Source organism: Bos mutus, chromosome 3, assembly GCF_027580195.1.
Source record: "Bos mutus isolate GX-2022 chromosome 3, NWIPB_WYAK_1.1, whole genome shotgun sequence".
Classification (NCBI taxonomy): Eukaryota; Metazoa; Chordata; class Mammalia; order Artiodactyla; family Bovidae; genus Bos; species Bos mutus.
The window spans coordinates 47,362,306-47,489,006 of record NC_091619.1 but is presented as its reverse complement, the minus strand read 5'-3'; the positions used below and the strand labels follow the sequence as shown (position 1 = coordinate 47,489,006).

Below are 126,701 nucleotides of genomic sequence, written 5' to 3'. Positions count from 1 at the left end.
AAAGAGTCAGACACGACTGAGTACACACAATATTAGAATAAATTAATGAATTCAAATGCATAAGCATGGTTCTTGCCAGAAAAAATTACCATCTGGAAAGGGTCCATGGCAAGTAAATATCTATTCTGTACAACATTAAGGGTGGGAAGAAAGACCTGTGAGAGTGCAGGAAGGAGATAGGAAGAGTACAGGGGCATCTGGGAGAGGAAGGCACCTGAGTGAGATCAGGAATTATTATCCACAGTCTTGGAGGCTGGGTAGATAGAAGCAGGGCGCATGAATCTGTGAAATCGAGGCAGGAAAGCTTTTGGTCTTAAGAAACTTGTGAATTAAAGCAGAGGTCCTCAAAATACTATCCTAGTGAAATGTGTAGTATTTGAGTATTATCATGTCTCTGCTTTTAGTTTTGGCATGGATTAATAACTTGCTGATATTTAAGGTTACTAAATGGCATCTTCTTGTCAGGGCTGTGCACTTCTGTCCATTGCTTAAGTGTCTGTCTCCCTTCTCCACCTTACTTCCCCTACCCTGCCTTTGTGAAATCAGAAGAGTGAGCTAAATGATTGGGGAAAGCACAGAGCTTCCCAGACATCAGTGTGCATACAAAGTGCCTGGAAAATGCAGATTCTGGTAGGACGGGGGTAGGATCCGAAAATTTCTATCTGTGCCTCTCAAATGATGTCCCAAGGCCACACTTTTAAGTATTGAAAGCAGATTCTGGAGTGGAGCTGTCTAGCTTTAGACTAAAGAGACCGTCACAGGTAGACTTGTAGCACCTTGGAGAAGGTTCTCTGGTCCAGTGATTCTGACCACTCCAACCCCCATGCTCCTTCATTCTTAATCATTTATAGGTGCTTTATTTACTATGTATGTGTGAAAGTCACTCAGTTGTATCCGATTCTTTGCAACCCCATGGACTATACAGTCCATGGAATTCTCCAGGCCGGAATACTGGAGTGGGTAGCTGTTCCCTTCTCCAGGGGATCTTCCCATCCTAGGGATTGAACCCACGTCTCCCACACTGCAGGCAGACACTTTACCAGCTTAGTCACCAGGGAAGCCCAGTTCATGAATTCTAGTCAAGTTGCAATCTTTCTCAGGAACCGAAGATGGCGCCACAATCTTGGTCTTAAAGGGTACTTCCCACCCAGATGCTGTTATGCAAAGGAAAAGCATCTTCCAGCCCCTCTGAAAGTTTCTTGTTCTCTGACCTTATAAACTTAAAGAAGACGTGTTGCTTCGCAGATGGAGCATAGATTTCCAGTGATTTTTGAAATTCAGGCTACATTATGTCAAAAACCTTTCTTAAAGCTTTTTTAGAACCCCGTTCTAAATGTTTGTTGGATTTTGTGCGTTCAAGGTGAATTGCAATTTCTGTTACAAAACTCCTGGATTGTTATAAAGTATTTCCATTTCTGCCAGAGGTACTGTTATCTTTCAGTTGGTAATTATTTGTGCTGTATCTAATAACACATAATCACAGAATTTAAGCTAAAAACTATTGAAGAACTTTCGAACAACTAGCGCACTTGACAAAAAGAGAGAATAGTCCTCCCAATTTTGCTTAAGTTCTCCTGAGTTTCGGCACCTTACAACAGGAAAAGTCCTAACAGACCATGTGTGATAGACCTCGCAGACTGAGGATCTTTGCTGCTGCTGCTGCTAAGTCACTCTAGTTGTGTCCGACTCTGTGCGACCCCAGAGACGGCAGCCCACCAGGCTTCCCGTCCCTGGGATTCTCCAGGCAAGAACCCTGGAGTGGGTTGCCATTTCCTTCTCCAATGTATGAAAGTGAAAAGTGAAAGTGAAGTCGCTCAGTCGTGTCCAACTCTCAGTCATCCCATGGACTGCAGCCTACCAGGCTCCTCCGTCCATGGAATTTTCCAGGCAAGAGTACTGGAGTGGGGTGCCATTGCCTTCTCCGGAGGATCTTATCTAGGCTCTATGTATTCTTCTTTTGATTTAGGCTTCACAGCAGACTGAGTTCTGACATCTCTCAGGGCTCAGAAATGTCCCGTTTGAAAATAAAACTATTCCTAGTCTCTCATGGCAGTATATTAGAGATTAAGCCAATGGTTCTGAAACTTTACTGAGCATTAGATCACTTGAAAGACTTCTTATTAAAATATAAATTTCTAAGTAAGTCTGAGGTCAGGGTTATGAATTTACTTTGCTAATAAGTTCTCAAATGATGCTCATTCTTATTCCATCACCTGCAATATGGGACCACACTTTGAGGACCATTGGATTAAATTGTGGCTAACACATTTTTTCATTATGTTCAGCAAGAGAGAGAGCATCCTGACATTCTCAGAAAGAGCCCCGAGAGCCACCCTTCCTAGACCAGGTTAGCACATGTGCCAATTTCTGCAGCCACGAGGAAGGTATGTGCTGAATAGCAAAGCCAGAATCACCTCTGTCTGCAGCTGAAAAGCAGGGGTATGGGAAAGAACTAGAGTCCCTTGAATGCGTGTGGTATGAACACTGTAACTGTCACAATGCTTCTCAGGTAACTACTGGAGAAAAATCACACATGCTACCACATCAGAACAGGTGAAAACTGCATTTGGAAATGAGTTTATTTACTATGTGGTTGAAGTTTTTCCTTTGTTTATTTGAGACAAGTCCTTAGGTTACTGCCTGTCAGCTGTAACTAAGGTAAAATATCTTTGGATTTCACAAATATTAGTCTCTTATATGTAAGTCAAACTTGGTTAATGATTTAAGATCGTAAAAACCTGTCTTCAAAGCACAAAGGTTTAGTTTACTAGCAGTTAGCTTTTCAGGACACTTTAAGGGGCCAGAATAAATAACGAAGTATGATTTGGCCCACTGGAGGGCAGCAGATCCTGGAGAACAGTCAAAAGTTTATTTTTCTGCCCCAGCACTAACTATGATGTTGATGATGTTCGGAGTAGCTCTTTAGTCTCAGCAGTAGGGACGGGTGTGGAAACCCGAGTCGTGGTTAGAATCTGCAGTGTTGAAGCTTCCCAGTCATTGCACTGTAGCCTTGTTTGGGTCTATAATGAATTCCTTCCCTGTGAACAGCCAGACATCTCATTTCTACCCAAACCAGCTTTCAGTCTACCAGTACTTACTTTAGTGGGACCACTCACATTCCTTAGATTATGAGGCCACGGGATTGCATAACGCGGTGCTAATTCCTGGCAGGGAGAGAGTAGCCAGATGCCCTCTCTGGGAGCTTGTTCTACCCTCGTGCGCTAAGCTCTTTGTCCCAGTTAGCCCCATGGGAGCAGGAATTCAAGATAACAGCCAGCACACACTTCTTTCGGGACATGCCCCCATGCCAACCTCTCTCTGCTGCAAATGCACACCCTCCTTCTCTGGTGTGAATGCCACTTCAGCACTGACACAGATTGACTATGGCAAACAACCCAACCAAACCAGCCCAATGAACCAACCACGGGTCTGATTCCCTTAATTTCTCTAAAATATCTACCTTTTTTTCCCTTCTTTCAGGCTGCCATCTTTATGAAGACGTGAAAGGTTTGTTTGGCCTGTGCTTCCTTAGAATATGGTGTTATATCCAGCATTTCATGTTTAGAATTTTACTGACAATGCTTAGAGTTCTTTAGAGCAAAAGAACAAAATGCATTTAAAATTCATGAACAGGTGGGCAGTGAGCTGGGTGTTTGCGGAGGGTCTCCTCTGTGGGACCATGTGCAGGTTGGGGTGCCCTCTGAGACCTTCTCTAGGCAGCACTATAGCTTCCCCCGCCACCCCCCCCACCCCACCCCCCCCCCCCCCCCGCCCGCCTCACAGGAAGCAAACAAGACTGTGGCTCACTGGGGTGCCAGGAGTCTCATTTTCATCTCTTCTTAGAATCCTCTTTCAATACAGTTGTGAGATCAGGACCCATCTGTTAGATTTTATTTGCATTTGAATGGAGGACTCACTTTCTACATTCCAGACAGAGGTAGTGAAGTCAGTTCGACCCAGCTGTGTCTAACAGCCCATTGGCAAGGCCACAGGGCTCTCAACCGTGTGTGTGTGTGTGTGTGTGTGTGTGTGTGCGCGCGCGCGCGTGCGTGTGCACACAGTCATGTCTGACTCTTTGCAACCCCATGGACTGTAGCTCACCAGGCTCCTCTGTCCATGGAATCTTCCAGGCAAGAATAATGGAGTGGGTTGCCATTTTCTACTTCAGGGGATCTTCCCAACTCAGGATCGAAACCATGTCTCCTGTGTCTCCTGCATTGGCAGGGGAATTCTTTACCAACTGTGCCACCTGGGATGCCCCTCAATCTAGTTTGCTTTTAATTAATTCTAGAAACCCCACTCCACTTCTCTCTCTTCCTATCTTACATTGTCCTTTTATCCAATTTTCTTTGAACAATCCAAAAATTTTTCTTCTGTTCTCCTCTCTAACCATCATGTGCAACTCAAACTAATGCCCATGGGAAGAACTCTCTCCCATTAAGTCGGTGGTAGATGGCAGGCAATTTCCTCCCTTCCCTGGAAACTATACATCCATGCCCATTGCCGTGTGACCTGTGGTGCCTCCCACAGGGTAATGTCAGGCTTTGTCATATGTCCAGCCTGGACCAATGGTACATAAGCAGAAGTGACATATTGTCACTCTGGAGCAGAAGTTTTAGGAGGCAGCTTAAGTCTCCTGCATTGGCAGGTGGGTTCTTTACCACTAGCACCACCTAGGAAGCCCTAGGAGGCAGCTTAAAGCCTGAAGACATGGCTGCCTGTTCTACCTGTTTTTTGCTTTGCCCTCTGTGAGAAAGAAACGGCCACCCACTCCAGTATTCTGGCCTGGAGAATTCCATGGACTGCATAGTCCATGGGGTTGCAAAGAGTCGGACACGACTGAGCCACATTCATTTCACTGTCCTGATCCTAAAAGGGGTTTCACCTTTAATTTGGGTCCTGGAATGAATGAGAAGACATTAAGAAGAGCTGCAGTCAATCCACAGCCACCAAACCATAAGTGTAACATAAAGATAGCATTGTCATAAGCCACTAAAAATTTCAGGGTCACTTGGTACTGCAGTAGAATCAAACAATACAAAGGCCAAACCATAAATAATAACTGGAACATGTAATAGTCATATTTCCCAGTCACCTTTATTTATATAAAAGTATATTAAATAAATTATCTCAAAATATACAAACAACAATATTACCTCTATAAATAGAAAATCCCCATATATAAAACCTTTTTTCAAATTATATAAATACATACAATGTGGACCATAAAGTCTGAAGTACCTTAAACCTTAAACTCGATATGATTTGTTGGTAGAGTAGTCTTATAAAAACATAGTTAGCTGTCAAGTGTTTCATCAACAGCGCTTGTCAGTTAAAGTGCTAAACTGTAATGCATATTAAGAATGTGCCCCAAATACAAGTCTTCTGCTTTTAACACATTCATATAAACATTTGCTAATTGTTCAAACCACCAAAAGCACTCAAAAAGGAAAAAAAAGACCTTAAACACCATATTACAAAAAGACAGACATACGTTAGAAAGTCCACCCGATTTCCACCTTACTTTCCCACATGGTTTGATGTCAGCCTCTCAAAAGTTCTCCAAAAGTCCATGCAGGAATTTTTAAGGCATTTGTTCATTTGTTTTTCCTTAGATAATCTGGCTTCAACTTGAACGTAGAAAATATACAGTCTGAAAGCAGGATACGTGCAAAAGGTGCCTTAGTGTTAAAATAGCAATTTTAAAAACTTGGAGTTGGTTGTACCGCTCATTACATTCCAAAGTGTCTTAATGCTGATGTTGAAACCAAGATGCTAATCGCAAGAAGAGGTCAGATAAGAACTTTCTTCGAGCCCCAGGCTCTGTATGCTCCAGAACAGTCACTTGTGTTTCCATGTGTGCTACCGCCCTAAGAGCTCTTGGTCACAGTGCAGCACGAGCTCTGCAGCGTTGGCAGAAAGCTCCAAGAGCAGGATCTTTTATGCAGCGTTGAGCGGCGTGTTCTCCTTCCCACTTCGCTCTGCTCTCACCTTCCTGCACTTGTGCAGAGACACAGACAGGACGACGATGAAGATGATGATCACCAGCATCACTGTGCCAATGATGAAGAAAAGTTCTGAAAAATAAAAGGTACCAGGTCAACTCAGAGAGAGAGCCTGAATCTCATTTTTCAGTGAGCAGAACCCCAAATTACACCATCCAGCTTTTGTGTAACTCGAAATCTCTTTTCTCCACCACACATTTCTATTAGGAAAGAATCTCTCAAACCCTAGATGTTTGCAGGCAATTGACAACAATGAAAAAGCATTTAACAAACTGGATAATGCTCACAGTCTAGAAAGATACTTGTAGATGTAACTACATGTAACTGTCAATGTCAGTTAACAGGAAAGAATTTTTAAAGTGACTTTAAAATATTTAAACTGCCTCTCAGCAAGGCACTAGGTCATTATTACTATCCTCTCACTCTTTTGTTCCCTTAAAGTACTCAGAGCACCATCCCAATCAAGCCTGGAGGCAGATTCCTGGGTTCTCAGCCTCGTGCACATGTCTGAGCCTCCATGGCACTTCCAGATAAGATCCACTGCTTACCTGGCGTCTGTGCTCTGGTGTGGCACATGTGTGCACACATGTGTGCCAGTGAGGCACACACATGTACACATGGTATATCTGCTAGCCCCAATCCCTTTGCTTCATGGGTTATGACCCTGGGGTAACAGCAGCCCATGCTAGGTGCTCACAAACGTCTATGGGGTGTTGTTGCATCTGGTTCACCAGGTGAGCTGGTGAAGCTCCCCACAAACCAGAAGTATGAAAAAACGCCCAGAGAAATCTGTGATTTGATACTAAATCCTAAACGTCTACCGTGGGCCCAGGGCTTGCTCAGCAGAGAGCTTAGCGCATGCTAGGTGCTAAAAAAAAACTAAAAAACACCTGTTAATACAAGGGAACGACACAGAAACTAAATGTCTAAAATCATGAGTACCCCCCGCAAACCACAAAAAACCGAGGCAGTTTTCCCCTGAAGATAGTACATCTAGTCCTGAGGATGGAGCTAGTCCCGTGGAAGGCAGCCCTGCCTCCCAGATCATGGGCAGAGCCTCACCTGTGGACAGAACTTTCTCGTGGCTAGTGCACTTGATGGGACTTTCTGGACTCTTCTGGTTCACCCTTCGTGATAGAATCACTGCTTGAACATGGAAACAATAGTTTTCGCCTTTATCCACATCAATCAGAAACCCATTAGTGTTTGTCGTGGCCTTTTTCTGTTAAAAGATAAGAGTTCTTTATTCATCCAGGCTCAGAGTGAATTCTGTTGCCTTTACTAAGTCACTGTGGTAGTAAAATCAAAGTGTTAGTTGCTCAGTTGTGTCTGAGTCTTTGCGACCCCATGGACTATAGCTCGCCAGGCTCCTCAGTCCATGGAATTCTCCAGTCAAGAATACTGGAGTGGGCAGCCATTCCCTTTTCCAGGGGATCTTTCCAGCTCAGGGATAGAACCTGGGTCTCCTGCATTGCAGGCAGATTCTTTATGGTCTGAGCCACCAGGGAAGCCCAGCCTATGCGGACACATCTGACATAAAGATTGGAAGTCAGCTGGTTCATCAAGCTCTCCCTGATAACTGCTAAGGATTTTTTTCCCCAAGGATGAAGACATCCACTTTCGATATAGTCAACCCAATATTTAGCCCCTTTAGAAGATATCTGCAAGAAAGGAAAAAAGGAAAGAAGTACTAATTGTTGAATGAAAAACAAATTCTGTTTCTGGGATCCTCAATAGAAGAAGAAATGTGGGAGCTGGTAGGAACCTTAGAGATGACTGGTCCTGCCCCTTGGCTGGGAATCTGGGAGGCGGACCAGTGCAAAGCAGCTGGAAGTCACAGCAGTCTGCTTGTGACTTGCTTGTGAACCAAGACAGCAGTCTGCTTCCCACTCCACAACACTGCCCTGTCAACCACTTGCTTTGATGTTTGACGTGGAGAAGAAGTGAAATCAAGGATCTGCAATTTAAAACAAGTCATAAAAACAAAAGAATGCTCACCTTTCCTGTACTGGAAGCTTTCCAGTAATAAAGTGTGTAATTCAAGTCCTTGCCAAAAACATCCCGGAGGCTTAGGAATGCGCTGTTCGCTCTGACTAACGTACGTGCATCTTGTACCGTCACATTCAGTTTTGTCCCAACTTGTTCGAAACTCTGAATTGTTGGCTGTCCAAGGTTTGCTGTAACACAGAAAATGAGCTTCGTTGGGACCAAAGAGTTCTATACGAAGTAGAACCCCATTGAGTTATCATGGTTAATAACCACCTAGTCATCCCTCACGAAATACCTCAAAGAACCAGCTCCCTGGCACCGGAGCTGAATCACGAGACATTCTACAGCAGAGCTGTCTAGTGGAAATGCACTGGGAGCCACAGATGTCACTTTAAATCTCCTTGTGGTCACGTTAGAAAAAGTAAAAAGGAACGAGTGAAGTTAATCTATTTCATTTAACCAAATATGGCTAAAATATTGTAACTTTAACATTTAATCAATATGAAAACTTTGAGATCTTTCTCAAAATCCAGTGTATATTTTACACATATGGCATTAGCTGACATTTCAAATGCTCAACAGCCACATGTGGTTAACCAAACAGCTGCAAAAGATTCCATATTTTAGATACAATAGAGGCTGTGGGAAAGCCCATGAAACGTTCTTGGTATCTCGAAAAATCACTTTTAACCACCAGGTCTCTTTGATGGCTCAATTAGCTCATGTGCTTTGGTTGAATAATAGTGAAATGAATCCTCATAATTCAATAGGAATTATAGGCAAGGATGTGTGTGTATGAGCACACAGAAATATAAACTATTTTCTCTCTTGCACCAAAAAAGGATTTGAAGTAGCTTACAAAAAGCTCAAGAACAGGGCTTCCCTGTTGGCTCAGTGTTAAAGAATCTGCCAGCCAATGCAGGGGACAGGGACTTGATCCCTGATCTGGGAAGATCCCACATGCCTCAGAGCAACTAAGCCCTTGCGCAGCAACTACGTGCTCTAGAGCCCAGAAACCACAGTTACTGAGGCCATGTGCCCTAGAGCCCATGCTCCACAAGAGAAGCCATCGAAATGAGAAGCCTGTGCATCACAACTAGAGAGGAGCCCATGCAGCAAGAAGACCCAGCACAGCCAAAAATAAAAATAAATAAAAATTATTTTTAAAAATCCTCAAGAACTATAAAAAGAAATCATGAGGATGCTGCCCATGGAGGGAGAATAAGTATCAATGAACCTGTAGTTACTATAGGTGGTCATGGGTGGGGTCTAAGCTCAGAACTGGGAGAGGCACCCGACTAAAAGCACTAAGGAGTTTGAAGACAGGCTCTGGCAGATGGCTCAGGGTAGGTCGTCCGATTCACCTGGGTGAGGCTGCCCCCTGTTTCTACCCTCAGAGTACACACTAAGGGGAAAGGGGGCTGCCTGTTTCTCTGCCCCCTTCTCTCCACCCCTGCCTGGAGAAGCTCCCCGTGGGGTATCAGCAGGGTAAACATAAAAACACCAATAACACAACACTTTCTTTTTTTTTTTTTTTTTTACAACACAACACTTTCATTCTAAATCTTCTACTAGAGCCGCTGATGTCACTCTTCTCAATGTGCTACATGTTTGTTTATTTAAAATACTTAGTTCAGAACCATAGCCATGATGAAAATTCTGCATCTCCTACTTGGCAGGAATCCTTTGTACTCCCTTAGCAAAGGCTAGGGAGAAAAGCATTCTGTGTTTTCAAGACCAGCATGAAGGAAGCAGGATGGGAGCTGGCCTGGCAAGTGCCAGCACATCACAGGACTCAAATCCTGGTCAAGCAAGGAAAAAGGTCAGCAGCCCAATGATGGGATGGGAGGGAAACCGAACTTGCCCCGTGGATTTGTAACCTTCTGTGAAAAACCCTAATTGGGACTTCTGGTCTGATGATGGGACATAAATTCAGAAGATGTATAAAATCTCCTAAATATTGGGTCAGTCAAAAATTTCATTTGGGCTTTTCCATAAGATCTTATGGAACTTTTTGGTCACCAATATATATGGGGAAATACTGGAACTGCCAGCCTTTGTGAATTTCCTACTCTCTGCCCCCTATCCAGCCAGTTACTGGTAGGGTCTGGGGACAGACTGGTAGAGAAAGCTACTTGATGACATTTTTATCAACTCCAAAGTTCACGTCCCATGAGCCTCCTACCACATCCAGAATGAGCGAAGAGGGCTGTGGCACGTACTACTTTCTGAGAAAACAAGATGTGTTTATGGATAAACTTTTTTTTAATGTAATCATTCCTAAGGGTCACAAGCTCACAGAATATTTAGAAGTTTATGAAAACAAGAATGAACAGTTACTACAAATCGAGCTACTTACTCTCTAGGTAGGGTGTGAACTCCGGGGAGTTGGTAAACGGAGGCTCCACTGTGGAACTGCTGGTGTCTGCGGGGTAGGAAAGGACTCTCGCCAAATATGTCTCTCTCACATTTTTCACAATCTCATCAGTGACATCACACTCCGTGTTTGTTGTGTAAAAGCATTTGTTTTTCCAGTTTCCTAATCTAGGGCTGAGGAAAGGAAGGAAGAGAAATGGAACATTGTGATTTGCATCCAACAAGGTAACTGTTTTCTGGCTGGGGTGCTGTGTTCCAACACTGACTTCCACAAGCAATCCTGAGGAGGTCTTTGCTACGCTGAGCACTTCAGGTCCTCTCAGCAACCTTTGGTGGCGGGGAGGGCGGGGGGGCGCTCTGTAATTGTCTTTGTTCTTACAGATAAGGCCACTGAGGCAAAGGGAGGTTGGATGACCAGCACAAAGTCACACAGCTGGATTTTTGAGCCAGACAGCAGTTTGACTACTGGGTCTGTGCTCTGAATCATTTTTTTAAATACCTTTCTTAAACTATAGATGATTTGTCATGACTATGTGGGAGAAGTGACAATTTTCCATCAAGACTCAATTATTTACTAGTCTACTTATTATATCATTATATTCTGTTTATCACATTCTGTTCTATGTTGAATATAGTCAATGCAGTCATAGAGTCTATATAATAATACATTCTATTCTATTACATTCTATTGTGACCATTATTGGTGTGGTTACTTAACAGTTATTAAAACTACCATAAGCCAGGCGCTCTACTGGACCCTTAAACATGTTACTTCGTTTGGTATTAATCCTTTCAAGAAAGTACTGGATCTTTCTCACATATGAGGATACTGAAGCTCAGAGCTGCTAGGTAACTTGTATGAGGTCTTACAGCTTATGAGATGAGAGCTGGGTCTGTCCCTCTCATTATACGATCAGTACTTGCCTCCCTCACTTTCACAGGATGAGCCATCAAAAATTATAGAGTAACAATACAGGTAGTGTCTGTCAAAGTCTGAGACTGGGACAGATCTGAGTCTGTCTCTTAAGACAGATTTTTCTTTTGTAAGATCATAGAACAGAAAATGATTTAAAGCACTAAAATGAAAATGAAATTATCCTGAAATGATATAAAGAACTTCTATGAAAAAAGTGAAACTATTCTACAGAACTGAAACAATTAAAATGTCAGTGCCACTTGATGCACGCACAAGTGTCCCACGCAAGTTGACAGCTGCTCTGCTGTTTCCCATCATCAACCCCCAGAGTGTCCTGCCCATCATTCCAGGCCACACTGCAATCCCACCGTCTACAGGCAACTCCAGATCTCCTTGCTCAGAACTGATCTCTCCCTTCCCTGGCCCCAGCACGGATATCTCATTAAAGCACTTAAGTGAGCCTGGTACTTCCACGCCCTTGTGCTCCTCCATCAAACAGTGGGGCTTTAGGGCTTGCACATGGCCAGGATTTGTGGAGCATTAGATGGTTTACATTTAGAGGCTGAACTGGGGAGGAAACGAGCTGCCATAGGGATTTAACTGTCTAGATCCAGGCATAAGAACCATAAATAAGAATCTTTTAAAAGTCTGAACTAAATAACCAGGCTAAGAGGGTGTGGATAAACACACTCTTGTTCCTTAAATTCACAAACTAAGATTAAGACAGAAATATGTTTACATACTCTTAGATTTCTCTACTTTTCTGTGATAAAAGTAGAGATGCAGCCTTAATTCCAGAATGACCAGAATGCATTTTTTAAAACTGCATCATTTCTATTTTAAAAAGTGAACAAGAACCTGATGATTCTTCTCCACTGCTATGGCAAACAAGTTGTTCAGATAACAGGAGAAACACTTCTGGGTGCTGTGGCTACATTCCATCTGAGAGATAGCATCTGTGGTTCCTTCAGTTCACAGGAGGAACCACAGACCTCTGGAAAAATTTAGCACAGGTAATAATTACCAAAAGTTATAGAGCTTTTAAGTACTGCAAACCGGTTGGGAAGGGGCAATTCTGCAGTCAGTTCCTCTGACTGCTATTATCAGCATTAACACTATAAACGCCTCCAAGGTTCCTCTGGGTATTGCAAAATCTCCTGATTTGGAAATAATAAAAGTCCCGCCTGAACTAAAAAATCCCAACATAATTCAGACCCACCAATTAAGGAGCAGGTTATTTTCTACAAGCTCTGGAAGTTCCAATTTAGAATTTTTGGAACCAGTATTTCAGGGGATGGTTGGGTGGTAAGGCTTGAGCCAGTAACACTTGGCGACTGAAAACTGTTTCCAAAAGGGAAAAATGCAGTTGGAGCTCCGGGCACAGCTCTGGCTCCCTGTGTCTGGGGACAAGCTGGTGGTGGGGCGGCTGGCTCTGGAGGAGCCAGGTGCTTTCTCTAGGGAGGACGACCGGGAGGGAGAAAGGCGCACTGAGGGGACCAGTGGGAAAGGCTGTCTTTCCTCCTTCCGGCTCTGGAGTCTCACATGAGACTCACGCAACCCACTGAGAAGGTGGGGGTGCGCGCTGCTCCGTAGGCCTTGCTTCCTGACCCTGCTGTGCGCACTCCAAGGTAAGTCCCTTACCTTTCCAGGGCCGGTTTCCTCCTCTATAACATGACTACTATGGTCCCTTTACCTAGGAATCCCATTTACCCGTGGGCTGGTAACGGAAGAGTGTGGGTCTCCGGCAGGGTGTTGGAACCACTCACAGTTCCTCTAGCACACAGGAGAGACAGGCCGGCTGGGCCAGAACCAGCCCCACCCAGGGCCTGCGGGCGCCCCCAAGCTGCAGCTCTGCGCTAGGTTGTTTGCACACAGAGGCCATGTCCGCAAAATAATAGCAGCCTTGCAGCTGAGGACTTGACTTGACACGCTTACATAACAGTAGCTTTGCAGTCTGAGAACTTAGAATTGACAAAGTCTAAATGTTTAAAACTCTGGTAAATCAGAAATATGTTTTCTCACGTTCACCAAACTTAAGATTCAATATATTTAGGAGGTAAGCATCCTTCCTAAAATCTTCTTTTCACTACCCAGAAACAAAGTGTCTACTAAGGTAAACTTCAGCCCTGCCTGCATTTGTGGAATTAGTAACTTTCATCGAGTGGAATCTGATTTGACAAGTTTGGCCATAATTGTAATTATTACCTCGACTTCTAAATTCCTCTCAATCTTTCTTTGTATATATACAAGCATGTATGCATGCACACACAAATTTTCTTCCCTGTTGGCTTGGCAATAGTTGTCATGAAGTTGATGTTGGAAAAAAAAAAAGAACATCCGCCTAAAAGACCCACTCCATACTTAAGAGCTGCATTTCAAATGCTATAAAAGACTTGGCACAAGTTAAAACAGCAAAAAACCTTTAATTTTAGTCAGCGACATGACTGTACCTTCTATAAGGAGTCTTAGTTACCATAGCTGCTGTCCTCTACTTAATAAGATCTCTACCAAGCCTCCTAGAACATTTCAGAAACAAAAAACTTGCTAAAACCAAAAACTTGATGGTGTATTCCTTCCCTGCTCAGTGAGTCACGGATTTGACCTCCTCCAAGATCATGTATGCAACGGAATTTTGAATCACGAATCCAAAGATTAATGAATCAAACACTGCTTAAGGGCAACGTATGCATCCGAACTCCTCCCTACCTCTTCTCTAACATGTTAGATCCAGCTGGCAGTCTAGACAGCACGGAAAAGGCTGTGTGTACTTAGAGAAATGAGGTATCACTGATCCACGACCACATCTATCAGTGCCACCATGGCTTGCTCAAGAAAGTTCACATCTCCACAGCTTATACTCACAAATTTCCCCAATCATCTCCGAAAACAAAACATTCTATCAGTTTAAGGTCTGTCAGTGTTACAGACTTGATGAGTATGACTCAGGCCAGCAAATTACCATGCTGCTACTGCTGCTAAGTCGCTTCAGTCATGTCCGACTCTGTGCGACCCTATGGACTGCAGCCTACCAGGCTTCTCTGTCCATGGGATTCTCCAGGCAAGAACACTGGAGTGGGTTGCCATTTCTTTCTCCAAGAAATTATCATGAATGCCCTCTTATTCTTTGTTATCTGTTAAATAATTTCATCCATCAACCAGCTTTAAAGACATCTGTATTCAGCACAGGAAAGTGGAAACAACAAAAATCTTATTTTTCTTTTTTTGGTACCTAGCTTACCTTATCTGAACAGTGTAGACATGATTGATGGGTTTGGGTTCCCACTCCAAAATGGTCTTGAAATTAGTTGACTTCCAAGTTATATTATATGCTACCACTACATCTGTAGTGCCTTTAAACAACAGAGAAACAGTTATTAATGCTTACATGAACTTCTCAGCATACAATTTTATGTTGATGGTATAAAACATTCCCACTCCGTAACATCATCATAAACCTCACATTAATATTTTCCTAACCACAAAAGCTTTAACTCAATTATCATAAGAAAAAAAAATCAGCAATATTTTCCTAAACCCAGAGTTTCCTCATGGCAAGACGACCTGGTGATCTAAGGAAACACACAAAGATCTTTAAGTCCTTGTTTGAAATTATTCATGGGGAAAGCCCTGTGAGAACGACCGAAGCACAGCTCAGGAGCCTTCAGTGGCCCAGGGTATCCACGGACCAACTGGAGAAGGGGTAGGGCAGGATTCCAGGTTTAACTTAGCAGGGAAAGCCGGCTAGGATGGGTTTCTGTAAAATATGTTAAAGGGCAAAGCCCACACGTGTCAGAAGAGTTAGGACTGCATCCAATAAAAAAAAAAATCTTAATTTTTTTCACTTTTGTCTAATCCCCATGAATAATTTCAGTCACTATACTGAAACTTCCACAGACACCCAGGCAGACAATAAGCATGTACACTGTCGGCTGTATTCGGTTAGGATACCTTATTGTTAAGGTCTTCTTTGCCAGTTCTCAGGTTAGTCTCTGCCTGCGTCTCACATAGAACAGGCTTACAGGGCATGCAAAATGTGGCGCCTGCTCCAATCCAAGCGACATTTTGGAAGGACTGACTAACCCAATCTAAAACACTGACGATCAAGAGAAGACCGAGAGCCGTTTCTCATTAAGGAAAGTTCACATACAATGAAGGATAACATTCAAACATTGCCTGTCGACCCCTGCAGGTGCGGAGCCTTGTCCCATCACTTTCAAGGTGTCGGCTCCCTGGGAAACTAAAGCGAGATTCCCAAAGGCACTTAGGCAACAATGGATGCCCAGAGCAAGCATCTCGAGCAGAAGGGGCGGCGGGTCCCTGGCGAGCCGCACCTCGGGGCGGGGAGAGCCCGCGGTCAGCCAGACCTGTCTTCCCTCCTCCCGGTGGCTCGCCCCAGGGCTCTGCGAGGCGGGTGCCACTCACCGGCGACTCCGGCCCCCTGGATGAGGACTAAGCCGAATAGAAGAGCCCGAGCGACTGCGGCCTGGGGGCAGGGCACCCGGGGCCCGTTGGGGGTCGCCATGTCCCGGAGCTGACGGCGAGGTCTCAAAAATTCTGCTGAGCCCCGGAGGCTGGAGAGGTGAGGATGCTGCGGAGGTTGGGCTGGAGGCACCTGGGACTGCGGGATGAACCGGGAGGGATGCGGGGAGCCCAGAGTGTGGGAGCTCGTCCCCGCCGCGCTTTAAAGAGCGGAGCGCACGTTTGCGCCTCCGCCTGCGCTGAGTCCGCCCCCGCCTCTTCTCCTGATTCCCCGCCCCGGCCAGCCTTCGTCGCCTCGGGGGCGGCCCTCAGCGAGTCCACACCCCGCCCCGCCTCCTGCGAGTAGGAAACTCCGGGACCCTGCAAGGACTGATTCACCCGTGATTCAACCCGCCGCCGAGCGTGAGTGTCCTTCGGCTGCTGGCCGGTCCAGGTGCTGAGGGCAACCAGGGTCCCAGCTGCTCAGATCCCCTGACGCCCCAGCTTCCTGACCCCGGGATCACCTATCCAGATGTCCTGCCTGAGTGGGCGGCAGGTCTGTGGGGAAGGAATAAAGGGAGGTTGGATGGAGTTTGGGGAGGAAGAGAGGGATTCCCTCCCTTCCATTTGGCGATGCAATGTCCAGGCCGGTGGGAGCGCAGCACCTACCAAGGTTCATAGAAAGTACTGGCCGGGGGCTCCTCTCTGGCCCCAGAGAGCATTTCTGGGGCGCTTTGCCCACGTCGGGCGAGCTTAGAATCTGCAGCCAAGTAACAGCATGACGAGGAGCAGAGCCTTCTGCCAGCATCGGCAATTTCGTTGTTCGCACCCAAGGCAATGATACCTGGCCTGCCCACCACCCGGGGCCCTTAGCCTAGGTGTCTTCTATGAGGTGCTGCCAATGCAAGTGTTGCGACCGGTCCGAAGGTCAGTCAGTCCAGGCACAACGCAGACCAATTCGTGTTAGTGAACGAGGAAGGACTCTCTTAAATCTGGCAGTTTGCCTCTGGGAGAATTCCGGCGTGACATATGCCGCCTTGTGGTTCCCGAAAGGATTGTTCTCACGTTGAAGACGACATTTGTGGGATTGAGTTAGTTCCGCTCAAATTAAAGAAACCATTAAATGAAAAATTTTAATGTAATCAGTCAAGCTTTCTGATTTTTCTGGCTTCCTCTTCTGAGCTTTGCTGTAAAGTTATAAGGCAGGAGAAGGTTAACTCTTATTCCGCTGAGTGGCTCTGTACGGGGTCTTGTCAAACTATTGCCATCAATCATTACTGTTACTCTGTAGTTGCCTCCGAGACAGACTGCAGAGTTTTTAGGAGAATAGAGTCTGTTTTCTCTCCTCTCCCATTTTCCTCCCCGCCAGAGAAATTAGCCCTTCATTTTAGTGCACACTGTATACACATTTTCATATAGCCTCTTGAAGCACAGCATTAAACTCACTTTAAAAGACATACAACTTTGCAAAATTTAATTTTCTCCTATCCTTGAACTGAAATAGCACGTCCAGGTTTAGCAGAGTCCTTCCTTCCTAGAAACTGAAAGCTGCACTTGCTGGTTTCCTCTTTGAGCTCTCTTCCCAACTCTAAAACCCACAAAGCTTATATTTGCAAAACCAAGCCATGCAAGTCTCCTTTTTGCAGTCTTTGGCCTGAGGCATTTTCCTAACAGATCTTTGGCCACCTGGGTTGTGATTCTTTGAAAACAGCTGGAAGAAAATGTTGCACTTCAACCTAATGCCTTACAACAGTGGTCCCCACCTCCAGGATCTCATGCCTGATGATCTGAGGTGGAGCTGATGTAATAATAGTAGAAATAAAATGCACAATAAATGCAATGTGCTTGAGTCATCCTGAAAGCACCTACGACCCCAATCAGCGGAAAATTGTCCTCCACAAAATCATCCCCTGGTGCCTAAAAGGCTGGGGACCACTGCCATACAAGATGCAAGGAATTGTTGCTCTGTCTGCACTGTAATTGTATTTGGAGTTGTATTTGGATTGTATTTGGAGCCACCGACTCTCCTGAAATCATGAAAGGCTTTAAACAATGTCAAGATCAGCAATTCGATAAGAAAAATTATGTTCAATGTTATATTGTGATACAAAAGTTGCCATAAAGGTTGGTAAATTAGATGAATATATATTTTGCATATTCACTAAAGTTACTAGGCAGGGAAGAAGAATTTGTTGGGTGTTAGCATGGGTTTTTGAGTGAATATAGAATGACATTTTCTAAGATTCAGAAAATGCTAAAAAAATTTACCATTTTCAAGAAGAAGAGGAAGAAAACTGGCTATGGTAAATTAACATTGCATAGTAAAGTTTTTTTTCCTGGTTGATCAGACTATGGCCAAATGATTTCCAATGCTGCTCTACACAAAGTACATTCCTAAAATTTCACTGTTGATAATTTTTGCACAGAGACAAATTATTAAAACAATATTTTTATCCCCTTCAATAAAGTGGAGCTCAGCAGTTACCAAAGTTTCCTCCTATATGATACACCTAGGAAATTCAGAAGTTAGAAAAGTTCCTAAGCTATAATGATAGTCAGGCTGGCCTGACCAATCCACTTATTTGAGATTTGGGGGGGGACCTCACAGACATGCATTCACAGACGAAGATCCCGTGCTCAGCTGGCCTGCATGAACCTGCTTGTGTCATCTCACAATGCAGATCTGCTCTCTGACCCCAGGAGCTTTCTTTCCACAACCACACTTCCTTCTCTCAAAGCATGGAAGTGAGATTAGGTCGTAAACTAAGGCTCACTTTATTTTATTCATCCATAGGCATCCAATAATGCTCTGCAGTTGGCGTATAAAATATTTGCAGTTTAGGGACCTCATTGTTCTCCAGCAGGAATATTCTGATGGTTTCTCCTTCAAACACACATGCGTGGAGTTAAGTAGAAGAGGTTGCATTTCCTTTGCATAACCAGTGATGAAATGTGGGCAATGAGTCTAAGAGTGGCTGGGGTAATGTTCAGTGCTTCCTCTGTACTTTTATGGCACTTCCCACTGATTTCACAGACCTAATTTCATCAAATATTTTACTTGATTTCAACTTGTGTTTGTTGTCTGTCTTTCCCATTACAATTCCTTGGGGGAATAAGGACTAGGTTTTTTCTTTACATTTCTCATACAATTTTAATCACATGGTAGGCTTTTAATATGTTTTGAATCAATAAACACTTTTTGAAACCACTCATTCAGCCAGATATTTTCACTGGCATTCTAGAGATGAAATTTGTCATTGAAATTTTTCTGTCTACTGGCCTGCAATGGATATTCCATATGAACTCAACTTGGTAAGAAAATACAAATCAACCATGTGTTGTAAAGCATCACTTTACAGTGAGCTCCAGCAATCTAACTAATGAGTAATGGTCCTTGCTACAGCCAGAAAAGCTAATCAGGAGAACCAGCTGAAGACCAGAAAGCAAATGCAAAATTTGTGAACTGGTTTTCATTTTCAGTTTCCTACAAGATTTGATACTGGAGTGATTCAGAAGATTTTCAGTCATCTGATAGCTTTTCTTGCATAGAAAGGCTTAATAATTCCTTTGAATAAATTGCACAAAATGTATCTCTCCTGGAAAAGGATCAGTTCAGTTCAGTCGCTCAGTCGTGTCCGACTCTTTGAGACCCCATGAATCGCAGCACGCCAGGCCTCCCTGTCCATCACCAACTCCCGGAGTTCACTCAGACTCACATCCATCGAGTCAGTGATGCCATCCAGCCATCTCATCCTCTGTCATCCCCTTCTCCTCTTGCCCCCAATCCCTCCCAGCATCAGAGTCTTTTCCAATGAGTCAATTCTTCGCATGAGGTGGCCAAAGTACTGGAGTTTCAGCTTCAGCATCATTCCCTCCAAAGAAATCCCAGGGCTGATCTCCTTCAGAATGGACTGGCTGGATCTCCTGGCAGTCAAGGGACTTTCAAGAGTCTTCTCAACACCACAGTTCAAAAGCATCAATTCTTCAGCGCTCAGCCTTCTTCACAGTCCAACTCTCACATCCATACATGACCACAGGAAAAACCATAGCCTTGACTAGACGAACCTTTGTTGGCAAAGTAATGTCTCTGCTTTTGAATATGCTATCTAGGTTGGTCATAACTTTCCTTTCAAGGAGTAAGCGTCTTTTAATTTCATGGCTGCAGTCACCATCTGCAGTGATTTTGGAGCCCAAAAAAATAAAGTCTGACACTGTTTCCACTGTTTCCCCATCTATTTCCCATGAAGTGATGGGACCGGATGCAAAAGGATAGGTTAAACTTTATGACAGAAGATGAAATTGAGAGTAATTTGTGTGAAACTATTATATTCATATGAAATAGTGAAAAGAGCAATAAAACCATTTGGCCCAAAATTCAGGTAAAAGGCAAAATAGGAAAAAGACCAAAGGGAATAAGAGTGGGAACACAGAGTTCTGGGGGAAAAAATGTGACTTAGCAGAACCTAAAAAACATCTGGCAGGGAATAGTTAGTCATGGAAAAACTGACAGTCATGATTTTGCATTTTGTGAAAATATATACTAGCCCAACAGTTAACATTTAGACAGAAATTAAATAGTTGACAGCCCATACAATGGAATATATTATCCTGGTCATTCAAAAATACATCTATTAGCTTACCTTATAAGCAACTTTACCAAATATATTATCCCATAGCACCAGTATTCTGAAAAGTATAATCTTAGAGAAAAAGCTTCCAGTTCAAACCTTGGACTAGATTATTTTTTCAGCACACAACTCTCTTTATAAGCCTAAGGCTTATCAAACTACCTGCCATATTTCATTTTGAGAAACAGTAAATATTCATCATACATTCTCTACATACCATGTTGATAAATCATAAATGTAAATAGTGGATATTGTTTTAGTAACAAAAAGTCATTTAAAATGTAAACCTTTAACATGTTCTTCTTAATATGACACAGATGATTTAACAGGCTTTTATATAGTATCATTTCATGGCAGCATCCCTTAATTCCCCACTTCTGTAAGTCCTTATACCTGACCGTGTGGCTGCACCCTGCGGGTCTATAAGCCTTGCAGTTGCCCAGCCTGGCGATGCAGACTGATGAAAAAGCCGGGAGATAGTGACAGACACATTAATGGTTTAATGGATGGGGGAATCTTACATGAAGGGTCCTGGAGAGACACCCCACCATGTTCGGCAAACAGTGAGCAGGAAATGGCAGCATTTCCTGTGGGAGGAGGAGGCTACTATTTACAGGGGAAATTGACATCAGGTTGTCTCATCAGTTTCCAGGGACTAATTAAGCCCTATAATTCGGAGGACTGGATAGTCCTGTGGTAAGGCAGGTGCTGGGGGCTTCTCAGGTGGCGCTAGTGGTAAAGAACCCACCTGCCAATGTAGAAGATAGTGAGAGAGGTGGGTTCAATCCCTGGCTCAGGAAGTTCCCCTGGAGGAGGGCATGGCAACCCACTCCAGTATTCTTGCCTGGAGAATTCCATGGACAGAAGAGCCTGGCAGGCTGTACAGTCCATGGGGTTGCAAAGAGTTGGGCACGACTGAAGTGACTTAGCATGCACACAAGCAAGTGCTGATCAAGCAGAGGATGTAGCAAGAGCAAGAGACCTGCCATCCTGAGTGGCCTGGCCTTACAGTAACAGATGCACTAACCTGAGGAATAGAAAATCTAGTCAGTCAATAAATGCTTGAGTATCTTACCTGATGCTGAGTTCCCTGCTAGACTTTGGGTATAAAACAAAAATAATCTTTCTCCTGTTATATAAAAATCACTCCTGTATAATGGCTTTGTATGGTTTTCTGTCAGCATTTTGGATTGGATATGAAAAACCTTAATTATGTTATTTATTAACAAATTTCCTTTCACGCAAATTTTTAAAAAAATAAGCTTTAGGTATATCATAGTCAGTCGTTCAAACAGGTGTCTTTAACTCAGAAAATTAGCTGTGGGCTTGAATGAAGTACATATACTTTATCAGGTTGGATGTATTGATGAACTCTCAAAGTTTTGTATGTGGAAGAAAATGAATTGCAATCCAGAAAGGCAATTCTATTAAAAAGGTAAGTCTAATAGTAAAAAATAATTAGATGTGGATTTCCTCAGATGAAAAATGCAAAAAAAAATTTTGAAATAACCACCTCAGATGAAATATTTTTTTAAATAATGAAATAACCAGTTTAAAATCATTTGCATAGGAAGATTCATTTTTAAAAATAATTCATTTGCAGACATTTTAGAAAATAGTATAGGTGACAGATGCTCCAAAATTTTAGTCCATACCTCATCCAATCTCTTAGAGAAGGAAATGGCAACCTACTCCAGTATTCTTGCCTAGAGAATCCTGTGGACAGAGGAGCCTGGTGGGTTGCTGTCCAGGGGTCGCACAGAGTTGGACACAACTGAAGCGACTTAGCATGCATGCATGCACTGGAGAAGGAAATGGCAACCCACTCCAGTATTCTTGCCTGAAGAGTCCCAGGGACAGAGGAGCCTGGTGGGCTGCTGTCTATGTGGTCGCATAGAGTCAGACATGACTGAAGGGACTTAGCAGAAGCAGCAGCATCCAATCTCTTGCTGACTTTAGTGAATAATGCTCCATCCTCTTCTATCAATTCCTCTTGCAAAACAGAGCTTTCAAGTTGGGAAGTAATTCCTGAATTAGCCAAATTATTTCTACATTGGGAGCATGTTTATAATGTTTGGCTAGTTCTGATTGCCTTCCTAAACCATCACCCTTTAAGTTACAATGTTTCAGCAACTCACAGTTCTAAATCCTGTAGGTGAAAAGTGTGGCCGGAAGCTAGGACAATGGCTCGTGGGCAGCTTTGTGGGTTCTGCTAAGAAGCCTGGACCTGATTCAGCAGACAGAACCTCAGGACGCTTACTCCCCTGGTCACCCTGTGCCAGAAGAATTGAGTCAGGGGGCCACATCAGGAAGCTAAGCCCCTAACCCAAGTGGTGGCTGAGGACTAGGAAGGAAGGGCAGCTGTGGGAATCAGTGTGAAGGAAGAAACTTCAGTGCCTGATTGTGGGTGGGGGCATGAAGGAGAGAGAGGAGGAAGGTCTTAGGGGAGAGAAACGTGGCACCACAGGTTAAGATAGAGTCTGGGAGTTGTTGGCTCAGCAATGAAGAGCTTTACACAAGTTGAAGTTGGGAGGTGGGCAGTGACATCCAGGAAAAATGCCATGCATGGAGAGTTGGAAATGAGGTACAGGCTTGTGAAGAGATAGAGGTTAGGGATAGAAATTAGGGACCATTTGCTCAGGAGTTTGGTCAAAGCTGTAAAAGTGGACAAGGTCTTGAAGGAGGGTCTATGGTGACAGCAAACCACTTGGCCAGCAGCAGCACCCTGCTCCATCTAGCTCATGTTACAGGGGAATCCACAGGCTTATGAGTCTTGGAAGCAGAAACGAGAGTCTCTAAGACTGTGTCTCTCTCTCACTCTTGTCTATTCTGTCTCCCATCTCCCACTTGTCAGTTGGTCTCCATTTGTTTCTGCGGGGAATTCCATGTGGTAGGGCCTGGTTGCTGCCAGGGTGACATCCTTTCAGCTTCATCACACCAGGGTCCAGCCATTATGACCGGGAAGGACTTTGTCCCTGCTTGAGGCACATGTCTGCTCCTTGGACCAAGCACTGTTGCCAGAGGAGTACAAGTCTGGCCGCACGTCCACTCCTGGGGTCAAGGGGTGGGTCTGCTTCTAGAGGGAGCAGGCTGATAATGTTAGTGATCTGACAGCAACAATGGCTACCACTAGGCTTAGGACTGAGACTGGGAGGTGATCATGCTATTTTGCTGGGGAGGCTGATGACCTGCGAGCAAGGGGAGATATAAAAGTTTCCAGTGGAATGCAAGAGGACAGGTGGGACCCTAACACTAAAGGAGGAGAGTTTTCGTAAGAAAGAAGAGGCCATGGCAGCTGAGAGTGAACAGAAAACCAGTAAGGTATGTAATTTTAATGGTATGAAAAGATCCAACTCCTGAGAATAACTTGGCTACCAATCTTGTCAAGTCTCTCACTTCTGGATTAAAGCAAGAAAGGCCTCCACAGTTGAACAGGGGGAGAGACGGGAGAGACGCATTAGGCATATTTGTCATTCACATCAATTCAACAAACATTTATCACCCCCATACCCTATGTGTTAGGAGGCTTCCCTAGAGGCACACTTAGTTGGTAAAGAATCCACCTGTAATGCAGGAGACCTGGCTTGATCCCTGGGCTAGGTAGATCCCCTGGAGAAAGAAATGGCTACCCACTCCAGTATTCTTCCCCAGAAAATCCCATGGGCGAGGGGCCGTGGGATCGCAAGAGTCAGACATGACCTAGTGATTAAACCACCACCACCACCCTGTATGCTAGGCATGATGTTAGGTGCTGGGGTCACAAAAATGAAGGAGATTTGCTCTGAAGATTAGGAAATAAAGGACAACATGAGACATACAATACAGCACAGTAAGTGCCATATCCATTAGTTCCTTGAATGTTTATTGAGCACCTACTATGTATCTGGCCTATGCTGGGCACCAGGGGAGCTGGGTCTGTTCAAGACACAGCCTTCCATCTGGTCGGCAGTCAGAATCCCATACTTAACCTCTTGCGCTGTCACTGACCTGTATTGAGGTTATGAGGATGCTGTTCTCTTCTGCCTTGGTCTAAGCATCATGCAGGTGGGAACATATCTGCCTTGCTCCCTCATTGAAGGCCAGGACCTCCAACGCTTAGACGCACCTATCAAATATTTGCCAGATGAACGGACAACACACTAGACAAAGCTCTGACATGATGTCACTTTCTGAGAATCCAGGAAATCTGCAAACTAACTTTGTTCCCTTTATATTTAGCCTTTTATTTCTTCTTAGGTAATGTCATGGTGCCAGTGGAGAAGCAAATGAGTATTTGGAAATATTCAGTGGCCCTTATCAGCCATCTACTTCTGTTATTTGGAACTAGTAAAAATGTCTGTAAAATATCATTCTAGCATCCTCTAGGTATTAGCTTATTTAATCCTCACAACAACCCTGTAAGAGGTAGGTAGAATTTTATAACTTGAGTTAACTCAAAGCCCAGAGAGGTTTAGGAATGTGTCCATGGTTATGCAGCTGACGAGAGGCAGAGCTGGGACTTGAACACAGGCAGTTGAGCTACAGGATATGTGCTGCCCTCACCAGGGACAGCACTGAAATGTGCACATGGCCCATGAAAGCTCTGTGGAGAACACTTCTTGGATTCAAGTCCTTTTTTCTTTTTTCCTCAATATTTTCTACCTGTGAAAGCTGACCCTCTCTGAGGTTCCAGGCTTAAAAAAAGTTGGGTGGGGGGGGCGCGGATTTCCCAAAGAAAGTCAAGCCAAAATCTGGTCTTCTTTGAGAATAAAGGGCTTCTTTTGCTTTATCTCCAACTCACTTTGTCTTTAATGTTTTTCCACATTCAGATATTTTTTTCCTCTCTAGACCAGTAAAAAAAGAGACTGTACCTTAAAATGGCTTATTTTGCCCTGACAGCATGAATTTAAATGTTCCTCAGCATTTCTGGTGCCAATTAAGAAACATAGGTCATGATTATGATGAATAAATTAAGAGTTTGGGTCAGAAGGCTCCTTCTGACCTACTTTTTGCTTATGGCACAATGGAGCTAATGTGTTTGTTTAATCCATATCACCTCCACTTATCTGCCTTCTACATGCCTTTTCTCATTTACAAATTCATGTCATCGTGATGCAAATACCCAGGCTCAAGACGGAGCTTGTTGGAGTCACCTGTATTTCCACATGTCTCTATCTGATGATGCCTCTTTACTTGAGAGCCCCGGAGGGCTTCTGCAGCTCCATTCCCACCGTGGGGTACAGGGGCTGCCTCCACTATGGAACTGACTCCTCCATGGCGTGTCACTTCCCCAAATGCAGTCCAGGTTGCTTCATAGCAACCTTGCTTGTCCAAGCCTGCCTCTGGGAGCAGGTCATGAGACACCAGTGCCTGGATGTCCAGGCCTTCCTTGCTTATTGAAGTCATTAGCTTTGTGCCCTGCCTATGTGGTCACTTCTGCATCACCTTTAAAGCTGCCTAGAAAAACGTTGATGGTGCCTGAGAACCCCTAACTCAGGCTGATCCTAGGGGAAAAAATCACCTTGGGTTCTCTTCCTCTCATCAGAAACGTGATTACCCCTTAGGAATAAGGTTCCAATCATCATTAAGGGCAGCCAGAAGAGAAAAACCCCACAGGGGCAACCGGAGTTGAATGAGCTAGTGTGTGTGATGTCAGGGAGCTGTGGGGTCAGATGGAGAGAATTTTCTTTTGATAATGGAGGAGTTTGGAGTTGTCTGTACAGACACAAATCACAAGTTCTTACCAATTGCACTCAAATACCCACACGGAAAGAGTGCCTTGTCCCTGTACATGAGAAAGTCACTTTGCCTCCATCTACACAGGGTAGAAATGTCATGCTATAACTGGAGACATTACTCCAGTTCTGCCAGGCAGTACTCATAGACTCTGATTCCCAGCTGCTTGTTAACCTGGTGGGGCATGGATGGTTCCACAGCCTCAAAAGTGGTTGTTGCTGCTGTTCAGCCTCTAAGTCATGTCCAGCTCTGTGACCCCATGGACTACAGCACTCTAGGCTTCCCCGTCCTTCATCAGTGTTGGATAGCCATAACAGCAGGCGTGTGAAAGGCACCCTCTCTGTGGTTCTCCTTCATAGAGAAGTCCACCCACTCTTGAGTTACGCAAGAGAGCTGCTGCCATCACTAAAGTCTTGGCTCTGGCCACAGTGCTCTTTTCTGATCGTATCGTATCTGATGACTCCCCAGATAACCTCCATTATCCTTGTCTTTGCTTTGATCTCTAACCCTGGTTTGCTGACTCTAACACAGGCGCCCTGACGATCTGGTTCCCAGATCTCCCATCCAAGCACTCTCTGTTGCTGGAAAAGTGTGTGTACTGGGTCTTTGCTTCATCTGTGCCTGGGGCCTGTTGGGCCGGGCACTAATTCTCTAAGTCAGCATTTCCAAAAGATGATTAAGAACAAGTTAAGCCTTTAGTTCAAATAGCACAGTTAATCCAAGAGCAAAACAGACTGGATTTTGAGGCCTTGTGAATTAGCCGAGTCTTAAAATCAAAAGTGGTCATGGAAAAGTGGCACGTGCTCCTTCCAGTGAGAAGGAGCAATGTATGTGTTGTGTGTACATGGATGCAGCTATGTAAGCCATTTGGTTTCTCTGGATTTTACTTTTTCCCACCTGTAAGATGGGCACAAAAGGCACAGTGATCCAAACCTCACAGTCTATTTTTTGTTATCTTAGAGACTTGGGAATGTGGTCCAGAGCTTATATTCATGGCTGATATACGTTGGTTGTATAAAGTATTACTATTTCTAAATGACTTTTAAAATTAATATTTATTTTCTAAGGATTATAGTTCAGTTTCTGTGAACATACCTTCTAAACAGACTGGGTTCAAAACACCCAGATATAAACTGGTTATGAGAGTTTGAGACCAAATTCAGACTCACCATTTCTTTGTCACTAGAATTAATTGAGATATTAGGAGCCATTTGCTGTGGGTCTGCTTATTTTATTTCCTCACTGGCACACACAATGATTCTGGTTATCACAGGCTTAGCAGTGTCTAGTATTACTAAGACCCAGCTGTGCAGTTGGCAGACAGTGAATACCCAGGTCCCAGGCAGAATGACGTAAGCAGGTACACTTGAGGAGCACATTACACATAGGAGACAGGTGGACATGTGGGCGATGTCCTAGGGCAAGGCTGGGAGGCCAATGACTGCACAACAGGCTCTGAACCTCCTCGGTATCCATCCCTTTCCAAGTCCAGCAGTGATGTGCTGTCTCCGGAGGGCTTTCAGGAAGACAGAACCTGAGAGGGACAGCTCACAGCCAGGCAAAGAGTGATTTTCAGGGATTCTTTCACTTGCCTGTAAGACTGTCCTGGGCAAGCTCTCTTCAATTAAGAGCTCTTGAGACCTCAATTCTTTAAAGCCTTCTTGATAATACTGCACAAGTAGTGTGTTTTTTCCTGATATCCACCTCCTATCACTCCCATCTGTAGTAAGCACTGGTTAAAATGAGTAGGTTTCCCTTTTCCCCGAACTCTTCAAAGATAAGTACTAAAAAAAAAAAAAAAAAAGATAGGTACTAATTGTTTTACGAGCACTGATACATTTTTCTGTCTAGGTCATCATGATTTGGTCAAAGGATGTATTGAGTGCTTGCTGTGACCTGGGATTATCTAATTTACTTCTCATGAAATTCCTGAGAAGCAGGTACTGTAATTGTCCCTGCTTAGGAGAAGGCGATGGCACCCCACTCCAGTACTTTTGCCTGGAAAATCCCATGGACGGAGGAGCCTGGTGGGCTGCAGTCCATGGGGTTGTGAAGAGTCAGACATGACTGAGCGACTTCCCTTTCACTTTTCACTTTCATGCATTGGAGAAGGAAATGGCAAGCCACTCCAGTGTTCTTGCCTGGAGAATCCCAGAGATGGGGGAGCCTGGTGGGCTGCCATCTATGGGGTCGCACAGAGTCGGACATGACTGAAGTAACTTAGCAGCAGCAGCAGTCTTCTGCAAGGCTAAGGAAACTTGTTCAAGGTCACACATTGGGATGTGTCAGAGCCAGAGTTCAAAGCAGGTACTTTGATTCCGGAGCATGTACACTTCACCATGACCCAGCCTGCTAGCACCCCACCCTCAGCACCCACTATGAGCCAGCTCAGGGCAAGTAACTGGGGTAGTACCAGGAAGATCAAGATGTCCCTGCTGCCCTCAAGGGGGCCCAGAGAGGTGAAGACAGATGTATGTGCTGTAACCCAGAAGATGCTGTCCTAGACCTGGTTAGAACAGTAAGTGCTGAAGGTGCTCAAGAGAGGAATGGTCAGTTCTGTGTGTGTGTGTGTGTGTGTGTGTGTGTGTGCGCGCGTGCGCGTGCGCGCTCCGTTGTGTTCAACTCTTTGTGACCCCATGACTGCAGCTTGCTAGGCTCCTCTGTCCATCAGTTCTTGGTGGGGAGCTATTTTATTTTTTCAATCTCACTTGGCTTTCTTAAATTAATATGTATTAAAACGACAACTCGGACTTTGAAAACTAGGGAAAAGTGCCCCTTCAAACAAACAAACAAAGAAGGTGTAGGGCTTTAAATAAAATTCCAGAGGCTGTTTCCTTATTTGCATCCCCTGGTGAGTGGTAGGCAGGGAATGTTTGGATGCCCTTCTGTTCTTTTTTGTTGTTGTTTTCCCTTGTATTGTCTATTCTCTCCAAGGGTGGATTCAGCTTCTATTAACAGCTAAGTTCATTGCTTGCTGCTTGCCGAGGCGTTAACCTTGATATATAACTTTTTAATTAATTCCAGGGAGGAAGAGTAGGCCCTGAAATTGACCCCACCCTCCCATATCTGTTAAACTCTGGTTGCTTTAACTAACAAGCCAAAAAATCAAACAAACCAAAAATTCGCCCAACCCTCAAGTTCATCCCCAAACAGTTTTTGGATCAATGTGCAATGTTTTGACTTAGTCACTCCAGCCAATGACGATAGTGACACTGTTTAGACAAAGTCTGAATGTTCACCGATGTCTCCAGGTGTTGAAAGGAACACGAACCTTTAGGTTAGTGTCATGATTAAAATGCTATTTATGAACAGATCCGGCAGGCTAACTTTTTTTTTCTAGACAAATTAACTCAGAATGAGGCAGCAGGAAGCCAGGGGTGAGGTGGGTGAGAAGGTCTGCCCTGGGCTAGAGTAAGTGAGAGGTGCTTCCTAGATGAACCCGCTCAGCTCCAGGCTTAGGGGTAGAGGGTGGGGAAGGCCCCAGCAGGACCCCAGGACCGCTTCTCCTTTCTGGAACACACAGATTGCAAGCTCTGCTCAAGTTGCTATTTACGTGATACTCAATATCCTGTGACTAAGTAAGCAGACACACTTGGCTGGCTATCTACGGCCTTGATTATGCTTACAAATTTAATTTTCCAAGGCAAATAGATGTTCCAGTAGATGGAGATTCTATACCAAGGATGTCCAGGTTTGGACATGACTTGTTTTATGAAGAAAAAGATTTATAATATAAGAAATTTGTTCAGATATATTTTCCCCCTACTTATTAGTAAATCAAAAAGTAAATGATAATACTGGAGCAAGCTAAATTATTTAGGTTTTTTTGCAAAGCATTAGTATAAGAGGGGGAAATTAGACTACGATATGCCAGTGTCCACCCCCTCCCCCCTGCCAGATGGGGAGGCAGAGCTGGCCTGTGTGGTCCTCACGCTGTAGAACTGTTTGAACTTCCTCAGGCCCCTGCAGAGTGGCTCAGGGGCCTGCCTCACCTCTTTCTGGCTGTTCCAGGGAGTTTATTCAGCTGCCTTAACTTCTTTTGTTTATTTTTTAGTCATAAAAAAAATTAAGATTATTTTTTAAAAGAGCCATTTTAGGTTCACAGCAAAGTTGAATCGAAGGTACAGAGATTTTCCCACTATCCCCCCAACCCCCTTGCTGGTCCCTACATGCACAGCCTCCACTGTGATCAACATCCCCGACCAGAGTGGACATTTGTTACCATATATGAACCTGCAGTGACATTGTTATCACCCAAAGTCCATGGGTCACATTGCGGTGCTCTCCTGATGGTACACATTCTATGGGATTGGACAAATGTGGTGACATGCATCCATTATTATGGCATCATGCAGAGTATTTCACTGCCCTAAAAATCCTCTGTGTGTTAGTTGCTTCAGACGTGTCCAACTCTTTTCAACCCCATGGGCTATATAGCCCACCAAGCTCCTCTGTCCATGGGATTCTCCAGGCAAGAATACTAGAGTGGGTGGCCATTCCCTTCTCCAAGGGATCTTCCTAACCCAGGAATTGCACCTGTGTCTCCTGCATTGCAGGCAGTTTCTCTACCTTCTAAGCCACCAGGGAAGCCCTGTACTCCATCTATTTAGAAAAATATGAAATGCTTCATTTGAATTTGTATGTTATTCTTCCTCAGGGGCCGTGCTCATCTTCTCCATGTCTCTAATTTTACTGTAGTGCTGCTGAAAAGAGCACTGAACTTCTTTTTAGGAGGCCAAGTCAAAAAACCTTTCCCTTGTTGAGAACCAGCCCTCAGATGGAGTGACTGGAGGGTTGTAGAAGCGGCTCAGGTCAGCTTCACATCGCCCTGCCCACACCACTGCTTTGTGTTGGTGGGGAAGTCACTTTCTACCCTCTGCAAGAACCTGCAGAGGACTCAAGTCTCTGGCAGCAATTTTTGGGTTGAAACCACATGGATTTTGCTCCTGAGGGCAGGATCCATGCTTTTTTAAGAAAATGTTTGTCTCTGTATCTCTAGTTCTGGGCACAGAATTGATACACCATAAATGTTACTCGATGGACATGAGTTTGGTTGAACTCCGGGAGTTGGTGATGGACAGGGAGGCCTGGCGTGCTGCAATTCATGGGGTCGCAAAGAGTCCAACACGACTGAGTGACTGAACTGAACTGAACTGAACTGAAATGTTTGTTGGGCTTCCCAGATGGCGCTAGTGGTAAGGAACCCACCTGCCAATGCAGGAGATATAAGCAATGTGGGTTTGATCTGTGGGTGGGGCAGATTCCCTGGAGGAGGGCATGGAAACCCACTCCAGTATTTTTGCCTGAAGGATCCCATGGACACAGGAGCCTGGCAGGCTACAGTCCATGGGGTCTCAAAGAGTTGGACATGACTTAAGTGACTTAGCTTGCATGCAAACAAACATTTGCTGAATTAAACTGAATAAACTAGGACCCAGGGGGAAATACTGGACTTTGGAGTATTATCTTTATTAATGACAAAATGTGTCCCTAGTGCATGTTTAACTGCCATAAATGTGTCTATCAGAACTAGGAGTAACCCAGGAAGTAGGGATTAAATGTTCTCTCCAATCACTCCCTTCCAGGGGCATCCCTCCCTCTCCTCCTCCCAGTGGGATAGATTATACTGTTCTGGCTCCCATGAAGGGTTGAGGCGTTCCTATTATTTGCTTGCTTTCTTCTTGGCATTGCTTAGAATAGTTCTCAGTACACTGCAGGGAGTCAACGTGAAATGAGTGACTAAATGATGGTTACTCACCCCAGGGATGGGACAGCCTTGCAAACGTCAGCTGGGATTGCCCTCTGCAATCCTAGAGTGAGACACGTGGGGGTCCAGACCTGTAGCCTTCCACTCTCTTCCGGAGCTGGGGCTGACTCTGTCCTGGTTTGGGGCTCCCCTGAGTCTGTTTTTAATCTCCATCCTTCTAGACCACCTTTATTATAATGAATTGTATCCATAAGAAGTTAGTTCAGTGCTACTTCTAAACCTTTTATTTTGCAAACCAAGCATGCATTATTCTTTAATACTCCCTACTAGTTCACGCTTCCTGGATTTTAGCTCATTTTAATGACACTCTCCCTCACTTTCCTAAAAATCCTTTAAAATATTTGATAATCACTTTTGCTCAAGATAAGCAGAAGAAAGTCCTTGTGGACCACCAACTCCTCTCTTTAATCACTGGCTACAGTAAACTTTCAGTCTCTCTTTTCCCCATCCCCACCCACCCATTGCTATAGTTGTGGCTTACCTACCACTACATTGCTGATTTTTGCATAGTATCTATTTGCTGTTACATTCAAGATTGGCCCTTCTCTGTCTAGCCCTTTAAAGTAGGGAAATGTATTTTCCAGGCTCCCTTGCCTCCTCACTGCTAAATTCAGTCATTGGGAGGAATTGGTAGAAGACTAGAAGGCAGGAGGAAGGGAGAAGCTGAGGTATTTCCACCCATCCCCAGCCCCTACTTTGGTTTGTGCGCCCACTGCTGGCTGCATCTCCTCCATGGACCCAACGAGAGAGTCCTCACCCTGGGACACCACCTGTTGTCTCTCCATCCCCAGGGGGAGTAGAAATGTCCACTTTTGTTCCTCTCAAGATTTCTTTCCTGTGTCCTCTTTGGTTTCTAAGCTCTGACATTTACCTTCATAACCAATATGCATATGCATGTGTTCTCAGTTCTGTCTGACTCTTTGCAACCCCATGGACTGTAGTCTGCCTCTGTTCATGGAATTTTCCAGTCAAGAATACTGAAGTGGGCAGCCATTTCCTCCTCTAGGGGATCTTCCCAACCCATCTCAGGTAGATTCTTTACCATCTGTGCCACCAGGGGAAAATAAAATGAAATAAATATTAAAATAATAAAACATTTTAAAAAGAGAAAAAGTTATATGAAACACTGATTCAAAAATAATCAGTATTTTTGAATCAATATTGATTCAAAATCAGTACTGCGGCCAGTATGTAGGAAGGTCAGTCATGTGAGTATGATATAGGTGTAGCAGGCACTGTTTGAGCAGAGGATGTACAGAGAGCAAGAGAGCACCCATCTTGAGTGGCCTGACTATACAGCAGGCATGAATAAACTACAACACTGATTTTATATTTTCATACATCAAAATGCTGATAATAGAGACTGACCTTTGAAAAACATCCAAGAGCTGTTTTCAGGTAAATAAACATTCAACTCAGTTTCTTTCTCTTCTCAACACCTTGAGAGTCCCTTGGACTGCAAGGAGATCAAACCAGTCAATCCTAAAGGAAATCAATCCTGAATATTCAATGGAAGGACTGATGGTGAAGCTGAAGCTCCAATACTTGGCCACTCCATGTTAAGAGCTGACTCATTAGAAAAGACCCTGATGCTGGGAAAGATGGAAGGCAGGAGAAGAAGGGGACGACAGAGGATGAGATGGATGGATGGCATCACCGATTGAATGGACATGAGTTTGAGCAAACTTTGGGAGACAGGGAAGCCTGGTGTGCTGCAGTCCATGGGGCTGCAAAGAGTCGGGCACAATTGAGAGACTGAACAACAACAACACCTATAGTCCACACAGCTATCCAAAGTGTGGGGCTGTGGTCAGCTGACTGGATTTACAGATTCCAAATTGGCCATCTCAGTCAGACTGGAATGTGATTCTTTGCACTCGCTGCTGAAGACTGCATTGGAAGGCAGTGGAATTCAGTAACACACAGGGGTCTCGATAGGAAGGATGCACTAGCTGGACTTACTGAATCTGCCATTTGAGTAAGTCTCGTGGACTTGAAGACACAATTCATTTAAATGCTTGATTGTGTGAATAAATTCTATGCTCAAAAATGTTGCTATCTTTAACTATTAATTCAATTAACTAACTAGGATAGAAAAATATAACTCTTAGACAGGCTAGATAATCAAATAAATCTCATTAGCACAGTCTCTCACAGTGGAAAGCTGCAGGAAGCCAAATTGTCAGCTGAGTGATCCTGGATTAAGAACCTAGTAGCATATTAATAGTTCTAGGACTCAGATATTGGATGATCTGGGCTCTGACAGCCAGATATGTCCTTCTCCTCAGTTGGGCCCTCTATGTCCTCATTGACCTCTGCTGCTGCTAAGTCGCTTCAGTCGTGTCCGACTCTGTGTGACCCCATAGACGTCTGGCAGCCCACCAGGCTCCCCTGTCCCTGGGACTCTCCAGGCAAGAACACTGGAGTGGGTTGCCATTTCCTTCTCCAGTGCATGAAAGTGAAAAGTGAAAGTGAAGTCGCTCAGTCGTGTCCGACTCTCAGCGACCCCTTGAATGCAACCTACCAGGCTCCTCCATCCATGGGATTTTCCAGGCAAGAGTACTGGAGTGGGGTGCCATTGCCTTCTCCACATTGACCTCTAATCCACCTCAAATAAATTCACCCTAGTCTCATGGGATGATACCAACAGGCACAGTCAAACTTGTTTCTGAAACTCCCTCCTTTCTGTGCTTCTGTGGGTGATTAACTCATTCCTCCATATGTTAATACTTCAGTTGTGTCTTGTTCTGCCCCAGGAATCATTCTGTCTCACTGACTCTTAGATTGGACATGCATGCAGACCATAAATATCTCTTGAATATTTATTCCAAGATAAGCAATAGAAATGGCTCTTCTTCAACCTACTGGGTGATTTGGCTTTATGATTTAACCCCTCTCGCTTTTCCAAATGTTTAGGACACCCTTCTATCTCTCCTACTCACAGTCTTTGCCTACCAAGCAGACTCCAAATACGGATGGATTTGCCCTCCTGAACAATCTCTTCCACAGAGAGCAGAGCGAAGGGATGGTCTAACCCAAATGTTCTGATTCCTGATGATTCCTTTCTTATTAAGTTGCTTTCTGAGTGGGTATGGACACCTTTAGAGAATCTGAACAGTTTAACTTGTTCCTGTAAAGCTTGATTATTCCTGGGAAGTGAGATGTTGGAAAGCTGAGGGGGGACTGGGAGACATACAGCTGAGGTGAGCTCATGTTAGTGGCCGTCTCTGTGAGGTCTGCCCACCCCATTCCCACACCCAGCCTTGCACGTGTAAAGCCGTTCATCTTTAGCACAGCTTGGCCCCTGCTCAATGGATCCACCCTGTAGCTTGCATTGCCCCACCTGGATTTGGGGCCCAACTCATGGCATAGATACCTTTGGCAGGTAAAAAAATTAATTAGCAAGAAGCCAGATAGAATGACCCAGAAAAGCTTGTCCTTCTGGGAAGTCACTGTTCTCATATGAACTCTTGAGAAATTTGTCCTTAGGAGCTCAGCCAGGAAACCTATGAAGTTCATGTTTTGAACCTGTGAGGCTCAGGTCTCCAGGCCAGGGGCCCCTCCAAGGGCAAAGCCAGTGTGGAAGAGCCATTTTACCATCTTTACAAGAACCGGGACACTGAGAGATGTTTAGAACAAAGCTTTGGTGATGCAAAATCACTGACACGCTCAGCTGCTTAATGAAAGTAAGTCCAATTACGTTAGCTATATTTTGCATAACTTTGCCTACTAAAACCAGAAAATGGACAACACATTTTAGAAAAATGTTCAAGTCTTGAAATCACAAAGGATTTCTTTGTATAAGTAAGTCAGTTTATAATACCAGTGATGTCCAACAGAGATATAATGTGAGCCACAAATTTTAATTTTGAATTTCCTAGTAGCTCCATTTTAAAAAGTAAAAAGAAATAGGTGAAGTTAATTTCTAGAGCAGGTTCTTCCAAGTCTAAGAAGGATTTGCTTCCTCCTGGTTGAGGGGATAAATTTTAGCCCTAATGTCTGAATTCCATGAGCCCTAAGGTAAGTCATATTTAGATCCGTTAACGACTGAACTCCACCATAAGGAATGTGATTTGGAGGCCATGGGGTCAGAGGTAGCAGGAAAAAGAGAAAGAGCCTGTAACGGAAGCATTTGACTTCATTTGAAAAATGTGGTCCTATTTTAAATGAGATTACTTTCCTTTGTCATTACTTTGCTAAATTAAATCCTTTGAGAAGAGAGGCCACATTATTCTTTTTATCAAAACTTGTCTACAGCTTGCTCTGTGAATGCCCATGTTAAGACAAACTTGAAAATTCTCAGAGCAGCTTGCCAACAGCTTGGCACTCATGACCTTCCTTTCAATCCAAGATCAAGCATTTAAACTGTGTGGCTAACAGGGTTGTGGTTGTTATCTAGTCACTCAGTCATGTCTGACTCTTTGGCAACCCCATGGACTGTAGCCCACCAGGCTACTCTGTCCATGGGATTTCCCAGGCAAGAATACTGGGGTAGGTTGCCATTTCCTTCTCCAGGGATCTTCCCAACTCAAGGACTGAACCCGCTTCTCCTGCCTTGGCAGGCAGATTCTTTACCACTGAGCCACCTGGGAATACAATATATAGTAAAAAGTTAACATGTGACATATGTGCTATTATGTGATAAAAATTCTAAGGAGAGAAAAGAGTATGTTTTATTTAACTCAGTATATTAGAAACATTATCATTTCAACTTTTAATTAGTATAGTATAAAATTTTTAATGAAATGCTTCACATTCTAGTTTCTTTTTTTTTTTCCTGTTCTTTTCTTTTTTTTTTTTTGGTACCAAGTCTTTGAAACTCAGTGTAATTTACACTCACAGAACATCTCAATTCAGACTAATTGCATTTCAAGTTGTCAATATATACATGTGGTTAGTGGCTACTATATAGGACTGTGGCATTTCACAGACTTTCTGATTAACTGAAATTCTATAATTTTGAAATGTGACTCATTCTTAACTCACCTTCACCAGGGCTTCCTGGTATGGCTGGGGAATCTCATGTTAACAACCTGTGAATGATCTAACTCCCTTGTGTCCTCCCTGGGCTATTCCTGCTTCCTCTCTGTTTTGTACACTCAGCCAAAAAGTCTGGAGTAGATACCATCAGTTCTCTGCTCAAAACATTTCCACAGCTCCTATCCCAGTCTTTTCATGGCTAAACACGGTCCAACCCCTGCCTACATCTCTGATCTCATTCCCTACCCTCCTCTCCCTCATTTGCTCAGCCACACAGCTTCTTGCTGTTCCTCGACCATGCCAAGAACACTTCTTGCCCCAGGGTTTGCACTTGCTTCTCCTGTTCTGTGGGAATCCTCTCCTACATCTTCCCAGACAGTTTACTCTGTACTGTCTACACAGATGTCACTTATCAGAAGGGCCTCCTTGACCCCTCTAGGCAATATCCCTTAAAGAGGGTTTTTCTGAAGGCCCCCTTGGCATCACCCTGCACCCTCATCCCCTTCTTACCTGCTTTAGTGCTTTTCATAGCACTTGCTTATTTATTAGTCTATTTTCTGTCTCCCCCACCGACTCCACTAGAAAGTGAACTCTGTGAGGGCAGAGACTGTCTCTTTGACTTTGGAGGCACTGATGACAGAGCAGCAATAGTACCTGGCACATAGTAGGAGCTCAACAAATTTTGGTGAATGAATAAAAGGGAGAAACCATCCTTGGTCAGAAATGCTTATGGGAATTATGGGCTCTCATAACAGTGATCAATTTATATCTAAGGTTCTTATTTGAGTTTAGTCTTAGGACTAAGTAAGTGTTCCCCGCACTGGGAACTCATCTGAGGAGAAATGACATGGCCACACATCTGGGTTGCTCGGCCTCACACAGGGGTCTCTCCCTTGACTCCCTGATTGCTATTCTTATCTTTCTCCACCTGTTGCAGGCCTGGACTAGAAACACTTTGTTTTATTTGATGAACCACTAACTGATAATCGTCCAACAATCCTAAACATGTTTCTTTGCTGGGGGCTCCTGCTCAGAATACCTCAAATTGTTTAAAACCAGCTCAGGGATCTCACCAAATTCTGTCCTGTGACTTTCTAATTGTCCTTCTCATTATTAGTGTTTCCACATTCCCTTCAGGAATGCAGGGAGGGACGCTCCACATGTGTTTGTTGGTCGCTGGTATTCACAACAATTTCTGTCTGCCCTGGGCATGCACAGACACAGCTCTCCAAGCCTGCTTCATGCTTCTCATGCTCCTGAGAAGACTGGGGCAGCTGCTTCAGAAAAAACCATTTAACTGGACTCATAAGTGCCTTCCTGTATTAACTCTGTGAGGTCCTGAAGTATCGGCCCTAATTCGTCTATGCTCTCCTGTGGGCCTCACAGGACCCACAGCCCAGGGCTGTGAAGTCTCTGGTCAAGGGTGGAATGAGGCCTGTGGCCATGGGACGGACATGGTCACTGGTCTCCAACCCCAGTGTCCCCCAGATGTTCTGTGGACACCACGTTCTAGCCAGGCAAACTGTGTGCCCTGCAAGGGCTTCTGCTGGGTGGCTGTGGGACCTGACCACCAGGAGACCACAGCCATCTGCATGCTTGGAACTCCTCAGAGGGATAGATCTCATTGGGAAACACGCTGTCACTCTATCCAGCTCAAATGACTGGTAGAGAATATGCTTCTGGGACACAAAGAACAGAGTGTTGACACAGCTAATACATCCTTTCTGTAAGAATGTACAAAGGTATACTGGCCATGGAAGATCGGAAACTACCTGTCAGTGTTAAGCAAATTATTTAGAATTTAATAAAATTTGTGAAATTCATCCCTTCTGTTTGCATAGCTGAGTCAATGTTTAAAGGTAAGGTGTTCCCTGACCACAAATTGCTATGCAAAATTCTCTCTGTTATTCTCTGTCCTGTATGCTGTTTGTTTCTTTAAAAGAATGTATCATAAGCCAAAATTATGTATTTGTCTCTTTTATTATTTCCTAACCTGTATCCCTGACAAGATTGTAAAGTGTAAGGTATAGTAAAGTATAAGGAAAGTAAAGTATAAGCAACAGAATGTGTATATTTTACTCACCCTTGTATGCCCAGGAACATGTGCCATACCTAACACACAGAAGTGCTTCAAGGTAATATTGCATGTGTTCTGAGTCATTTCACTCGTGTCCGACTCTTTGTGACCCTAGCTTGCCAGGCTCCTCTGTCCATGGGATTCTCCAGGCAAGAATACTGGAGTGGGTTGCCATGCCCCCTTCAGGGGATCTTCCTGACCCAAGGATTGAACCTGTATCTCATTATGTTTCCAGCAATGCAGGCTCTTTACCACTGAGCCACCAGGGGAAGTGCAAAGGTAATATTAATTATTAATATTAATTCAATGAGTAAAGCAGTGACAGTCTTTCAACAAACATCTTTAAACAAAACTGCTACACCAAGATAAAGCTTTTTCCACAAGTCACTATTGTGAATATCAATGTCAAAAGTTTAAATGCTTTTTCAAAGAGTTGACTAAATCAGTCCAGCAGGGAAAACCTTTTCATTCTTGAGAGGAGATTTATGTAATGAGGCAAAGAATAACTTGTGTTCTGAAATTTTATATTCCTATAATATTGATTTATTAAAGTTTGTAAACTTTGCCAAGTTTTACCCAGAGACGGGAGGACAGAGAGGATGCTAGCTTAAAAAGGTTCAGGAATGTGAGTTAAGGTTGGATTGGAGCTCAACACTCTGTGACCCCACTGGCCAGATTAGGACACTGAGCTTGATTCAGTTCAGTTCCCTAGGAGGTCATCAGTGACCCACAGCACTGCAGGTGGTCTGGTAAGAATTAGATAGGGTTCTTGTGCTCTATGGTCTTGTAGTCTGCAGGAGGGTGACAAACGACCATTCTGACAAGCACTCAGATAGAGGATGGACACTTCCCCAAGGAGGTCAGCCCCTGAAGGACCCCATGTTAGGGCTTTGGTACCTGCTGTTCCCACTCTTGGAACAGATTTTACCCCCAGATTTTCCAGACCACCTCAGAACTCTTCAGGTCATCCACTCTGTCACAATTTCTCTGCTTTCTTGTTGGCGCTTACTATTGCCTTGGGCTTCCCTGATGGCTCAGATGTTAAAAATCTGCCTGCAGTGTGGAAGACCTGGGTTCAGTTTCTGGGTCAGGAAGATCCCTTGGAGAAGGGAATGGCTACCCACTCCAGTACTCTTGCCTGGAGAATTCCACAGACAGACTGCAGTCCATGGAGTAACAAAGAGCTGGACGTGGCTGAGTGACTAACAACAACACTATTACCTGAAATTATCTTGATATGTGTCTGGTGTCTGTCTTGTCCTTCAGGAACGAAAGCCCTGTGAGAGCAGGAAGCTGGTCATCGTGCTGCACTGGTGGAGGCACAGTGCCCAGAAAAGTGTCCGGTACAAGGTCAGAAACCAGTAAATGCTCTGGGGGAACTGAAGGGCTTGGCCCTTCTTAACTGTGAGGTGACAAGATGAAAGTGTTCTGGAAAATGTTTCTGGCAGTGGAGTGTAGAATAAATTATGTGGGACACAGACTTGGGGCAAAAAGAATAAGAAGATTCTTGAAGTAACTTAGACGTGAGTGCCACAGCTAAGGATTGGATTGTAGTCGGAGGCACAGAAGGCAGGGTGAATGTCGAAAGAAGAGACCCCACTCACGTTGGCCACCTTCCTAATCCTCACAGGTATAACTCTTTCTGCCTCAGTTTTTTAAAAAATAATTTTGTGTATTCATTTACTTATTTGGCTGCGCTGGGTCTTCATTGCTGCACAGGCTTTTCTCTGGTTGTGGCGAGCATGGTCTGCTCTTTAGTTGTGCTGCATGGGCTTCTCACTGCGGGGGCTTCTCTCGTTGCAGAGCACAGGCTCTAGAGCTTTCAGGCTTCAGGAGTCCCCCTCAGTTTTCATAGTTAGTCCCCTTCCTGAAACACTCCTTCCCCAGATCTTTGCATTTTATTGAGGTTTCTATTCTTTCCTTATCACCTTACCTGAAAGCATCCCCTCCCTATACCTGGGTTTTGACTTTCTTTCCAGCACATTCACCCCTTACCATGTATCACACAACGTGACACATGACATGGAAGCTCCCTAAGGCCAGGAGGACAAGAATGCCCCCTGCCTTGTTCCCCACTATATCGCTAACAGATGACACACAGCAGGAATTCAACACATATTTGCTGAGGGAGTAAATGGATTAGATTAGATATGAAGATGGTTAATGAGGGAGACTATCAAGGGAGACCAGCGTAATTAGGAAATTAAAATGACAGAAATAGACACCTTGCTAGAAGTTATGGGTCCATAACTTCATTAAGACAGATTCAGCTAAGCCTCTATTCAACAGCATCATATAGTGCCTGACACATAATAGACCCTCAGTCTAAGGCGAATGAAAGAACATCTTGTAGGCTCTTCCAGTTACTGTGTATTGATAAACTAATTGATTAATTGATTAAAAAAATGATGTCCTCAATGAAGAATTTCCTTTCTTTAGAGATTTCACCAATTCATACTGGTTTTACCACTGTTTTGCTAGTACTAGTGAGGCTTTGCTGGATTTAATCATCTGTACCACAGATTATTCCAAAGTTTTCTTAATGGTTGACTCAGAAGTTACAATCATCATCTTAATTTATAACAGTCCAGTTTGAATTAATAGGGTGTGTGCTCAGTCACTGTCATATCCAACTCTTTGTGACCCCATGGACTGTAGCCTGCCAGGTTCCTCTGTCCATGGGATTTTCCAGGCAAGAATACTGGAGTGAGTGGCTATCTCCTCCTCCAGAGGATCTTCCAGACCCAGCAACTGAACCCAAGTCTCTTGTGTCTCCTGCATTGGCAGGTGGATTCTCTGCCACTAGTACCACCTGTGAAGTCCATTTTGAATTAATAACAGCTTAACAATAAGTATACAAACACTTTGCTCCAGTGTAGCTCCATTATCTCCCATCTGCTTTGCTGTTGTTGTCAAACAAATCACATCTTTTTACATTGTTTGCCTGTCAACACAGATTTATAGTTATTTTATGTGGTTGTCTTTCAAATCAAATAGAAGGAAAAAAGAATTAAAAACAAAAAACACAGTTATGCTGCCTTTTATATTTATTACGTAGTTATCTTTTACCTGTGCTCTATGGGTTCATGTTACTGTCTAGAGCTTTCACTTAAGCTTGAAAGTCCTTTTAGTATTGTTTTGTAGGGCAGGTTTGCTAGTAACAGATTTTCTTTTTCAGTTTTTGTTTATCTGGGAATATCTTGCTTTCTTTCTCATTTTTGAAAGGTAGCTTTGCTGGACCTAGAATTCTTGATGGACAGTCTTTCTCTCGGTATTTTGAATACATCATCCCACTGCCTTCTGATTTCCATGGCTTCCGATGAGAAATCAGTTTTTAATCTTCTTGAAAGTCTTCTGTACATGATGAACCACTTCTTTCTTGCTGCTTTCAAGATTCTTTCTTTCTCTTAAGCTTTGGTTATGATTTAAGTGTTCTCTTAGATTATGATACGATTATTATCCGTGTTCATTTTTTAATTCATTCTACTTGGAGTTGTTTTTGTTGTTGTTGTTTTCAGCTTCTTGGGTGATTAGTGTTTTCCATCGAATTTGGGAAGTTTCCAGTCATTATTTCTTCATTCTTCTTTTTAATCCTTTCTCTCCTCTTCTTCTGGTACTCTCATTATGCATATTTTGCTATTCTTGTATTGTCCTTCAGCTCTCTGATACTCTGTTCATTTTTCTTCATTTGTTTTTTTCTTTTCCTCAAACTGGATAATGTCAACTGACCTGTCTCAAAGTTCATTGATTTTTTTTCCTGTTGCCAACTCAAACATGCTGTTGAACTCTAGTGACTTTTTCCATTTCAGTACTGTACTTCTTAACTCCAGAGTTTCTACTTGGTTCTTGTTAATAATTTTCATCTCTTTATTTGGTAAGCCATTTTTCTCATATTTTGCTCTAGTTCTTTAGGCATAGTTTTCCTAAGTTCTTTGAACATATTTCAAATAGCTAATTTAAAGCCTTTGTTCAGCAAGCCCCGCATCTGGGCTCCCACACAGACAGTTTCTATTGACTGCTTTTTCCTCTGAGTATAGCCAAACTTTCTTGTTTCTTTGCGTGTTTCATATTTTTTTGTCGTTGAAAATGGTACATTAAAAAACATAACCCGGTAACTCTGGAAATCAGTGTCTCTCCACTCAGCATCTAGTGTTGTTGGTGCTTTGTTTAGTGATGACCTGTTTTCTGAACTAATTCTGTAGTTTAATTCGGTATATTTTGTCTTGTGTGGCTACTAAAGTCTCCGCTTATTTAGCTTTGTGGTTAATGATTGGACAGAAGCCTGGTTTTTAAAAAATAATTTGATTTAGTTATTTAATATTTGTTTCTGGCGGTGCTGGGTCTTCGCTGCTGTGCGGGCTCTTCTCTTGTGGTGGGCGGGCCGCTCTCCTGTTGCAGCGCGCAGGCTTCTCGGCGCGGAGGCCCCTCTTGCTGTGGAGCGCCGGCTCTAGGGCGCGAGGGCTTCAGTGGCCGCAGCACGCGGTGTCAGTGGTTGTGGCTCCCAAGCTCTCCTGCACAGCCTCAGTAGTTGTATATGGGCTTAGTTTCTCTGCAGCATGTGGGATCTTCTCAGGTCAGGAATCGAACCCATGTCTCCTGCATTGGAATGTAGATTCTGTACCCCGAGCCACCAGGGAAGCCCCAGAAACCTGAGTAAATGCTTGGGACTAGTAAGCCTCACGGTCTTTGCTGAGGAACTCTGTGAGTCTCTGGGAAACACCTTTGACATTCAGACAGGCAGATTCCAAACTCTGTTTTAGCCTTAACTTCCTGCTTGTGTAGAGCCTCAGGGTCAGCCTGGTTCTTCTTGGGTCTTTCCTGAGCATGTGCATAGCCCTGGACATGCATGTAGCACTCTAGATTCCCAGGAGCATGTCAAAGTTTTTCAAGGTTCTCTATAGATATCCCCGGAGAAGGGAATGGCACCCCACTCCAGTACTTTTGCCTGGAAAATCCCATGGACGGAGGAACCTGGTAGGCTGCAGTCCATGGGGTCACTAAGAGTCAGACACGACTGAACGACTTCACTTTCACTTTTCACTTTCATGCTTTGGAGAAGGAAATGGCAACCCACTCCAGTGTTCCTGCCTGGAGAATCTCAGGGACGGGGAAGCCTGGTGGGCTGCCGTTTATGGGGTCGCACAGAGTCGGACATGACTAAAGTGACTTAGCAGCAGCAGCATAGATATCTCATTCCCCAGATGTTTCTTCTAAGATTTTTGGCTAGCCTACTGTTTGACCCAAATATTATTTGCCACCTTAGGCAGCTGTACTGTCTTCAACTAATGCCTCTGGGCAAAGGATTTTTTCACAGTGAGTAAAACTTCAAGTCAATTTAAATAAAGACAACTTTGTGAGTGGGTCTCCCAAGAACCACCAGATAGATCAAATAATAACAATCACCTGGGAATAGGGCTTTGAAGGGGTTCTAGCCCTATTCTGCCTCCTCCTGCAGTTGCCAGGCTGATGATTTTCACTGTACTTGTGGGCTGTTGATTATCAAAGCTACTGTTGAGTTGGGGAGGGGAAACACAGCAAGTTAAAATGTCACAAAACTTGCTGCTCTTTCTGAAATTCAGCCTTGTTTCTTGAGTAAACTCTTCTCAGTTTGCCACAAGTCTTTGGTTAATTTCCAGAGTTCTGAAAAAAGTTGATTCTGACAATTTTTTGCCAGTGTTCTAATTGCTTTATAGAAAAGATTATTCCAGAGATCTTTTCTCTGCTGTTTTTGCTGACATCCCTCTACAGATTCTTCCAATGAAATTCATTCTTGACTGATAATCTGAAGCCCCAAATAGTTTAGGTTTGTTCCGAGTTTTCAAGAAATGAGTTTTCTGAGACAAATATTTGTTCTCGTGAAACCACCAAGGAGACAATGTACATACAAACAGATAAGCCACAGAAAATGATAAATTGATCATGGCTTTCTACAACTTTCATCATTACTCATGTCTTTTTCCTTGTTTGTTTCAGCATGGCACTGAGTAACTTGAAAATACCTGGTGAAGTTTCAGCTGCCTGTGTCAGCTCCCCATCTCCTCTCTGGGCCCAGGCAAGCTTGGAGCAGAAGGAGACTGAGATAGGATTTTCCCCAGAAGCCCCTCACTGTTGTTCATCTTTGCTGTATTAGTTTGCTCAGGCTGCTGTAACAAACTGCCACAGACTAGGTGGCTTAGCCAACTGAAACTGGTTTACTCACAGCTCCAGAGGTTTGAAGTCCAAGATCAAGGTGCCAGCAGGTTTGGTTTCTCCTGAGGCCTTTCTCCTTGGCTTACAGATGGCCACCTTCCTGCTGTGTCTTCACATGGCCTTTTCCCTGTGTACACATTCTCCAGTGGTGTCTTCCTCTTCTTATAAGGACGTCTATCCTGCTGGATTAAGGCTCCATACTGATGATCTGACTTAACCTTAATTACCTCCCTAAAGGCTTTGTCTCCAAATATAGTCACACTGAGGGTTAAGGCTTCAACATATGGATGTGGGAGGGACACAGTTTAGTCCATAATAAGGGCTGACACACAGGAATTAGGTTCTCCATAAACATTTTCACTGATTATATGCATCTTCTTTTGTCCCTTGCCCTTTATGCTTCTGTACCATTCTTTATCCCTATTTAAGTATTTCCCAAACTAGGCACTATGGCTTCTGGTCTATTGGAAGAGTAGCAGCATGTGAAGCTGCCAGACTAATCTTAATGCCAGAGTTCAAATCCCTACTCTGGTACCAAGCGGCTATGTGACCTTGATCAAGACAGTTAAGTCACCAATTTTCTCCTGCTTTTGCATTGCATTCTTGTATGCTTTAGCAACCTTCACTTTCACTTTAGTGACATTCCCTTTACTTTTCTCTATTCTCTATGCCCTAGATTTGTCACCAACTCCTACTACTACAACATTCTTGCATCAGTATCTGTGTGGCATGTCGGGAGGGGGGGGTCAATACATCCTTGTAAATGAACTGGTTAAATAGCTCTGACTGCTCTCCACCTCTGCCCAAGTAATATATATATATATATCTCTCTCTGTAGGTGCTGTGCTTGCTATTGCTGCTCAGGCAAGAGAGGTATTAGCATTGTTGAATAATTTGGTCCAAGAAGGCAGGGGAGATGCAGCACAGAGATGGCTAATGGGGAGGTAACTGGGATTACACCAGAAGCTGGGAGTCCCCTCACATGTATTTACTCAACCAACTTTCACTAAGAATCTGCCTGTTCCAGTTCAGTTCAGTTCAATCACTCAGTCGTGTCTGACTCTTTGCGACCCCATGGACTGTAGCACACCAGGCTTCCCTGTCCATCACCAACTCCCGGAGTTTACTCAAACTCATGTCCAACTGAGTTGGTGATGCCATCCAAGCATTGTGAAAAAGTGATGGGCCAGAGCACACACTAGGGTCTTTTATGACCTTAGGATTAAATTTGACATGAACCATAGGACTGTAGGAAAAAAAAAAAAAAAAAATGACCTGGGTTTAAATTTTGGATTTGTTAGTTATTTCTTTCTGAGCATAGGCAAGCCACTTCATTTCTCAAAGTTTCAGTAATTCCATTTTTCAAAGAAGAAATAGGATCAGGTGTCCTACATGGCTAGTTCTACTACTTTGGCTCTCACTTTCTAGAGTTCTGTCTCACTGGGATCCTGCCTAACATAAATCTGTTTTTGAGCTTGATTTTAGCACAAGGCTACTCTTCCTGGCAAGATGGAAGGAGAGACTTACATAAATGTGGGAAAAGTTTGTAGGAGAAAATTAAACCTATAGTTCACTCAGAAAATTTTCAAATGAACTTTTAAAGGAAAAAAGTCTGCATTCTTATTCGGTCACTTGATGGTGTTATTCATGAATAACTTACATATGGTAGGGAAGAATACACTTTAGCAGTTTAGACAAAGAGATATCCATTATGGATTATTAATCCTTAAGAGATTGACTAGGTATTCATAATAAACGCAGATTTAAGAGGAAAAACAATTTGCCCAGTGTCAAAGATGCAGTGGCCACATGTTTATACGTTTCGATGTAGGAACCAGTTTTGTTCACTTCTCTATTCTTAACACCTAACAGCGCAAAGTAGATATTCAAGGGACATAATACTCCTCACACTCCAGTAGAATTCCCTTCATGTCACCAGCTTAAAAAGAGAGACAAAACCACAACCACATTTTAGTGCTGATATTGTCCCCTAAATTGTTGGAGAACTAGTTTTCATTATTTTCAGTAAATTCAATGGAAGTTGTCTTTACTTTGGAGTTAGCAATTTAAGTCTCTGGCTCTCTCAGGCCTGGCAGTGCCTCTGAGTTCAGCCTTATTTGGCCTCACTGTCAGTCTTCATGGGCAGCTTCCACGTACAAGAGCAGTGGACATAGCAGAGGCAGATGCTCAAGCTGCAGGTCAGGGTGGGATTCAAGTTCCAGCTCTGTCACTCATAACTGTAATTTCTGCAAGGCACTAACCTCTCTAAGCCCAGTTTCCTCATCTGTAAAAAGGGGAAGGCTCTATTACCTACCTCATAGACTAATTGTGAAGATTAATTTTGAAAGCAAATTAGAGTACACAGTGACTGGCACAACAAGTTAAAAGCACAGAAAGTGTTGGCTTAAAGAACTGACAGTCATGGGTAGGAAGAAGAACTCTCTATATCTTTTATGCTTTCAGGGTCTACACAGAACATTATTGTTATTATTATATTTTTAGATTTCTTTTTAATATTATAGCTATCCTAAGGATTATCATCATGAAACCTAACTGTCCAGTGATGAATGAATAGATAAAGAAGTAGTGGCATATGCACACACACACATACACAGCCTAAAAAATTAGGAAATCCTTCCATTTGCAACAACATGGATGGAACTTGACGGCATTATGCCAAGAGAGGTAAGTCTGACAAAGACAAATACTATATGATCTCAAACTCACAGAATCATGGAAAGAGATGTCAGACTCTTGTGATTACCTGACGTGGAGAGTGGAGGGCGAATTGGAAGAAGGTGGTCATAAGGTGCAAACTTCCAATTGTAAGATAGCTAAGTACTAAGGATGTACTGTACAACACGATGACTACAGCGAACACTGCTGTGAGATACATAGGAAAGAGTTCTCATAACAAGGAGAAACTTTTTTCTCCTTCTTTTCTTTTTATTGAATCTATATAGGGAGATAATGGTGATTATAGCCATGAAATTAAAAAACGCTTACTCCTTGGAAGGAAAGTTATCACCAACCTAGATAGCATATTAAAAAGCAGAGACATTACTTTGCCAACAAAGGTCCATCTAGTCAAGGCTATGGTTTCTGTAGTGGTCACGTATGGATGTGAGAATTGGACTGTGAAGAAGGCTGAGCACCGAAGAATTGATGCTTTTGAACTGTGGTGTTGGAGAAGACTCTTGAGAGTCCCTTGGACTGCAAGGAGATCCAACCAATCCATTCTAAAGGAGATCAGTTCTGGGTGTTTATTGGAAGGAATGATGCTAAAGCTGAAACTCCAATACTTTGGCCACCTCATGCTAAGAGTTGACTTATTGGAAAAGACTCTGATGCTGGGAGGGATTGGGGGCAGGAGGAGAAGGGGACGACAGAGGATGAGATGGTTGGATGGCATCACCAACTCGATGGACATGAGTTTGAGTGAACTCCGGGAGTTGGTAATGGACAGAGAGGCCCGGCGTGCTGTGATTCATGGGGTCACAAAGAGTCGGACATGACTGAGCGACTGAACTGAACTGAATGTTAGCTGAATCTATGGTGGTAATCATTTCACAATATATGTAAATCTAACCATCATGCTGAATACCTTAAACTTACATAGTGACGTATGTAAATAATTTCTCAACAAAACTGGAAAAATGTTATCATCATCATATTTTTGTACATCAAGCCTTTCCATGAACTTTATCAGGAGACTGATGCTCTTGAACCATAGAATAGGTACTCGCTCAATCTGAGAAATCAGTAATTTGTTTTCCAGATGTCCTTTTAGAAACCACCATCACATTACTGGAATGGGAAATTACAAAGTTTGGGCAAAAAAAACCAAGTAAAAAAGCGTATGCAGTAAAGAAAGGCAGAAAAAAGAAAAAATATAATAAAAGCCTTAATTCTTTAAAAGCATCTCATACATTTACATTTATAAACAGTAGCATATTCTTTATGAAATAATGCTTTAAAACTTTGAGGATATACATGTAATTTCTTCAAAGCCTTGGCAAGAAATGAAACATAAATAAGTTCTTGATACTAATATAAATATTTTAAAAATCTTTCTAATGAATCTAAACACTACACTTCCTTGTATTTTCGCAGTCTCCTCCCTCAAATGATTACTCTTGTTTTCTTTAGATCCCAAAGTCACTTGGAAATTATGTACTGGTGATCAGAGAGTAAATTCCAAGAGTTACCTGACTAAAGTATTTAGGAATATATTAAATCACTGCACCCAGACAGACATAAACATTGTGGAAATAAGCTAGCTTTACCTCAAGTTATAGTAAATGAGGTGCGCAGAGAACAGTGAGTTCCCCAAAGAAATCTTCCGCAGGTTAACTGTCGTGTTTGCGAACAAGAGAGAAAAATGTGAGCTGAATGCTAAGGAAGGTTTTGGTCAAATTTATATTGAAAATAGAAAGGTAAATCTATCTCATTAAGCCCCATTGCTTATTGAATCAAATACACATCTCACGATCTCACTTTCTCTTGAGAGTTTTGGGGTGTGGGAAGTGGCCAGATAGCCTCACTTATTGAGACACTGGAGACTGAAGTCATAATAACCGTGGGTGGAGCAAGGCATCCCAGCTGCTCCAAGATGTCTGCAGAGGGTTTTCCAGTGACCAGATGGCTTCTCTGAAGTTTCCACACACGTGCAACTTCCTGTGTCCATTGGAGCAGACCCAAGGGTCCCCTTCATTCTTTGAAATTCCAAATCTCCTCCTTGTAACAGTTATGTTCTCAGAAGCATGACTCACTTTTTTCTCCTGAGACTAGGGGCTGGACGGGGGAAGCAAAACAGAACAAAGCTAGAGATCTAAGCAAGTAAAGTGGTCCCTCTATTATTTTTGTCTATGTTGGCATCAAAATCCTGACTTGTCTCTCTCAAATGTGTGATTATTTTTTTAGAACTTTACCAAATCAACAACAACCATTGGTTCAGAGTATATGGCCCAAATACCCATCAGTAATACACTGAATTCTCCGGGCGTGTTCCCCACAGTGGAGTGCATTACTGGGGTTGGAAGGAACAGTTCCCACTAGTGCATCACTGTGGTTACTCTCAAACATGGGAGTGAGTGAAGGCAGACAGACGCTAAAGGGGAACTCTATGTGCTACCTTTTACAGAAAACAGAAAACCAATCAGTTTGGGATTGCCCTTCATAAAGGAAGTCTACCTGGGTCTTCTGGGTAGTTAGTGATAACCTGGTTTTCTTTGTTCAAAATGCTGGTTACAGAACTATGTTCTTTGTAAAAATTCATCAACCTGTACATTGATAATATGCACCCTTTTTATAATACATGCTTCGTTTAATTAAAAAGCAAGCTCTTAAAAAAATGACATATGGAAAGTGAATCTGAATTCATTGGCCAAATTCTTTTCTGCATCCAGTCCAACACCCCCAACTTAAGCTTTCACCCTTTCTGCATTTACAGCTTATATGGAGAGAAAGCCCTTTAGGGCTTCTTAGGTGGCTCAGTGGTAAAGAATCAGCCTTCCAATGCAGGAGATGCAAGAGACGTGAGCTTGATCCCTGGGTGAGGAAGATCCCTTGGAGAAGGAAATGGCAACCCACTCCAGTATTCTTTCCTGGAGAACCCCATAGACAGAGGAGCCTAGTGGGCTACAGTCCCAAGGGGCTGTAAAGAGTCAGACACAGCTGAGTGACTGAGCACACCCAAGCCCTTCAAGACTTTTCAAAATTTTCCATGATGACATCTATGGCAAACACAATCAAGTGTTCATGATTCTTAGAGGCCTAATGATTTATAGCTTTTTATATCAGGAATTTTAGACACCGTTGACAGACAAATTATTATGAACCTTGTTATGAGGTTATGAACCTTTACAGGTACTCTTGCCGGGGTCATGTGGGCTATCAGCTAAACTACTTTTGTTCACAAAGATTTCAGGAAGGCATGGATTCTTTTAGGCAAGATGGCAGTGGTGATTACCAGCTGGCATGGGTTTTATATACTTTACTGTGATCTGAAATTTCTCATAGTCACCTAATCTTAGAGGGTGGCTGAAAAAACTCAGATGCAAGGATGCTGGGACACAGCCCTCAAAAATGCCTCTCGAGCACTGAAGTGCTAGCAGTTCTTTAAGTGTTCTAGTTGTTCTTTATTTTTATACTGATTGGTTGATGATGAAAGTTTTCCCATGGATTTTTAATAAGAATGCAAATAAATTAATTGAATCACCTAGATATTTTCAATGAAAGAACAAAACTGGTTTAATTGGTTTATCTTATGATAGTAATAATGTGGGAATATGGATATATTTTGAGCTTATCAGAAGGAATATCATGAGGTGGTGGAGTCATAAAAAATGTTAAAATGAGGTTAGTTGTGTATTTTTTCATTAAAAATTACATTTAAAAGGAAAATTGAATCCATGTTTTCATTTATTAATATTAAAAGTTATTTAGATATAATTTGAGATACTATTTGACATCCAAGAAACTTAAAGCTGGAAAGAATTGCTGTGGTTGGTTAGTTGCTAAGTTGTGTCCAGCTCTTTTGCGACCCCATGGACCATAGTCTGTCAGGCTCCTCTGTCCATGGGATTTCCCAGGCAAGAATACTGGAGTAGGTTGCCATTTTCTTCTCCAGGGGGGATTTTCTTGACCCAGGAATTGAACCCACATCTCCTGCATTGGCAGGTAGGTTCTCTACCCCTGAGCCACTGGGGAAACCCAAAGTTGGAAAGAATGCCTTCTCAAAATTCTTTCAAATAAGAAACTATATTTTGCTATTCATGTGGGGGATCACTGTGATGTCAGGAACTCTCAGTACCCCCAACACTGATGATCCATTACCACTTACTGATTCCCTCCTTTGCTAAGAAGCATGTGCTGCTGCGATTGATTAGAGTGATACAGGAATCTTTTGATTTTTGTCTTCAGTTCCTGAAATAGCTTCAAAATTACAAGCATGAAATTGATATGTTATTCATAACAAACTCCTTTCAACCACATCTGAGTTTATGTTAATGGGGTGAATTTTGGAAAGCCTCTAGATGATCACAGGATAAGAGCTGGTTTCTAAGAGAACCAACCACACAGTTAGAGGGTTGAAATATTCAGTTCCTCCCCTCCCACTTCTGGGGAAGAGAGAGGGGCTGGAGGTTGACTTAATTGCCAATGACTAATAATTTAATCAATTGGACCTTGGAATGAAGCCTCCATAAAAACCCAAGAGGGCATAGTTTGGAGAGTTTCCTGTCCATAGAGATGCTGGGAGGGTAGGGCACCTGGAGAGGGCTTGGAAGCTTCCTGCCTCCTTCCCACACCTTGCCCTAGGCATCTCTTCCATCTGGCTGTTCTGGAGTTACACCCTTTTATTATTTAGTAGCTAAGTCATGTCCAACTCTTGTGACCCCATGAACTGTAGCCAGCCAGTCTCCTCTGTCCATAGGATTCTTCAGGAAAAAATACTGGAGTGGGCTGCCATTTCCTTCTCCAGGGGATCTTCCTGACCAAGGAATCAAACCCGGGTCTCCTGCATTTCAGGCAGATTCTTTACCGACTGAGCTACAAGAGAAGACTATATCCTATAGTACACTGTTAATACAGTAGGTAAATTGTTTTCCTGAGTTCTGTGACCAGCTCTAGGATATGACTGAACCCAAAGAGGGGGGCCATGGGAACCTCCACAGTGTGAGAAAATAGAAAAAAAGATATATATTGGCTTCTGTCCTGGGTTCCTCGCACAGAGTTCCTAAAACCCTTTTGATTTCTTAAGTGAGAAAAACATTAGGGACCTCTTTTGATCCCATATTTTGTCTTTGATCCCAGTTCCTAACACAGAACTCTTAAATCCTTTGGAATTTCCTGGGTGAGAGGAACATTTTTTTTCAAATGAGGTGATTCTTGGTGGGCTTCTGGATGGGGGCTGGTCATCAGAAAGACCAACTGATGATTAGAAGCTTGGAATTTTCAGCTCTACCCCCCATTCTCCAGAGAGGGGAGAGAGACTAAAAAAAGAGTTAATAATCAAGCATGCCTATGGGATGAGGCTTCCACAAAAATCCCAAATGTACAAGGGTTGGAGAGCTTCTGGGGTGAACACACGGAGGTGCCGGGAGAGTGGGGTGCCCAGAGAAGATATGGAAGTGCCACAGCCTTTCCCACATAACTTGTTCTATGAACATTCCATCTGGATGTTCATCTGTACCCTTTATGAATGTATCCTTTTCCAATAAACTGGTAAGCAGTAAGTAAACTGTTTTCTTGAATTCTGAGCCACTCTAGCAAATTACTTGAGCCCAAAGAGGGGGTCATGGGAGCCTCTGATTTGTAGCTTATTGGTCACAAGCACAGGTAACAATCTGGACTTGCAATTGGCATTTGAAGTGGGGGACTGAACCCTTCATGTGTGTGATCTAATGTTATCTCTAGGTAGAGAGTGTCAGAATTGAATACATTGTAGAGGACACCCACTGATGCCTGAAAATCTCTTGGTATGGGAGAAAAACTCACACACATTTGGTGACCAGAGGCGAAGTGCTCTGAGTGTCAGAAGTGAAGTACTGAAAGCAGAGTTTTGAGAGGAGAAACATAGGAGCCTTTCTCCTTTGTGAAGCACAAAGAGCCCCTTTATGGGGTCAGAATGAGGAGCATGAGAGCATAACTTTTACAGGGAGGCTAGGACTTACAGCCCCTAATGGTGATTTTTCTAAAAGAACAAACTGTCACAGTCAAACCTTCCTTTAAGCATAGATGAAGTCATCTGATGAGAGTGTGGGGCGTGTGGGAGTGAGAGAAGGGGCAAGATGGTAAGAGACCCAGCTGTCTGGGGATGGGTGAAGTTCTCCTTCATCTGGACCCTTAGCTTTGACAGTTTCTCTCCCTTGACCCTAGCCCAGAGCTCTTCTTATTTCTCCCAAGTTCCTTGGATCCAAAGTAGAGCTGAGGCCCAAAGTAGAGCTGTAGGACCAAGGCTTTTGCACCAAAGGCTGAGACACTCTAGACACGCTAACCTTTTAGTTCTGTGTGACTGTACCTCACTTAGGTTTGGTCTTCTCCAAAGACCGGCAATTCACTGAACACTGAAAGCACTTCACAATTTGTTCATGTCTGTACCCTTGAATGTGAAAGTTTTCATGCAAAATGAAATACTCACCCGGATGCTTGCCTACTATCCAATACAGACTGCTGAAAACTGGTGCTATGTTATTCAGCCAGAACTGAAGGGTTGTCTACATTAAACACCAGAAAACTGGGGTCATCTGCTGAAGGGTCTGCCTTAGCCATATCTGATACACAAGATCATTTTTCTATCTCCCTCCCCAAGGCTGTCCTCCAGCCACAGGAAATGGCCTTGGATAAGTTGCTAACCCAAGGTCATATATATAGTCTGTTCACCAACCTCGGACATGACCTAGCTCAAGATGATGGGCTCACCCAGGAGTTTCAGCTAAAAATATCTAGAGGACGAGTTAACATCAGGAGCAAAACCCAGAAGGGCACATTCAGAAGCAGATGAAGCTGGGACCACGCAGGGTCCATGGTCTTGGCATCCAAAGTTAAGGGGAGTAGAGGGTGGGGAGGTGTGGTAACACCCAAAGCATGAGCCAGGAGACAAAAATAAGACTGAACAGAGGACAAGAACATGATAGAGGTAGAAGAGCAGGAGAAGAGTAGTTGAGAACATTCCATAAATATTCTTTTTCAGGGCTATTGTGCAATTCTCTTCTTTTGATTTGACCTGGATAAATATCTATGTCTTGCACCCCAAACTGGAAAAGTCAGAGTAGACGTCCAACTCTCTCCCCCACCCTTCCTTTCTTCCAGTGACTGGCATGGGCAGGGGCGGGTAAGGGCAGGGATGAGGATCTCAGGTTATTCTTGTAATGGATACTCATGCTAATAGGGTTTGCTAACTCATCAGTGACCCTACAAATCTTCCAAGCCTCACACTGATTCCATCCCTGAATTATAGGGCTCAATAATTACACTCCACTCTCCTTATCTCTGGTTCTCTTAGCAGTTTGTACACAGGGTTCTCCTTCCTACTGAGAAAGGACTAATGGGCACTTCTAAGTGGTTGCTTCCCATGTTTTTTTCTCCCTGGGATTTTTAAGAAAGGAGAGGAGGGAATTCCTCAAGAAGGCATTTTGGATTTTCAGACTATAGGAGACGGAAACTAGAAAAGGCTCATCACCCCATGACACAGACTAGTCTTTGATTTGTATATCAGGCTGTTGGACATTATTAAAAAAAATAAAAGGTTCAGGTAGCAGCTGTGAACTGTAGGGCAGTTTCAGCTCATCTGGTGCTTACTGATCAGAGTGTTATCCATGAGGGACAGTCCCAGCTGAATGGGTATAAATTCTGCCCCTGTGCAGGGGGAGTGGAGAGCCACACCTGCTGAGGGCAGGACCCTGTTACTACCGGACATGTCCCAGTGGGATCGGCATACTTCTGTCTTCAAGGAGGGGTTTTGCTGGACAATCGAGTGATTTACGGAATTTTTTTCATTTAGAAGTTCACTGAAAGTTGATTTCTTCAGTTAGTTGCCCTTAGGATGAGTCCTCTAATTGTAAACTTGCATTATGAAATGAATTTAAAACAAGCCAGGCTACTCTAACTGCTTTTTTCAATGTTTTCCTCCTTGCATTTGAAGCAACTGACCCAGGAAATCATGTTTTCTTAAAATGTTGTCACTCATTCCTTTTAATCTTACGGAAAATCGGACAGTTACAGGCTCACCCCTTAGTGTTCTCAACTTTCAAAAGCAGTTGGAATCCAGGCTGTGGGCTGATAGAGTGACCGGTGTTTGCCCTCCCCAGCGTGGAGGGGCCCTGACAGTTCTGGGATGCCAGCTCAGTGGGAACAATCCAGAAACTCCGAGCTCACAGCCCAGGGCAGGTGCCCGCAGGCGCTCTGACTCATCTCCTTCAGCCCCACTTCGGAATGGCTTAGGAGCCTTCGAGTCCGAGGGCAGCGCAGCACTGGGCCGGAACTCAGACTTGAAAAGAGGATTCCAGCACTCTCCCTGCCAAGCCTGAAACAAAGGCCCATTTGTAGAGCTTCTCTTTAGTCACAGTGCTGTTCCGGAATAATCTGCTTCATGAAAAGGGTGGGCAGGAACCCTAAGTTGCAGCTCCCGTCCCCCCACCCCCATCTCCCAGCCCTTCTTTTATCCCGCGGTAATTCCCATCAGAGGAATGTCCCCAGTTTACCTCAGAATAGAACCCCCTTCAGCAAAAACTGTCAAAATAATCCTCACAAATGAAAGCTCAGACTGGCACCGAGGCATTTGGCATTCCTTCCCTGGTGGGAACCGGGGGCCTTGGCGTGATGGCCCCAAGGATGAATTAGCGGTGTCGCTAAGCAACCATCTCTAAACCCAGCCCAGGACCAGCAAGAGGAGAAAAACCAAGGCTGCTTGTTTCCCATTTCTGCTCGTTACCAGTCCTGGGTTTGTCTGAGCAGATCGCTTACATAACTATGTCCTCGGGCTTGCTCTGGCCCTAATGGTGTCTTGGTGACAGAGCAGCCAAGCTCCGCGGTGGCCTTAAAGCAGGCGGGTGCACTTCCTGCAGCCCAGTGAGCTGTTGAGGGCTGCAGAGCAGTACCATGGCCCACCATGTAATATAGTATCACCTTTAAGCCACAGCACCCAGTAAGAAGGTATTAGCTCTGCTTTACAGATAATAGATCCCAAGAGGTGAAGCGACTGGACTAAGATCACACAGAACCAGCTGCTCAGTCTGGGGTGCGGGGCCCATTCCTCCCTGTCCACTGCAGGCGATGGACTTCAGCCCCACTGTCAGGGAGGAACAGACTGTGTTTATTAACAGACTAAATATTTGCCGATTGAAAGATCCTGTTGAGTTTATCAGCCAGTCATGATTTGATTATCTTTCTGGCCACAGGGGTTTAATATTTATCCACATACTTATGCTCATCGAGTGTATATGGAACAAGTTGAGGCTACCCTGCTTGACACGGAAGGGATGAAGTCAGGTCTCCATGGTGGGTAAGGAGAGAATTACCCTCTCACCTCCTCTCAACACACCGTCCCCAGTCCACCAGGCAACAATAATCCGTGGGCACTATATCTTGTGTTTCTGCCCTTCTTTGTCTGCCTGAAAAGTGGTCCTCATCATCTGGGACTCTTCTCAGTGAAGCCTTCACAATTCTTCTGGGTAGAAGACTAAAAGCCCCTCTGATCCTCACCTTGCTGCTCTCTGAACACTCTGGGTGCTGTGGTGGGCGCTACGATACATCACCCCAGTCCCTTGAATCCCAGGGCTTGTTGCCCCATCTGCTGGATGAGCTGTCAGTAGACCCTGTCCAGCTCCCCAATGTTTGCCCCAGCTGCCCAAGTCATGCCCCTTTCTGGTGGCCAGATGGTTGATCAGTGCAGATTGTGAAGTAATCTCCGCCTAACTCTGAAGGGCCTTTTAGCACCAGAGCGCCCGTGGGTCACTGACACCATCACCAGGCATGCATTGCCACTGGGCCTCTCCTCTGCCCACTCTGCTTCCTCTCCTGCCCTTCCACAGATGAGACTCCAGGGGCACCCTTCACGCTCAGCTCTGTCTCAGAGTCTGCCGAGGGGTGGGGGTGGGATGAACAGCTGCCAATTCTCCCTTAGACGCTGTCTGTACAGGAGTGTCTTGCCCTTTCTTTTTTTGTTTTTCTTTTGTGTGTCCTCATTCATATCACATTGTACTAGAAGCCTATTATACAGAGTGAAGTAAGCCAGAAAGAAAAACACCAATATAGTATACTAACGCATATTTATGGAATTTAGAAAGATGGTAACGATAACCCTGTAAGCGAGACAGCAAAAGAGACACTGATGTATAGAACAGTCTTTTGGACTCTGTGGGAGAGGGAGAGGGTGGGATGATTTGGGAGAATGGCATTGAAACATGTATAATATCATATATGAAACAAATCGCCAGTCCAGGTTCAATGCATGATACTGGATGTTTGGGGTGGGTGCACTGGGATGACCCAGAGGGATGGTTCGGGGAGGGAGGATGGAGGGGGGTTCAGGATGGGGAACACTTGTATACCTGTGGCAAATTCATGTTGATGTATGGCAAAACCAATACAATATTGTAAAGTAATTAACCTCCAATTAAAATAAATAAATTTATATTAAAAAATAAAATAAACAGAATATGTAGAATATTAGACCATGATGAATGACATAAGGAGCAAAGTTAGGATGTGATGTAGAAATTAAAATTGCAGCCTGAGCTAATTAATATAGGGTAGGAGAGTATATTAATTAGCTCAGGCTGCGATTAGAAAATACCAGAAACTGGGTGGCTTAAACAACAGAAATGCATTTTCTTACAGTACTGGAGCCAGCAGTCTGGATTAGCAGCATGGTCAGGGTTTGGTGAGGGCTCTCTTTCTGGCTTGCAGATGGCTGCCTTCTTTCTGTGTTCTCATGTGGTAGGGAAAGCGCTCTGATGTCTCTACCTCTACTTATAAGGGGACCAGCTCTGTCAAATCAGAGCTCTACTCTCATAATTTCACTTATCCTTAATCACCTCCTTAAAGACCCTCCCTCCAGTGTAGTCACATCACCATATGAATTTTGAGGGATCACAGTTCAGTCCAACATAGTTCAGTCCATTGCAGGGATTTACGGAAGTTCTGCCTGAAAAGATAGCTTTCAAGGGCGTATCTGAAGTATGCAGCAGAATGATCCAGGGATTATGTGGGAGAGGATAATTCAAGGAAGAGCAAAGTGTAAGAGCAAAGATCCGGAGGCAGGACATGCTGGGCGGCTGTAATGGATGAGAGGAAGAGAAGCAAGAAGTGGGATGAGAGGCAACAGGGAGGTCAGAGTATATTCAGCTGTTAGGCCATTATAAAGATGCTGGGTTTATTATGAGCAAGATGGGAAGCTGTGGGAGCAAATATGTAACAAGATGTGATTAAGTTTTAATGAAATTCCCATGATTACTAAACTGAGGATGGATTGAAGGGGGAATGTTGGGAAGCAGGGAGACAGCTAGAAAGCTAGTAAAATGTTCTAGAGATTACAATGACTTGCCCTTTAGATCTGAGCTTCTCAAAGGCAGGAGCCGAACCTTATTTATTAATATTTCCATCAACACTTAACCCAGCACCTAACCCAGGCCCAGGCATTCAGTAGGTGCTCAGGAGATGTTTGTGGCATGAATGAATTCACGTGAAAGCCATTATGAGACAAGAGGAACTGAGAGGCTGGTTGCCAGTGGGTGTGACATTATGTCTATGTCTTCTGTTTATTACTGTCCACCTAGAAGAGTGTGTGTTCCTGTTATCCCCTCCAGCAACTCCACTGTCCAAACTGGGACTTGAGTGGACTCCTTCCTCTTCCCCCAAACTCTGTGTATATAATCTTTCTGGACTGAAAGCTGGCTTTGGGATGTGGTCTCTCAGGGGCTACTAAAGTAAGGGAACAAGCAGCCAGGACCAGAAGCTGTGTCAGCAGCCCAGACAAGGTGTGGCTAGAGCTGGTTATCCCAGAGCAACCCCGTGCTTGGTAGATCTCACCATTTGTATTTTTTTTTCTCTTACTTGATTTATATTTATTTTATTCTTTGTAATTAAAAAAAAAAAAAAAACCCTGTTTCAGGTGTGATGAACATGTTGTTCACACCTGGTCAGGTAAGTCCTGGGAAGCCCTGGTGGTGATGGCCGTAGTGCCAGCCCATTTGAAAGACTGATAGAGTTGGGGCAGAGTTAGCCATGAAGGTGAGGAACCTGGGAGGAACAGCAATTCCTTTCCAGGATCTTTCCTTGAAGGCAGCTCAGAGGCAAGGGTTCCCACCTCCATGACACCCAACAGAGTAAGGAAGAATGAGCAGTCCTCCAAGGTGAAACACTCTCATAAGCTTGACGTGAGGAACCCCAGTGGGTGCTTTGAAGCTCCACAGGTCTCAAATCATAACCCTTCGTGATCTCAGGAATACTATGTCTGGGCCAGCTTCAACCAGCTGTAGAGGCCCCTTGCTGGACCTCCTTGTGGATTAGAAGAAACTGGCCCAAAGAAAAAATCGCCAGAGTCTTGTCCCCTCACAGAGGATCTGCCTCCTCCCCTAGTTGGCCAGGCACATCACCTGTGTCCTCTGAAGCTCAAAGTGGCTCCCTCTGATGTGACACCTGAGGCCTTCCTCAGAAGGGCAGGTCTCTCCAACTTCTTGCAGGGCATCTGTGTTTGTGTGAATATCAATGTATCAACAGGAGTAGCCTGTGTCTTACACAGCAGACTCATAAAGTAATCAAAATGCATTTTAATTTGTAGTCTGTCTGCATTCTGTATGATCTGTTTACTATTGCTAATCCTTCCTGCCCCTGGAGAACTCCAGCAGGCCCCAAGAACATGTTACTTATTCTTAATAATGGACAATCCTAGAGTCATTTTAGGCAGTATCGACTTGACTCAGCAACAAGCATGTCCAGTCCAGGAGAGCAGTCAAAAACTCTGCACTTGATAAGATGTCAAACCCTGTCTCCTTCCCCAGCAGGCCTTTGCGGCCTGGCAGGCAGCCATGGGGATCTGGGTGTTGGTCTGTTGATTTCTCTCTTAGAGCTCTAAGAATTGCAAATATATCTGAAACATATTTACTGCAGAAAACGTTTATTTCTATGACATTCACTGAAAATATGGTGCACAAAAATGAAAAAGAATAAAATGTTGCACTGAATACCATGAAGGCAATATGTCACATCAATATTTTAATTCCTTGCCAACAATTTGAGAATTTTGGAGGCTTACTGGGTAAAAGAAGACTTTATTTTCATTTTAATAGAATAAAAGACTTTAAGCTTATGGGGGAACTTTTTAAATTTTTTCATTGTTTAGCAGCAACTTTGGACAGATTTTAAAAAAATATTGTGCTAGAACTTAGGTTTGGTAGAGTAGTGGGCATGTGTGGTAACCCCTCATTAATCTGGGGTCATCAGGGGACAAGACATTTCAGAGAAATCACATACTCAATTACTTAAGTCCTATCCTTTGAAAAATTCAGTGCCTACGTTAAACATTTTTGATGGGAAGATTCTCCTGACTTCCTTGTATACTCACTGCTTTCTGAAACACGAGTGCAATGGAAATTGGGTCCCATTTGCCCATAAGAGCATTACGAAAATCAGTTATGGGGTCATTCTGAATTTGCCCTTGAGGCTACTGGAGTGTGTTGGTGTCTGCCGCTGCCCTTAATGGGCTCGTAGCTGTGGTCCAGTAAGCCCCAGTGTCATTTCCTGGACAAGAGCCTGGGGATGTTCTGTTAACTCTAAAGTGTGGCACCCTGTCTGGCAGTGGCAGTGGGGTCTCTGCCCAGAGAGAGCCAGGCTTACTTAGGCTTGCTCTCATTACTCCTAAAGTGAAGTCGCTCAGTCGTGTCCGACTCTTTGCGACCCCATGGTCTGCAGCCTACCATGCTCCTCCGTCCATGGGATTTTCTAGGCAAGAGTACTGGAGTGGGTTGCCATTTCCTTCTCCAGGGGATCTTCCTGACCCAGGGGTCGAACCTCGGTCTCCCGCATTGTAGGCAGATGCTTTACCACCTGCGCCACCAGGGAAGTCTCATTACTCCTACTTGCTTGTAAAATGATATCAAAAGAAAGAAAGTGAAGTTGTTCAGTCATGTCCGACTCCTTGTGACCCCGTGGACTGTAGCCCTCCAGGCTCCTCTGTCCATGGGATTTTCCAGCCAAGAATACTGGAGTTGGCTGCTGTTTCCTTCTCCAGGGGATCTTCCCAACCCAGGAACTGAACACAGGTCTATAGGCAGACTCTTGACCATCTGAGCCACCAGGAAACCTATGGTCAAAGTGATTGAAACTCAAACTGCAGTCTTCATCTCTCTTTATGGTCTCAGCTTTGGGTTTCCCACTGTCAAAAAGGTAGTTAGAATATCCAGGGTTAAGGATTGAACCCTGTTGTAAGCCATAAGGTGCTGTGTCATGTTTGCTGGTTTAACTAAAAAAATGCCTTCTGAGGCTCACATCCCACCTTTAGCAGATATTTAATCAGAAGTAAGTTTTGAAGAGGAGTTGTTTACAGGAAGGGATAATTCTGGTAGATATAGGAGGAGTGTTCGAAGGAGAAGGGGTCTCCCCAAATTTCCTCCTGTGAAGCTTAGTGTGATGGATGAGAATCGGGGCTCAACAGCATACACAAATTTCTCTTCATCAGGACACAAAGAAGGGGATGAGCACCCAAAAATCTCTCTGAAGTTACACTGGTTTACCGTTTCCATCTCCCTGACATTGTTCAGGGGTTAAGTGTCTATTATTTCAGCATAACTATTCCTTTAAGAGGGCTTCCCTCCTGGCTCAGACAATAAAGAATCTGCGTGCAATGCAGGAGACCTGCGTCTATCCCTAGGTCGGGAAGATCCCTTGGAGAAGGGAATGGCTACTCACTCCATTCTTGCCTGGAGAATCCCATGGACAGAGGATCCTGGCAGGCTACAAGGTCATGGGGTCACAAAGAGTCAGACATGACTGGGCAACTAAGCACTTTCCTTGAAGAGCTCCTGGCACCTCTGGAAAGCAGGCTGTGGGCTGCTGCAGCACTAAGTACATCTGAGCCATAATAGGGTGACCTCTGACCCTAATCCTAGCCACCGCTTGGAATTATGGGCTCCCACTGGTGCAGAGAGGGTGGAGTGGAGGGACCAGTCAAGTTCACCAGATGGCAGATAGGCCTAGGGAGCTGTCAGATTGGGGCTTGTTACATAAACTGGGATCCTGCTCAAAGCTCAGAGCCCATCAGATTCCCCCATTTTGCACAACCCCTGTAATGGTAGCCACACCTCAGTGCATAAGTTTAGTTGAGACCATGGACCAGCCAAAAGGAACAAGGAGAGGCCAAACCCACTGAAGAATTCTTCATTTTAATAAGGGGGAGGATTTTGTGTGTGGGGGTGGGGGGTGGGGGTTGTTCGAGGCTCCCAGGATTTCAGACTAGGATCCTGCAAGATTTTGTCAGGTCAGACTGTTCTAACATGTAATTAAAATGCTGTTTTAATGCTATTATAAAATGAAATTTTAGTTTGGACACGTCTTTAGAAAAACTCAGCCTCCTTTTCCATAAAAGTTGACGAAACAGTTTATAGAGGAAATGCACAGGCATCCAGAGAATTGAATCAATATACGTAAACTATGGAAGCGATTCTGCAAGCTGAGTTGAGGGAAGGGTGGAGGTTAGTAATAAATCTTTTGTCTTGAAGTTATAGTAAAAGTAAACATAGTAAATTAAATAGCCTGTGGGTTTTATGAAGCTGAATCATAAAAAAATAAACACAAAATCCTGTGGTTTGGGCTACACAAAGATAAGCAATTGGGAATCTGTTTTTTTTTTTTTTTTTAATATAAAAGCCTCTTTCCTGTTATGGATAAAGAGTTTATCAAGGAATTGATGTCAGTGTGTTTCTGCTCTCTATTCTTATATTTCCCCTTTTCCCCTATAATTGCCTACTACACAGGAATGAGAATTGAAAGAGACACTGTGGGTCACTAAGTTGGATGCATAAGGAAAACTAAACAAATGTAGTTAAATTCAAATCTGAAGAGAGCTTTTCTGCTGCCTCCTCCTTTCTTCTCCTTTTTCCACCCCCCTCTGCTTTGTTGGGTCTTTTTTTTTTCTGGCTGTGCTGTGTCTTCGTTGCTGGGCCTTGGCTTTCCCTAGTTACAGTGCCTGCGTTTCTTGCTGCAGTGGCTTCTCTTGTGGAGCGAAAGCTCTAGGAAGGCGAACAGGCTTCAGCAGTTGCAGCTCACGGGCTCTAAAGCGCAGACTCAGTAGTTTGGCCCATGGTCTTTAGTTGCTCCTCTGCATGTGGCATCTTCCCAGACCAGGGATCTAACCTGTGTTCTCTGCATTGGCAGGTGGATTTTTATCACTGTACCCACCAGGGAAGTCCTGCTTTGTTGGTTCTCATTGAGAATTGTGTGCTCTGAGCAGCTGTTGATGCGGCCCTGCTCTCCAGGGACTGTATTTATTCATTTACCCAACCAATATTTATTGAGCTCCTACTATGTGCCAGGCTCTCTTCAAGATCCTGGAGACAGTGTAAGTAAGAAAAAGTCCTTGTTTCACTCATCAAGTGATGAATAAATCTTTGGTATAATTTTGAGTACTATTAAATGCTATGAAGAAAGACAAGGAAACCAATGAGACAGAGAACAACAGGTGGGAGTTGGGGTCTATTTCATGGGGGAAGATCAGGGAAGCCTCTTTGGAGAAGGTGGCATTTGAGCAGAGGCCTGAGAGGTAAGAAGTAAACCCAGGGGAGGATCTGGGCAAAGTGCATGGCTGAGACAGAAGAAACAGCCTGTGCAAAGACCCTGAGGTGGGAAACAAGCTTGACGTGATCTTTGGAAAACAAAGCCCAGTGTGGCTGGAACACAGCGAGCTGAATTTTTCAGCATCTTCCACACACTATGTTTCCCACATAAAGCAATGAATGCATGTAGTAAGTATAGAGTTGAGAATTGTATGTATAATTGCAAAGATCAATCAAGATTGCACATATAAATCTCCCAGCTTAGTGCCTAGTACATTATGTTGTTGTTTAGTTGCTAAGTTATGTCTGACTCTTTGTGACCCCATGGACTGTAGCCTGCCAGGCTCCTCTGTCCATGGGATTTCCCAGGCAAAAATACTGGAGGGGGTTGCTACTTCATTCTCCTGGGGATCTTCTCGACCCATAGATCAAACCCGTGTCTCCTGCACTGGCAGGAGGATTCTTTACCACTGATCCACCAGGGAAGCCCCCTAGTGCATTTTAAGTTTTAGTAAATGTAAGCTATAATCATTATCTTTATCACTTGGGCAGCTCAATGTTCCTGCCTAACCAATGCACATAACTAGGACTCCACAGGAGAAAACAGGAGACCTAGGATGCTGTGGGTAGCTGCTCTGCCCCCTCAGGCCTTAGGTCCGAGTCCTGTTTGTGGTCTGGTTACTTATGTGCCCTAAGGCAATTTCCCTACTTGTCTTGGATGTGTGAGCCATGTAATTCCTTCTTCAAAAGTTATAAAGATGAGACTCCAGCCAATAATTCGACATGAAAAGAGGCTATTTTCTCATCCTCAGGCTTGGTAAAGATTCCTGCCATAAGCCAGTCATTATAGAAATGACTCAGCCTTTCTCTCGCGTGTTAATAAGATTTTACTGGTTTTGGTCCTGACTCAAACTGGCTTGGAGTGATGAGATCACGGATGCTGTACCCGTGTGTCATCATGTAACTGCTTACTTGACTACCCAGATGAGCGTAAGGCCACTGCAACCTGTCACCTTCCCTCCAGGTCTGCTACGGTCCTTGCCCAACGCACACAAAGGGTACCTACCTGTTCCCTCCATCCTCATCTGCCAGGAAGCGGGGATGCAGTTCTCTTTCCTCTCTAAGGGCCAATCAGGCTGTGAAAGAGGGTTAGTGAGCTGAACTCAAAGTAAGGCATCTGAGCTCTCTTTGCACCCTAATATCAACAATGCTTGGTGTCTTTTTGGGAGGCCTCACTGTGAGAACTGATCCAGGCCCGGGTCTCAAATTAAACCTTTTATTAGGGTTACAAGGGGGACTCTCTGGTCTCTTTTGGTTAAAATTATCCTGGTAGTTTAGAAGCAAACCAGAATCCATTTATTTATTTGACAGACATTACGGATCACTGGGTACTCAGTGCCCCAGCAGGGCTTAGGCACCAAGGACAGAGAGACAGAAGACAGTCTCTAATGCCTCAAGGTCTAGTGTAAGGAGACCGATGAGAAAATAAACAGTTGTAGATTAGCATGATTGGTATTGTAACAGATCCTTGGGTGCTACAGAGGCCTTTGGGGGTACCTGGCCCACACTGATAGTCAAGCAAGACTTTCTAAAGGATGGAATGCTTAAATGACTCTGGAAGGATGCATAGGTGTCATATAATCAGGAAAGGTCCAGGAAGAGGGCAGAGGGATGTTCCTAGAGATGAAACAGCCTGAAAAGCCAGCTAGCCATGACCACAAACATCCATTTTCTCCTTCTTTCTGGGTACACAGTTTGACTATACGACCCAGTCCCCCTTACAGGTGAGTGTGGCCCCGTGACTGAGTTCTGGCCAGAGGCAGGTGTGCAGAGATGATGGGGGGGCCCTGCACAGGGTCCTCTCCTGTGCGCCCTTCCCTGTGCCTTCCCAGTTCAGCTACTCGGGAGCAGGGAGGAGTTAGGCCCCAAAGGGCCCTGTGTGCAGCTTGAGGGAAGTCCAGAGTTAAGGGGCAGGTAATAAGCACAGGGAAGCAATCACGTTTAGCTTTTAGAATAATGGAGCTAGGGTGATATTTGTGACAGGGTTGAACTTAACCTGAGGAAAACAGCCACGCAAAATCCTCTACCCTTTGGAGTTTTCACCACCCAACCACCATCCTTTTGTGACCCACAGGTGAAACTTCAAATGACCATCACCCTCAAATATTCTGAGATAGACCCATCTTCATCCTTCCTCAAGGCTCCTGTAAGATTCAGGATGACTCCCTTGTTCACCTGCATGTATGAAGCCCCAGGTCCCTTCCCTTTATTTGATATTCCTCCTTAATGAACATTCTCCCTGTTGCAATAGACTGAATAAAAGCATCTCCTTCAGTGTCTGAGGTGTTTTGTCTTTTGCATGAACACAACAGCACTGGACTAGGAGTCAGAACCTTCTATTTGAGAGTAGACTGCTGCTGCTGCTAAGTCGCTTCAGTCGAGTCCGACTCTGTGCGACCCCGTAGACAGCAGCCCACTAGACTCCTCTGTCCCTGGGATTCTCCAGGCAAGAACACTGGAGTGGGTTGCCATTTCCTTCTCCAATGCATGAAAGTGAAAATTGAAAGGGAAGTCGCCCAGTCGTGCCTGACTCTTAGCGACCCCACGGACTGCAGCCCACCAGGCTCCTCCATCCATGGGATTTTCCAGGCAAGAGTACTGGCACCTGTTTTATTTTTCTTCAACAACTTTTATTATATACTGATTTATTTGTCATCAGTCATCCATGGGAATATAAACACCTTGAGCAAAGAGCTTGTCTTTTTAAAATTTTGTTTCTTTATTTTTAGTTGAAGGATTGGTTTCTGCCATACATCAACATGGCTTAGCCATAGGTATACATATATCCCCTCTCTCTTGAGCCTCCTTCCCACCTCACACCCAATCCCACCCCTCTAGGTTGTCACAGAGTCTTCTTGACCACTGTATCCCTGAGGGTCTGCAACAGATCCTGGCCCATAGCAGGCACTCGAGAATTAGGACAAATTGTGGCGCGACAACCCCCAGCCCGCCTGAGACATCTGCCATTCCCCCCTGGTTCCCTTGCCTTTCTCTGTCCTCTTTGCCTTCCTCCCTGCTTCTCTGTCTGTCTCTCTGTCTCCTCTGCTCCAGTCACTCTCCTCTCTGCCTGCCTCCCTCCTCTTCCTCTTTGTGGAATCTCTTCCCTATTCTCTCCCTTCCTCTTGCTTCCCTCGGTTTCTTCCATGGGTCTTGGACCTAGCAGGTCCCTCTTATCCATTCAGCCCTTACCTTCTGCTTGGATGTTTATTGGGGAGGATGTAGGGCCCAGGGAGAGAGCTCCAGATAAGAAGGACTGAGCCAATGACATCTGTGGATCTGTCAGATGGGTACAGCTCTAACTTTGGACATGCATTTGGTCAAGGGATCCTTGAAAGTAAAGATTCACTTGGAGTTGGTCGAGTCGGCATTTTGGAAACAATCAAGTAGATCTGAAGCCTTGCTCCAAGTGGGGAGACGAGAGCTGGGGAGGGAGAAAACCAGACCAGAGCCCTGCCTTCCAGAACTTCCTGGTCTCATTAGCCAAGGACGGAAGGGGCATACAAGGTCTTCTAGGAAATAGTAGGGGGACAAAGATAGGCAGAAGGAGAGGTGCAGGCAGAGAGCTCTAGAAGGGATCAGTCATTGTTAACTTTGGGGCGAGCGGTCTGTGTGTGAACAGTAGCAGCCAGATAGAAGAGGAGATCCAGGCTCCAGCTGCAAAAGGGGAAAGCAGTTCACCTGTGACGCAGGCCACCAGGGCCACCGGGGCCGTGCTTGGCCGGGGGGCCTCTCCTGTCAAACCCTGTCCTGGCTCCCTCCCTGTCCCCACCAGGACTGAGGGAAGAGCCTGATTCAAAGCCTGCAGGTCCCCCAGAGCACAGAACTGGAGCTGAAAATCTTGATGAGTAAAACCTGCAGCATCTCACCACTTGCCCTGCTGCTTGGGAAATCATTCATATTAGCATGCGAGGTTCTGGGAGCTGAGTGGGAGGCAGGAGCCAACTGAGGCTTGGAGAGAAATAAGACGGTTCTTTTGTGCCCCTGAGGACGCCCCAGGCAGATGCTGATCTATCAGCATTTATACTGAATGCAACACAGAATTCCTTTTGTGACTGCTTTTATAAATAGAATGGGCCAGACTCTTTCTGGGAAATGCCTGGGTGATTCACGTGACCTTCTAAGATAGGTGCTTGTAGTTCTGTAACACTGGAGGGGCAGAGAAGGGAGAGGCTCTTTTCCTGAGCCCTGGCATTTAGAAGTGTGGTTTAGAGAAGAAAAAAAGGAGAGTGGCAGTAATGAGTAAAGTAGTAAATGTTTCCCCAAGAGGATGATTCTTGGAGCAAAAAGGGATCTGAGAGCGGAAGGGGCTGGCAGAGAGGGGTGCACGGGTGTTTGCTGGAGCACCTCCCGAGTTCCTTCAGGAAGAAAGCTCCTACTTCATGGTCCTGATGACTTCTGTCCCTTCTCCCCAACAACTCGGCACAGCATACCCACCTACATGGAGTTTCGTTCAGGTGTATGTGTGTGTGTGTGGGGGGGGGGTGCGTGCTCAGCCGTGTCGGAATCTGCAACCCCATGGACTGTAGCTCACCAGGCTCCTCTGTCCATGGAATTCTCCAGGCAAGAACACTGGAGTAAGTTGCCATTTCCTCCTTCAGGGGATCTTCCCGACCCAGGGATCAAACCCACGTCTCCGGTGTCTTCTGCATTGGCAGACAGATTCTTTACCACTGAGCCACCTTTGTTCAGGTAGTCATACTTAATTGAAGACTCGTTTGTTGAGTCATCTGTTCCTTATCAGTGACGGTCTCGCTACTCATACCTCACTACTGGTGCTGACTCACGGTTGTCTCCAAAGCTGCAGTCTTTGGACCTTGGGAAGATAATTTTATAACAGCACAGATGCTCCCTGGCCTGTGTGCTCTGAGGGTCACAACAGCATCTGAAACCAAAGCTCAAGGCCCAGGCTTATGAATATTTAGGGCAAAGTCCCTGATTCCTTTTCTGGATCTTCCTTCCCCATTAATCAGGATATTTAGAAAATGTGTAAATAGCCATGCAAAAAAGATTAACTCGATTTACTTCTGTCTCTATAAACATACAGTATTTTCCAGGTTCCACATTTCAATATTAAGATATCTTCAGCTACTGAAATTTCAGCAGCAATAAGGCAACACAATGAGGGCAGGAGGCAGGGGAGAGAGAAGGAATCAATATTTCTAGTATTTCGTGACTCAGCACTGTGCCAGATACCACACATTCTAACTTTGCACATGTTTTACCCCTCACAGGAACAGGGTATTAAGAAGTATGATTAACTTCAGATCACAGTTGAAGAAAGTGAGGCCCAGAAAGTCAGAGTGCCACGTGCCAGTTTCTTCTGCAGCTTCCTCACCTCTCTCAGACTTCCTTGAACTGAAGAGAGTTAGGGCTTTGTTCTGGATTAGGCTTTGGCTCAAGGGAGTGTTGTGACTGGTTTGATCTTCTTTCCAAACCACTAACATTTTCTCCACATCATCAATAAGGCGGTTTCGCTTTCTTACCATTCGTGTGTTCACTGGAGTAGCACTTTTAATTTCCTTCAAGAAGTTCTTCTTTTCATTCACAACTTGACTAAGAGTTTGATGCAAGAAACTAGATTTTGGCCAGTCTTCCTTGGACATGCCTTCCTCACTAAGCTGAATCATACATTTCTAGCTTTTGATTTGAAGCGAGAGACAGGTAACTCTTTCACTTGAATACATAGAGGCCAGTGTCGGGTTATTAATTGGCCTAAATTCAATGTTGTCATGTTTCAGGGAATAAGGGAGGCTTAAGGAGAGGGAGAGGGGGAATGGCTAATGGAGCAGTCAGAACACACACCACATTTATGGATTAAGTGCCCCATTTTACATGACCATCTTATACATTCACAGTAATAACATCAAAGGCCACTGATCACAGGTCACCATAACAAATAAAGTAAAAATGAAAAAACTTGAAATATTGAGAAAATTACTAGAATGTAACACAGAGACACAAAATAAGCAAATGCTGTTGGGAAAATGGCATCCAGAGAATTCTCAATGCAGGGTTGCCACAAATCTTCAATTTGTAAAAAACACAAAATCTATAAAGTGCAAAAAAGGAAACTGCAATAAAAGTTCTGCCTATAAAGCTTTTGTGGGAGAGAGAAGTAAAAACCTTTTCTACAATTAGTAGTTTATTAATCCCTGCTGCCCTCACCCCCCAACCCCTGCAATATGGTTATGGTTTCAGAGAAAAATAGGAGCTCAGGAAAAGAGCAAAAAAAAATCTGATGTGCATGGAATTAATGAAAGGAATAGCCTGAAGAAATAAGAATTTGAAAACCTTCGAATTTGGATGCTAGAATTTGTAGCAGGTTTCTTCACTCACCAAGAAGCCTTGTTAATCCATTCTTTAGGGATCAAAGGGATTCCATACATTCTTCTGGGGCAGTGGCCTGGTCCTACCTGCCTCAGCCCCACTTAAGGGAGAGTCTCCAAAGCCACCCAGTTTGAACTGTGGAAGATAATAAAGCTGCTTTCTGGATCCACACACAGACCAGGGTTACCTCTTTCAAAGAGCAGGGAGGGATCCAATCAAAAGACAGTGTGGGTTTACAGTTCAGTTCAGTTCAGTCGCTCAGTCATGTCCGACTCTTTGTGACCCTATGGACTGCAGCATGCCAGGCCTCCCTGTCCATCACCAACTCCCAGAGTTTACTCAAACTCATGTCCATTGAATCGGTGATGCCATCCAACCATTTCATCCTCTGTTGTCCCCTTCTTCTCCCAGCATCAGGGTCTTTTCAAATGAGTCAGTTGTTCACATCAGGTGGCCAAAGTATTGGAGTTTCAGCTTCAGCGTCAGTCCTTCCAATGAATATTCAGGACTGATTTCCTTTAGGATTGACTGGTTTGATCTCCTTCCAGTCCAAGGGACTCTCAAGAGTCTTCTTCAACACCACAGTTCAAAAGTATTGATTCTTTGGTGTTCAGCTTTCTTTATAGTCCAATTCTCACATCCATACACGACTAATGGAAAAACCATATCTTTGACTAAACAAAACTTTGTTGGCAAAATAATAGCTCTGCTTTTTAATATGCTGCCTAGGTTGATCATAGCTTTCCTTCCAAGGAGTGTCTTTTAATTTCATGGCTGCAGTCACCATCTGCAGTGATTTTTGAGCCCAAGAAAATAAATCTGTCATTGTTTCCATTGTTTCCCCATCTACTTGCCATGAAGTGATGGGACTGGATGCCATGATCTTCAGTTTTAGATGTTGAGTTTTAAGCCAACTTTTTCACTCTCCTCTTTCACTTTCATCAAGAGGCTCTTTGCTTTCTGCCATAAGGGTGGTGTCGTCTGCATATCAGAGATTATTGTTATTTCTCCCAGCAATTTTGATTCCAGCTTGTGCTTGATCCAGCCCAGAGTTTTTCATGATGTACTCTGCATATAAGTTAAATAAGCAGGGTGACAATATACAGCTTTGACATACTCCTTTCCTGATTTGGAACCAGTCTGTTGTTCCGTGTCCAGTTCTAACTGTTGCTTCCTGACCTGCATACAGATTTTTCAGGAGGCAGGTCAGGAGGTCTGGTATTCCCATCTTTTTATGAATTTTCCACAGTTTATTGTGATCCACACAGTCAAAGGCTTTGGCATAGTCAATAAAGCAGAAATAGATGTTTTTCTGGAACTCTCTTGCTTTCTCGATGATCCAACGGATGTTGGCAATTTGACCTCTGGTTCCTCTGTCTTTTCTAAATCCTGCTTGAAGATCCCGAAGTTCACGGTTCACGTACTATTGAAGCCTGGCTTGGAGAATTTTGAGCATTACTTTACTAGCATGTGAGATGAGTGCAATTGTGGGGTAGTTTGAGCATTCTTTGGCATTGCGTTTTTTTGGGATTGGAATGAGAACTGATCTTTTCCAGTCCTGTGGCCACGCTGCGTTTTCCAAATTTGCTGGCATATTGAGTGCAGCACTTTTACAGCATCATCTTTTAGGATTTGAAATAGCTCAACTGGAATTCCATCACCTCCCCTAGCTTTGTTCATAGTGATGCTTCCTAAGGCTCAGTTGACTTCGAATTCCAGGATGTCTGGCTCTAGGTGAGTGATCACACTGTCGTGATTATCTGGGTCATGAAGGTCTTTTTTGTACAGTTCTTCTGTGTATTCTTGCCACCTCTTCTTCTTAATACTTGATTTTAACTTAAAAAAAAGAAATCTGCTGACAGTTGTATTTCCTGTTAGAAAGACCTGTGGAAGGGTGAGTGAAAGGGTTCTGGAGAATGAATGACACGCATGTGAGTAGCTTCTTAGGAACGAAGGTGGGGGTGTGATGGCTATAGGTGGTGCGTCTGGTAAACAAAGAGCTCTCGGCTGGAGCTTCCGTTCACTGAGCCCTCCCCTCCTTTGGGGCCTCTCAGGTCTCCTCGCTTCAGAAAGTATTATTATCTTTGGCCCATGCTAAGAAAATGATAAGAGCCTATTAACAGCAGCTACAGCAATTACTGTAGGGAAGGAAAAACATTCCCTTCTTCCAGTGTATGTTCTTCTGCTGGTCTAATTATTAAATTGCCGTGAGACACACAGAAAGACAAACAAAAGTTTAATAATATGTCTATGTCCTGTATACTTGGGAGAGACCCAGGAAAACCAAGTAGTTCCTTGAAATGGTAGAAACCCTCATCCAAAATACCATTCTCAGCTGAAGATAAAAGAAGATACTGGAGGAGAGGGGAGTTATGAGAGGATATCAGGAAAAGCACAGTAATAAGAGTAAGGTATCATGCAGATCTAAGTCCTTGCCTTCTCCACAGATAAGAGTTTCAAGAAATTGAGTCACCTCCCTCTGCAAGGGAGACACCCCTACAAGTCGAGATTCCCTTATACAGGTAAGTGTCTCCTACAAGGTGTAAATTCTTGATTTTCAGAGCTTCTTCTATGTCTTCAGTTTTTTAAAAAATAAACAGACAATACCAAAGGGGAAAGAGAGAAGGGATAAATTAGGAGTTTGGGATTAACATATACACGCTACTATATATAAATTAGATTACCAACAAGGCCCTACTGTATTGCACGCAGTAAACTATATTCAGTATTTTATAATAACTTATAAGGGGAAAGAATCTGAAAAAGAATATATAGAGAGACCTGAATCACTGCTATACAGCTGAAACTGATACATTATAAATCAATTGTATTTTAATTTAAAAAAAGGGAAAAAAATCAAAATATAAAATAACCAGCCTAAAATAATCTTTATGCTAAAGAGACCTATTTTTGGGGTGGCAAATTCTGCTTCCCCACATTACCAATTACTTAATACCTACCAAGTGCTAGGCACTGTCTGGAAACTCAACATGTAATATCTATTTCTTAACAGCAATCCAGTCCTAGAAGCAGTCCAACAAGCTGTACATATATTAATATTATCTCTCATTTTCCTAACAACTAAAATTGCTTTGATTTTCCTTGTTTCACAGATGAGGAAATAGAGAGGTTGTTGTGTGTGCAGGGACACACAGCCTGCTGCAGATGGAGCTGGCACTTGGGCCCAACCTCCTTGAGGGCAAGGGTCTTGACATGCTCACCTTTTGTATCCCTCACAACCCAGCCCCTCAGTCCATTGTTTGCAGGAGGTTCTCAGCAAATACTAATTCGTTAAATTATTTAAATCAGTATTTGCCTATACACCCAGAGATAATACCTTGGGATGTGATTTGTGTGTACATCCTGGTGGTGGCAAAAAGGGAATGCGGACTTGGTCTCTGAAGAACCCTGGGCCCCAGCACCCACCTGCCCTACTGGCCAGCAGCCGGTCGCCTCCCTCTGACCACACTCTTCCACACTCACGATTTGGAGCCAGAACTGGCCTCACAGACTGGCCCAACCTGCTTCATTTTATAGATGGTCCCATCTATAAATCGAGATCAAAATCTGTACCAAGTTTCATGAATTCACCACTTGTTCTTTCCTGCAGGAAATTGTCTTACACAACAGGAGATCAAAGTAGATCAATATACTCTTGAGCACATGCATGAAAGGACCTGTAGGTCAGGTGTCCCCAACCTCTGGGATCTAATGCCTAATGATCTGAAGTGGAGCTGATATAAAAATAATAGAAATAAAGTGCACATAAATGTAATACCCTTGAATCATCCTGAAACCATCCCTCTGCCCTGGTCCCTGGAAAAATTGTCTTCTATGAAGTCCATTTCTGGTGCCAAAAATGTTGGGGACCACTGCATAGGAGATGAGCAGTGAAAATCAGCCACTGTTTTCAAGGAGGTCTAGTTTGGTTGTAGAAAAACACAGCAGTCAGCGATATTAAATACTTTCCAGGGGCCATATCCAGTGGGGACTGTGTTCCCTCTGGAATGTATCATTTGTAATATTTAAAGCCATCAGAAGTGTGTCCCAGCAAACTTTTAATTCCTAAGCAGAGTAGACTGGGAAAATATTCCTGTCCAGCCTTCCCTCCACCTCCACTTTTACTCGGATGCTTTTTTTTCTTCTAAAAGTACAAGAGTGCTACCTGTGTGAGCTGGCCAGGTCGCTCTGCAACCAGAGAATCTGGGGGCTGGCTGGGTCCCAGCAACACCACACCCAGATATGTGTGCCTTCCTCATTTTTCCGCATTTCTTGGGAAGTAGAGGTGAGCTTGCCTGGCATGACTCAGGCCAAGGAAGTGAAAAGCCCAGACATGGTGGTTCACCAATTCCTCCCAAGCTTACTAACCCAGCAGTGTTTGCAGACACTGAGATCTCAAGGCAGTAACTGGGAGTCTCTGGGGACCAGTTGTGTAAGACCTGAAGGTGACAAATACTACTTGATGATCTGGTCTTCACTGCAAGTGCCAATGCCATTTTTTTCTCCTTTTTCCTTCTTTAACTTTTTAGGGAATTTTTCAGCAGGGTTATAGAAAATGGACTCCTCAATCCTCTTCCCAAGCTCAGATTCTAATCAGGATTTTTCCACACCCTCCCAGTTCCCTGTGCGATAATAAATTATGCATAATAAGTAAATGCTATGACCAAATATTATTATACCATGGATCAGTGTTCAGAGTGGGCCTTGTAGAAACAGCACATAAAAGAGCCCTGGTCATCCTGGTTGCCATTCCGGGCACAGGGCAATACTCAGTTTAGGCCTTGGCCTTCTGCCCTGGAGGGAGGCTGGGCTCTAAGTTTCCCTGTTGTGAAGATGATCCCAGAGTCCTCACACAAGGGCCCTACATCCACTCATGAACCTGCATGCGGACTGCTCCTGTAATGGAGATGAATGAGATGTTGGGATGCCTCAACTATTGTTCATTGGTGGCTTCAGTTGGACAGAAAGTCCGAGAGCCATTCTCTCTCACGTGGGTGTCTCTGGAAAGCTGCTTCCAAACTTCCCTGGAGTGAGGGAACTCCACTGAGTTTAATGTTTACTGAGAACCTACTTGTACCGAGCCTGTGCCAGGCACCTTAGGAAAAGGATAACTGTGCCACGGTTTCTGTTGTTGGTGGCCTCAGATGACATGCAGCCCAGCGAGGTCATTATTGACCCAAAGACACGATAACCCAAACCCACTGCTCAAATAAAGTCCTCACCCAGATCTGCTCTTGGATTTGGGCTTGATGAGGTCCTAAAGGAGACACTTTTTCTCTGATGTTCCCTCTTTCTACACTTTCTACCCATTGTGGATTTAAATGGGCTCATGATGAAGGGGATAAAATTCCAAGTGCGTGGACCAGACAGGGTGCTGTGTAGACAGATGCTCCGTTCCCACCGGGGACCTCTAGGAGACGGTCTAGACCTGTCCTGGTGTTGACTCCCCCTAGCCTGGGTGAGGAAGCTGAAGAACTCGTCGGTCAGTTCCCTCTGCCACTCACTGGTGGAGGGCACCAGCCCCTGGTAAGTCTGCCCCACCTGTAGGCCAGAGCTCCTGCAGACAGAGAGATCCAGAGTTGCAGAATGTGCAGGGGTACGGAAAGGGGAGTGGGAGTGGAGCTGGACAAGGCCTCATAGCTTCTGTCTGCCTCATCTCCCGCAGCCCCAGCTGAGCAGGGGTGTGCACACTCAGAGGAAAGCCAGCAGGATGTGTGGGAACGGTGAAATGGATACCCAGCCCCCGGGAGAGGAATGTGACCCCAGGGGTGTGGGCCTCTGTCTCCACCAGGCAGTAGGGAGGTGGGAGCCGGGGGAATGGAGGTGTTGTTTCATACAGCTCTCCCTGGAGAGCAGTTTCCTTCTGAAAACACACAAGGGCTCAGGGAAACAGGTTTGAATTAACCTTACACACGGAGCCTTCACGGCCTGAGGATGGGCTCAGCGTGTCCCCTGTACAATTTCCACAGCATCTCCCCATGTAAGGGGCAGGCCCTGGGGAGAAATGTCTTGTGATTCTTGTTTTCCATCCTCACATAAATGTTCTCTGAGATCAGGATCTGACCTCAGGCTTTCTTGAACCTGCTCCATATACCAAGTATCAGGGAGGGGCCGGGGTTCACACCTACCTGGCAGGTGGAAGTTTCTGTGACCCAGAAATGGGTCTGTGTGAGGCCCGTTTGGCTCTAATGAGCCAGCCTTCTGGGAACGTCATGAGCCTTTCTGCTTGTCCCACGCCACCAGGCTCCACGGGGCCTAGGAAACCCCTGAGACTGCACTGGGGCCGAGACTTGGCCCAGCTTCACGTTGGAAGTGATGCTGCCTGGATTCCGGGTGCCAAGGCACTTGTTAGTATTTCTGAGCTGTTCATTAGCATTGGGGGAGGTCAGCCCAAACTCTGGCAGGAAGGAAGGGCTGGGGAAGGAGTCTGCCTTCACCCTGTGTGTTCGTCTAAACATTTGGCCTGTGGTCAGCCACCCTACAGTTGGTGGAGTCTGTGATGCTGCTCAGCATGACCCGGGGCTGCCGGGTCAAAGTAGCCTAGGGTAGAAGTGGCCTTAGGACGAGCAGGCAGCCATCCCCTTCCCACTTCTCCCAGGTTCTGAATGCAGCAAAGAGAACTTCCCAGTGTAAACCCCCTTCATCCTCACACTAGAACAGACTGAAGCTCCCTGAGGTGTACTGTCAGCTCCCTCTTTTCAACAGCATCATAGCTGAACTGTCTAATCAGGAGACAGTGGAGGGCAGGAAAGGGTACATATCCCTTCCTGACCTAGTGCTCACTCTGCGTTGGGCTCCCCTCCTGAGCAGGCAGAGCCCAGGGACTTTTCTGAAGTGAGTCTCCTTGAGCTTGGAGATAGGGAGGGGGTACTTCCAGCCTGGCCTGTGGAGCCCATGGTGCTCCACCTCACTGGTCTTTTGCAGGCCAATGAAGGGTCATTCCCCAAAGATCCTGCCTGAGAAGAAAGCAGTTAAGCTAGACCCCAAATCCTGTATCAGATCAAAGGGTCCACACTCGCCTCAACAGAGCCAGTTTCTTCCTCCTCTGTGGGGAGCTCGGGCCTCTCAGCCTGCTTGGACTGCCTGCCAGCGGTTGGCTTTTAAGGGGTTGAGAACCTTCTGGAGAACCTGTTCCAAGGAGAGAGCCAGGGAGAGTGAGCCACACCTGGAACACAGCTTCAGGTGTTGGAGATCGGGTGTGGTTCCTACTTCAGCCCAGTGGAATCTAACCTCAGTCTGGCCCCTTGGATGTATTATCTGGGTCACAGGAAGAGGAAGGGCATTATTATTTTAATTCCAGTTTTGTTTCACTCACTTAGTGGCTTTGGGTGAGCTACCTAAGCCCCTCTGTGCTGGGCTCCTTGGCTGTCCACTGGTGATATGTAGTTCCTGGCTCAGAGGTTGCTATGAAGTCAAATGAATGAAGGCTTTCATACTGCTTAGAACACCGTACATGTTAAGTGTTTGTCAAAGTGAGGAAACCCAAGGGCACAAGAGCACTACTTGGGGACCCTTAAGCTTGGGGCGCATGGAGGGGAAAGGACCACGTCCTTTCCACAGACCACCTGAGGCTCCAGCTTAGCAGAGAGCAGGGCATAGCACAGTGACTGCTGCGCCCAGGGATCTCCACAGGCAGGCGGGGGTTGTCTTGGGACGCAGAGGCCTCTGGGACTGGGCGGTGGGCGCCAGGAGAGAGTGTTGTACGGGAGGGTAAGAGGCAGGTACAAGTAGATTCACATTACCGTTAATGTGGCTTCATCTACACTCACAGTGCTGACTGGTAAGGCACCGGTATAAGCCCCAGCAGGGCTCCTCCCAGAGTCAAAGTCAGTTTCTTAGCAGCTGGAAGTGCGGAGAAGGTAAGGGCTGTGTCCTGGGAGGTGCCTAGAGCTCAAAGGTCTGGTTTCTCCCCACCAGCTGTTCTTTCATATTTAGAAAAACTCTCCAGTTCTTTCCCATTTCTACTTTGATAGGGCTGGGTTTTTTCATCTCATTACACCCAAAACCTAAAGACTTTGCTCACAGAGAACTTTGTTTCAAGTCCTCTGTCTTAGTAGTTAGGGTGGTTGTTAAAATTAACCCAGGCTTCTAGAAAAGGCATCACCAAAAGATGGGAGTTTTTGAAAAGCTGCTGGTTTGGAAAGTTGAATGGGAAAGGGAGGTCCACACTATACTTGACAACATGAGCCTTAGGAACCTCCTTCTAAGGAGGGGCCAGACCACTCACTCAAGGCTTCATAAGAGGCTTCAGAACTGGCCCTGCCAGCTCCCCCAGCCTCTCTGGGCTCTCCTGTACATCGTAAGTGGAGAACCGGGGGAAGGAGGGAGAGGACAAGTTTTCACCAGGGCAGTGTTCATGGGAAAATGTTACTTCCTCCCCAAAGCTACATGGAGAGTTGGACGTGCTGGAAGACTGAGAGGGCCATTGGAGTGAAGCAGAATGTCGTGAGACTGGGGAATTTCTTGAGGGGGCCAACACATGTCCCTGGAGTGTGGAGACCAAAAGCTGAAGGTTTCTGCAGGCAGAGGCCTGCAGGCTCAGCTTGGGTAGAGGTGGGAGGGGCCTGTCTGATAGCTGCTTGGCCATGAGCCAATAGGCCAAGTGAGCACGGAAAAGGCACAGAACAATGTTAGCCAAAAGGAAATACAGCTGCTCCAAGGGGGAACTCAGTCCACGGATGTGGCTGGAATGGGCCAGAGAAAATCTTACCCCCACCCATGCTGAGATCAGAGCACCAGCCAAAATATCCAGTATCATGTGGACCATGACTAAGCCAAGGCGAGACTAGCAACATCTTCCCAGCACAGACAGGTGAGCTGTCATTTTAGATCACCTGATTCCCCCTTCCTCCTCTTCCCTGTCCCCCTCTAGCTTATAGCAACTTGACCTTGAAAGGGATGGTGAAGAGAGGACGTACCACACACCAAACTACTTCAAGTCCCGAGCTGAAGCCTGACTTCCCCATCGAGACAGGAAAGGGGAGATTTAAACCATCTGAGGTTGGAGTTTTGACCCAGACTGGGTTAGATACTGAGTGTGATCAGTGGGTTATGGAACCTCCATCAATACAGGATGGGCAGAGACGGGGACTGGAGAAAAGAACACCTTCTTAGACTCGCTCTCCACTTAGTTGAGATTCCTCGCTGTTTTTGCAGCCAGGAATTCTAGGAACTTTAAGAATATATTTTCTTCTTGAAACACAAGATCTGGAGAAACCTAGAAAATGAAGCAAGAGTGATCTCCTTGTTTGAAGCAGAGATCTGAAAACTCTGAAGCATTCATCAATGCTTAGAGAGCTGTTTCTTGAAGATTTGTAACTACACAGTGTATTAGTTTCCTCTGGCTGCTGTAACTAATTACCACAGTCTTGATGCTAGCCTAGGGTGACCCATGTCAGACCTCTTACCTACAGAACTTCAGGATGATAAAGTTGTGCTGTGTCAACCTCTATGCATGCGTGCTAAGTCATTTCAGTTGTGTCCAACTCTCTGTGACTCTATGGACCCATAGCCCACCAGGCTCCTCTGTCCATGGGATTCTTATGGCAACCCACTCCAGTATTCTTGCCTGGAGAATCCCATGGACAGAGGAGACTGGCAGGCTACAGTCCATAGAGTCACAGAGAGTTGGACACAACTGAAATGACTTAGCATGCATGCGTAGAGGCTGATACAGCACAACCTTATCATCTTACAGTTCTGTAAGTAAGAGGTCAGACATGGGTCACCCTGGGCTAGAATCAAGGTTTCGGCAGGGGTACACTGAGCACTCACATTTCACCACTTCAACTTCCTCTCGCCCCCTCTTCCCCCACATTTGAGGACCTAGTTACCATATTGGGCTCACTTGAATAATCTGGGATTCTTCCAATCTTAAAGTTGTTTGGCTCAGTTCAATTCAGTTCAGTTTAGTTGCTCAGTCATATCCAACTCTTTGCGACCCCATGGACTGCAGCATGCCAGGCCTCCTGGCCCATCATCGACTCCCAGAGTTTATTCCAACTCATGTCCATTGAGTCCGTGATGCCACCCAACCATCTCATCCTCTGTTGTCCCCTTCTCCTCCCGCCTTCAATCTTTCCCAGAATCAAGGTCTTTTAAATGAGTCAGCTCTTCACAGCAGGTGGCCAAAGTATTGGAGTTTCAGCTTCAGCATCAGTCCTTCCAATGAATATTCAGGACTGATTTCCTTTAGGATGAACTGGTTGGATCTCCTTGCTGTCCAAGGGACTCTCAAGAGTCTTCTCCAACACCACAGTTCAAAAACAACAATTCTTTGGTGCTCAGCTTTCTTTATAGTCCAACTCTCACATCCATACATGACTACTGGAAAAGCCATAGCTTTGGCTAGATGGACCTTTGTTGGCAAAGTAATGTCTCTGCTTTTTGATATGCTATCTATGTTGGTCATAACTTTTCTTCCAAGGAGAAAGAATCTTTAACTTCATGGCTGCAGTCACCATCTTCAGGGATTTTGGAGCCCCCCAAAATAAAATCTGTCACTGTTTCCACTGTTTCCCCATCTATTTGCTATGAAGTGATGGGACCAGATGCCATGATCTTAGTTTTCTGAATGTTGAGTTTTAAGCCAACTTTTTCACTCTCCTCTTTCACTTTCATCAAGAGGCTCTTTAGTTCTTCATTTTCTGTCATAAGAGTGGTATCATCTGCATATCTGAGATTATTGATATTTCTCCTGGCAATCTTGATTCCAGCTTACGCTTCATCTAGTCCAGCATTTCTCATGATGTAGTTTGCATATAAGTTAAATAAGCAGGGTGACAATATACAGCCTTGACGAACTCCTTTTCCTATTTGGAACCAGTCTGTTGTTCCATGTCCAGTTCTAACTGTTGCTTCCTGACCTGCATACAGATTTCTCAAGAGGCAGGTCAGGTGGTCTGGTATTCCCATCTCTTTCAGAATTTTCCACAGTTTGTTGCAGTTCACACAGTCAAAGGCTTTGGCATAGTCAATAAAGCAGAAGTAGATGTTTTTCTGGAACTCTCACTTTTTCGATGGTCCAACAGATGTTGGCAATTTGATCTCTGGTTCCTCTGCCTTTTCTAAGTCCAGCTTGAACATCTGGAAGTTCACTGTTCACATACTGATGAAGTCTGGCTTGGAGAATTTTGAGCATTACTTCACTAGCCTGTGAGATGAGTGCAATAGTGTGGTAGTTTGAGTATTCTTTGGCATTGCCTTTCTTTGGGATTGGAATGAAAACTGACCTTTTCCAGTCCTGTGGCCACTGCTGAGTTTTCCAAATTTGCTGGTATATTGAGTGGAGCACTTTCACAGCATCATCTTTTAGTATTTGAAATAGCTCAACTGGAATTCCATCACCTCCATTAGCTTTATTTGTAGTGATGCTTCGTAAGGCCCAGCAGCTTAAATTTTATCTGTAATCTTGATTCTCCTTTACCATGCAACCTACCAGAGTCACAAGTTCTGGGGATCAAGACATAAACAACAATGGAGGGGGCCGTTATTCCCCTCCCCCATGTGGCTTACACATTACTGAATTCAATTTAAACAAAAATGTGTGTGATCCTTACAATATGCAAGCCAAGATTCAGTCACATTCCATCACCTGCCTCACAGGGGTTCTGGGAACTAGAGAGGCAGTAGACAGAGATGGTTGGACTTTCATCAAGTCTGAAGGGTCACCCCAAAGTTGCTCCATCCCACTGAGACCCCAAGCAGGGGAAACAGCAGGATCACAGGCCCTGCATGCACCCTGGAGCTAAGAGGCTCGGAACGTCTTACTACACTCACTGCTCTACTGACGTTGGGGCTTACCCTTTCCACTGATAAGTGCCTTCTGTTGCAAGGATCTGGATTGCCAAATCCCAGGCAGCTTTGATCAGTTTGAGGTGCTGCAAGAGGCTGCTGACTTAGAGAAGAAGGAAGGTGGTGAAAGGCGCTGTCACTGGTACTCCTGAGTGTTGAGACTTGCCTTTTTCCTAGGGTGGAACATTCTGGCTAAAGGCTGCATCTGCACAGGTGCTGCAGCCCGTGTTGGAGAAAGAGTTGGAGCCAGCTCCTCCTGATCTCCAGGGAGGATCACCGGTGGAAGGCTCTCCAGAGCCTGGGACTGTTAACTGAGCTTGCTGGGAGGGGCAAGTGTGTGGAATTGCAACTTTCTGTATGTTTCAACACTGGCCTCTCTTCCCCTCCCTTCCCAGCTCAGGCTGCCCTAGGTGTTCTTGTCTGACCTCCAAATACAGAAGAAGGAATCCACCCCTCAAATTAGGACCAGGTTGCCAGGCCTTATAGGTGTCCTAGGCTGGGAGGTGTGATGGGCAGGCTTCTGTGAAGCTTCATATGGATCAGTCAGTCATGTACTCTGGGGTCAGGAGGGTGGTCTTCTCTCCCTTACTAATGGGTCCAGCAGCTTCTGGTCCAGCACAGCCCCTGGATGTCAGAACATTCCCCCTACTGCTCTCCCCACTGTCCTGTCACTGGGCACTTTGAGGACACGAGCCCAGCTTCAGACCACCCTCATTGATGCAGTGTGGCTGCTGAGCCATCCATTACCGATCTTTGTCCCCCTGGAGCAATGCCCACCACCCCCAGCTTCGTTACACAAAAGCTCTTTCTTATCTTACGCAATAAGTCTTAACAGCTTGTTAGAAAGAACAGGATGGTCTGTTAAGCCCTTAAAACATAAGTACTTATTTACTTAATTACCCTCCTGAAGAGTAAGATGGGCCTGGTGGGTCCTTCCTTAGAAATACAAAACCCCTGAACCGGACCCGCCCTCCCCTGGAGCATTCATTCAAGATGAGGTCACCTTCCCCAAAAAACAGTCCAAAAGTTTTCCTCCTGAAGCACAGAAATCTACTCTCTAATCACATTTTCTGTAATGAGCTCTATTACTACTATCATCATGGAAAAAATAATCACGTGTATTTGTGAATGTTTAAACAGCAAGGCCGAATAGACAGCAGCCAAATGCAAACCAGTTTCTCTTGTTTGGATGTGGAACCACAGCCTCACACGGCAATTTTGTCACAGTTATTTTAGAGATACGAATACAAGGATGTTTCTGACCCCAGAAACAGTTCTGCACTAAGACAGAAGGCCTGGTGGCTGACCTGCTGTTTCACTCACTTGACCTTGAGCCCCAGTTCCTTCTTCTCCAGGGAGAACAGCATGATACTACCTGCCTGCCTGCTCGGGGCGCGGCGAGCCCCTGGTGAGGGCAGTGGCGCACGCATGTTGGGGTCTGTACAGTGCCCGGCATCACATGCTGGCATCAGTGGCCCCGGGGAGAAGTGATGGAGCAGCCCTGCGGTTTCGGTGATCCTGCCAGGCTAGGGTAGTGGAGAGAGTCCTGCCCAGAGTTCCGGCCACCCCCAGGAACGTCCCCACAGAGAACAGGACAGTCGCCACAATGGCAGGATGAGTCAGGGAGAAGCAGGGGCTGGGAGGGGTTGCTGAGGGAAGCCTGGCTTGCTGTGACTTCCTTTCTGGACCCAGTGAGAGAGTTGCCCAACCTAGCAGTCAGGCAGGCAGGACCCGCTGCAGGGGCACCTCTCCACCAGAGGAGTCATTTAGGGTAGCAGTCCTCAACCTTGTTGGCACCAGCAACTGGTTTCGAGGAAGACAATTTTTCCATGGACGGTAGTGGTGGTGGTGATGGGGGGTTTAGGATGATTCAAACACATTATATTCATTGTACACTTTATTTCTATTATTATTACATCAGCTCCACCTTAGATCAGCAGGCATTAGGTCCTTGAAGTTGGGGACCCCCTGATTGAGGAAACATTAAAATGGCTCTTAGGTTCTCAGTCTATCCCACAGGCCCAGGGTCACAAGCCTGCTGACACCCACAGAGGCTGTCACACACCTGCATCCTGATTTCCGCTTTAATCCTACCCCTCCTTGAAGATGGAATGTGTGCACGTTTTTATCCCTTTATTTAGCAAGAGTTCTGGGTACCTGGGTTGCGTGTGGCTGACTTCTAGGGAACTACTTTCATTATGTTTTACCATGTGATGTCATAAGCTGGGGCTGAAGCTATGAACAGAAATCATTTTTGCCCACATGGCTTACTGCAGCAACAGCACTGCTTCCCCATCCCACAAAACACTGGCTCAGGAGGATTAACCTTGCAAATCACTCTGCTCACCTCAGGAACTGCTGCCTCAAAACCATTAAATGAACTCATGACTGTCCAACTTTTTAGTAAGTAACACCCAACAAGACTTTTGGAAACTCTTAGCTCAAAATCCTTGCCTTTCCCATCAGAACCATCGCCTTTCCATGTTGGCCAGTCTTCTCTATATTGGATTCCTTAGTTCTAAGCATGCTCCTGCAAGAAAGGCTTAACATTTAACTAAATCTCCAACCCACCAAACCTCTCACCTGTGAGATGCCACTGAGACTGTTTCAAGTTTGTGATAAGCAGGCAACTCAGTTTTGCCTTTTCAAAAGGCAGTTTGGTGTTGTATTTTTGGAGAGCCAGAGTTTAAAGGATATGCTAAGAAATAGCATCTGTTTTTTGAGCCCACTAGGATCATTGTGGCTCAATGTAAAAGAATCCTCCTGCAATGCAGAAGACCCAGGTTCGATCCCTGAGTCTGGATGACACCCCCTGGAGAAAAGAATGGCAACCCACTCCAATATTCTTGCCTGGAAAATTCCAAGGACAGATGAACCTGGCAGGCTATAGTCTATGGGGTCACAGAGAGTCAGACACGGCTGAGCAAATGAGCACAGAACAGGATCTTTGCCTTCACCGGAAAGGCTAATTTTTCTTTATATCTTCTTTTCTCTTCATCTTTACCTAATTCATGGCATTCTGTGTATTCCCGTACACCATCTCCTGCGTGCGGAAGGAGGAAGGTGTTCTAGCTGATGCTGTCAGCGTCCCATCTGTATCCCCTGGACCACAGGTACCGTCAAACACCAATTGCCAGAATCTGCATACGTGCCTGAGGGTTCTCCCATCGTCCAATTTAGATCTGGGGAAGGCTGAATAGTCCTTGCTTCCTTCAGTAGCCAGGGACGCTGGGATGTAACATACATGCAGCGTGAGTGCTCAGCCAGGGACTCTGGAATTAATGCATAAATATCCCAGCTCCTTGGCTCTTGGATGAAATCCTTTTTCAGGAGAGTGTTTTACACCTTGTCTCAGAGTTTTCCCTCTGGATTAAGCTTCTGTGGCTCACTGTGGTAGCTGATCTCTTGGCTTCCTTTCCTTCCCTGGATCCCTTTCTCACTTCTCTACCAGTGTTACTGTACTCCCCAAATAAACAATTTTCACTTGAATCTTTGCCTCATGATCTTCCTCTGGTAGAATCCAAACTAAAATGGATATCAATAAACACAAAGGAATAGAAACAAAACATCTTACACATTACAATATTCAAATAAATGTTTATTACATTAGAGACAACATTGCAAAGTATATTCTCAGTGCTTAGCCCAGAGCTGAGCCCATAGTACGCATTCAACAGAGGCGTGGAGAGAAAGAAAAAGAGCCTAGTCAAGGATAGGCTAGATGATTAACCGGCGGGACTATTGCAGAGGTGGTTGAAGAATCATTAACTAAGTAGACAAGACAACCTCTGAGGATCCATGCAGATTTAGTTCTGTGGGTGCGACTTGCCCCGGTAGTTGTGGGGAGCCTCCTGGGTGCTAAGAATGGTGGTTAGCCAGGGCTCTGTTAGTGTCTCATTTTCCTATTGAATTTCTTCAACTCTACAAAATTTTATTGAGATATAATGTATATTTGTAATATATATGTAATAGTCACCCCTTTATAGTGCAAAACTCAGTGCTTTATAGTATGCTCACTATACTCTATTCTCTTTCCTATTTCTATGGATTTGCCTATTCTGTACAGCATAAGTGAAATCATATAACATGTGGTCTTTTCTGAGTGTGTTCTTTCACGCGACATGTTTTCATTGTTTATCTATGTTGTAGCAGGAATCAGTACTTCATCCTTTTATTGCCAAATAATATTCCATTGCATGACTATACCATATTTTGTTTATCCATTTATCAGTTAATTGAAATTTTGGCAATTTTTACTTTCTGGCTATAATATTGAACATTCATATATAAGAGTTTGTGTGCAAAAATGTTTTCCTGTTTATACACAATAGGAGAGGAATTGCTGGGTCATATGGCAGCTCTATGTTGATCTTTCTGAGGAATTGCTAAACTACTTTTCAAAGACCTGCACTATTTTCCATTTGCACAATCAGTGAAGGAAGGTTCACATTGTCCTCATCCTATTTTGGTTTTTGTCTGTATTTTTACTTTTGTCATCCTAGTGTTTATGAGGTGGCGTCTTATTACAGTTTTGATTTAGATTTTCCTAATGACAAATGATGTCGAGCATCTTTTTATGCGCTTATCTTATTGAACATTTGTCTATCTTCTTATGAGAATTGACTATTTAAATCATTGGCCTACTTTTTTGGCTGTGTAGCACAGCTTGTGGGATCTTAGTTCCGTGACCAGGGATTGAACCTTGGTCCCGGCAGTCAGAGCACTGAGTCCTAACCATGGACTGCCAGGGAATTCCTCCTTGGCTTATTTTTAAATTGTGGTTTTATATATTCTGTATAGCAGACCCTTATCAGATATATGATTTGCAAATACTTTCACTCCTTTTGTGGCTTGTCTTTTTACTTTCTTCATAGTGCCCTCTGAAGCATAAACATTTTCAATTTTTATGAAGTCCAATTTACCTGTTTTTTGCCTTTGGTTGCTTATGCCTTTGGTGTCACATATCAGAAACGATCACCCAATCCAAGATCGTGAAAATTTACACCTATCTTTTCTTCTAAGAGTTTTATAATGGTAGTTCTTATATTTAGGTCTTTGGTCATTTTGAGTTAATTTTTGTACATGATGTGAGCTAGGAGTCCAACTTCATTGTTTTGTATGTGGAAATGCATTTATCCCAGCACCATTGGTTAATAAGATTATCTTTCCCATATTGAATTGCCCTGGCATCTTCTCAAAATTGACTAGCTCTAAATTTAAGAGTTTGCTTCTATAGTCTCAATTCCATTCCACGGATCTATATGTCTACCCTTATTCTCATGCTATACTGTCCTGATTATTTTGGCTTTGCAGTTTTGAAATCAGGAAGTATAAGTCTTCTAAGTTTGTTCTTTTTAAGGATTGTTTTGACTATTCTGGGTCTCTTGCACTTCCATATGGGTTTTAGTATTAGTTTGTCAAATTCCAAAAAGAAAAAAGCCATGTGGGATATTGATGCGGATCGTGTTGCATGTGTGAATTACTTTGGGGAGAGTGGTCATCTTAAGAATATTAACCCAGTCCACAAACACAGAATGTCTTTCTATGTATTTAGATCTTCAGTTTTCTTCAACAAGGTTTTAAAATTTTTATCTTGCACTTCTTTTGCTAATATGTTTCTACATATTGTATTCTTTTTGATGCTATTGTAAATAGAATTGCTTTTTCTTTTTAAAATTTATTTATTTATTTAATTTTATTTTATTTTTAAACTTTACATAATTGTATTAGATTTGCCAAATATCAAAATGAATCCGCCCCACAGGTATACATGTGTTCCCCATCCTGAACCCTCCTCCCTCCTCCCTCCCCATACCATCCCTCTGGGTCGTCCCAGTGAACTAGCCCCAAGCATCCAGTATCGTGCATCGAACCTGGACTGGCATCTCGTTTCATACATGACATTTTACATGTTTCAATGCCATTCTCCCAAATCTTCCCACCCTCTCCCTCTCCCATAGAGTCCATAAGACTGTTCTATACATCAGTGTCTCTTTTGCTGTCTTGTACACAGGGTTATTGTTACCATCTTTCTAAATTCCATATATATGTGTTATTATACTGTATTGGTGTTTTTCCTTCTGGCTTACTTCACTCTGTATAATAGGCTCCAGTTTCATCCACCTCATTAGAACTGATTCAAATGTTTTCTTTTTAATGGCTGAGCAATACTCCATTGTGTATATGTACCACTGCTTTCTTATCCATTCATCTGCTGATGGGCATCTAGGTTGCTTCCATGTCCTGGCTATTATAAACAGTGCTGCGATTAACAGTGGGGTACACGTGTCTCTTTCCCTTCTGGTTTCCTCAGTGTGTATGCCCAGCAGTGGGATTGCTGGATCATAAGGCAGTTCTATTTCCAGTTTTTTAAGGAATCTCCACACTGTTCTCCATAGTGGCTGTACTAGTTTGCATTCCCACCAACAGTGTAAGAGGGTTCCCTTTTCTCCACACCCTCTCCAGTATTTATTATTTGTAGACTTTTGGATCGCAGCCATTCTGACTGGTGTGAAATGGTACCTCATAGTGGTTTTGATTTGCATTTCTCTGATAATGAGTGATGTTGAGCATCTTTTCATGTGTTTGTTAGCCCTCTGCATGTCTTCTTTGGAGAAATGTCTATTTCGTTCTTTGGCCCATTTTTTGATTGGGTCATTTATTTTTCTGGAGTTGAGCTGTAGGAGTTGCTTGTATATTTTTGAGATTAGTTGTTTGTCAGTTGCTTCATTTGCTATTATTTTCTCCCATTCTGAAGGCTGTCTTTTCACCTTGCTAATAGTTTCCTTTGATGTGCAGAAGCTTTTAAGGTTAATTAGGTCCCATTTGTTTATTTTTGCTTTCATTTCCAATATTCTGGGAGGTGGGTCATAGAGGATCCTGCTGTGATGTAAAACTCCTAGAGGAGAACATAGGCAAAACACTCTCTGAAATTTATTTATTTTTAATTGAAGGATAATTACTTTACAATAATTGCTTTGCTTTATAGAATACAATGTTGTGTCATTTTCTGCCATACATATAATTGTTTCTTAACCTCATTTTTCACTTTTTCATTGTTAGTGTATGAAACAGAATTTTTATGATCCCACAAAATTTTGAAGTCTGTGTTTTTCCTTTCAAAATTAAGAATCATTATTTGCAATAAATATTTTCTGCATCCTATGACATGAGAACCTTTGATGCCTGCCAAAGAGCACTCAAATCATGCTGCCATTTTTGAGAGAAAATAGGAAAAAAATCTGGTTTGGGGAAGTGAAGTGTGTATGACTTACTTAGCATAAATAAAGCATGTTTATAGAGAGTCATGAACTATAAAAAATGAGAAGTCTTTGAGCATAGAACACAGATCTGAGGGTGCTACAAATGAGTTACAAAATGAAATATTAAGCTCCAAGAGCTGGTGGTGTAATAAGGGTAACAGAAATGCAAGTTAAAAATAACAACATATAAAAATCCTTCCAGAGAAAATGGGTATATGCATTCTAACATCAACTTTGGAGATTGGCTATGAAATTCAGAACTTGAAGGGATAGTCCAGGATCATCCAGAATTGTCTAGAGCATCCAGAATCATTCAGTCTGATCCCCTGAATTTACAGGTGAGAAAACCGGGCCTAGAAGGTGAAGAAGTGCTACAAGGGAGGAAAAAACCAAGGGCTTGGAAACAAAGGACCAAAGTCATCACTACTAGGAAACCTTAGGAGAGGCTACTTAGTCTCTGTCAACCTCAGTTCTTCATCTGTAAAAAAGCAAAAGGTGCCTACCTTTCAGGGAGGTTTTAAGCAATCAGTTATTCTCTGAGTCACAGCTTTTCCCAGGACCATGGCATTGTGCTTGGTGCTGAGGATAACGTGGAGAAAAGAGACATAGCCTTGACCACTAGAAGAGCAGATTTAGGGTGAAGATTAAATGAGATAACAGGGCACAAAGCTAAGCACTGTGGTTCTCTGTCTCAAGTTCCAGTTAAATTTCTCAAGGGCTGAGGGTTTAGTGCATTCATTTCTGAGTCCTGAGTACTGAGCACGGAGGCTGACACACTGAAGGTACTTCAGTAAGTGTTTGTTGAACTAAATATATTTTCTTCTTATCCCAAGGCAAAGGAGAACTTTAGACACGAAAGGGAAGAATGGCTTCTGCCTGGCGAGAAAGCGGAGCATTTCAGGAGGAGGTGATGACCAGCATGGAGCTTAGCATGAGACCAGGTCCTGGGCCAAAAGAAAGGGCAAATATTCTCAGTTGAGCCAGGGATTATTTTATTTTATTTTTAAAGAAAAGTTTTCTCATGATAAGTTAAAATGAAATTTAAAAAGGAAAAAACCTCTCTGTCCCTTTGCCCTTCTAGTGACATCCACATACATAAGTCTTTTCTTACCAAATAAATCAGTTATTCTTAGACAAGAAGGCTATGTTTTAAAATAGAAGTAAATGCAATTTATGTCAACATGACTCTGAGTAAAAAGTAAAAGCTTCTCTGTGCATACCATCACAAGTTTGAGCACACCCAAGCTGGGATGGTAAGAATGATGGGTGGGTGCTTCATTGCTAAGTGGTGCCCGACTCTTGGATGAGGGCAATATAATTACAGGGAGGAGGGAATAAAGTCAGGCTCTGGATCAGGAATTCAGGCCCCCGGGCATCACCGTGGATTTCTGCATGGGGAGGATCCCTCATTCTTCCTGCTGGATCCACAACAGCTTGAAGATGCAGCCCGCTGGCACTGGTGGGGGTGGGTAAGCAGGAACCAAGCTGGACCGCTCATTCCCTTGAGCCTCGTGTTAGGTGTTAGATCCAGCCAGCTCCCTGATCTTCCCTTGCCTCACTAAATCAGCCCTCTCCAGACCTTATGAACAGAAGCAAATGAGTTGGTGTTAAAAACAATGCTCAGGTGAAAAGTTAGAGGGCTGGATTTGAGGTCCCGTTCTGCTTCTCACTGGGGGGATGATCTTGATGGGGGGCACTCCAACTCTGAATTTCAGTTCAATCATTTGTAAAATGAGAGGTTGGATCCAGATCAGGCATGGTAAATACCCAAGAGGCGGCCCTTTGCTACCTCTCATCCATGGCAGACATTGCCAATCAATCACTCACTGCTTCCCTTCCCACCCAGCTGCCTGAGATGCTGTCACAGACATGCTACCTGGAGCCAACAGCAAGCACTGGAACAAGCAGGATACAACCTACTTTCCATTCTTCACCAGACAGTTCGGTAAAGCCTTTTTACCCTGATATTATGTGATTCTAAATCACTTGCCCAGACTTCCTGATAAACTTGTCATGAGGCAGAAACTGATGATTCCCTGAAGTCAAGAAGCAGTCCACGGCAGCTTTCCACAAATTCAAGTGTTGTAAGTACTAATACTTATGTGAGTCCTCTCAACAAAGCTATCACATAGTCAGGGCTTTCAAGTTGCTGAAGAACGGGAATCCCTGGCTGAGCTTGGTCCAAGATGGTCCCTGGGGGTGGAGATTGAGTAGCAGGGCAGGCGGGGAGAAGGAATTATGAGTTGTTTTCTTTCTTTTTTATTTTTTTTCTGAATATAAACCTCTATTTCTGTGCCAGGATTAATTCCATTCCATGCAAGAATGGCTAGGGCAGTGTTGCTAGGAAATTAGCAGCTGTTTGTCTGGTTGACTTTGGACAGGAATGTGTCATTCGTGCAATGCAAACAGGGAAGGGCTTTGAAGTGCGTGAAGCCAGTCTCCATCCATTGCTATTTAAGGAAACACAGTATGGGGCATTTTAGACAGAACCAAGGTGGGAGAATCTTTCCCAAAATGATCTAATTGCCAGGGTTGGGTATCCTGGAGCATGGCCCCAGGGTCTCCTTCCATCTGCCTGTCTGCTTCCCTCACAACTGCTGCCTGGCTTTTGACCCTGCGCCTGTCCGCCCGGCGCCTGGGACCAGTTGAATGACCACTGAGCTGGAAGATGACGCCTCTTTAGAAATGAGCCCTGGGACACTAACTCACTCCCAAAGAATCTAGCCTTTGAAACTATAAAGTGGAGCCCTTAAAAACATCTCGACCTTCTGATGATTCCACTATAGAGAGTTTGTTTTTGTTGTTTAGTAGCTCAGTCATGTCCAACTCTTTGCGACTCCCTGGACTGTAGCCCGTCAGGTTCCTCTGCCCATGGAAAAAATACTGGAGAGGGTTGCCGTGGCCTCCTCCAGGGGATTTTCCCAACCCAGGGACTGAATCCATCTCCTGCATCGCCTGCATTGGCAGGCGGATTCTTTACTGCTGAGCCACCAGGGGATAGAGTTTAAAGACAGGCAAAGCTAATCTTTTTCATTAGTGATCAAAGTAGCACTGACCTTAGGGAAGGGGAAGGGACTGGTGATTGGGAAGTATCTCAAGGGACATTTCTGAGCTTTGGGTTAAGTTGTTTATATTGGGTACATTGATGTTTTACCTTTGCAGTAACTCACTGAACTGTACACTCATGACTGGTCTACTTTTCTTTGTGTATGCTATACTTCAATAAATTTTAAGTATCTAAAAAAAAAAAAAAAATAGAGTACCCTGACCCATCTCTAGCCTCATCTCCCCATTGCCACTCTGCATTCTCCTACTCTGCTCTATTTTTGATCAAAACACTCTTCTCGAAGTAATATCCATTTTGTTTTCAAGATTTATTTATTTAGAGTCTCTCTCATTCCTTTCTAGCATGGAAGCTCCATGAGGGCATGGGTTTTTGTCTGTTTTGTTCACAGCTGTCTCTTCAGTACTAGAACAGTCTCCAGAACATAAGAGGCACCCAATAAATATTTGTTAAATGACAAAATGCCTCATCTATTCAATATTTTATCCAACCAGAAAACTGGATTTGTTTCATCTAAGAAAATTGTTGTAGAATACTTTCTGAATGCCTGGAATTATTCCCTGGGTTTGGGGCTGGGGTCTGGGAGGAGTTTGAGGAGAAAAACAAAGCAAAACAAATCCAAGTGCTCCCTTCATTTTTTATATATGCTTCAAATTAACCTTTTGAGGCAAGCAGCCTTATCATGATGTTCCAAAGGAAGAAATGGAGGTTCACAGAAAGTAATTTGCCCAAAACCACATGGCCACTAAGTGGTAAGGGCCAGACCTTTTATGAGATATACAAATATCACCTACAGCAGCCGTCACTGGCCCTTCTTTCTCTGTAATTGTCTCTCCAAGTTAGCCGGCTTCCCAGACGGAAAAGCTGTTCTAACACTCAGGTTCTGATACAAGTCCCTCATTGAATAGAATATTGTGTAAACAACTGCAAACTTTTTTTTTTTTTTAATCTGCCTTGGTTTGAGATTTCTACACTATAAGCTCTTAAAAAGCAGAGTAATTCATCATGACACTCACAGGATGAGAGAACGTGCCTGGAGAGGAGACATCCAAATTTAGAATTTTCTGAACAACGACAAAAGTTCTGGAACCTCTCAGAATGTCCTAGGTAGGAGTCCCACTAGATTTGCTGTCTCATTTGTAGAGAATTCCTGGTTTGCACTATAAGTGAAAATAAAATCCATTTCCCATCAAATTTAGGCTTAGATTTTTTTGTGTGATATATTCCCCTTTCCAGGCCCCCAGGAATTTAGCCTTCTAATCCCCAGACGGCAGACTGGGAACACTTTGAAATTCTTAGGATTGAGCAACTGAGGACTCCAATAAACGCCTCGGCAGTCAGGAAACATCCCGTTGGGTGAGTTAGTTGTCATGAGATCTCTCTGAAAGAAGTTTAACTCCTAGTTCCAAGAAAATGCCTGTTTATCTTTGTATATTACAGGATCACTGTAAGTCCGGGATGTCAACTGAAAAAAAATGTCCAACCTAAAAGTTGACAATTACCTTTTATCTGGGGCGTTACTGAGAACTATAGCCCAAGATGGCAGATAGCCCTGAGGGACTGTTCCAACGAGCTATGGGAGGAGCTAGGATATATAGGAGTTTTTGCTGGAGGAAGAGACAACAAGCAAAACTCCCTGCACAGTCGAACATTAAAAGATAACTGCTAATCACACACACACAAACCCAGACATCTCAAGTTAATGATTTTAATCTTTTCTGTGTATGAGAAGGTATAAAAGTCTGTGTTCATTGAAATTATTCCTTCGATATGTATCTTACTTAGGCCTGGAATCCAGTTTTTCTCCATCCTAAATTCCCCTTGAATGCACTATTGGGGCAGCTGCAGTGGCTGATACTTTTATGGCTGCAGCATCCTTTGTTTACTGAAACGGCGGTGATATTTTTTTTGTCCACAGGAGCAGTGGTGCCCCTCACCAAGTACAGGCGGGTAAGCCAGCTCAGCAGGTTTCACTGCAAATAAATACCTTTCTAGCAAGTATTTTAATAATAAAATTTATTCCAACAGAGTTTCTCTTAAACCTTATTTATGTTAGTTTATTTTCTTTAACTACTCATTTGGTTTGTGAAATGATTTTTTAAAAGTTTTTGGTTAATTTCTTTTGCTATGCTCTCAGGTAAAAACCACATTTGTTGCAGAAAGAGCCTAAATATTTGCTCCTACCCTGATAAAATATGTACCTCTTTAGGCTTGATGGGAAGGAGTCAACAGCAGTGTTGTAAATACTATCACGTCCTGGTATCCCAGCTTGGGCACCCCAAACCTGGCAGGGCCAGAAACTGACAGATGAAAAGATGCTCAACATCTTTAGTCACTAGAAAAATACAAATCAAACCACAGTCAGATAACATTTCACACAAACTCAGATCAGATCAGATCAGATCAGTCGCTCAGTCGTGTCCAACTCTTTGCAACCCCAGGAATCGCAGCACGCCAGGCCTCCCTGTCCATCACCAACTCCCGGAGTTCACTGAGACTCACGTCCATCGAGTCAGTGATGCCATCCAGCCACTAGGATGGCTGAAATAAAAAAGACAGAGTGTACAAACAAGTGTTGGTAAGGATGTGGAGAAATTGAGACTCGTACATTGCTACTAAGACTATAAAATAGTGAAATTCCTTTGGACAACAGTACTTTAAAAAAAAAATTGACATTGAATAACCACATGGGCACTTTTACTCCTAGGCATATACTCAAGAGAAGTGAAAACATCTGTCCACACATATGCTGTGTTTTTAGTCGCTCAGTCAGGCCCAACTCTTTGCAACCCATGGACTGTAGCCCACCAGGTTCCTCTGTCCATGGATACTGGAGTGGTTGCCATTTCCTTCTCCAGGGGATCTTCCCAACCCAGGGATCAAACCTACATCTCCTGCATTGGCAAGCAGATTCTTTTACCACTGAGCCACTTGGGAAGCCCCCATCTACATATACATGTGTACACAAATGTTACTGCAGAATGATTCATAATAGCCAAACAAGTGAAACAACCTAAATGCCTATCAACTTGTGAATGGATAAATTATATGTCATATACCCTTACAATAGAATATTATTTGGCTAGGGAAAAAACATTGATACATGCTACAAAATGGATGAACCTTGAAAGCAGGCTAAATAAAAGAACCCAATCACAAAAGTCCATAATTGTGAGATTTTTTCTATATGAAATGACCAGAAGAGGCAAATTCATAGGAACAGAAAGGAGATTAGTGGTTGCCAGGGCCTGGGGGGAGGAGAGAATGGGGAGTGCTAATGGGTGTGTATATATATATATATAATTTTTTTCTCAGTGGATAGTGATGAAAATATTCTGCAATTCAATAGTGGAGATGATTGTACAACTTTGCCAATATACTAAAAAAAAATTGAATTCCATACTTTAAAATGTTGAATTTTATGGTATGTGAATTATATCTCAAATAATCTAGTGGAGAGAGATATATATAAAAATAAAATAATATGAAAAAAATCATTATTACAATTAAATTATTCTCTTTGAAAACCACTTTCCATCTATTGCAAGAGCTCAATGGATTCCTTTGTAAACACAGAGCATTGAAGTATATGAAATTGTGAATCGGGGAAGAGTACATTAATCTTGGCTTCCCCCGATGGCTCAGTGGTTAAGAATCCGCCTGCAATGCCGGAGATGTGGGTTCAATCCCTGGGTTGGGAAGATCCCCTGGAGGAGGGCATGGCAACCCACTCCAGTATTCTTGCCTGGAGAATCCCATGGATGGAGGAACATAGCAGGCTACAGTCCATAGGGTTGCAAAGAGTCAGACATGACTGAAGTAACTTACCACACACGCACATTTTTCTTTACTTCCATTTTTCTCTGTGGTACATCACACCTTGCCCTGTTCCTGGATGCCTATTTTTGCCTTATAATCCAGGGCTTTCTCAAAGCATCGCATTGTTGCAATTGCATAAAAAATCTCCTGTAGTGCTTGTGAAAAATTCAGTGGGACCCACCGAAACAGAAACTCTATGTGTATGACTCTGAAGTTTGCCTCTTTAATAAGCTTCTAGCAGTAAAGCAGAGACATTACTTTGCCAACAAAGATCCATCTAGTCAAGGCTATGGTTTTTCCTGTGGTCATGTATGGATGTGAGAGTTGGACTGTGAAGAAGGCTGAGCGCCGAAGAATTGATGCTTTTGAACTGTGGTATTGGAGAAGACTCTTGAAAGTCCCTTGGACTGCAAGGAGATCCAACCAGTCCATTCTGAAGGAGATCAGCCCTGGGATTTCTTTGGAAGGAATGATGCTCAAGCTGAAACTCCAGTACTTTGGCCACCTCATGTGAAGAGTTGACTCATTGGAAAAGACTCTGATGCTGGGAGGGACTGGGGGCAGGAGGAGAAGGGGACGACAGAGGATGAGATGGCTGGAAGGCATCACTGACTCGATGGACGTGAGTCTGAGTGATCTCCAGGAGTTGGTGATGGACAGGGAGGCCTGGCGTGCTGAGATTCATGGGGTCGCAAAGAGTCAGACACGACCGAGCGACTGAACTGAGCAATAAAAACAATACTATTTTAATAGTAGCTTTACCTATAGAATACTATGTGCAGGCACTATCCCAAGTATCTAACATTATTTAACTCATTTAATCTTCTGTACAATCTATGATAGGGTGCTACTATTATCCCCATCTTACAGATGAATAAACTGAGGTAACTAAGAGATGAAGAAACTTTCCCAAAGGCACGTAACTAGTAAGTAATAGAGCCTGGAGTCATATGCAGGCATTCTGGCTTTAGATTTTGAATTCTTGATCACTTCACAATACTATCTTCTATGGATACAATGTTTGTGTCTCCCCAAATTCATATGCTGAAATCTTAAGCCCCAACTGTGATGGTATTAGGATGTGGGGCTTTGGGGGAAGTGCTTAGGTCATGAGTGGGGAGCCTCATGAATGATTAGTGCCTTTATATAAAAGAGGTTCCTGCTTCGCAGGTGGCTCAGTGGTAAAGAATCCACCTGCCAGTGCAGGAGATGTGGGTTCGATCCCTGGGTCAGGAAGATTCCCTGGAGAAGGAAATGGCAAACCAATCCACTATTGTTGCCTGGGAAAACTCATGGACAGAGGAGCCTGCTGGGCTACAGTCCATGTAGTCATAAGAATCAGACACAACTGAGTGAGTAAACAATAAAAGAGCTTCCAGAAGTTCCATCATGTGAACACAGAGAGAAGGTCCCAGCTATGATCGAGGAGGAGAGCTCTCAAGGGAACATGGCCATGCTGATGCCTTGATCTTGGACTTCCCAGCCACCAGAGTTGTGAGAAATAAATTTATGGTGTTTATAAGCCACCAGATATGTGGTATGTTGTTACTGCAGTCCAAATGGACTAAGACATCATCTCTTCTCCCCATTAATTCTTACGCTTGAGACTCATTGTTACAGTTACTATTTAATTCATTACTTTGATCTGCAAAATAAATATCTAGATTTTTAACTTTGATGTGAACATTTACCAAAATAAATTTTCTGAAAGTGTTCAGTTCAGTTCAATTGCTCAGTCATGCCTGACTCTTTGCGACCCAATGGAATGCAGCACACCAGACTTCCCTGTTCATCACCAACTCCCGGAGCCTGCTCAAACTCATGTCCAAGTCGGTGATGCCATCTAACCATCTCATCCTCTGTCATCCCCTTCTCCTCCCACCTTCAATCTTTCACGAAGAGTCAATTCTTCGTATCAGGTGGCCAAAGTATTGGAGTTTCAGCTTCAACATCAGTCCTCCAATGAATATTCAGGACTGATTTCCTTTAGGATGAACTGGTTGGATGTCCTTGCAGTCCAAGGGACTCTCAAGAGTCTTCTCCAACACCACAGTTCAAAAGCATCAATTCTTCGGCGCTCAGCTTTCTTTGTGGTCCAACTCTCACATCCATGCATGACCACTGGAAAAACTATAGCTTTGACTAGATGGACTTTTGCTGGCAAAGTAATGTCTCTGCTTTTTAATATGCTCTCTAGGTTTGTCATCACCTTTCTTTAAAGGAGCAAGCGTCTTTTAACTTCATGGCTGCAGTCACCATCTGCAATGATTTTAGAGCCCAAGAAAATAAAATCTCTCACTGTTTCTCTGATTTCCCCATCTATTTCACATGAAGTGATGGGACTGGATGCCATGAAATTCATTTTTTGAATGTTCAAGCCAGATTTTTCTCTCTTCTCTTTCGCTTTCATCAAGAGACTCTTCAGTTCCTTCTGAAAGAGTTGTAAGATTGTAGACTTGAAGACAGGGACGTGAGAGGCTATAGCTTTGGCCAGGGACCACACCCACCCTTCCTTCCCCCTCATTAATTAGCTCTACTGAAGTCAACTGCCCAGAGAAGAGGCCTGGCTCCTGCAGAAGAAACCTGGCCTGGATTCCATTCCTGAAGCCAGAGCTAACCTTCCCCCCAAGGTATTTCTGGTTCACAGGGCTTGGAGAGGAGCCTTGCCTGAGGGTGTTATCACTTTTGTCACTGAGCTGGGTCAGGCCTGTTTGGAAGCTCTGGCCAGCTTTGGGCTGCCTACTAAAGGCTGATGGCCCCAGCCATTTCTGGCTGGCATTGGGTCCCAAGCTTCTGTCCGGCCAGAGTCACCCATCATGTCCCCAAGGCCACACTTGTTTCCCCATCATGTGGGACATCCTGTGGCGGCTTTTTCAGCAGCCGGCAGTGTAGGATAGTGGAAGAAGCACAGGTACAGGGTCTGGATCTGCCCCCAGGGGCAGGCGCATTGGTCCTGCAGTGTCTCCCTGACATAAACCCTTCACCTATAAAGAGAGATCACTGTTTCCAGATGATGACAATGACATCATGGACATGACTTCCCACTGTGTCACATTAGCATCATCACTCTGAATCGCCAGTCTTTAACTCCTAGTCTGGCCTCCCTCATCTAAAAAGGGCCTGCGTCTACTCACTCATTCAACAATTATTAATTGAATGTATATGTGACTTCCTTTGTAGATAACACACAGAATTGCAAAGTGGCTAACAGACATCTCAAATTTAACATCATCTTATAGTCATAGTCATTGTGGACCTCTTCATTTCTCCCCCACACCTGGCCCTCTTCCAGTCTGCCCCTGTCTTGTAACCAGCACCAGCAGCCATTCCGTTACTTAAGCCAAAACCTAGAAGTCATCCTAGACTTTCCTCTTCATTCATTCAGTCCATCAGCAAGGTCTTCAAAGATCACCTGAGCCCCTCCCTCACGTGACCATTTCTGCTCTCATCACTTAGGACATCCCTCATGCCTGTTTCCCTGTTCGTTCACAGGCCGTGCCACACCCAGCCGTCAGGATAAACCGAAGCCCACCACCACTCCCCCCACTGGGAAATGAAACCCAGTGTTCTTGCCAAGTTAGCAAGACTCAACCTGGACCACACCACCTCTTGCCCACCTCTCTAACATTGTCCCCCACACAGCTCCCCTTTCACTGTGTCCCTGCCACACCAGCTGTCTACTTTTTGTCATCCTGACACAGCCAAGCACGTTCCCATCTCAGACCTCCACACTGGCTGCTCCCTTGGCCTGGAACGCTCCCTCCTTCCCCGAATACCATATGCCTCCTTCTCATCACCTTGGTTTCAGTTCAAATAGTATGTCTTCAGAGAAACCACCGCTCCTGTCCTGAATTGCCCTCTCTTCCTTTATCTGTTCTAGTTTCTTCACAGCATCCATTGCAATTTGAATTTATGTTTCTTGTGTATTTATCTACATGTCAGGTAGTGTAATTTTCCTCAACTGCAATAGAAGCTTCTTGGGGGTGGAGGCTGGCTGGTTATCCCCAGCTGCAAAAGCCCACACATAACAGGCTCTCAATAAAGATTTTCTTAAATGACATGATGTCATTGATGTGATGACTTGATGTCACTGCTGTAGCTCTGGTTTCAACTATACTTGACTTGTTCTTGGTGTTGTTTAGTTGCTAAGTTGTGTCCAACTCTTTGTGACCCCATGGACTGTAGCCTACCAGGATCCTCTGTCCATAGGATTTTCTAGGCAAGAATAATGGAGTGGGTTTCCATGCCCTCCTCCAGGGATCTTCCTGACCCCAGGGACTGAACCTGAGACTCTTATGTCTACTGTATTGGCAGATGGGTTCTTTACCACTAGCACTATCTTGGAAGCCCCAACCTTACTTGGTGTCTAACCAGCCCCTCACACCCAAATCTACTGTCCCATATTGTACTTCCTGGGAAGTACAATATAGCATGTTGTACTTTGAAAAGCTCCAGCCTGCCAAAACCCTCATAGTCAACCTTAACTCTTCCCTTTCTTTCATACCAGTATTGCATCTGTCAACAAGTCCTGTTAGCACTACCTACAAAATATATTTAGAACAAGACACTTGCTCACCTGCTCCTACTATCAAGCTGCCTCATGGCACCGTCACCTCCTTGCAATTCTCTCCTAATTGCTCTCTGGCTTCTACTTTTGTCTCCTTTGTCTGATCTCAACTTATTAGAGTGATTTTTTTAAACTTTCACCTCCCCCGTGGTCAGAACCCTTGGATGACCTCTCATCTGATATAGCACGTTGTCTGAGTATATCACAGCCTTCCAAACCCTACACGGTCTGGCTTCCAGACCTGTCTGACCACATCACTACTCCCCAATCACTCTGCTCCACCAGCAGAGCCACACCAGCCTCCTTGCTGTCCTTCTCCATTTCCTTCTTCAGGGGATCTTCCCAATGCAGGGACTGAACCCACATCTCCCATGTCTCCTGAGTTGCAGGCAGATTCTTTACCACTGGGCCACTGGGGAAGCCCGGGATTAGCCATAAACCAGTTAAATAGGGGCAGTTATCACAACTAACCACTGCAGCAAGTTTTTCCACTATGAAATTTGATTCTATAAACTTCCCATAGAGTGAAAATATTCACTCCACTGGGCACCACAGTCAACTCGGCCACCCAAAGGCTCTTAACTTACACACGACAGGAGAATCCATATTTCCATGTTCAAGTGTAGGACATTTCTTGAAATTTCGTGGTGAGTCGGGGATTTTTATGAGTTAATATTCACACACTCTCAACACACATTTTTTCTTTCATTTATTGGAAGATATGAAGAAACTGCATGGTAATTAATCTGAAAAATATGTAGCGGTGATGACTAAGCAAACACCTCAGCTTTCATGATTGTGGCTGGCTGAAGTTCCCAGGAATGCTTTCCCCCACCCCCGCCCCCAGGGCAAACCCTCCCAGAAAGCTTACCACATGCTAGCATCATGAGGACAAATGTCAAGAAGACATGACCCTTGACCTCAAGGGGTTCCCAGTCTGGTGGGAGAGATAAAGCTTTCTCACCTGCAGAGTTATCCAGCCCTGTGAGGCAGTGAGTGCAGTGTCTGCTGAGGAGAACTGACTACATGTGATCCTTGTGGACAAGAGGGACCCAGGGCCTCTGAGAGAGATGGGCTCTGAGCTGGTCTCGAAAAAGAGCAGGGTGTGGAAAATCAAAGTTTCACAGAGCAGAGTTGCTCAGCAACCTCCTACCTCTAGCTATGACCTCTGTTAATAAGAAAGAAATTAAATTTGAACACATTTGGACCACTGTATTTCGAAGTCTCTTTGTTACAGCAGCTTAGCCAATAGCCTAACTGATACATCTGTGAAGCACTTTCGGAATTTACCTTCTCCTAACACATTCAGTCCACTATGACTCCATTAGCAAGACTGAAGGAAGGGAGCCAATAACTCCTTGGCTGCCTTGTGATGAGCCAAGCATTATTCTAAAAAAAGAAAGAAAGAAATCCATCAACTCTAATCTCCCACTGACTTGGCCAGGCAGGGGCTTTCGCTTTCTTCTAGCGATAAAGAAGCTGAAGTACAAAGGTTTCCCAAGGTCACACACAGCTAGGAAGCTTCAAAGACCAGGAATGCAGATAGCTCTGATGTGCTTGAGGACCCATGCATGATCGATTGTAGAGGTTCAAAGGACTACATCGGGTGTGCCCTGTGACTCTTCACTGGGGAGGGCAACAGACAGAATCACCGATGCTCTACTGAATCCAAACAGGACCAGTTGACCTGGGGAGTGGAGCAGTCTTTTAGAACTAGAAAAGAACTTGAAAATTTTCCAGTTTAACCACCTCACTTTATAGATGAGGAGACTGAGGCTTAGAGAGGTCAGGTGGTTTCTCCGAAGTTCCATGTGCCTACATAGTTCATGTCCCTGTTCAGCACAGCGAACCATGAACCTATGTCCTGGGCCTCACGGACAAAAGGCTAAAAATCAGGGCATGTGTTTTCTTGGAGACCTTCTTTGAATCTCTCTGAGGTCAAGAAGCAGACAGTGATGGAAGGTGTTCTGTGTGGATGGGTGAGATGGACATGGGCAAAAAAGTGCCTCAGTTACTGTGGTCCAGAGCTGATGCTTGACCAAATTCTAAAGCAGGTCAAACTTGTTCTTGTTCCTAAGTCTCCCTTTCTGGGTCCCTTGCTCTTCTTCAGATTCTGACAGGGGACCGCCTGGTAGGAATGTAAGCTGTGTTCTGGGGTATGTATGTTCATGTAGGCTCTCTCTCCAACCATCAGTGAAAAACCGTGTTTTCCTCAAAGAGACTTCAGGCCCAGCCAGCAAGCAGGGGCAAAGGTGGGAGGAGAGGAGACAGGAAATCTGATATGCATAAGAGTGTGGCCATCTCTGCAAACAGCCTTGGGCCCTGTGGATGCAGGGTGTCCAAGCTGGTCTGTGTGCTGGGGCTCAGCCCTGCTTCTCAGAAGACGTGTTTCAGTGATGACAGAAGAGCTCTCATGTCTGTTTAGGAAGCTCGCTGCGTTCCCGAAAGGCTCCTGACTACAGCAAGCTGAGTCAGGAGCGGGCGCGTTTGTTAGATAAACCTAGAGAGTTATTGATTTCTCAAGACTTTGTAAACTGATTCTGTGTGGGAGTATTTCCCTTTCCTTATATGGATCATTAGGGAAGGTTGGCCACAGACCAGGAATTCAATTTCTAACCAAACAAATTTCCACCCACACACACACAACTCCACTCATTTTAGTACAGGCAACTTCTAATAAATAAAAGGTTTTTTTTTTTCACCTTTGAGACTGACTAGTTAGTGGAACCTAGCTGAGGGTCTACAAGGGTCTTTTAAGGGTTCCTTTCTGGGCTGCTGTATTCCAACGGTACAGGATAACTTAAAAAGGTTTTCTTAAAAACAACAAGGTATCCTTAAAAAGCACCATAGGACAGACTTTTTAAATTGTTTTTATTTTTATTTTTGGTTATGCTGGATCTCCATTGCTTCTCAGGCTTTTCTCTACTTGTGGTGAGCAGGGGCTTACTCTTTGTTGCTTTGTGAGGGCTTCTCATTGTGGTGGCTTCTCTTGTTACAGAGCACAGGCTCTAGGCTCACGGGCTTCAGTTCAGTTCAGTCGCTCAGTCGTGTCCAATTCTTTGCGACCCCATGAATCGCAGCACGCCAGGCCTCCCTGTTCATCACCAACTCCTGGAGTTCACCCAAACCCATGTCCATCGAGTTGGTGATGCCATCCAGCCATCTCATCCTCTGTCATCCCCTTCTCCTCCTGCCCCCAATCCCTCCCAGCATCAGAGTCTTTTCCAATGAGTCAACTCTTCGCATGAGGTGGCCAAAGTACTGGTGTTTGAACTTTAGCATCATTCCTTCCAAACAACACCCAGCACTGATCTCCTTTAGAATGCACTGGTTGGATCTCCTTGCAGTCCATGGGACTCTCAAGAGTCTTCTCCAACACCACAGTTCAAAAGCATAAATTCTTCAGTGCTCAGCTTTCTTCACAGTTCAACTTTCACATCCATACATGACTACTGGAAAAACCATAGCCTTGACTAGACAGACCTTTGTTGGCAAAGTAATGTCTCTGCTTTTTAATACACTACCTAGGTTGGTTATAACTTTCCTTCCAAGGAGTAAACATCTTTTAATTTCATGGCTGCAATCACCATCTGCAGTGATTCTGGAGCCCAAAAAATAAAGTCTGACACTGTTTCCACTGTTTCCCCATCTATTTCCCATGAAGTTGACAGGACCAGATGCCATGATCTTCATTTTCTGAATGTTGAACTTTAACCCAACTTTTTCACTCTCCTCTTTCACTTTCATCAAGAGGCTTTTTAGTTCCTCTTCACTTTCTGCCATAAGGGTGGTGTCATCTGCATATCTGAGGTTATTGATATTTTGTTCCAAAGCATGTGGGATCTTCCCAGACCAGGGATCCATCCCATGTCTCCTGCATTGGCAGGCAGATTCTTTACCACTGAGCCACCAGGGAAACCCCAGGAAAGCCTTTAAACCTAAGTGCTCTCATTTGCTATTATCACTACCCTGGGATGAAGATTGTGGGTCATATTATCATTTCCATTTGCTAGATGTAGAAACTGAGGCCCAGAGTGATGAAAAACTAGCCCAAATTCACACAGCAAGAAACAAACCATTCTCTTCCAGTACCTTTTCCCACTTTTCCACAGCATCTGCTTTCTTGGGGGATAAGTCTGAAATGCCACAGGTCAAAAGAGAGAATGGAGAAACCACCAAGACCCCATAGACAGTGCCTTCATTTGTTCATTCATTTAAAAACTTTTACTGAGCACCAGCCATGTGTCAGGCACCATTCTCGGTGCTGGGGATGCAGCCGTGAGTAAAGCAGACAAGAACCACACAGTTTTTCTGGTCTTATTCTTTGACTCATGTCCCTTTCTGGGTAACAACACCTGGCATTTACTTAGAGCTGAACAATTTACAATGTGCTTTCCTGTATCAGCTCCTAAAACCTTCACGGCCATCCTTACGCTGGGAGTGTTGCCTGCAGGCACAGGCAGATCCGGGATTCCATCCACCTCTTTTGATGGCCATGCCAGCAGTGCCCTTGCAGTCCACTTGCACTTTCTTCTTAAACAGCTAGCCAAGGGTCACAGCTGCTGGAGGAGGCGTTGAGGAGCCTCAGAGCTGCTGCACCCCTCCCCTCCCTGCACCGGTTAGTGGGTTTCCCCAGTGAAACAATGGTGGGAAAGAGAGTCCCCACCAGCAATTTGTCAGTTCACAGCTTGCGAAGCCACAGATCTGACCAAAGGTGGAGAAAGGATACAGGAGTTCATGCCCTTGTGACCTGTATGGCAGGTGGGGAAAGACCTGGAAGGGGTGGACTGGGAAGAGCGACCACAGGAGACAGAGATGGGGGCTTTGCAGGAATAGGCTGGGGCATGTGTGCATCCGTGGTTCACGTGTGTTTGCCCTGAAAGCCACACTGGGCATCCCGAATGCAGTGAGCATTCAGGAAGGCAGGGTCCTTCTGGAGCCAGGGTGGGCTCAGTCTAATGGAGGCAGGAAGGGGGAAGTGAAAGCCACACCTTTTTTTGAGGTACCTCCATACTGTTTTCCATAATGGGCTGCACAGCCTGCATTCCCACCAAAAGTGAATGACGGTTCCCCTTTCTTCACATTCTTGTCCACACTTGTTATTGCTTGTCTTTTTGATAATAGACATTCTAACAAGTGTGAGGTGACATTTCATCATGGTTTTAAATTGCATTTCCCTGATGATGAACAATATTGAGGATCTTTCCATGTGTCTGTTGGCATCTTTACGTCTTTTTTGAAAAGATGTCTTTTCAGGTCCTCTGCCCATTTTTCAATTGGATTGTTTGGATTTTTGATGTTGAGTTGTATGAGGTTTTTTTGTATATTTCGAATATTAGTCCCTTATCAGATATATTATTTGCTCAAATATATTCTCCCATTCAGTAGGCTGCCTAGTTATTTTGTTGATAGTTTCCTTTGCTGTGCAAATGCTTTTTAGTTTGATCTAGTTTCATTTGTTTATTTTTGCTTTTAGTTTCCCTTGCCTGAGAATACACATCCAAAATATTATTATTAAGACCAAGGTCAAAGAGCTTACTGCCTGTGTTCTCTTACAGGAGTTTCATGATTTCAGGTCTTACATCTAAGTCTTTAATCCTTTTTGAGTTTATTTTTACATTTGGTTGTATGTGATCTTTTAAAGGCAATATTGCCAACTTCCTGTTCAGAAAAGTTGCACCAAATTTACCTTCCTTAAGCAGAAGTTTAAAGTAATGATTTGGGTCTGAATTTTTCCAACAAGAAATAAATAATCTTTTTGTCCTTATATATCCTATTTTTGTATTTTTGTTCTGATCCTTACTTCAGCTTACATTGTAAGCTTGTTTGTGTGTGTATGTGTGTCAAATCCTGTATTTGCTCAGATTATAAAGTTCATTTAATTGATTGAACAAAAAAAGTAACAATTTAGGGAACATTGTAACCTCCCATGCCTGTTACTCTGATTTGCTCCTATGATGATTAACAATAAAATCCATAAAAAACCAAGGAGGTCCGTGAAGGATGTCAGAAAACCACAAAGGGAACATTGAGAAGTTGGTCCATGTTCTCAGGCTGTGGAAAGGAACAGCAGGACATTGGATAAGATGATAAAAGCTTTGCAAACATCCCTCAGGGATGGAAGAAAGGCTGATGTTGAAGGGGGAGCCCGTGTAGATACTGTCCAGGGTGCGTCTTCATGCCTGAATTACACAGAAGGTTCCTGGGGAGGACAGTAGCTCTGCTTCCTTTACACTGGAGTCTGTGTACAGGGCTGGGTGCCCTTTGGCACTCAGTCACATGGGACTGGAGGAGCAACTGGGAAGTAGACCTTACCACTGGACACCTGCAAGAGGGAGGGAGAGCGGAACTGCTGGGCCTGGCGAGCTCCAGGGGCAGCTAGGAGAAGTGTCAGGTGGAGGAGACTTACATGCCTTCAGATAGCTAGCCAGTTCTCAACCACGTCGGGGTCCTTCTCAGCAAAGCATAGAAAGGTGAGCATCCAGGCTTTCTTTCATGGCACCTAATTCACTTTCCCTCAAGCCATCAACCATCTTTCACTGAGCAGCCTCTTAATACCCGGCACTAAGGCAGGCCCACAGAAGAAGGAGAAGACACACTTGCCTGTGAGGAACCTGTGGGCTTGTTGAGGAGCTAAGACCCACGTGACCAGGAAAGCACCCCAATCCATTCAAAAGACTGGCAGGTGAATGTCAGACTTGGGCGTGAGGAGGTGTGGCGGGCATCCTAAAGACTGAGGAGGGGTCAGCAGGATAGGGGCTTCAGGGAGGAGGGGAGGCTCAAACTTCAGTGATTCTGGAGTGGGGACCTCACATCTTTACTTCTGTACAGGTGTGAAGAGCGGGTCTTTTTGAGAGGAAAAGTACCACCTGGCACTTCCTGGGTCCCCTGCACTTCCCAGCAGCCTCTTACTTCATCATCAGTGCAGAGGGCTACCATAGAGGGAGGAAAGGAACAAGCAGCTGTGGGAAGGTAAAAATCTTTTGTGTCTGCCCCCTGGCTGCAAAACAAGTCTCCCCAGTCTGACTCATCTTTAGGGGAAGGGGAGGCTTCCAATATCTGTCTTTCTAGAGTCCTTAGGATAAAAAAAAAAAAAAAAAAAAGCTGACTACAGGGCCTATCAACATCCCATAGTTGGATAGCTGAAGCACTGGCATATTTACCTTGTTTAATCACCACCCCACCCCTCTGAGGAAAAAATAAAAAATAAAACATTTCAGCCGCTTGAGGAGACAGACAGAAAGAAAGAAATAGCAGTGACCTTTCTGCAGGACTGATGATAACTCGCTCCTTATAAGGAGCAGACAAAGAGCTCAGCTCATCGTTCAAGAATGTGTGGGCTTCCTGATGTGTTCCTCATGTTACCTGGCGATGGGGCTCCACACCTGAGCACAGCTTTTCTAAGACAGCAGAACGGGGAGCTCTCTTCTCACCAAGCCAAGAGAGTCCTGATTGCTGGAGATAACCCCAACCACAGAGCCTCAGAGTCAGTGCTACACTTGGATTTAATGGGGCCAAAGAGTTAGTTAGAGAAAAAGCAACTTTCTTATTATTTGAAAAACAAACTTTCAACAGCTATATAAGGGCTTCCCAGGTGGCTCAATGGTGAAGAATCTGCCAACAAATGCAGGAGACGCAGGTTTGATCCTTGGGTATGGAAGATCCCCTGGAGGGGAAAATGGCAAACCTTTCTAATTAATATTCTTTCCTGCATAATCCCACAGACAGAGGGGCCTGGCAGGTTATATTTCATGGGGTCACAAAGACTCAGACATGACTGAGTTACTGAGCACACACACAACAGATATATAAACACCCGTCACACAATGAGTTATTATTTAACTCCCAGTAACAGAAGGGTCAAAGTTCTCAGAAATAAATATCCACATTCCTCCAGGAGCTAATAGAGTAAACAAGCCATCATAATCTTTATTTACAGTGTCTCCTGTATGTCATATGCCTCATCTATGATTTATTAGTTACAATAGTAATCCAGGAATCATGTCCATTTTACCAAAAAACATGCTGAAGCTGGAGAAGAGGTTATGTCACTTGGCTGAGTTCACACAGCCAGCATATAGAAACAGGGAGATTTGAACCTGAGTCTTTCTGACTCCAGAGCCCACAGTCAACAGGAACCACAAACACCTAAAGCCTATGGAACACCAGGGCCCTCTGGGGTTGCAGTGTGAGGGAATTTGGTCACACCAACTTGTCCTGTTCCTTGTAATCCCCAGGCCTTCAAGGAACACATTAAGGTTGTGTTGTTTTTCCTTCTAGTTCTGTTTTGCTCAGAAAAACAAGGAACATGAGGTCACATCCCTGGGTTCTATCTCTGCTCAACACTGGAGGAGCCAGATCAGCAGGGCAGTGCAGGCCTTTCTGTGAGATGCTCCAAGGCTGAGCCTCCCTCTCCCTGGCCCCTGGTTGCCTGCCCCACCCACCCAGGCTGCATCTTTCTGGCTCCCAGAGCTAATCAGCTGGGCCAAACTCATTGCATTTTCAGTGTGGCTGTCCAGACATTTCCAACCTCCCACCCCTACAACTCATTCAAACAAATGTTTCACACCCACTATGTACCAAAGCACAGTCCTAAGGTTTTGAGGGATAAAACAGAGATGTCCCTGCCCTCTGGGAGCTGGCATTCAGGACTGTGGAGTCAATAACCAGCTAGTTACTCAATTACTTGCTTAAATATAATTGTATAAATTCTACAAAGATTGAAAAGTTGCTAAGACAGTGGATACCTGGGGTGGGGTCGGGGGTCCAGACTGGAAGTGGGGAATCAGAAAAAGCATCCCCCAGGAAGAAGACAAGATGGCTGGATGCAGAGAAAGGGCCAGAGGTCCAGCATGAGGCCAGAGAGGTAAGCAAGATCCCATCTCGAGGGCCTTTACAGACCTGGAATCTCCTTGGAATGATGAGACTCCTTTGTAGGGTGAGGGTGTTGAATTATATGTGTGTATAAGTCAGGAAAGAAGGGAATGACACTTATGCCAACAAATTTTATAAATCAAGTTTAGAATTAACAACTTCCTTTTTGGTTCTTCATCTTTCTGAAACAGTAAATTTGCCATATCTTAGAGGCTGCCGGTTAAAGGCTCATGGTGTGACTTCCCTAGTGAACCAGTGGTTAAGAATTGACCTTCCAATGCAGGGGACAAGGGTTTGATTTTTGGATGGGGAAATAAAATCCCACATGCTGCGGGGCAACTAGGCTCAACTACAGAAAGCCTGCATGTCAAAACCAAGACCCAGCACAGTCAGAATAGGCAAATAAAGCACTCACGGTAAATATTTGTTCTTGACAAGGATGGTTTAAGCCTGGGTAATCCTCTCAAGAGGGCCTCCCTGATGTCTCAGTGGTAAAGAATCAGCCTGCCAACACAGGAGACTCAGGTTTGATCCCTGGGTCAGGAATATCCCCTGGAGAAGGAAATGGCAACCCACTCCAGTAGTCTTCCTGGGAAATCCCATGGACAGAGGAGCCTGGTGGGCTACAGTCCATGGCAACAGAAGAAAGTCGGACACAACTTAGTGACTAAACAACAATCCTCTCAAAAGGAAGTATTCACTCTCCTGCTCTGCCAGCGGTCTGAATCTGGAAGGGTCTTCCTGCAGTTGTATTCAGAGGTATGACCCTCAAGGCCTATTCAAAGACAGAGATTTGGGGGCAGGGGTGTGGGAGGAGAGAGACAAGGCCAAGAATAGACTGGTGCTGGTATCTCAAGGATGGTCCCCTCCATCAGAATCCAGCTGTCCTGGGTTCTGGGGAAGCACTAAGGAACCCCCAAACATCGTTATCAGAGTCCACCCTCATGTCCCCACTGACAATTCAGGCCTTTGTTCCTTAAGCCTTTTTCCATGAGTACAATGAAGGCCTTGCCTCAGAGGATTCCCTGAGGTCTCTCTCACCCTCATGGTCTGGGATCTAATCACTTAATTGAGGTGTGCCATCCCCAGCTGCCTCCCTAGGAGAGTGTTTCATGGGGGATGACCCTGAGAGCCAGCCAGGGCCTAGAGAGGGATGGAAGGGGAAGGAGGAGAGGTGGGACATCAACAAGGACTTTTTGATCCACTGAACTTGGGGAAGGCAGCAAGATAGGAAACAGCCTATGGCAACGGCATGATTCCACCCAGAGACGGTTCTGCCTGTGAAAGCTTGACTTGTCCCCTTCTCCAGAAGTCAGGGAGATTTAAACATGTGCATGTTCATACCCACATGCACAAGCGCACACATGCACACACACACACACACACTTCCTATTTAGGAGAATGGTAGCATTCCTTTAAAGTGTTTTTTTAAAATTAATGAACTAATTCGGCTGCGTTGAGTCTTAGTTGAGGCATGCAGGGTCTTCCTTGCATCATGTATGATGTTTTGATGTGGCACGTGGACTCTTTAGTTATGGTGCACCAGCTTAGTATTTGCTCCAAGGCACGAGGGATCTTAGTTCCCAACCAGGATTCGAACCATGTCCCCGGCATTGCAACGTGGATTCTTTACCACTGGATCACCAGAAGTGTCTAAAGTGTTGTTTTTAAAACTATATTTGGAGACTACATTTTTTCAACTCATGAGAATATATTTCCAAAATCTGAAAAAACTGATTTAAAAAACCTTCTTTATTCCATAATTAAATTTACTGTTGGCAATCAAACCACACCAGCTTGCAGCATGACCAACCTTGCTGCAATTCCTGTTGTGTCAAAGCCCTTTTCCTCGCATTCCGTACATTCCCATACATCTGCAAATTTTCCACTGAGCTTGTCCCCTCTGAAAAGTGAGTCCCAGGGATGTGCTCTCCCCACAAGCACATTGCTGGCCACAGAGAATGTTACTATCATGTGTTGAAAAGAATGTGAAAATAAAAGAGATAATGTCTGAAATGAAAAAAAAATGCGACTTTCTAAACCAAATAATCAAATGTTGCCAATTTTGGTTCCCAGCTATCACAATTGATAACAAATTGCCCAAAGGCCTGGGCAACGGTCATATCCAAGAAAAACACATCTCCAGATATCTCCAGCTCCGTGGCTTCCAATCCAAGGCTCTGCAGAATCTGTGCCTCATTATGGGGCTCTGTTCCCAAAGGCGTAGGAGGAATGAGTCCTTGCCTGGTAGAGTGGCTTGTGCCCTGGCTGGGATGCTGGAAACTATTCTAGAATCAGCCACCTCTGTTCATTAATGGCTGTGTGCTTTGGCTCCTTCTAACCCTTTGGAGTTGCCATTTCTTATCTCTAAAATAACAGCAACAACTCAACAACCTTTGACTGAGGACAGACTGTTACGTTGCACTGGACAGTGTGTGTGGAGATATAGCTACCACTTCCAGGAGAGTGAAGCAGTGGACACAAAACACTGGGTAAGTAACAAGGATGAGGTAACTCTGAATATTAGAGCATCTCCATTTATCCAGGGAGCATTTAAGGTTTTGTTGCTGTGAATATACAAATGTGTCAGGATATAAATGAAACAGACACATCTGTGTATAATAGTTAATGTGTTGTTTTAATTACATATACATACTTAAAATCACTTATTATTTAGGCAATGTTAGTGTTAATCATTTAGTTGTATCCGACTCTTCGTGACCCAGTGGACTGTAGCCTGCCAGGCTCTGCTGTCCATGGGATTGTCCAGGCAATAATACTGCAGTGGGTTGCCATTTCCTACTCCAGGGTACCTTCTTGACCCAGGGATCGAATCCACGTCTCCGGCCTCTCCTGCATTGGCAGGTGAATTCTTTGCCGTCTGAGTTACCAGGGAAGTCCCAAATCACATATAATGTGTGTTAATTTATAAATATTGATTAAGAGGTTAATAGTTTAAAGCATATATTTAAAAACCACAGCATGGTTATGATGTAGAAATATTGCTTTTACCGAGCCACAATGTGATACGTTTGAACAAACTATTCCAATGCACCTTTTACGTCAGCGTCTTGGTCTTTACCAGTTGTGGAGGGGAGTGGAGAGAGAAGAAAGATGACCAGCCTAATTGCTGAGAGGCCAATGAACCCCTACAAACAAGGAAATCTACTTCAGAATCTTCAGTCAGTCGCTCTGCTCCAAAGTAACCACCTCCACAGCTTCCTTGTGCCTTCAGAAGAGTCTATACCACAAGTGTTTACACAAGCTGGTGGATCCAGCTTTTTTACTGGAAACCAAGGGAAGGGAATGAGTTCTACAAAGGTTACTGTGATGCAAAACCAGGATAGCAGCTCTAGAACAGGGAGCAGAGTCAGACATGGAGCCAATTCGAGGCTGACAATGAATAAGCCTTCTTAGAATCTGCAGATATCTGTGGGTTGATTTGTACTTTCCAGGGTCTTTGATTGGGTATTTGAGTCAACCCTGGTGAGTATCAAAGGATAAGGTGGGATTCTGTGTGTGTCTTGCACAGGACACATACTGGACAAACTCAAACAGTTTGTCCCAGAATCCTCAGGGCAGCCCTGCTGGAATCTCAGGACTGTCTGCCCTCAAAGCAGTGCGCTCTATGCTGTGTAAGCCTCGAGATAACCAGCACCTTCCCCGGTAGCTGTGGTGTCATAAGGGTGGTGTCATCTGCATACCTGAGGTTATTAATATTTATCCTGGCAATCTTGATTGTAGTTTGTGCTTCATCCAGTCCAGCGTTTCTCATGATGTACTCTGCATATAAGTTAAATAAGCAGGGTGACAATATACAGCCTTGATGTACTTCTTTCCCGATTTGGAACTAGTCTATAGTTCCATGTCCAATTTTAACTGTTGCTTCCTGACCTGCATACAGATTTCTCAAGAGGCAGGTCAGGTGGTCCGGTATTCCCATCTCTTTAAGAATTTTCCACAGTTTGTGGTGATCCACACAAGTCAAAGACTTTGGCATAGTCAATAAAGCAGAAATAGATGTTTTTCTGGAACTCTCTTACTTTTTTGATAATTCGGGAAAAATAATCCCGGAGTAAACTCCCGGAGTTGGTGATGGACAGGGAGGCCTGGCGTGCTACAGTCCATGGGGTTACAAAGAGTCAGACATGACTGAGCAACTGAACTGAACTGAACGCCCTGGTAGCCTGGCTTTCTCCCAGAGCAGATCCACCACTAGCAGGCGGAATTCTCCAGTAATCCTCTTTCCTTTGCCCTGGGTCTCCAGTCTTCCTTGGGCTTTGCCTTGATCCTGTCCCTCTGACGTGGAGGCAGCCAGATGGTGGGCCTCACTGCCATCGGCAGGGGGTGTCCAGAGACCTACCATCTATCTTCAAGATATACAGAAAGAGTCCCAGAGAAGTTGAATTGCAGGTCGCAGGATCAGAGAGAGTCTTCTCCTGCTCATCATGGCATCCTCCCCTCTCCCGACCCTAACTCCCATTTTCCAGAGACCAGGTGGGATTTCTTTAGGGTGTTTACCTTTCTTCTCCGCCAGAGACAGTATCTGGCTTCTCTGTATCACCAGATGTGTGATACTAAACCAGGGTCTCTCCTTTCTCCAGACATTCAGGTGGGATTATAGAAGTCACTGCGGTCACAGCTATAGAAACCCTTAGTCTGATCCTGGGCTTTGTCTCTCCTTTAACTTCTCCTCTTTATCACTGCTTCCTTGGGGAATATTTAATAGAGAAGAGCCAGGGCCCCGCAGGCTCTCAGGCTCTGATGTGTCTTGTCTCTCAAAGTCTCTGCAGGCTCCCCTGGCTGTCAGTTTGCCCTTTTTAGGATCCTGCAAGGTTTCTGCCTCGTAGGTCTTCTGATCTTTTCCTCTGATCTTCTGGGAACATTCTCCATTCCCTGGCTTTCCCCACCAGAATGCTTTTTGACAGAACTGTTGGCTTCAGTTGTTGCTAGGTCTCTTCCATGAAGACAAACATATTGGGGGAAAAAAAGCCCCAGGTTTTAACTCCCCTCTACCCCACCATCAGCTTCCTCTCTCCATGACCAGAGGCTGGGGCATTGGAAAGTGTCCCCAGAGCTTGGTTGTGGCCTTTGACACATTTTTCTGCATTTTGGAAAATTCCCCTTTCTCACTACCTCTTTAGACACTGCAGAATTTACTGTGGTTCTGTTCAAATTCCTACTTTGAACATCACTGGTTAAGTTGCATTGAGCACATTATATGTGTCAGGCACTATGATAAGCATTTTACATTCATAGTCTCATCTTAGCCTTACAATAGTCCTGTAGGGTAGGAACTATTATTATTTTTCACTTTATAGAGTGGAACTGAGACACTGAGAGGTTAGATAACTTTCCTGCATGGCTAGAAAGTGACAGAATCATGATTAAAACACAGCTAACTCCAGTGACTATGCTCTTTATGTCTATGCTATACTGCATCTTGGGGCTTCCTTGTTGGCTTAGTGGTAAAGAATCTGCCTTCACTGCAGGAGACTCCGATTTGGTCCCTGGGTTGGGAAGATCCTCTGGAGTAGGAAATGGCAACCCACTCCAGTATCCTTGCCTGAAAAATCCCATGGACAGAGGAGCCTGGCAGGCTGCAGTCAATAGAGCCGCAAAGAGTTGGACACAGCATGGTGAATAAACAACAACAATATACTGCATCATACTGGGCCTTAGTATATCTGCCAGCTATCTCCTTTACCAAAGAAAAGAGCTATCTACTTTCTACCCACCCAGTGAGTAGATGCGTATATGTGGCTGACTGTCCTTGGACTGACACATGTACTAGGTATCAAGTATCATTTGGTGGATAGAGGGATGGATGGATGGAGGGATGAATGAATGGATGGTGGGCAGGTAATGGATAGGCAGACAGATGGGTGGGTAAGTGCATGATGGGTGGATGATGGGTAAATCGATGAGTGGACTTCCACATGATTTAAGATCTTTTGTGCAGAAAAACACTTTGGAACACAAGGAACTCAGGTAATTCAAAGTTATAAACACTCTGGATGTTTTGTTGCTTCTTTTCTCCAAATCCTACTGGGTGCTGTTCTGTCTGTAAGAGGAGGGCTTTCTGTCGGCACCTAGTCCCACAGAACAAACAGAGCAGCTGTGTTCTGCTGACAGTTATTTCTGCTGCATTTATTTTCTTAGATGCTTCTGGCTAACTTTGGAATTCAAAATAGATTTGCTCAGGGAGCTCAGTCTCTTCTCAGTCTGGCTGTTCCCTGATCCTGGTGGGGTCCCACAGCCCAAGTCTGACTCAGGCTGTGGCATTTGTTGTTTATGTCTCGAAGTCGGAGGCACCCCTGTTGTGCAGAAACAAGGAATTCCACCTCTCCTAACTCCCTGCTGCAAAACAGAGGCTAAGTCTGGACATAGCCTAACCCAGAACAAGTTCATGGAACAGGCGAGCTCACAGGATGGGGCCAAACTTACACAGCAGGCATTCTCCCCGCTTCACTTCCTCTTCCTCCATCATTGTGTGACCCAGCAGGACCCTACGGGGCCTTCCTGGGACAGATCCATCCTCATATCTTCTGTAGCTCCTCTCTGAAGTATCCAGAAAATAGTGTTTGATGCATGTTTCCTGAGTTTTTCAGATGCTAAAAACCACCACCAAATGGAAGAAATTAACTACTTGATGATCATGAGCATGTAGTCCCCAGACCTTCTGGGGCCTAAGGATTGATCACCTTCAGCCAATCAGAAAATCATGCTCGAAACTAACACAACATTGTAAAGCACTTATACTCCAATAACGATAAATACTACATATTTTTAATTTTTAAAAATAAAAAAAAAATAAAGAATATTGTGCTCGAGAGGATCACATACCTTGGGACACCTCTCCCTCACCTGGCCATTAAAAAATGCTTTCGGAAACACTTTGAGGAGTTTGGGGTTTTTTAAGCATGAACAATCCAATCTCCTTGCATGCAATAAACCTTTCTCTGCTCCAAAAGTTGATGTTTTGGTTTGTTGGCCTCACCGTGTGTCAGGTACACAAACTTGCATTTGGTAACAATCATTCCAACCCTCATACAACCCCCAGACCTCTCTTCTTATTCCCTTGGTTCCAGATGACAAACTCATTCTTGCTAAGGTATAGTGACTATGTTCCTTTCCCATTAGAGGGAAGTTCCTCAGTAAGAGCAAATGTTAAACTCAGAGGCAAAGTTGCTCAAATTACAGCAAACAAGTGATACTCCAGGCCCCATCATTCAGGCTAGCTTGTTCATCTGAGATATTATTTTTATGCATTTGTTTACTAATGTTATTCAATCAAATTGACCCGGAGAACAGCTCAAGGCCAAGTTCTATTCTCATTTCTCTAGTATCTCTAGAGAGGCTTTTCCCAACTTACTCAGAATAAGGTTTTGGGGCACAAATGTGCTAAACGCTCTCACCAGCCCCAGGCCCTCAGTCTGTGTGTCATTGCAGTGGATGCAACTTACCAGAAGTGGCCAGTCTTGTCCCTTACACGGTATCCGTGTGCCCCTTAAGAGTGACCAAGAGGCCATGCCATGAGGCCTGGGCTGCAGCAAGCCTCTGGCAAGACCTCAGCTTCAGGTACCTGTAGTGCAGGTAGGAAAGATTTCAAGATGTTGACTAATGTGTCTATTTTGGCATGGCCACAAGAAAAGAAGTAAAGAAAAATTATATTGGCTCTTCTTTGGTCTCACTCTAAGCTTTTGAGTCAACTCCATACGCCCAGCTCTAATCTTTTTGTCTGGTTGTGAGCTAAGTTCACAGGAACACTGTGAACTTCCTGCATGAAACAAAAGGCAAGTTCTTTCTCTAGGGCTCCAAATCCTTTTTGTTGATGAGAGGACAATGAGAAATTTAGTTGTCAAATGTAATCAGCCTATTCAATGTGAAAACAAATTAAATCTTTTTGCCTGTGGACTGTGAACAAACCTGCCTGCTATAGGTGTGTCCCCGTCCCTGGCGATCATTCATGCTGGGGCCTCAGACTCTTTTTAATTCATGTGGGAAAACGATTAGAAAGAAGGAAGGTGTGCTCCTGGTGGGAGAAACTAGTCAGTGTGGTGCCTGTGTGAGCCAGAAAGAGACAATGTGTCCTCCAGGTGGGCACAGCATCTGCTGGGCACACGGCTCAGCAAGCAGAGTGCAGGCTGATTTCAGACCCCATTTGGCCCCTTGTGTGAGGCAGCCCCAGCCCCAGACCACATAGCTTTGCTGAGATGGTCTCTGCCCTGCTCTGGAGAGGGTTCTTAGTGTCTTAGATCTTGGAATGCCTGCTTGGGACTTGCCCACCCTAGACCTGAGGTCAGCAATCATGTCGGCAATGGAGCGGTGACAGTGACTGATTGGAGTTAGCAGGCTGGCCAAAGGCTGCATCATCCCCAGTTTGTCTTCTTCTTTTTTTTTTTTTTTTTAATTTTGGCCACACCACACAGGATATGGGATTCTAGTTCCCCAATCAGAGATCGAACCCAGGCCCCCTGCATTGGGAGTGCAGAATCCTTTCTATTGGACTGCCATTGAAATCCCATACCTTTTTTGAGGCACTCATCACCAGTGCCTGCTCAGCACAAAGGGCACTGAATCTCAACCCATGCAAACTACAAGTGTCTCTGAAATAATCCATTCAAAACATCTCTCAGATACATAAAACATAACTGACAGAGACTCAAAGCCAGAAGCATTCTTGAGAGGCCACCTGGGTCACTCCTCAGCCTTTAGGCAAAACCACCTCCAAACTATCCTAGCCCTCTTGGCAGCTGATGGAAAGTTGTTAGTTTAAGCCTTCCGCGAATAAAGATTTTGGATAGGCTCTGAGGGCTTCCTGAATGCTTGTATTTTTATGTTTAATTATACTATGGACTAGAAGAAAAATCCTCTGTGAAGTTGGATATCAGCTCCTCATCCCAACCACTGTCATCCTCTTCCTTCTCCTCCTCTTTGGTCTATTCCCTGGGAGATCACGCTGAGAAATAGATTAATAAGAAAGAAGGTGTTTGATATGAGTGCTCAGGCCCCACACCTGCGAGGGAGTAAAGGCAGCAGGACTGGGCAGAGGTAGAGACCAGACTGCAGCACCGTCATCACACATATCTCAGTTCAGCCCAGCAGGAGGTGCTTCTCTCTCTCATCATCAAGGTAACGGTCTCAGGAAAGGTCTGTGATTGGTGCAGGTTGGGTCATCGCCCACTCCTTGGGTCCAATCACTGTGGCCAGGAGATGAATGATTATGATTGGCCAATCCGCCGTCACGTGGCCACCACCAATAGGAGGGTGATGGAAAAGCTTGCTAAGCAGGCAAAATCAGCCCCTACCACTTACCTCTAAAGCTATCTACCTTTCAAAGTTACCGAAAAGATTAGGGAAGACATACGTAAGAGCCTAAAAGAAGACACTCATTCAATGGTCACTGCAGTTTCCTCCATCAGCATCAATCAGTTCAGTTCAGTTCAGTCGCTCAGTCGTGTCTGACTCTTTGCGACCCCATGAATCACAGCACGCCAGGTCTCCCTGTCCATCACCAACAGTACTAATACAAACCACATTTCTTCTAAAGTCTCTGGGCAAACAGGTGCTGATAAAATCAACATTGACTCCAACCTCAGCCCCAAATTTGAACTTCTCTTGAACTTTTCTGAAGATCTGAGGATGTTTAGCAAATATTTTCCTCCGGCATATTTAATCTTTGTGCGTCTTTGTACTTTCTGAGCCAGAACGGGCCTGGATCACCAGAACCATCATAAGGACGCTTATCTCCCTGACAGCTTAAATGGTCTGAAAGTATTTTCCGTAAGAGACAGTCACCAGTGTTTTTCTAACCTTTCGTACAGCCAGAGCATTTGGATGAAGTGGGGAAATTCCTGTCTCTGAACTGTCTTGCAAGGTCTCTTTCCAATGATGGATCCTGTATGTCCTTCCCAACCCGCAAAACGATAAACCTCTCCAGAGCCTCATGATGATGAAGGACGGAGTTCTGGGCCATTGGTGGCAAGCCCATCAGGGAACCAACTCCCCTGTTACAGGGCTGCACTGCAGCCAACTGGATGGAGGTGGATGTCTAGACGCTTCCCAAACATCTGGACACCCTGCCCTCTGCGTCCTTAACACGCTGTTCCCTCTGTGGAGAACATGCTCTTCCCACTTCCTACGGGAATAACCCACCTCTCAAAATTCCTCCCATTTTTCAAGGTCCACCTCAATGCTATCTCCTTCAGGAAGTATGTCCTACCCCTTCAGCCATCTGTGGTCTTGACTACCTTTTAATCTCTGTATGGAATATATATTGTGCCTTATGCTGTGTTGCCTTAAATAATAATTCAGTTAAAGGACATTTATCAAGAATCTACTATGTGCTGTGCCAGACACTGGAGACAGAGAAAGTCTGTCTAAAGTCTGTTTAGTTGCTAAGTCATGTACGACTCTTGCAACCCCATAGGCTATAGGCCACCAGGCTCCTCTGTCCATGGGATTTCCCAAACAAGAATACTGGAGTGGGTTGCCATTTCCTTCTCCAGGGTATCTTCTCAATGCAGGGATCGAACCTGCATCTCCTGCACTGAAGGCAGATCCTTTACCACTGAGCCACCAGGGAAGCCTCGAGATGCATGAGATAAAATTAACCCAGCCAACATGAGGCTCTTAGAAGACCAGCTAGTACCTATTTCAAATGATGAATTTCGAGGATATTGGCTCTTCCTAGTTCATTCTTTAGCTAATTCATTCACTACCTGCTCCAAGCTTGGGTGTCCTCATCTACAAAGCAAAAAGCTTTGTACTATAAGGTCACAGAAGATCTTTTCTCATTCAACAATGGGTCTCATTTATATGCTGTCATCACTTTGCTAGCACTTCAGTGGTCACTCTGTTCCTTTATTATCATCCAGAAACACAGTGTCCTTCTAAGTTTGATAGAATTGAAGGCAGAAGTTTGGAATTAATCCATGATTAGCATATCTTTATTAGTTGAACATGGTCAGCACTGCGGTCAAGTTGATAACAAGCCGCACCCTCTGTCTAGAACATAATCTCGTCAGTAAAATGGGATGCTTGGAGTAAGCCCCTGCCAATTGTGATGTTCAGTGATTCGCAGGCATTCTCTCTCTTGCTCCCACAAAGAGCACATCATGTTCTACAAGGATGTGGCCACCAAGCCACCTGAGAGTGAGAAACAGATACTCAGCTATGCCCACCCTCACCCCAGGGTGAGCTGAATTTTGAAGAGGCTGTGACTGAGTCCAGAGGGCTTGAATTTTAGTCACTTGTCCCCATTCTCTGTATAAGTTGTTGTGGGAACCAGGTGAGCAAATTAAATCTCCAGAGAGGAAAGGGTAGTCGCTAACACTACTTGATGGAAAAGCTCCCCCTCCTCACCTCATGTGCCAGGTCCCTTCCCCTGTGCGCTGCTTCTGGTCCCAGCCACGTGTCCAATTATGGAAAGAACTACAGTCTGCCAGCACCACTTTGACCTACCCCAGACTCGGCACACTTGTTAGCCAGGTACCCATCACTCAAAGAACTTGATGTAAGATGAGAAATCAGTCAGTTAATTCAAATTTTTTCAGATAGAGAAGAAGCTTTTCTGATCTCCTTCTAGCCCACTATATTAACCATGACTGCAAAACAGAGCTGTTGGTTAGTTTATGAGGAGTAAACTAAGCTAGATTCCTATAGATATTTGCAGTCAGTTTTGGCATGTGGAATAAATGTTGGTATTTGGTGAAAGATAATAAATATGTAGAGATATTCAACATGTAGATTGCTCTGCAGTGTCTGTATCTTCTTGTTCCCCTTTGAAGAAACCAGAATCGAAAATTGTAGATGAGATACTATGGCTGGAGTCTATGTAAGAGAAACAATACAAATGCCAATCAAAAGGCCCCATACTCAAAAGAAAAAAAAAAAAAAAAAAGCCTTAAGCCAATATTAAAACATTGGCTAATATTGTAGCTTGTAAGTTAAAATACAGCACAAATGATACATTGAAATCAGTTACTTTTCAAGTAGCAGACCTAATAATATAGATGCAGAGTGTTCCGTCTGGGACTCAAATATTGGATCAAGTTTTTCAGTTTATAGTTTATATTCAGATCTTAGGGTGTTTCCATTGTGTTTGTTTTTATTATTATAAAAATTTTTAAGCATGTATAAAAGTAGAGAGAACAGTAAACTTCAATATTTCATCATCCAAACTGTGCTCTCCATGCTTCATCTATTTCTTCTTTTTCCCTTTTTGTTATGCTGCTGCTGCTGCTAAGTCGCGTCAGTTGTGTCCAACTCTGTATGACCCCCATAGATGGCAGCCCACCAGGCTCTCCCGTCCCTGGGATTCTCCAGACAAGAACACTGGAGTGGGTTGCCATTTCCTTCTCCAATGCATGAAAGTGAAAAGTGAAAGTGAAGTCGCTCAGTCGTATCCGACTCTTATCGACCCCATGGACTGCAGCCTACCAGGCTCCTCCATCCATGGGATTTTCCAGGCAAGAGTACTGGAGTGGGGTGCCATTGCCTTCTCCGCCCTTTTTGTTATATTTTAAAGTAAATTTTAGATATTATGTCATTTTATCCCCACTTACTTTAATAACATTTTCTTTAGAAATGTTTAGAACTTTTCCTTGTCTAACCACATCACAGTCATCATATAGAACATAATTAGAAACAATTCTTTGCTGTCATCTGACACTTTGTACATATTCAATTTTCTCAGAATACCCACCAAATGTCTTTTTACTATTTGTTTAAATCCTGGTACAGATACAATGCCCACATTACATTTGGTTGTTATGTCTCACGTGTTTTTAAATTTAGAACAGTATTTCCTCACTTTTTTCCCCCTGCTATTAACTTGTTGAAGAATCCTAGTTTTTATAAAGAGAGATGTATAAAGTTCAATGAAGAGCAACTGACAAGGTGTTGCTGCTGCTGCTGCTGCTAAGTCACTTCAGTCGTGTCCGACTCTGTGCGACCCCATAGACAGCAGCCTACCAGGCTCTGCCGTCCCTGGGATTCTCCAGGCAAGAACACTGGAGTGGGCTGCCATTTCCTTCTCTATTGCATGAAAGTGAAAAGTGAAAGTGAAGTCGCTCAGTTGTGTCCAACTAGTAGCGACCCCATGGACTGTAGCCTACCAGGCTCCTCCATCCATGGGATTTTCTAGGCAAGGTGTTAGTGGTGAGCAAATCTCAAAAAAACAGCAGAATGAACCCCCAGTTTTTCAGGGTGGTCAGGAAGCTGATGCTGTCATGGCTCAGGGAAAAGTTTCCACTCCTCTGGCTGCCAAGAGCAGGAGACTAGGTTGAAAGATGAAAGGTTTAAAGTTCTAAAACAGATTTGAACTCTCAAAAAACAAAAGGTCAAGCCATCAAGGAAATGCAAATGAAAACCATGATGAAATACAACTTCACACCCACTAAGACGGCAATAATCAGAAAAAGAAAATAAACAATGCTTGTTGAGGATGTGAAGAAATTCAAACCTTCATAAACTGCTGGAAAGAATGCAAAATGTTGTGCTAAATGGTACACTGGGAAAGTCTGGTAGTTCCTCAAAAGATTAAACAGAGTTCGCCATATGACTTAGCAGTTGCTCTACTAGGAATATACTCAAGAGAACTGAAAATGCATGTCTACACAAAAATCTGTTCATGAATATTCATTGCATATAATTCACAATAGCTCAAAGGTAGAAACAATCCAAATGTCCATGATGAATGGCTAAATTAACATGGTACACCCACAGAATGAAATGTTTTTCACCAAAAAAGTGAAGCACTTTTACATTCTACAGCATGGGTGAGCCTGAAAACTATTGTGCTAAAGTGAAAGAAGCCAGCCAGAAAAAAACACATACTGTATGATTCCATTTATAGAAAATATTCAGAATCAACTGAGTAGATAAGAGAAAGAAAGAAGATTAGTGGTTGCCTAGGTCTGGCTGGGGGTGGGCGGTGGGGAAGGTTATAAAGGGGGTGACAGCTAAGGTGTGTGGGATTGCTTTTGGGGATGATGAAAATTTTCAGAATTAGAGTGTGGTGATAACTGCACAACCCTGTGAATATACGGAAAGTCATTGAATTGTTTACCTTAAATGGTAGATGACATGGTAGATCTCAACAACGCTGTTATATAGTTACATCTCAACAATGCTGTTAAAATATACACACGCAAAAGTTCAGGGGTTGGTTATCAGCTGGCTTGGAGCAGGGACAAGGACCCTTCCTGGGTAAGGCCACCTCTCCAGATGCAGGGGGCTGCCTGCCTTACCACTTTTGGCAAGTGTGACTCAGCCCCACAGGGCCTCCCTGCTGGCCCCCAGTAGGCTTCTGAAGCAGATTCGTCCCGGGTTATGAACCAGACAACCTCTTGACCCTGCTTTCAGTAATACCACAAATGGAAACCCAAGGGGAACCTAAAGGAGATTCATTTTCGCTTTCACCCACCTGATTTTGCTCCAGGCTGACCATTTCCTCTCAGGCCTGCACGCGTTCTTGGAAGACAGCAAGACCGGATGCAGGTCTGGATGCTAAACCCTCAGTGGAGGAGGGGGTGGTGGGGAGAGGTTGCCCGTCATCCCCGCCACCATGGCAGCCTCCTTGCCCCCAAGACCTGGAGGCTGAAAGCAGGCTTTCCAGGCAGTGGGTGAGATAAAGATTTCCTTTCCATATGGTTTCAGATTGAGGCTCTGTGTGATTGGAGGGGCTGTTGAGTAATACCCAGAATGAGGTTATGGCCAGGGAACAGGGGATGTCGGTCAGAAGTCTTCCTGCCTGACTGAAATTCTCTCCAGGCTGTTTAAAGTGCTGGTCTTGTCAGATGTGGACATCTGCCCGGCCCACGCATCTCCAATTATCCCTCCAGCCACAGGATCCTTTGCCCATTTTGGCAAAGGCACAGGCCTCAGGAGAAGGATTTGGGCCCATGGAAATTGCAGAGGACCTGAGTCTGCCGAAAGGCCTCTGGGTCTGCCGGTAATAGAGAAAGCTCCACGGAGGGAAGGGCTCCGTGGGTGGGCCGGGTTCCCAAGAGGCCAGGAGCAGTCTCCTGGCCACCCACAGCCATGATGGCCCCACCTTTCCCTTCTTGCTCCCATTGCTCCCAATTTCCGGTTCCACTTCGAGGAAAAGCGGCCACAGGCCACAACCGTTCTGAGCAGCTCCAAGGGAACAGGTCAATAAACAGAAGACAAACATCAATAAGAAAGAGTGCAACTTACAAAGCACATGTTTCCAGGGAGAAGAATCCAGGAAAAACAGTCAAAGGTTATCTGGAGCCCTCACCCTATATGCTAAGGAAGTGCCCTCTTAACCCTGGGGGAGCAGACACTCCATTCCCTATTCTTCTCATTTCTAGCCCTGTGACCCCAGGAACCTCTATGCCTAGCACCCAGGAGCTTGTCTCTCTGTACATCTCGCCCCCAACATTGTCCTCTGTCCCCTCCATCTCACCTTCTTCTTCCATATATACCCAAGCCCTGCAGCCAGGCATGTGGGAGTTAGAATCCTTGCCAGGTGACGGTGGGCAAATCTCTTGACCCCTGTGCTTCCCTTTTGTGTCTGCATGCCCTGGGAGTAATAATAGCTCTCTCTTTGTGGAGCTATGGTGAGGGTTAATGAGAAAATGTGTGCACTCAGCCCAGAGCAAGTGCAGGAATATTTTTTTTTTAATTCTCTTTTCTCTCTCCTTCTCCCTTTTTTTCATTCTTTCCACCATCTTTCCTTCCTTCTGAAGTTAACTTTTCTAGGCTTAAACCTCCGTCTCAGCCTCAGTGGTATGCTGGGTGATCTCCACTCCCAGCTGGTTTGCAGGCTCCCCGATGTTGTAAAGAGCAATATTGCATAGGAACATGGAATGTTAGGTCCATGAATCAAGGCAAATTGGAAGTGGTCAAACAGGGGATGGCAAGAGTGAACGTCGACATTCTAGGAATCGGCAAACTAAAATGGACTGGAATGGGTGAATTTAACTCAGATGACCATTATATCTACTACTGGGGCAGGAATCCCTCAGAAGAAATGGAGTAGCCATCATGGACAACAAAAGAGTCCCATATGCAGTACTTGGATGCAATCTCCAAAACGACAGAATGATCTCTGTTCATTTCCAAGGCAAACCATTCAATATCACAGTAATCCAAGTCTATGCCCCAACCAGTAATGCTGAAGAAGCTGAAGTTGAATGGTTCTATGAAGACTTACAAGACCTTTTAGAACTAACACCCAAAAAAGATGTCCTTTTCATTATAGGTGACTGGAATGCAAAAGTAGGAAGTCAAGAAACACCTGGGATAACAGGCAAATTTGGCCTTGGAATACGGAATGAAGCAGGGCAAAGGCTAATAGAGTTTTGCCAAGAGAACACACTGGTCATAGCAAACACCCTCTTCCAATAACACAAGAAAAGATTCTACACATGGACATCACCAGATGGTCAACACCGAAATCAGATTGATTATATTCTTTGCAGCCAAAGATGGAGAACCTCTATACAGTCAGCAAAAACAAGATTGGGAGCTGACTGACATGATCTGGCTCAGATCATGAACTCCTTATTGCCAAATTCAGACTTAAATTGAA

General features: G+C 44.4%; 1 protein-coding gene, 1 long non-coding RNA gene and 1 other non-coding gene across 4 annotated transcripts; 1 reads left to right on the top strand and 2 right to left on the bottom strand.

Annotated features, from left to right (window-relative positions):
• Positions 1-5,072: 5,072 nt before the first annotated feature.
• On the bottom strand, positions 5,073-15,947 carry F3 (coagulation factor III, tissue factor). Its single transcript, XM_005908709.3, has 6 exons — positions 15,709-15,947; positions 14,525-14,636; positions 10,354-10,544; positions 8,004-8,182; positions 7,068-7,227; positions 5,073-6,077 (listed from the first exon to the last, which is right to left on the bottom strand). The coding sequence occupies exons 1-6, from the start codon at positions 15,806-15,808 to the stop codon at positions 5,941-5,943; spliced, it is 879 nt and encodes a 292-aa protein (XP_005908771.1). The 5' UTR covers positions 15,809-15,947; the 3' UTR covers positions 5,073-5,940.
• Positions 15,948-16,048: 101 nt separating this feature from the next.
• Positions 16,049-66,664, top strand: LOC138987229 (uncharacterized). Of its 2 annotated transcripts, none has more exons than XR_011463669.1 (4): positions 16,049-16,167; positions 40,178-40,541; positions 63,974-64,157; positions 66,506-66,664. It is a non-coding gene; the product is annotated as an uncharacterized lncRNA (long non-coding RNA). The 2 variants fall into 2 exon arrangements; XR_011463668.1 differs by having other exon boundaries at positions 16,062-16,300.
• LOC138987316 (U6 spliceosomal RNA) lies at positions 30,698-30,802 on the bottom strand. The gene has a single exon (XR_011463806.1). It is a non-coding gene; the product is annotated as a U6 spliceosomal RNA (small nuclear RNA).
• Positions 66,665-126,701: the final 60,037 nt, after the last annotated feature.

Coding starts and splice junctions, on each gene's coding strand:
- F3 (XM_005908709.3), bottom strand. CDS start 15,808: ATGGCGACCCCCAACGGGCCCCGGGTGCCCTGCCCCCAGGCCGCAGTC. Junction 14,637..15,708: donor CCAGGGGGCCGGAGTCGCCG/GTGAGTGGCACC, acceptor TGTTGTTTAAAG/GCACTACAGATGTAGTGGTA. Junction 7,228..8,003: donor AAGCTTCCAGTACAGGAAAG/GTGAGCATTCTT, acceptor ATCTTTTAACAG/AAAAAGGCCACGACAAACAC.